We start from the raw sequence: 121,896 nt of genomic DNA on the forward strand, positions 1-121,896 counted from the left end.
ATACTTGTTTTCTTCATTATAGTCTCTTGGTTTTTTTTCCTTTTTTTTTTTTCTCAGTGAGTAGAAACAAATGCCCAAGTATGACATTGCAGAGAACATTTTCACATTGCAGCTCTCATTAACCAAGTCTCCTTTCACAAACACCACTATGTATGAATGAAGGAAGCAAAAAGCAAACCTTTCCCTTTCTCTGGAAAACACACAGATACCTCAAGGAGAAGAGGGAAGCACCTAAGAAGCTGTGAAATTCACCACATCGAAACCAAGTCTTGCACTGGCTCAGCTTCTTCTAAATGTCAAGGAAAAAAAAAAAAAAAAGAAAAACAAAATCTGATAAATTCCCAAAACACTAATCAGTATAAATTCAACCTCCACTCCTCTATCTCCAAACACTTTCTCTGAATACAAAAGAAACCCATAGGACAACAACAAGAATACCATCAAAACCTATTTCTACTATAGTCATTCAAGTTTCTCCAAATTCTCTTTTCCTCCAGAATGAAAGCATTTCCTTTAAGGGAAATTCACTAACCACTTTAATTGGTCATGAGTTATAACCCAAACATATCTGGATCCTTATAGTCTTTGCATGACCACTACAACTTATTGGTTGTTCCTAAGTCCCTGATATCTCCCATAAACTAGATAGAAAAGAAGTGTAATCAAAACAGTATACCTATCCACTGTATAATATACAGCTGTTCTAAGTCAGTATTTTCATCCCATGAATTTGTGAATACCCACAAATAATGCTGTGTGGATTTTAATAAGCTGCAATTATGCAGTAAATTACAGTGTTTTCTAGGAATAAGCTATACCAGTATAGGATGTCTTATTATAATTATTAATTAAGGGTGGGTTATGGTTTTGTTTTGGGGGATGGGGGTTTGGTTTTTTCCTATTTTTTTAGTTTGTTACATTTGGAATGAGACTATTAGAGATTGTGAAATAAGTCTGGAAATTTCACTGAGTCCCAAGGCTCAAGTGCTCTGGTACTCTGCTTTGGTAAGTCAGCTGTCAGGTAGGTTCCTACAGCCAAAAGCAATGAGGAGCTGTGAGAACCTGAGGTACCCCTGAAATCTGCCAGGGTCATTTGTGTAAAAAACATCTGATGACAGTCCTTGGTCTGTTTGCATTGTGCTCGTACCGGTGTGAATCAGAGGAAACCCTGCTGAGTCTGACAAGCCTTTCAAAAGAGACTCTGGGCCTCTACGAAAAGATCAGGATGTGGAAGACCTAGGCTATGAAAAATCTCTGCAAAAGTAAGGCTTGCCTCTCTGAATGAAGCACCATCAATTCAGGAATACCTCTGACGCCTTGATCTCCCTTTGGGCTACAGCATTTCACCTTATGCATTAAAATTTCTATTCTGGGCCAGAATGACAGCAAAGTATTACAATTTCTACTCTACTCCTCAATCCCCTAAACTGCCAGTTATACAGCAGCTTTCCCCCAGCTAATTTTTTCATTGATACCCAGTGTTGACTCTGTGCACTAAGGGCACACAATCCAGGCTTTTGACTCTAAAATTTCATTTTTTAATATCTCTGTGTATATTTTGTCCTTTTCTAAAATGCACTAACCCATATACATCAAGAGGGAGGCATAGAAAATTAATTTCTTGTATTGATCTGGGAAAAAAGACCAGTTTTAAATGTCTCACTTTCTAACCTTGCTGAAATTCACCAGTTCTTTATATATCAGGAGAGAGTAATTACAACAATTCCTGCACAGTTTATTTTTTTCTGAGAAATGTTATGGATTGCTTCTTTACTTAAATTATACTTTTTAGATTGGATTCATGCAGAGATTTTAAGTGATTTTAATAATTTATATTGTTCGGTCACAAATCTCTGTTTATCTCTACTATATTTCATACATGTTTTAGACAGGATTACACTAAAATGGTGCTCAGCAGAGAAACACAGGGGAAATTGAGTGGCTTACAGTGTTCTTCTCAAGTGAAAGAAGAACCTTGAAGCTTAGCATATCTGACACTCTGTTATATAGAGGCAACATCTGTAGGCAAAAATCCATGGACAAGGTTATACAGCATTTCATTAGGAAAGAAATTATTCAGAATGAGCTGTTTGACCAAATATTGGAAATGAAAGATAAAAGCCAAAGAAAAGTTTTCTTTTCTTGCAGTTGTGTTTACTTTTATCCTAGTCTATTATAGTATGTGCAGGAAACAAACTCTTACTCTGAAAGTCCTAAGCCTATCAGTGTTTAAGAGGTATATGGACAATATCCTTAGTAACATGCTTTGACTTTTGGTCAGCCTTGAAGTGGTCAGAAAGTTGGACTTGATAATTATTATACTTAGGAAAAAAAAATTAGATGTTCATCTAAGCAAGAGTTGAGTAATTTTTGTCATTTCCAATTTGCCAATAAAATGAGCTTTGAGCAAAGGTGAGAGGATAGTTTTTTTGCATGCATTGCATGTGATTCTTTCAGTCTGGGGTGCTGAGGCTTTTTGGGTTTTATCTTGTTTCTTCTTTTTCTTTTCCCAAGAACATGATAGGATAAGGTCTTTTGTAAAAATTACCCTACTCCAGCCGGTTTTTTATCATCTGAACTTATAATTAATGTTCTTCAAACACTGGCCCTTATCTGCTGTCTTAAAAGAACCTTGTCTGTGAGAAAGCCAGAGACACAGTTTAATTTAAACTATCAAAGATGAAAAGGAAAAATACCTTATTCTTCCTTTTACACAGGTGATGAGGAGCTTCAGTCTTTGAAACAGAAAATGTCAATGTCCTGTGCCAGTGTGATGCTAAATAAAGTGGATGATGAAGATTGATTCATTAAAAATGTTCTGCCTTTTGTCAAATAAGGAAAGTTGAAGGTCTTGTTTGCTATTTTTTTTAAAAAATAACTGACTAGAGATGATAACAAATGTCAGCAAATGAAGAAATATTTTAAATAAAAAACAAGTCTTTGACATTCATTTAACTTCTCCAATATGAAACAATAAATAAAATAAGGAGACTCCTTCTGCAGTTTGAAAAACCTAGTCGTACTGAGCGACTAAGGGTGGATTTCACCCTACATAATCTCTGTCACCTCGGCCGGACAGAGTGCCTCAGCCCACCCTGCCCAGGGGCTCATGGGCAGTTGGCACTTCCAGGGAACAAGTTAGCCATCCTTTCTGTCTGTGCCAGTGTCTGTTGACTGATTTCTTCAAGTGCTTCCTTCACTACACAGGCACCCAATATTTTAACCAGTCAACATCCTTACGCAGGAGCTAGTTTGGAAAGTAGGAATTCCTTCTCTACCATTTTTGTATCCTCTCCAATGATGACAAAATGTAGCTAACACAAATGGAAAGGAACTTCTCAACTTACATTTTGCTCAGGCCATTGTTGAATTATCCTTGAATGTCTGTGCCAGCTCCATAATTACTCATAATCAGAACTGACACTGTCTCAGTTGTTCCTAAAAGATGAGAATTAGAAAAAAAAAAAAAAGAAGAGTGATTTTATTTTCATTATTACTACATATCAGGGGAAAAGAGTAAAAAGACTTTTTCCATTGAAGTCTGTAAAAGTAACTGAACAGGATAAACCTGAGTGACTTTACTAGCTACTTTACTACTTCTTCCTTTTCTTAGAAAGTAAAAATATCTAAAAGCAAAATAAAGTTTAAATCTATACACCTCATAAAAATGCAATTATATTTCAATTATCCCCTGGGGATTGTACTGAAAAGAACATGTTGATTCTTCTGCCCTTGGCTCCAAAAGAAACAGAATAATGAGAAGTCTTGGCATTTGTTGTACAGAAAGGTAAGTGGCAAAGCCACTTTTGTTCTAAAATAATAATTCTTGTTCTTTGTTTATTTGATGATTTATTGATATTTCATTTTCCTCCTTTATCATTGCTACTAGAATTGAGACTCTTTTTGCATTTGTTTTAAACTCCTTAATGAGGTCATTTACCTTCTAAGCAGCAGTTTCACTTCCAGTCACCCCACATGAGACTCTTGCTCCAATTTCTTTACCTTCATAGCAAGTAATGGTCCCAATGCAAGGTCTGCTTCAGCACTCTGTATTGACAGAGAAGAAGGTTAGTAACAATTTTCACAGTTTGTTTCCTATTTAAATATTTGTTTGAGATAGGGAAAACCTTGATTTAGAGGTAATGGTTCACTGTTGTGCCATTCAGGCAATTTCTCATCAATCTTTTTTTACCTCCTGCAGTGTAGAATATCATAGAAAAGGTCTGAACAAAACATGCCAGTTCATGTCATGAACTGCAGGATTCACAAGGACTGCTACTTCTAACCTAAAAAAATGTGGTATCCTAAAAAAGATATTTCAGTTGCACCTTGTGCTGGTTTTGGTTGGGATAGCATCAATTGTCTTCACAGTGGCTGATATGGGTCTGTGTTTAGGATTTGTGCTGAACAAAACAACACGGTTGATGTTACAGAGATTCTTTTGTTATTGCTGAGCAGGACTTACACAGAGCCAAGGCCTTTTCTGCTTTTTTGTACTGCCACACTGGTAAGGGAATTGGGGGTGCATGGGAGAAGACACAGCCAGGACAGGTGACACAATCAGATCCAAGGGATATTCCAGACCATATGACACCATGCTCAGAATATAAAGTGGGAGGAAGAAGAAGGAAGGGGGAGAAAATTTGGAGTGATGGTGTTTGTCTTGTCAAGTAACCAGTACATGTGATGGGAACCTGCTCTCCTGGAGATGGCTGAACACCTGCCTGTCTATGGAAAGGGGTGAATGAATTCCTTGTATTGCTTTGCTTGTTTGCACAGCTTTTGCTTTCCCTATTAAACTGTCTTTATCCCTGCCCAAGATTTTTCTCATTTTTACCCTTCCAGTTCTTTCTCTGATCTTGCTGGAGGGGGAGTAAACAAGACTGGAAGAACACCACTGGAAGAACACACGGTGCCAGCTGAATGTAACTCCATTCACCACCACTCTCCGAGCCTGGCCCTGCAGGTGTTTTTTACCCAGAAACTGATTTCCTTCCTGAAGAACGCCCAGCCTTCCTGGACTGCTTTACCCTTCAGGACAGCCTCCCGAGAGACTCTGGCAACCAGGCCTTGAAAAAGAGGGAAGAAAGGAAATGGGAGAATGGAGTAGACAAAAGTGGAGAAAAATAAAAGGGAATAGTTAGAAGAAGTAAGTGTGGAAGGAAGGAGAGAGGTGAGGAGGTCTTTGCTGGGATTCCATCCTCAGTGACAGCAGAGGTACAGGTCACAATGGGACAATCACCAGAGCATGGCAGAGCAGGCAGGGCTGTGATAGTGCAGACTGGGCAGGGGTGAGTGCCAGAGTATGTGGTGGAGGCTCAGCTGGACAAGGGCCAGGGCAGAAAGGCCAGCTCCTGGGCCAGAGGGTGTCCAGCCCAGGCAGGACACACTGCCACCCAACTCCCTCCCCACCTTTCCAACCTGCTCCCAGGTCCTTGGCACTCCTGCCCCCACTGCCTCTGCCTCCAGCTCCCTCCTGCCCAGCCCCATTGAGCCCCCCTCTCTTCTGTCTCCTGCTTTTCATCCATGGGATTCCTTCTCAGCAAGGCTAGTCTTAATGACTTCTCCTAATCTGTACTCCTTTCTGGGGAAGCCCCACCTCAAGTGCAGCACCTTGCACTTGGGCTTGTTGAACATCATGAGGTTCCCACAGACCCACTCCTTAAGTCTGCCCAAATCCCTCTAAAACCTGGAATCCATGAACATTGTGGAACAGCCATCATCAGAGGTGCTTGAAAATGCCTGAGCTGGTTCAGCTGATACCCTCTGCTCTTAGCATCAGAAGTGGACCCACTTAAAGTAGCTTCACCAAAGCTTTATACAACCAGATGATGGAGCTGCTGAATTGCTGTGTTTCAGCAGCCCACAGTGCTATGAAGTGGAGGAGGGGAGCAGCTGACTTCACACATAATTTTGTTAGCAATGCAGCACTAAATGAGGACTGAAGAGAGTACTCATCAGATCTTATGAAGCATTGTTGTAGTGGTTTTCAACAGCTTATTCTTTCTTTTCAAATATTTTCTCAGTCTCTTGTACTTGATGCTTGTGTGTAAGAATAGCTCCTAAGGGCAGCCTGTCCTGAAACATCCATCAAATGTAGTTCCTGTATCAGTGGGAACACTGCAGCCTCTCCCATAGCTTAGTTTTGGAAGGTTTTGCCAGGGCTCAAGATGATTCCTTCATCAGGAAAATTAAATCCAACCTTTTTCCTTCTAACAGACTTGTCAGAAGAATTGGATCTAGAACTATTAAATGGAAAAGCAGTGAAAAGGCACAGAGTGTCTGAAGCAGAGAGAAAGCTATAAAAGAGCACCAATGAAAAGCACACCAGAAACTTGGAAAAAAACCCCCAAAACCTGCCAAACTCACAGAAAGGTCAGCTAGAAAATTTCCACACAGAAATGCAGCTGTGATACCATTGCTGTTACTAAATGCAATATAAGGTAACGAATAATATCAGCAAAAATGAAACCCACATATAAATATTAAATCACTATCCTCAATATAAAGTTTATGCACATTGATTCTTAAAAATACTAAGTATTATTAGTTACCAAATCTTGAGTTTTCATTCATATAGATATAACATAACATTACAACATAACTTAACAACATAACATTACTTTCTATTCCCTGTGGAGCAAGGACATCAACTCTTATGACAATACCCACAGCTATAGGAAGATTTAGACAGTCACCAAACCACACCTTTCAATCAGAATTCAATTCACTTTTTTCCCTTGTCAAATGTGTTAAATTCACTTGTGTTTATTTTGTTTCCATGGGCTTGCGGTTTTTTAAAATAATTTTTTAAAAATATATTCTAAAATACATGTATGACAATTACTTCATTCAACAAGAAGAAAAAAAATTCAATCAGTTGTACTACCTCACAAACGTGACATTTTAAATACAAATCCAATTGCTATTTTTTTTTTTCAGTTAACTCTAAGGGATATAGTTGGACTTACTGGAGAATCAGGAATAATTTCATGCTTTTCAGAGCCACATCGCTGTCACTGGCTTAAGGGGAGTGTGAACGTAATTTTAAGCCCTCTTTATCTAAGAGAATAGTGTAGTGTCCTAGATTTGATAAGTTATTTATTGTAAGAAAAGGGTATTCAGCTCATATATTTGACTTCTGAAAGTCCACATCAAGCTTCTCCCTGCTGTTAGTACATAATCAGTGTAAAACATTACTCTGCAGTTTCCCACTGGGGTAGTATTTATTGCTTGTACTATCTAAAGGATTCCAGGAGTGGCAGGCAGGAAGCTGCTGGTAGCTTCAGGGCTCCCACAATTCAGTCAGATGCCAAACAAAGCCAGTTTGCAGGAACTTTTTCAATAGCGTCTCCTTTTATGGAGTCTCAATGATCTGACTATCAATGAGGAACCTATTTTTATATGGACAGCTTTTCTCAAATAACTGGACCCTTTGAATAGCATTACAGAGGGCAGATTTCGAATAATTCTCCTTTTGGGGATTTTTTTTTTCTTTTCCCCTTCTCTCATTACCCTGGTAATGATCACCAGACAATAGGAAACCAGAATTCAATCTGATTTATGCTGACTTACAAGATATCAGAATGATGGCTGCAAGCCTTGCTGCATGTAAGTGTCCCACTGACTTTACTGAAAGCAGTGATGTACATACAGAGGAACTCACACTCAGGGGTTAAACTCATGGAGTGCATTCACCCTATGTGGTTAAAGGGCCAAGGAGAAACTTGAGCATTAAATCCCTGCCTGTCCCCAGCATTGGGGGCTTCTCTGTCACATAAAGGATACCACAAAATGAATATATTTAAAGAAGGCAGTTGGTGAGATTGTGTTATGTACAGTGCTGCCTACATTATGCCCCCCTTCTTTCAAGGGATCTAGAAAATAATTTTCTGGAAAAGGACAAGGAAAGAAAGTCGAAAGAGTTGGGAGCAATGGCAGTAAATGTGATATGCAAAATCGTAAACAGAAAATTAGGGAAATTCCCATCTTTGCCAATCCTGCTGAAAATCCTTGTCAAAAACATCTTATGAATCTAGACTGCCATCTAGGCTTTATGAAGATCCAACTTTCTTGCAGCTTCAAGAAAAAAATGGCCTGGAAGGCCTTTACTATTCTACTATTCTATAATAGAGTCCAATCTGCTAATGGCTTTGAATAGAGATCACTCCTGAATTAAGCTATGGAAGACAGATTGTACTTAAAAAGTGACCTTTATTTTTTGATCTACAAACTCAGAAGTGGAAGACAAGTAGCCTCCATTTTAGTATAAGTTTTTTAAAGCTATTTTGCATACTTCCCATACTGTTAATATTTCCTCTGATAACCCTTCGGCTTTTTACTAGAAATACTCTATGTCCTCAGTGCAGCATTTAACTTAGTTTTACTTTGTACAGCTGCAAAATACCTTAAAGGAAAAAGATACATTATCTGCATGTTTAAGTCAATCCAAATTCAGGTGGACAGCTGAGATTCCCACTTAGGAATGTAGCTGTTCAATGCTTTATTTGCTGTCAATAGAAAGAGACAAGCATGTAAGAGAGATTTAGCTCACCAAAGTACTGAATTCCCCTACTAAGCACCATGGTGACAACCTTGGCAAGGTGTGTGAGTTTGAGATAGGCATCCAAGTCCCCAAACCCCTATGAATCACAGTGAAATGTAGCTCATTTCATCTTATTTAGGGAAGATGGGATACAGAATGCCACTGCAATCAGTGTCACTTCAAGTGTTCACATGAAAGATAGGCGTGATTACTCATGCTTCTACATTATACCATTCTGTAAATTACTCTTACTTGAAACTGAATATTATGAATTTGAAATGTAATTGTTTATAACAAACAAAGGATCATATTCTTTCAGGCCTAAAGAAAGCTGAATTACTACGTTAAGTAATATTGTCACCATATCACTTCATATTAAAAATAATTACTCTAGCTGAGGTAGGAACAAAAGAACATTAAATACTATGACTATATAATCATATCACTCTTTTTGGAAAAAAAATGTGTGCTGTCACAAGTTTTAGAGGCTGAATCTTTTCATAATGTTGAGGAACCTACAAGATATAAAAAGCCTATACCCCCAAATAATTACTACATTTGAGCATTTTGACTGTGGAAAAAAATTAAATATAGTTACAACTGCCAATTGAAGCAAGAAAATGAGTAAACTTTGATCAGAATTTCAACAATTTTAGTTAAGATGGGACTCTTATTAAAATAAGACATCATAATATGCTTTGTATTGACCTTTCTACCTTTTTGTAGTTGAGTCTTGCTCAATTTGTCATAAAAAAAATTACAATTTTTTACTAGCCACCAAGTCATGAGGTAAGGAAGGAGATACTTTGCATAAAGAAATGCTTGTGGGTGGATCATGTCATTTATATTTTTCTGCAGAGCCATAATGTTCTTAGATTAACTTTAGCACAAGTGCAATGAGATTAATGTCCAGTGAGTTACAAAAATAGAAAATAATTTCCAAACACCAGAAGAAGATAGGAAGACAAGGAGAAAATAAAAAGTCGTCTAAAACAGTGTCACATCATGCAGTTAGTCAGAAATCTCTGAAATGCCTCTGAATTATTCTCAGCCTGTGCCCAGCTGCCATAAGAACAAAACCAATCTCTTCATTAAGAAAATTACTGTGATTGATAGAGGATGACAGAGATATTTTGATGTTATCAAAAGCTAATACCATTTCCCTAAGTTAAAAAAAAGCCTAAAGAAAGCTATCTCCAAATTTTCTGAACTGAGCAGAGGATGCAAAGACAAGGTGAATCCTCAAAAAATGTTTCTAAAGTTTTACTTAGAAGGCTATTATCATAAGTATGAAGTTAAACAAAAACCCTGTACTAGAAACACATTGCAAAGTTAACCTGAAATCATAGACATGGTTCAATTGATCACACAGACATTTCGGCAGTTCAGGCACCTAATTTAGGAGTCTCCCTGCTATCTTTATGGAGTCAGTAGAGGCATCTTCAGAGGGTGACCCAGATATTAAGTCATCTGAGTAAGACAAGTTCTATGTTTGTCTGTACCTCTCTTTCAGCTACAGAGGACCCTTGTAAGCTCACCTACCTTCTAAGACTCGGTGGTTCTGGTGAGATCTCTGCCTCTCATTCTACATGCACTGTGTGACATTCTTATCAACAAATGTCATTGCCTGTTAGCCAGGCAATGGTGACTCACTCATGTTGGAAGGAGCATGAAATTCCCACTGAAAGGATGATGTTCCAGACTAACCCTCTCTGGGCCAGATCTCAAAAAGATGACAATATATCCAAAAAGGTAATTGATTCAGGGCATGCAGAGAGTGTTTAATATGATTTTCTACCCATTGTTGGGTCCAAAACCTGTATCTCTAGAAAACACTGACACACACTGTAGCTACTTATGCTTTCCTGCAGACCAACACTCTGGAAACAGCCTCTCTGCTAACCAAGTCATTCCTCACTTCCACACAACCCCCAAGAATCCACATCGTGCTCTGCCCTTTCTGAATTTCCTTACACATGTCCAGGCTGACAAGCAAGATAAAGAACTTTGAATGGAATTTGTTAACAACTGGAATTTTAGCCCTTGAGGAAGTGTAAGACAGGTTTTTGTTTAGTTTTTCAAATAGCACAGCCCTAAACAACATATCTTTCTGAATATCAAAACACCATCTCTCAGTGCATCTGCCATTTTGTCAAACTGCTGGTAATTTCATCAGTGTTCATCTTTTCCCTACGTTATACCTTTCTAACCCTTGTCATGCTGCCTCTTTAGAACTGAGCCAGCTTCAGCTTCCCTTGATCTTTGACCCTTGGAACATGTCTTGCAACACATTTTTGTCTTTTACATTGCTGGGCAAAAAAAATAAAGTCAGGCATTAACTGGCTAATGACAGTTCATTCAAAATTTTCCAGACCTGGTCCCACAGACTTGCTGTGCATTTTGGCAGGGCTTTTTGTTCCAACATTGAACACAGCCCCTACAAGATTAGGATGCATCCTCCTCAGTTACAGCTGACAGAAGTCTACTTGAATTGTGTGTCTTATCATTTATTACCTTCAAAAATCACATTCTGTTTTTTGATTTAACAAAATTCCTCAAGATCAGCTATGCGTCTGTTTTGATTTCTCATTTTAGGAGAGGGCCAAACTATAAAAATTTTTTTGTATTTTAGCAAGTATACCTTTAAGCTAAAATGGCTAAAGAATGATAAAACAATCATTGCATCACATGTAATTTTTTAGTATAATCTTTCTAATACTCTCTTCAAATATTTTTTTTTATATTAAATGCCCTATCAAAATGGCTCCTATAAGAACTGCTAGTCTTCTGTCAATTAAGCCCTGTACATAAATGTGCTGATGAAATTGTGCAAGTGAGACGGGAATAGTAACTATTTTAAGCACGATGTGAAGCTAATTTTGACATTGCACATTGTATACATTTAGTTATCCTTGACTAAAAATGGGAAAAATAAGCTATTTTCACTGTTCATGCAAACATATTGCTTACACTAGTGAATAAGCTGAGTAAAACCAGAAACAAATTGCTCTATCAGTACATCATCCTACAGCCAAATTTCTTGTGATTATAAAACCATTATTACATATTCCTCCTACGGTCCAAAAACACCTACAAGCAGATGAAAATGAAACTTCTGCTGAATTGATTCCCACATATCCTCTGTCTATTCCTGATGTTTATGAATGTCCATGACTTCTATAAAGGAATCCTCCATTTTTCTTCTGACTTTCATGCAATTCTTTCACTGTGCTGATTCAACGACATCATTCTTTGTCAAGCATAGGTTGGGAAAGGGGTTTGAAAGAAGGTAACATAGGCAGTCTCTGGTGCTGCTGTAGATACTACCTTTTGTAGCTTTAGGTTAGCTCCAAATGTACACTCAGATACAAAGAGAAACACTGAAATTATTTTAGTATACTACTGACATTCAGACTCAGAAGTCAGTTATAAAAATGGGAGATTTTATTTGTAAAAATAAAATCTGTAATTTGCCTAAGCTCTTTGAAAATTTACCTAATATCCTTATAAATTAGTTATAGCCCCTGACTATTAGACAAGGGACCCCTCCAATCATTCTTTCTTCTCTTTCATGCTTCCAAACAGATATGCAAAAACTGACTCAGTGGTTGCCTTGCCTTAGACCTCTGGATGATTTTCCTGAAAAGAAAAAATCTTCAACTAAACAAATTCTCGTCCCAATTTCATGCACTACAGTACTGGCAAATAGCAGCAGGGCAGATCAGGAAATTACATGGGACTTCAAAGGGGTAGACAGTCAGGCTCCAGGAAAAATAAGTATGTCCAAATTGAAGGCAAATTTATGGCCTGAGATAAACATATATATTTGTATGATGTCATCCACAAGCGTTGTGATCTGATATACCTGAGGGCAGAACATGACCCTGAATATTAAGCAGTACTCAGCTGTATGCTTCTTGAACGTTTTCTTGTGCTGCATTATCTTATTTTTGCTTAGCTTATTCCTGGGGAAGAAAATTGTATTTTATTTGTTAGAATAATGCAATGTTAAGTTTTTCAGCAGAATTGTAATTCAGTGCCACTTTGAAAACATGAGAATGAGGTACGGCTTCTGCTCTCTATCTCAACAGCTCACCTGCATGGAACAGAACAGTTGTGGTACAAGCAACTTAGGGAAGCAGAGCTTCAAAGCAGTAGTGTCTTTTGGAGTGATTTATCTAAAAGGCAACTGGGCATGGCTCTAATCAATGTTTGGTTCCACTCTGACTCTTTCAAGGAAAAGAAAGAAAAGTGATGTGGGAAATACTCGTCCAGCCCTTGCAACAGAAGGGTGTGAGGAAGGTAGGCCTGCTAGAAATGGATAATGTTGTTCATTAATTTTTATAAGAAAAAATCTTCACACATCTGTCCCACCTGCCTAAAATCATCATTAGGACATTCTTCTCCTTATGACCAGCATGGATAAACCAGCACAGAACCTGCCACTATACTACGACATCTTAGAATTAATGCTCCTGTAATAGGACCATGAAAATCTCCAGCTCCTCTATTTGCAGGAAGATCCAGTGCACCAGATGCCCACATGTGAACCATATAGCTGAAGTTAAGGTGCCACTGCACACCAAAAAGAACACACACAAACAACAGACAAAGGATCAAAATACCCAGTTAACCAGAAGGAAAATATTTCTCACCATATGGGTCCTTGGGTACCAACTTCCCCGCTCTCAACACCAAGGGAGACATCTCTTCTGTTTACAAAGTGCCTCCAAAAGATGGTCTTGGGAACTAAAACTACTAACTATTAGAAATCATGGCTTTTGTAGAAACCAAATCTATTTTTCTCACATTCCATTTCTCACATACCACCATTTTTGACAAGTAATAAATTAACAACTTTTTTTCCTCACATTGGCTACAACTACTTTATCACATTATTCTATAAAAGTTAATAGTTTTGTTCAGGGTAGTTGTTCTCAGCCTGTGTTTAAGGTTTTCTGTTTCCATGTCATATATAAATAAGGGATTACACATCTGAAAGCCTGTTTGGTTTCCCACTTCTAAAAACATTTTCTCTCCCTACAAACTTTGACTCATTCATCCAGGGATGTTGCCAAAGCAGCAACATTCCATGGTTTTGGGGAAAGCAACTTGTCCTTTTCCTTTGAACCTTTGGTTTTTTCACATGAACTTACAATTATACAGTGCTTGAGTGCTTCCATTTTTTCAAATATAAGATTTATAGGCAGTAGTACAACTTAACCTGCTTCTGTACATTGCTGCATGCCTTTCCAAATCAACCCTTTTACTCTGTTTTAGTGAAAATTTCCTTATATGCTAAATTGTCTGTAGTGAGAAGACTTTTACATCAGGCTTTTGGGAGCACGCAGCAAGCAGCATTTCCCAGCTATGTGCTTTGAAGTGCTGGTAAATTCAGGGTGCCAAACAAGACTTTGTGAAAGAGAATGCACAGATCTTGTCCAGAGTGCTCGCTCATTAATTGGAATTTTTTTCTGCTTCATTGAGTTTGCCTGAGTGAGACTCATTGGCCAAACAAGTTGTGTTTCATATACCAGTGAGGCTGTTTTGATTTTCACTACTGCATTAGCAATGCTGATATCAATGCTAATCAACCTGTAATTTTACAAATGAAATGTTATAAACCTCAGTAATAAACTATACACAGCATATGGAAGTACAACACTATGGAAACAAGTTTAGTTGCAGTTACATCTCAAAAGAAGTCTGAGGGGAATTTAATTTATGTTATACAAGCAGAGTCCAGAACTTGAAAACAAATACTTTGCTAAAAGAACCATTTTATCATTGTAAATCAGTGTGACATCTGTCTAGCTTGTATCTCAGCTTTGTTTTCCTTACCCTTCCACCCTTGCTTTACCTGGACTCTTCCCTTAACTACACCACTGTCTCCTATCCCAACTTCCTGGGCCAACTTTTATCCCTTCTGAAGCTGAAACTCTTACCATCCCTACAATCTTTATTACCAAACTTTTCTAAGCCAAATTATTTTTTAGAGGATTTGAGCCCTGTAAATCTTTACAACAGTAGGGCAAAGGAACTTCAAAGTCTTGCTTTCCTTCCTGATCCTTCCTCACCCCGTGCCAGTCTGTAGACAACATGAATTTCAGCAGTACTAAGAGTGGGAGTTGTCTCCTTTGCTCAGAATCACAGTTTCAGTTCTCAAGGTCTTTGAAGCAAGACTCTGCAGCAAACAGTCATTCTACTAAACCTCCGCTGTGGTTGGACCTTTTGTTTTTGAAATGTTTACCTGCATGTCTCCCTGGCATCTGTGATGCGGCTGACAAGCTGTTTTTATTTTCTTCCTTTTTCAAGGTAATAACAAATTAAAGTCAGTTCTGTTAGAATAACAGACATTTTGGACACAGAGACTACTCTCTTGACAAATTTTAAATTTCTGCTTCAACCCATGGTAGTTTTAGATCAATGAAGACATCATCCAAATGGTGGGCTGTCACAAAGTATTTTTCTTTATGTTCATTTCCAGATGTAAATCACTGGGTGGCAACTGACACCAAGGAATTGAAAGAAGAGTCTGTTTAGCTGTCAGCTTGATGCATCTGGCTGGCTGTGTGGTTATAATGGCATCACAGTGTCTAGGGGAACTACTGAATCACCCTATAACAGAAGGTTGTCTACTTCTCTTGTGTGCAAAGTAATAAAGCAGTATACAGAAGAAAATATTAGACAGCTATACTCCTTAGGCCAATTTGTCTCACAGCTATCCTACAGTAAATCAGAAATAATTCCTCAAACCTCTGCAGAGCTATTCCAGATTTATGTTTGCAGAGTTAAGAGCATAATCTAGTTCTTTTAATTTCATTCTATCATTTTATATAGCCAGTACTGAAATAGTGACTATATGCAGAAGTTTTTGAAAAAAATATCTGTCATAAAACAACTTTTATTTTCATAGCATTTTTAGCACCCAAAGCTAAAATACAATGGAATAGACATACTGGCCACTTTTGAACTCTTTGCTGGCAGTGTACGAGATATATGTAAACTTTCTTCATGCATTTGATGTGTACCTTAGGCAGTGGTCTCCCTACTGATATCTACCCTGCCACTGTGCACACCGTGCATTTTCAGAAGTAATATTGGCTCCTTCTTTCTTTTTCCTCTGGGTCTCCCACAGGAAGTCTATCAAGAAAAAAAAAAAGTTAGTATAAAAAGCATGGCCCTTTCCAGTTCTTCCCCACTTGGGCATGAGCTCAGTTCTTCTGGCCTTTCCAGAGAGCTGATGTACTACACAGGTCCTTTTCCAAAAGTCATATAAGATAGTCATAGTCCCTGGAAATCTGTTAGAAAATTCTAACCTGTGCTCTAATATGACAAATTTCAGAAGAAAGAACAACTTCTAAATGTTACCTGAAATTACTATTGATTTTATCTAAACCTAAACACAAACATTTGAAATTTGTTTCAGGACAGTGTGTAGTGTGATAGGAGCAAAAAAAAAAAACGCCTGTTTTCTAGTTCAGTCATTGCACTGCAACCATAACAAGCTAACTTTAGTGCATGCCTTTGTACCTGGTATCCCACTAAGGCAGCAATCCTAATAGCTGTCACTGCCATAGATGCACCAGAGTCACTGAGATGATTTATTTTGAGAAAAAAAAAAACCCAATCATTTTTCCATCAAGATTAATCTGCTTTTTTTTTTTTTTTTTTTTTAAATAACTATTGTAGGTGAAGATAACAGACTGAACACTGACAGGCAGAAGATAATTGCATGTCTGTGGGTGAGTGGGTGATCATCTGAAAGTGAACTTTTGAACTCATAAGCAAGCACGAGCTGTGCGTTTGCAGCCTGCTAGCTGCAAATGGCATGGGCTGACTAAATTTTGATAACACTGGGACTAAATAACTGTGGCATGTCCTGATTCCTTCCATTAATAACAAGATGTAAGACAGAACCACCAATTAGGAGCTGATCGTGCATTTCCTTCTGTACATTGAATATTTAGATGGGGAAATCTGGGGGCTGCAAAAGAAGGCGGTGGAGATCACGACTGGAGAAAAGATCCTGGAAGTTGCAGAAGACCCTGGAGATCAGATCACTGCCAGGTGACAAGTGCTGGGGAATGAGCAGATGCTCTGGACCAGAGATCTCTCACATCTGAGACTGGTACCTGTGAGCAGTGGCACAGCATCATCTGACTGGGCTTTCTGCCTGTCCTTCCCTGGCCAGCAGCCACCTCTCTGTGCAGAGGGACACTGAGACCTGGGGAACACGGAGCTGGTGGGGAGGGAGACGATTGAGTGTGTGAGGAAATCAAGTGGAGCAAAAGCTTAAATCTCAGGGGTTCTTAAATAAACCCCAATATCCAGATCCACCATGCATTGCTGTTTGCTCCATCTCACCTGTGACAATTTAAGACATAACTTGTACAACTGTATAATTCGATCCCCGCCAACCTGCATTGCCATGCATGCAAAACACAGTAGATGTATTCACAACAGAAGACCATGCTTCTTGTGCAGTGATCAATGACTCATCAGCAGTGTAGTCTTCTAAATTTAGTTCTGTGCCCTGCTGAGGAGTCACTCTGACAATTTACCATGGTGATGCCACCCTTATGAGCTCATTATCACTGTGTTTGTCTTCTCCCTCTTACTGCTGCTGGAAAATAGGCACAAATACGCTACCATTGCCACCTCTTTTTCTTTCAAATTACAGCTTCTAATTTGCAAAGAAAGAATTGAAGGAGAGGAACTGAACAAAGATCACCTAATCTTGTTAAACATGGCAGGAAATCACATTTGTGTCAGAGTGGTGCAACAAAAAAAAAGATACATCCCAATACCAACTCCTGTAAATCCACTACTGAATTATTTTCAAACGTGGTAAATCAAATTTAATGCCAATATGTCTGTATGTGAAAGATCAGTCTCACTGAGAAAACAAGAAAATTGTACAGACTTATGTGAGCTGTATTTGAAGTGAGTCTTGTTTATAATGAAGTCAACCTTGTTTGCTTGGGTTTTTTTAGAAATTTTTAAGAAAGGAACTGAAAACATAAGTTATTAATAAATATTTTCATGTAATTAGTCTGTGGAAGTAGAAATTTCTGTAGAAATACTGGAAGCTCATTTAAATGCTCAAAGAGGCATTTGAAAAAACTGGGCAAAACACCACAAAAAGTCTGCATAATGTTAGTAATGTTAGTAAGTAACTGAAAATGGCTGATGACCTTTTTCAGACTTTTATCATAAAGCATGGGCTGCCATTAAACTAGAGTCTGTTTTCTCATAAGGGAGGGACAAATACCCACTAATACCGGTAGTGCTTATTGAATTTCTTTCTGCAAGTATGACATGATGCAGCCAGCACAGGAGATGCTAAAAAAAACAAAGACAAGTGAGGTCAAAACACTGAACCGATGTCAAATATCATTTCCGCACCTCATCCGCTCTCCAAACAAACTGTTACTGCTTTTCTTTAAATCAGTACCTACCCACTGGCTGTTATCATTTCTCTATCAGCTCCTGGCCAGGCACACAGCTTAGCTCTGTCAAGATAATCTGGGTGTCCTCAGGCTGACTTGATATTTTCATCTGTCTGAATCCAGTGGTGCAACACACAGTCTTTATGGATTTTAAAACCATTTCCCACTTCAGTTCTAGCCTTCTCCTCTTAGCTTCTCTTTTCTGCTTTTCCTATATGTACATCTTGTGTAATTATTTCAGGATTATTTCTCCTTGGTTCAAGTAACTTGACAGAATTGGGCATTTATACATTTGTCCATCAGCCTTGTTGCTTGAAAATTTGTCTTAAACAACATCCTCTCTACTGGTAGCAGTTTTTATTCTTCCTGACTTCTTAGCTAACATTACGTTATGCTCATTTTTTACATTTTGTTGTTTAGCTAAATAAAATAAGCCTACACAGCTTAAGGATTCAGCCTGCACCACTGGCCTCATCTTTACCTTTTCCATATAAATCAGCTTATTTCTTTCTAAATATTCCCAAAAGCTTATTTAAATGTGCCAAAGTACTCACTGTTTATAAAATACATCTCTTCAGATGGGTGTATGGACAGAGAAAAAACCACTGCTGTTCACTGGAGTGAAGTGTGAAATTGTGGATGGTTGCACTATACAATCACAGGGTAAGACCCTTTCTTAAAGGTAAAAATATTTCAGATAAAAGCAGTTTTTTAAAAGACTAAAATCCAGAGGTGGGCCAGTTTTGTGAAATCCAGAGGACGGGATTCAAAGGCACTGGAGTGTTTAGTGCTTTTTTTCCCCCCTTATCAGAAAACTCTTCTAGCGACCAACCTTGATAGCAAGAAATTAAACCATTTGAAGCATGAAGAAGCAAGTCAGGAAATGTGATTAAGGTTAGACACATCATGGAATATATGAAATATCAGGAATATTAGAGGTATGATAGGGAAGTGGGTTAAGAAAGAAGACATTAACCATGTCAGACAACACTCAAGGGCTGACTTTCTCTGTAGAGGGCTGGAAAGGCTGGCAAGGGAAGATAGATAACAGCAGCAGGCTGGATCCATCAAACTGATCACTTAGAGATTGCAGTCCTTTGAAAAAGAGAGATGGATCCTGACACAAGACCAGCAAGACCCAGGGAACACATAGCCAAGAGGAATAGTATTAAACTTAGTTATTTCCCAGGACTTAGTATAGTCTAGGACTGCTGTTTTCCTTTTTACTATCTGCAAACAGCTTATCTGTATTCAATTTCTAAGATGCAATTTTCTAGCAGCTGCCAGTTTATTAGATTTCTGGCATGTATGGTTGTTAAAATCTATAAATAATTTGGGACCTGCTTACCTGCCATTTATGCTGGGGTCAGTTTTTATTTTGTGTGACGATATCTGCAATTATTTGTGCACTTTTTTTTTCTGGCAAGTTTTCAAACACCAGTTAGTTGGTGAGCAGAAAATGATAGCTTTTACTTTGTAAAGAATTATAACCAGAAGTATACAGAGATTAGCTCTAGGATGTCTATTACATTACCAACATCCTCAGAGCGAGCTATGACAACAAGGATGTCTCAATTGGAAAATAATCCAGGATAAAGGAACAGAAAGGAATATGTTGATAGCATCATGACATTTCTGAGGGGTTTGAGCTTTTAATTAGTGAGGCTGGAGCTATTCAAAATTACCTACTGTAGCTTTGCTTTTTATTGGTTTCTTTGTCCTGGTAGGCCATCCAGCCCATCACCTTGTTAGTTTTTTGCTGCTGATGCATTTGATTTTTGGAGAGGCTTAAAGCTCATTACATTTTCTTCCTTAAAACAGAGAATGATGTAGAGACCATAACTGTCCCTTAGTCTTTCAAAGAGGACAGTTGTTAGGTGCGCTGTGATGCAGAGAGCCTCCTCTGCTATCACATAAAAATCCCAAATAGAAAGGTTTACATTGTGCCCATTGTCGCATGGTTGAGATGGGTGATTACTACTGGAAGCTCCTGCTTGTGGTAAGTCAGCTGCCATATGTGAGAAAGATTTCGAAGGAAAAATCCTATTCAAGGTGTTTGACTCAAGGAATTTATTTATTGCTAGTGCATACTGCCTTTTACAAATCCCAATGTAACTCATTTCAGCAAACCCCAGGAACCAGTGCATAAACAGACATAGACTGTAGGTAAATATAGTTCACTTTCCATGAGAAGACTGAAGACTGAACCCCAAGAGAGTGAGGATGTATAGGTGGAGAAGATATTGAATAGGTCTGAGTGCACAACTGCCTACAGAAAAGTAAAAGCCTCCATTTAAAATCTCTTCTAGTTTATCAGATGAGTTTGAGAGTGCACAGGAATGAAACCTGTCATACTATTATTATGCTCCGTATATATAAAAATAATTTTTTAGGCTGCAAATTACTGATTGGATCATTTTAACAAAAGAAACTACATGACCCTCATAGATGCAGTGTTAGAGTGCATAAACTGTTTGCATCTTACTTTATGTTTCCCTTTATGTGACAGTTTTGTTTCTCATTTTGCTGCTAAATCTGACCCCGAAGTTGGAAGTGATCTGTGTAGGTGTGTTGATCAGAGCACATTCCTGCTCATAACATGCAGCAGGACGTGAAGGGTGTCTTCCATTTAATACCAAACCGTTGTGTTGTTTAGTACATTATTTGCTTGTAATCTGAAGGAAGAAGGTGTATGAAAGAAATTTATTAAATCAAGGCCTTTAAATTGTAGGTTTTTGTTTTGTCTCACACTACCTGAGGTCAGAAATACTTTGTACTAGAAAAACAGGATTAGATTGTCCCATGAGTTGCTGGACATCTGCATTCAGCATGAGCACCAGCACCTGATTTCCTATGGTGATCCTAGAAGCAACTCAGTGATGCACCAAACATCTGAATCTGCTCCAAAAAACAATGAATATTGAGCCTTATATGTCATGGCTGAGCTGAAAAGTCAAAGTTCCCATCGTGTCTCTCAGGAAAAAAAAAAAAAAGCTAAATACGTACTTGAAAATTAATTTGGAAACTTTGACCAGCATTTTTTCCTTTGGGGTTTGCTTGCTCACACAGGACCACTGATGGCAGCAACCATAGCACACATCCCTTCTGTTGCCCCATCATTAACTGACTCCTTTGCTGCTCAGGTGTCTTTTCTTCCCATCTCCCTATTCCTAAACTGAATAGGAGATTCATCAAGTAAACAAGCTTTTTAGTTACAATAACAATAACTAGGGGGGAAAAAAGGTGTTAGAGTTGGAACCAGTAAAAATGTATACACATTGCGCATCAATTCTTTTCCCTAGAGTCTACAGGGTCAATTTTCTTCAGGCTTCACTTTACAGAGCAAGCAGCAAAATGGTGTCAAGTGTGGACTCATTTCCCTTTCTTAATACCACGCCATGTTACCAGCCATTGTGAATAGGTGAGGAGGAGATGAACTCTCACTTTATCACTCCAGAAGCACATATATAAACCTCTAACCACCTGCCCCCTCAGCAAATAGTTACCCTATATGAAATGCCAGAAATGCTTAAAACAGTGGGAGAAAGTGAACACTTCCATCAAAATGCTCTGCAGGGAAATAGCTGGTGATGAAGAAAGTTAAATTGCCAGGGCTAGGCAAATAGTTTCTGGCTATCTGTAGATTTTTCACAATGGCTCCATTGATTTTGGGAGTTTGGGGCACTAGTAAACCACCAAAAATCAATTGTAGCAATCTGTGCAAAATTAAGTTGGTTTGAATGAACAGCTCTATGTTAGTATAAATGCATTCATATTGCATATTTGGATTAAATGAGTGCTATTTCTCAGAAAGTATGTGAAATGAGAACACTTGTATAGAAAATTTTTCAATGTGAATTTCAAAACTGTTGATGGAAAAAGCTTTAATGTTCTCACATTGTTCTGTGGTGAGTTGTATAGTCTATGTGTCAAACTGGTAGCATTTACAGGTCCTTCCTGCATATAAACTCTCAGCCCCAGCACAAGTTGTCCTATGACTTTTGGCAGCTGTGTGGGCTGGGCGTAGGATGTTGCAGGAGAGATAAATTTCCACCTCCTTGATTTCTGGGATGCACTTGCTCAGTGGACACATTGTGCAAACAGAGTAGTGAAGAAAAATTTTTGCTCATTCTGCCAGTCCTACAGGGAAAATTTATGCCTTTCATTTGTTCTTCCCTTTCCTCCATGATGCACAGCAAGACCAGCCACCCAAGCTCCAGCAGAAGGCCACCAGGGGATGGGGATGGTCCCTGCAGGATAGTGACTTTGACCCTGCTAAGTCCTCTCAGCACTATCTGTCCCAGATCTCAGAGCTCCTGCCTACTATGTCCACAGGTTGAAAGTGACACAGGGCTCCCATCAGCATCTTGAAGGCAGTGCTGGGCACCTGGAGCTGGTATCTCCAGCACCTGAGGTTGTGAAGGCACTACAGCTGGCCTTTGTATATTGAGGCTGTTGTTAAGAACTGCTTCCAGCTGGGCTTTGGAGTGGGATGGCCACACAAACACACACTCATATACACATACAGAGTGTTCTCAGCCCCTCAACCATATTCAGCCTCTTGGCACTACCCTGGGAGACTGCAAAACATGGTACTGAAGAAGAGAGGGGGGTTCTCAGCCCCCAGCTGGAAGACAGCAACATGAAACCTAAGGAAAACAGTGAGATATTACAAGCATGAGCAATAGACTAACTTGTGAGATGCTTGCCCTTTCTGTAGCTACTTAGTACTACTGCTGGCAGACATTTCTTTTTCTGCACAGCAGGAATGTATCCTTCCCCTTCCTCACCATATCTGTTCATCCTTCTTTCTTCTTGATTTAGTTTCAATATTAGACCTGGTGAAAAAGAAGACAATCTGTTTTAAGTTACCAGATGCAAATGAATCTACAAATGCAGACTAGAAAGAAAATGTGAGGGTAGGAGTGAAAAGAAGAGAAAAAAAAACCTAAAGAAAACCTGTACAAAGAAAGCTTGTGCTGAATGATAGCATGCAAAGCAAAATAAAATTATCATTGTTGCAATGGCCCAGGAAATAAAAAGCAATAATTGAATTTAGAAACTTTTTAGTAGATCACACTCCTATTTATAAACACTGCTGGCCAGAGCTGTGCGAGTCTGCAGACAGAATTAGGTTATGCTCCTGCAGGAGGATGTCTGACGACAGCACAGAAACAGACTCACACCCGCTGTACCCTTTCACTCTATTTCCATACTTTTTTAGACATCATCACAACCTGCCCAGACTGCCAGAGACCCTGAATTATATGAAGACTGGCATCCCAGCTATTGCACGGAATGGTAGCCAACACAGCAAAACTGATCTGGGATCCTCAGCACAAAATTCTGACATCTTATCTACAAAGCTGTATTGCCTTCATGCCCTTAGAGTGTTGAGGGTGTGACCTTATGTTCACAGTGTAAGCAAGAACCATTGTCTCACATGAATTAAGATTTTCTCAATATTCAGATGCAGTTTATTCCCACTGAGAGGAACAAGAGCCAAACCACATAGACTTTTCCTTTAAAAAAAGGCTTTTTAAGAAAAATAATTTGAACTGGAAGTATTTTCCTTTGGACAAAAATTATCTAAATAGCTAACTTGCTGTCACTTTGTTTGTTTAAGAGAATGACATTGGCCCAGGAAGCCGAATAAGTGCTTGGGAACAGAGTACAAAAATATCACAGAGAAACACTGGCTGAGTTTAACTGCTGATGTAAAAGCGTGTGAGGCTGTTGAGCCCAGCTGAGCTGTAGCTCCTTATGAGAGCTGTAAATTTGGACTAATATCTTTAGTGAGTGAAGCTGGTTCACTGCATTGTGCAACTCACCCCTTATTTAATATGAGTCTAATAGCTTTAATTTATCCCAGATGTCATCAAATGGTGGGACCAGCACTTTTGCTACTTTGGTATGAAATGCACTAACAGTGTCATTAGAGGAAGCAAATCAGCATGGTATTACTCTTCTAGAAGACAGCTTCCTTCTGTTTCAGCCTCTAGAAATACACTGTATAAACCTACATTCCAGGTGCTCTGGCTTACAGCCTTCTCACTTGGAAGGTGTTTTGAAGTCCTCTTCCCTTCAGTAGGAGGGCATTTTGTACAATGACACACATACTTCACCAGTTCTTTTAGCAAAAGTTGTTTCCAACAAAGTTCATGGTGAATGATGACTTAATGCAAAGCAGCCTGATTACTTGAAATTTTCCTACTGGCTCACAAAAAACATTTGACTGAATAGGAATTTGTTGGGGATGGCTCAGGACAGCAAAAAATGCTTCTGTACTTCCATGCAGCAACACTGTAAAGAAATTATTTGATTGTGTCATCAAGTCTTTAGATTTTAAAGAGGTTTGAGGGATGATATGATTGCTGGTTTTGAGTGGGTATTTGTTGTCAAGATGCATTTGAGACACTCATTCAAAAACACTACTGTTCAGGTAATCATTTGGGTCCAGCAGATATACATAAGCCTGATGCAACAGTAGCTAAAGGAAAAAAAATGAATGAAGGAAGTTGCTGCTTACCATCTGATAGAGAACCACTGTCAGAGAGCATGGCAGATGAAATTCTCTACTTAGTCACATCTTAAACTCCTCTCAAATGCAGTTGAGTTCTTCATTTTCCAAGCCCTCCATTTCTTCCATGTTTTGCTTCGTTCCACATCTAGGCAGTGTTAACCAAATGTGGATAATCTAAGATTTCATTTTGGAAAGCAAATGTCACTTCCAACTCTTCTTGGAGTTCTCAATGTCTAAACATGTACAGGGACATATCCCTAGAAAAAGGCCCTTTTTACAGACGCCCATGCTGGAGACCACATGTAAATTATTCCTGCCTTTCAAGTGAAATAACAGGAACCATTGGAACAGTTATAAATTCCTGCACTATCACAGGATTGTATGGCGAGTTTCACTTCTTTGAAATCCTTTTCCAAAAATAGGAGACTCAGATGAACAGGAGCCAAAGACACCAAGTCCCACAAACAGGTTTCTATTTTCAATTAATAGCTAATTTAACTAGAAATACATATTTTAGTACAAAACAGACCTTCCTCCAGTTTCTGCACTATCTTTAAAGCCTTTGACTTAAGGGAGTGTCCCATATTTTAAATTAAGGTCTAGATTGTGCCATGCCGCTTTGTATCTACTGGGTGACAGTGCTGCTCCCCTCTGGGTCCCCTGCCCTGCATCTCAGCAGGTGTTTCTTCAGCTGCCAGCATCCTTCAGGCCCCAATCTGATCTCACAGCCATACACATCAAGACCTGGCCTTCTAAAGGAAGCTCCAGGATATCTGGCTTCTAACACATCAGGATTTGAAATGGAGGCATTTTACCAACAGAGATTAACAGAAAGTTGTTATTTTGATTACAGAATGGTTTAGTGGTGCACAGTGTAAAGCTAATTCAAAGCTTCCCAAAACTTCCTGAGGAAAGTTTCTTTTAGAGAACTTCTCCTGGAAATGGCTTTTGCTGCAAACACCCATACATTTCAAAAACTAGGCAAGCTTATACTGGGCCTGGTTCAATTTCCAAAATGAGATGGGTCACACTGTTACTACACACAGCAAGAACGTGCAGAGGCAGGATGTATTCTCCCTTCCCAGCAAGACGATCAGGACAGAGCTGGGCTCTGAGGATATTGTAACCTCATCAGTGTGGAGTCTGCAGGTACTGCTTGGTTTGTCTTGTTCTGGACTGGGAGGCAGCTAAAAGATGGCATTTATTGGTGCAGAAATGGCATCACAGTGAAACAGCTGTATTTCTTTTGAGACCTGTGACTCTCTTTCTTCATTACTCTTGCACAATGTCTTCTCACTATTGGGTCTTCTCACTATTGGGTTTTAACTTTATAAGGAAGGACGCTACTGTGCTTTGACCCTCGAGTGGCCTGCCAAAGAACATGTATTTTACAAGACTTGAAAGAGGAACTTTGTAGCATTTCCTGATATGGAGATTACTAAACCAAGCTTGTATGGGAGCTGATGTGAGTGAAAGGACTCACATGGAATTTTTTTATGTGCTCTAGAAAGAGAGTTCAGGCAGTGTTGGACATTGAGGCCACATTTACTGTGCAGCAGGCAGGGTACAGAAAACAAACATTGTAGCTCAGGGCATCCTTGTACCTCAGTTTTAAGTTTACATTATTGGCAGCCGTCTCCAGCTGAAGCAAGATTCAGAAAAGTGGCCTTAGATTCTGTAGAAATGTTCCACTCCATTTTCCATTCCTACTGCTTTGGCAAGGAAATAGTTCTTCCATATTCAGCACAATAATAGCTTTCTTTTAAATACATTCTGCTTCTCCCCACCCTGCAAGCCTCCACTTCCTCCCTCGCCCTCAAACAAACAAACAAAGAAACAAACAAAAAAAAAAAAAACAAAAAAAAAAAAAGAAAAAAAACCAAACTTGCTTTATTATCACAAAGCAAGCAATATTCACATATCAAAACCAAACAGTGTAATTGGTTTATGAAATAGGTCATTTGGCAAAACAGACTGCAATTTCTAGAGATGAGATTTAGTGGTACAAAAGAAGCCCATTCAATTTGATTTTTAAGGTTTTCACACATTTTGGCGACAACAAATCTGCTCTTCAGTGAGAGATACTACTTTGACCTGTACTGATTGAAAATTTACAATGATGTTTTAATATAAAACCTGTTCAAGGAATATCTAAAAAAAGACTTTTTTTCTTTCTATAGAGCTGATATGTGAGAGGAACTGAAACTTTCTGGCAAGTGAAAAGAGGTGAAAAGAGCAGGAAGCCAGTTTTATTTTCCTCTTATACCAAGATATATTGACAGTGATTCTATTGCAGGTAACAAAGTAAAACCTTCATAAAAAACATGTAGGTGTGACCCTCCATTCCAGCTTGAATGAAACCCCAGCAAAGGCCATGCTGTGGCACAGCATTTTAGAGGAGTGGTAAAAGCTGTCTTGGCATCATCACATAAGGTTGAACCAGATTGATTATTAGATTACTATTTTTTTGAGTTTTTTAAACATGGCATTATTGTATCACCTCTGTTTATTATTTTACTCTACCATTTGTCCTCATAGATTTTCCCACAGATGAAGGGAGTAATCATAAAGGCCAACTGTGGCCACAAGGGATGCTCTTTCCATCTACAGAAGCAGTGAAGAGCAAGGTCTGCTGTGCATGGAGGGTGAGGTGGAAAGGAAAAATGGACAAACACCACTGTCAGGGCTTCTTTTAGCATGGGTCACCATCATGAATGGAGAAAAGTCAAAGTCTGGTAAGCAAGGCTTGGTCTTTGTGCTCTAGTAACAGAAGAGGAGAATTCAGAAAGAATCTTGCAGAATAGGAGGCTTGGATAACAAAGAGAAGTAAGTGGACTCCAGAAGGGCAAAACGAGCAACTTTCCATAAAACAAGATTAAGTTAGGTGCAGGAGAGGCTGTGATGAACCTCTTGAGTTTATTGGCTCTGACAATGACCCATACATTCCATGCTGTGTCATTTTGAACTCAAGACAATGCTTAAGTTGTATGACAGAAGCAATTTCAGTAGGGGAACACTATAATCATTGCTGCAACATCAGTGGGAGAAAAATTTAGAGGAAATTTCAAAGCCCCCCCCCCTACATATTTCACAGCTTTTTTAGGAAGGTAATTTCCATACGGTCATCTGGGACAGAACGTCTACAATGTATGACTTGAATTAGCTGGTATGGAACACCAATTGTTTAGTTCCTCTTCCTGATGGAGGAAAACAATTTGATTTCTTCTTCGTGCCACTGTTTGCTGAAGTGGGTTTAATAAATTAGATCCCAGAGAGAGTCTGTGATGTGTTTTTAAACAAACATAGTGAAGTGTAGCTTAACTTCAGTGATCATTTATGCTATGTTTATGGAGCGTGACAATAGATTAGATGATTACAGCCAAGGACTTCCTCAGTTCATCAGAATTGATTGCATTAAATTTGGGGTTTATTAAAAGTCATTCTTCAGGGGGAATATGAAATCCCATTCCTTAAAGTTTGAATTTTGCTTTTCTTTTATGTTTTAAGACTAACTAGAGCAAAGAATCACTTTTAAAACTTTATTCAGCTCTGTATGTAGGAGCAGAGATGGTAATGAATAAAAGGTGTGGGGTAATGTTGGGAGGGGACAGTGAGCAGAAGTCACATGAGTAGTAAAATAAGAAGAAACCTAATAATACCCAGCAACCTAATGGGAAAAAAACTGTGCATGGCAACAGAAAGGAAGGACTTAGCTGCAAAGAGAACACTTGTTAGGAAAGGCAAAAAAAGAGAAAGAAAAACCATAACCTAACAAGCCTCAGAAATGGGAAGGAGTAAGAATGAATAGTACAGAAACTTGGAAAAGCAAGCCAGCTAAAACTTGTCCTGCACAAAAACGGCAAACAGCTTTGCCATTCTACTTAGCTATCAGTAAGGATGTGCAGTGACTTTCTACGATCCAAAACAGGAGATGTAACAAATGTGTGGTCAACTTTGCCATTATACTTGGACTTTCAAAAGGAAAATTGAACTCAAATAATGAGGCCAGTTACCTGAGTTAGAAGAAAATATGCATTTATGTCCCTCATAGAACAGGACCTACCTTGCCTTACCAAGGACTCCAGGTTTCTGAGAGTGTAGACAAAATTCAGCTAGCAGCAATGCACAATCAAAAAGTGGAGATTTAGATCAGCTGGCAGCAGAGGAGCATGAGTAAATTCATCCTGCCAGTTAGGTGCCCCTGTGGGACTGCTTAGCTGGGGGTTTAACTTGCTATCATCATCATGTCGTTGGAAGCAGAACAAGGTGCTGACCATCACAGCACAAGGGGGGACATTTGCCATCAGTCCCATTTAGAGCAACAGGATTGAAAGCCTTTTTGAAAAGAGAAGTTCTTTGATAGCCTCACTGATGGGAATAGTTAGATGCAGATGAATTTCTAGCTAGGCTAATCTTGGCAGCAAATGCCATGCAATCTTAAACCTTTTCAAAATTCTACTCATTGCAGCAAAGGTAAGAGAGGTTAGCATAAGAAAATTGAAAATAAAACATCACAAAATGAAAAAGAAATTTATACTGCCCTGGGATTTCGGGCTGAGAAGCTTTAATCATAATCACAATCTTAATCATATGGTTATTGCACCATGGGACTATGGGGCAGAGCCAAGATTGTTTCAGTGGGCTAATTATATGCATGTGTAGAGTCTCCATTATTTGGGATAACTGAAACAGTGGTGATGTACCAGACAGCCAATTATCATGTGTTTTTTTGGAAATCCTTTTTTAATTTTTTTTTAATTTAGCTGTGGCAACAGATTTTTAAGTAGAAAATAATCTTGAAATATTCCTCAGAAACTACAGTTATTTTTTCATTTCCCCAGGAAAGTTGAAACTTCAATATCCTGAACATTTTGAATGACACTTTTAAATGCAGGACTGAGGAAGATGTTAGACCTGGGGCATAAGTAAGAGATTAGTAGTTTATATTAGCTCCAGATTAGTTACCAATATATAAAATTGAAATTGCACGCCCCTCTAGCTGCTGGAAGGGAAAAGGAGTTTGCTGGCGTTTTTCCCAATTTCGGGACACTTCTTTAATTAAAAAGAAAAAATACTTCAACTTTTTATAGTCTGCCCCAACTTTGAAGTTGTTTTTATTTACAGCTTCACTGCTGTCTTGAGTTTATAACCTACTCAACTGACCTCGATCTCGGGTCCCTCCTTTGCCATTATTTTAGCCTCTTAGAGTGTTCACTTGGATGACTAACATGGTGCCCAGCAGTCCCTCTGTCTTGTCTGGTTTACTGCAGCTGGGTCTCTGCTCACTAAGTGTTCTCTGAGCTGTTTGTAAACACCAACTTTTTGCTCAAACAGAGTCCAGGAAGCAGAGGCTTGATTTTCTGACTTACTTCTGCTATCTCTGCTCTTTGCAGACCAGCAGTGCTGGGCATGGGTAACCTATATTCCTTGGTGGCTCTTTTTATTTTTCACTCCTTCTATGTGGCTTTGTGGGAGCCTTGGGAAGAAATAATGTTATGAGAAAAACAATGCTAGTAATTTAAATGTAATGGTCTTTGCTGGTTTCTTATTTCAGACTCAAAGGAAGTATATAATTATAGTCATGATTTTCATTTAATATATTATTAAGTTTTATGCAAAAAGATGGGCTCAATTATTTCTGTATGAAAGAACTTTCATTTCACAGGTGTGGGAAGTTATTCTTCTGGATTCCATATAAATTTCATTTTTGAGTCTTAAGAAAAGTAATACTTTTATTCTTCAGAATTTCTGGACATTGACAACAACACAGCAAAGGTTCTTTTTTGAATTCTGCTAGAGCATACTGGAGCATTGTGAAAGAATTACACATCCTTATGGGCTTTTCAGTTTCCATACGCCTTCTGTTTCCTGGCTTCAGCTTCTCTAGGATAGCTCATGTTCCAGAGAATGGAGAAATAATTTTTGGCCGCACTCTTCTCTTGTAAAAAGCAAACTAATCTGTTCTTTCTGATCGGTGGGCTGGGAGTTCCAAAAATATTTTTGTTGTTCTTGACTATTGTAGTCTTAACACATTTCATAAGGTTCACTGGCTGTTCATTCCTCAACAGTACGTTTATTTCACCAAAGGCCTTTTAACATCCTAGGCATGAATTATCTGTATTTACTGCCTCGTCATCAATGGACTTTGATTACCTTCCAACCAGTGACAGAATCATGTCCCTGTGGGATTGTCTCCTTATGCATTGGACAGTTTGTGGGCATAAAAAGTTTTCTTTTCCCAGCATTTGTCAAACATGATGGTCCTCTTGCCATAAGAGTAAAAAAAATCAAGTATGATGTTACTATATTTTCCCAGCCACTTAAGAACCAGGAAAACACACCCTCTTCAGTTCAACTGTCATAGGGTCTCCACAGCCTCTACATTATGTTTTCCAGTGGTTTGTGATGGGTTTGTACCATTGAAATACAGAACTGTTCCATAATGGAAAGCCAGCAACAATCACTTATTTTTAAATCCAAACTTATTCTCCTTTTTTCAGGACCCTCATGACAAAGTTGGTATTGTCAAGTCTTTTTCAGATTTATTATTCTCTTGCTTCGGCTGCTCCACAGCTTGGTGAAGAAGTTTGTTTAGTTTTGCTTTTATTGAAAAAGGCATTTCTGAGTCTCAATGCTGCCATCATGTAACATTTCAAGAGCAGAATATAACAGAATCTGAGAGATTCCAACAAAACCTAAGATCTGTCAGATCTCTCACAGCATCCCTGGGTCTTTCATTTATTTTGATCTAGATACTACCTTGAAGTTTTAGTTTCCCTGGGACTGTCCAAATTTCTTCAGGAGCCAATAGATTCCTAATTAAGAGGATCTAAGTTTTCCTCAGCTGCAGTATGCCTGTTTAGTCCAGTATTCACCCCTGAACATTTGCTTTGCACTGTTATAGTCTGCCTTTCTCTGGTATCACCATGTAGTATGGTCTTTTCATAAGGAGATGTACTAAATTCAAATTTGGTCATTGATAGTGGGGATTCTGCTCAGAGATTTTATGCAAATATCAACTTCTGATATAAAACTTTGGTTGTTCTAAAAGTTTAAAAGTTTTCTTGACATTTACAGGGCTGATGGTCTACTCATCAGTGTATAAGTCCTTTTCATTGCTGGCTAGCCAGTAATCTCATTACTTCCCCATCATCATGTTCACATCACCACCATGAAATACATCTTTATAGTCTGTTACAATTCCTAACAGGGCCTTAATTAACTCTACTCTTTCCTCTCAGTTTTGCTTTGCAGTAAAATATACGATATGAAGCAATGCATAGAAGAGCTAGAAAACTTCCAAAAATGTTTTGTTGTGAACAAGGAACTTGTGTTTTCCTTTTGGCACCATCATAGTTGCACAGTGTATCTCTAGCAGTTGCATTTCTCAAGTCAAACACTGCTTGATCCTTGCACACAACTTCTCTGGATGCTTCTGCCACACACATGCCTTACTCAGCTTTGTTTGCTTCTTAATTAGATTTTATTCCTTGCTATGAGTTTCACTAGCCCCCTGACCATATGTCTCATAAAGCACATGCTGGATTATAAAGTAACAGGCCTACTTATTTCTATAAGAAAACCCTTTTCAGTAGGCATAGGGAGCACTCCAGCTAAATACAGTACAGCATGTTTTCTTGGAGACTTCTGTAAGTTGTGTTCCTCTTCCCAAGTTCTTTGAAAACTGCTCCTGTCTTTTCCCTGCCTATCTCTTCAGTAACTAACAGTGAAATGACAATTTCTTGCTCTTGACAGTACTCTTAATCATTGATGCTAAGTGATATCTCACTCTAACTGAAAATAGAATTTTTTTTTTTACCCCCACAATTGTTCAAGGGTTAGAAACATCGTTGATTTTCACTGACATTCTCTTATAAGACTTTTGGCTTGGGCTTTGCAGCTTCCTGCTTAATTAGTGAGTTAACCTGAATGAGACAGAAAGCTTCTGCCTCTCACATATCTCAAAGGAACTGGTATCTTTATGTCCATTTTATAAGCAGCATGCAAGATGACAGAGGCAAACAGAAAAGATAACACATGTTTGGTCCATATGAGATGTGGGTTAGAGTTGTATTACTCTCACTAGGTTTTGTAATACCCGCTCTGTCATGGAGTCAGGAAATGTGTCAACTTGCTGTTCCATGGAAGTACTGTGGTAAAGAATCAGGTTCTGAGAGCTGCACTGCAGTCATCTGCCCCCAGGATAAAATCACTTTTTTAGGTGTGGGTGGCTTTGTTCAAAGAACAGTGTCCACTTTTTACCAGCAATGGGGACTTCTGTCGGAATTCAATGTTAGACATTATCATGGCAATCAGCTTTGATTTTAAAAATGTTGTTCCATGTAAATCACAGCTAGTCTGTGATGTTTTTTCCTAACATTTCCCTCATTTGCTCCCTTTTCTAAAAACCTTTGATATTTAGACAGACTACATATGTCATCCAGAGCTTATGCCATGGACAGAAATAACAACAAGAAAGAATAGATTGGTCCCAAGGCACTGAGTCAAAACTAAAAGCCAAATTATTTAACTAAAATTACACAGATGAAAAAGTGAAAAATCAAAGTATTAAAATTGGAAATAGAATGGGTAATAAAAAAGCAAATACAAAATTGTACGTGAAATCTATAATCCTATCTACTTCAAGGATACCAATGGGTGTCAGGGCTGTCCAGCTCTCCACAGTCTTGATAAGACTTAAATATTGCTGGAAATTCCTACATCCTCCGTTTCCAGCCTCAGGTGATGGTTTCTCTGCTGGTATATGTTCTTGACTGTGCTTTGACTTCTTGCTGCACAGCTGCCCTCGTTAAAAGCAGATGCATTTTATCAACTGAGCAGCTCTACCCGGCCAGTGGGTCACAGCAGGTGCAGCTGATAAACAGAACAAGCAGAGCCCAGCATTTCTCCTCCTGGTGCTCCCAGCACAGCCCTGAGCTGCACAGCCACCCAGAGCACTCATCTCTGCTCCAGAGGAGAGCTGGCTGCCCTTGCACGTGTTTCAGTCCTCGGGCAGGTGTCCCTGGTGTGACCAGGAGAGCTGGATGTTTGCATGGCCCAGGCCTGGGAGGATTCGTGTGTCTCCCGGGCTGGCTCTGGGGGGAGACAGGGCAGGGGCCTCCTCCAAAGGACTCCTGGCAGAGACACATCTGGAGTACCTCACATGGAGGGGTGAGGAGATACCCTTTAGGGCATACCTAAGCACAGTCTCCTCAGCATTTTCAAGGGGTTTTTTCTTCACACAAGCCCTCAGCAGCCTGTTCTTTCCACACAAGCACAAAGCCTCTAAAAAGCAACAGCTTGCCCAGTGCTGTGCCAACAACTCTGACATCAGGGCTGAATACTGTGTTTGGCAATACCATCATCAAAAGATGGGTTGTGAGATATCAGTCCACAGTTATAAAACCTTTCTCTTTAATGGAATTGGACACAAAGTGGAAGAGACAGAGTAGCAGCTACAAAAAAAAAAAGTTCATGTAGTTCCTTCTTGCCTGCTCTCTCAGATACCCTCAATGGCTGGTCATAACAGTAAAGGAAGTCATAGATACTTTATTTATTAAAATTTAAAAATAATCAAAACCCTTAGATCACTACGTAAGCAGAAAAACAAAATTCATGTTTCTCCCTCAGTCTTAACTCCTGAGGACTTCCCAGAGAAACTTAACCAGCTCTATGTGACTATTCAGTAATATGTTTACCACTTAAATCAGATGACAACACAAATTGCTGGTAAACAGCTTAATTCAATTTCTGACAAAACTGATGGAAGTAATCCAAGAATGCCTAATTTTCTTTTTTACTTTTCCATTGTGGTGGTTTGGGGTTTTTTCTCTCCTGTATCTTTTTGGCAGGTTCATGATTTCTGTCTTTCTGCAATCTGCTTCCTTTTAGTTTTGTTTTCCTCTGCTTATTTCCCTCCCACCTTTCATACCATTTTTATTTTTGCTCCCTTACTATTTCTGTCCCTCTTCCCACCTCATGCATGTACACACACATATGACCAGATACTCAGAGTCCTTTTGATATTTCCTTTTCTTCTCTCTCATCCCTTGTTTTTCCTATGAGACAGCCAAGTCAAAAATGCCACAAGAACAGCTTGTGCTCATGATATGTTAATACTACAAAAGCAGTCACAGTCACCATATTTTCACCAAGAGAGACACGGAAGATAAGTCTTTTTCCACTGACCACAGAGGTTTCTGCTTCCTAAAATTCAAAATGCTCTCCTGCTTCCTCCTCTGTCACTTAAAGTAGCACAGCTGCTCCCTAGCTGGATGAAGACAAATTTCAGGAGGGCTACAATTCCCAGATGCATGTCCATGGCACAAGTGCAGGTTAAAAAGCAGTGATCTAACGAATGTTCACCTAATTGTACTAAGTATCTCATAAACATGGAACAAGACAGCACCTATCTGTCACAAAGTATTTGTAATCTGAATTAATCTAAGTAAATGATGGGACACACAATGGATACAGATAGAAAAGGACAGTCAAAGAGAGCAGTGAGAATGATTTGTCATCACGATGGGACCCAGGCTCAACAAATCTGCACTGTAAACACTGTTAGAGAGCCAGATGCTCAAGTCCTTGGCAAAATGGATTCCTCCATGATAGTTCTTATGTTTATAGGACACATGATAACATTAACAAAAAAAAAGAGAAAAATGTCTGTTGAACTCATTCCTGGGAGGTTAGACTCCTTCTCTACCTCCTTTACCCCGGGAGTCTCTCTCTTTTTGGCTGAAAAACCTGCAGACGTTGTGCCTGTGAGCTGAGAAACTTTTAGTTCAGTGCATGTATGTCTTCAAAATTCCATCCTGAAATCTGCTTCTCTTTAACATGGGAGAGGTATTTGATGATGTCCTTCTTTTTTGGAATACACATTTTAAGTAAAATTTCCAAATCTGTTGGAAATCTCTTCAATTTCAGCAATCATATTCCAGTTGTAACATGCAGGTGAACAGATATTCATGTCTGACACCTCTGTTTACAGCACAAATCCTGTAGTTTACCTTACTTTTCAAATAGATGCATCTGTTCAATCCTCCAAACAAATGTGCAATGAGACAACCTCACTGCCTGAGGTTCCTGAAAGTGGCCTGCCGTGAAAACATGTAAAAATGAAGTCAGAATCATACACCTGGGAGCAATTTATGCTGTGAGGGACCACTGGGAGCCATCAGGTCCATATCCCACTCAAAGCAGGCCTCTAACTTTGAAGTTAGACTATAAAACCTGATTTGCAAGGAATAGTACAGGAAGCTGCAATAATACAGAGAGAGAGATAGAAATGTAACAGTGCTGCTGGATGCAGAAGGAAGTTAAACTACAATGGATAGCAGACAAAGGGAAGAGTCTGAGTCAAAAGGGTGCAGACAGTGCAGCACACTTATTTTCCTACAAGCCAGACATTTGTCCTCTCCAGCACCAGAAGCGAAGCTTTTTGAATACAGTCCATTAGTTGACACTTCTCTAATTTTGCCAGAAAACACTAACAGGCTGTAGCATCGGGTAGAAGGAGGAGGGAGAAGGGGAAGTACTGAAAAAAGACATTCCCTGAACTGCCATCTCAGTAGATAAGGACTATGCCCCATGCACTGGAGCTTCATCTACCACTTGCACGTTCCTAAAGGCTATTTGAGGCGTTTGCAGTTGTCCAGAGTTTTCTGCCATCATTTGGGGGGAAATAATGCAACACTGGAAGGCAGGGTAGCAGGGAAGAAAGAGGTAGGAGGATGGGGATTGGCGAAGTCACTCCGAACAGGCCTTGGTAGCTGGACCTAGACACTTCTATATTCCAGGAATACCCTTCCACTGTAGCCAAGTACACTGCTTATTGGATATTAATTCCCACTGAGCAGGCAACTTCTGAGTCATTCCTCCACTTTTTTCTGGGCAATGAATCATGTTGGATTTGAGCAAAATTTTTAATTCTGTAATCTCACCCCTAGAAGTTAAATCTGGCCATGGCTCTGCCAATGACGCTCAGAAGAACTTGTCTCTGCTCTTACCCAAGCCCAAAAGCTGCAGGTGAAAGGAGAGAGAGAAGGGCTGCCCATTATGGCCCAGCCTTCGCCTCCTCCTGCCTCCCTTAGATCAGCACCGAGAAAGGAGGGGAGGGGGCATCTCTCTGTCTGGCAGCAGCCCTGACAGACTGCTCATCTCCAGGAGGTAAGAACTTGCAGAAGGCAGTCATGCTGCAATGTTACTTTTCGCTTTCTGAAGGCTAGAGTTTCTCTGGCTCCAGCAGGAGCAAAAATAACATTCCATGTGTAAAATAACGGATACTCTCCATAATGTGGACTACTGCTGTGCCAGGTCAGCTCTAATCAGACCATTCTGCTACTGGCTTTGCAATTAATCATTCGGTTACTGGAAAGGCAGAAATTAAAAGGTGATTTTTGCATCTTTTTCTAAAAACTGCCCACATAGGGAACAGCACTATACAATGGGGGAAGTAGACCAAGCTGTGGGAAGGAGGAGTGTGGAGCAGGCACCAAAAATCCCTCTGTGCACATGGCTGAAAAAATCTAGTCATTGTGGGAAAAACTTTGAAAATTCTTGTTTTTAAAGAGAAGTAATTTTTGCTCAGTTAGAACATGGTCCTCATATTATTACGCACCATGCAGCACATTAAAAAAAAAAAATAAAAAAGGCTTATATTTTCAAAGTATTTCTGCAGGGGAGATCAAAATGCTCCGTGAAGAAATGGGAGCAGATAAAAGCACAGCAAAGCTTCTGAACCTACAGTTTCAGTTACATTTTGTGTCAGCAAATAATTTGCTTAAACTGCAGACTGTCACAGACAGAGGACAAATAAATTATTTATTCTGGACATAAAACTGCAAAAGCATCACTCAATTTCACTGTTTTCTATTACTGTAAATACATAAATTTCACAGGTGGCTTCTGTCAAAAGAATCTATGGCATCCTCTACTACTCTCTTCGCTCTGCAAGGGAAGAATACAGAATACTAGTTATGAAGAACAATAACACCATAAAAATGGGAAATTATGCAAGGGCAATGAAGGAAATGAAATCTGTTTACATAGTAAGCTCAGGCTATCATAACACCACAGTTTGGGTTACAGAGATATGCATTTCAAGCAAGAATAAAAAATTTCTTTGTAATAATGTGCATTAACTTAATCACAAAATTTTGGGAGAAAAAAAAATAATCAGACATTGGAACTTTTCAATCTTTAAAGAAAAAGTCTTCAGAAGGTATTTCCTAGTCCTTGCAGAAGGAGTATTTTAAAATACTCTACAACAATACTCCTTCTTGTCATGAGTTTGCTTTTTGTGTCCTAGCTACCAAATTTTGCGTTCTTGGCATCTCCTGTCATAATATCCCAGACAAGGATTGCTTGTAAATCTTATACAAATAGAATTTTTTTATTTTTAATCACAAGCTGACTAATGTTTTCCAACAAAAATTACTTCTTTCTTCAGTTCTCTCAGCTACTTTCTTTTGCCATATTTCAAGGAACAAATGCCTACAAGCTGAGCTGCAAGCTACATACTGCTCATCCCCGAATGTTGGGCTTTACCTCTTCCTCTTTCTGTCCAATCATTTCTATTTCAGTCCTGGGTAAGTGGAATGAAACAAGAACTTCAAACTTCAGCCTAAAGGCCAGCATTCCACTTTTTAGCCATCTGTGAAACGTTTCCTATTTTAAGTACATATGTTGGCCTTGTCACTCCAGTGCCACAATCATATTGAAGATTTTCAGCTCTGCTGTATCTGCAGTGATATACCCTGCTGCTATCCACTTGGGAACTCAGAGGAGGGCTTAAAAATTGTGATTTGTTCAATTTCAGGATAGATGTTTGACTCAGGAACTGAAAATTCACAGCCTGCAGCATGGCAAGAGGGCATCAGGTGCCCCAGTGTCACCCTGCGAGATGGGGTTGACCCCCACATGACACTTAAACTCTTTGTATGAGGCTGTTGTCAGGAGAGAAGGGACACCCTGGCAACTCAACTCCAAAGGTTCCCAGTTGAAATTGAAAATGACTGCAACTTCCAGCAGCAATTACACCCCAGCGCAGGGACACAACATCTCTACATGTGACAGAAAGGAAAGGCTGACTACTATCTCTATTTTCTGCTTGGTCCTTCTCTCTCTGCTTCTGGAACCTAAAATAATCTGTCCCCATAACATATGAGAGTTAGTAGGCTACCAGATGCATGACAAACAGAAGGCCACATTAGCCCTTTCTGCTTGTTATCTCCTTTCTAAAATGTGAATGCCTGACTTACAGTGTTTTCCATTATGCTTTGATGCCTGCACATCTATGTCTATAGAAATGTTTATGTGGCAATGGGGGAAGGAAAAAGGAACAGAAAAACAAAAAATGTTATTTTCTGAGGTTTTTGGCAAAGTCATGCAAAAGCTTTTTCCTGACCAACCACAGCAATTGGGAATACAAGATAAAAGTTCAGAAGAGGGAAAACCAAAAGATTAGATAGCTGATATCCAGTTTCCTGTTTTCCTCCATTGTCATAGAATAAAAAAGAGGTGAATTTTTCTGAAAGAGAGGAAAACATGTAAGGTAGCTTGGCAGGTCAAGAATTGAAGGTCTTAACAGTGTGTGTGGACATAGTAGAAGATACCTTTGCATATTCTGATGTAGTAATGGTGTTTTGTATGTGATATATGCATGGTTAAATACACAGGTGCTGTTTGTGCAGATGTAACAGTATGAAATTCTAATACCAAGAGCATAAATAACTGTGTATGATTGCACTGGAGACAGTGAAAATAAAGGTCAGATAAAGTGGATAACTACTGTCTATCTGTGTACATGCTGAGAAAATTTCCTGTCACATACCATAGTGCTTTACCTTCCACTTCCAAGGAAACTTGTGGGGGTTTCATTTCCTGATCCTATTCCTCTGTACCCAGATGTTAACCTCACTCATGTGCTTTCCATGTGGCTGGAAACAAACATGGAAAGGAAAGCAAAACAAAGTGAGAATGAGTTGGAGCTGACACTATGACAGATCTCACAGAATATTACAAACATTCCCAGTGCCCAAGGCATACCAGTGTCTACAGAGTCACATCCACTACAGTATCAACTGCTCTGAATTAAGCTCCATGTCTGTAAGAATCATTACACATTCTTCCATATCAGCGTGGATTTTCAGTGTTGAGTTGCTGTGATTGTAAGAAGTCTACATATTTTATCTTCATTTTTGTGGCTTCAGAATGTTGGAAATTTTGTCTTTTGAAACATTCGATTTTGAAAGTCAATGCAAAGAAATTACTATATCAAAACAGAAGGGCAAACTCATGCCTTTTTCTATTTAACATTGTAAATCAGATAGTAACAATGAAAAGTTGGGCTCAGAGTTTATTCCTTCACTAGTCTTGGGGTTACTCCTGATTCCCGTACACTGGAGAAATCCTCAGCTGGTGCTGCTAGTCCTTTTACTGAGCACAGGGATGCTGGAGCACAGCAGCTACCAGTAACCTGGCCCTTATCTGCAAAGGCAAGTGAAAACTGCTCCACTGACCTTTACAACACAAAGACATCCAGTAAGAAAAAGTTACATGCACTCAGCTCAAAGTGGAGGAGACAAAACAGGAATGCTGTGTTTCCACAAACAGAGATGCACTGTTAGCATTCAAAGAAGGCTGCTGGGCTTTGTAAAAGCTGGGGCTTCCTTGCCAAGCAGAATGTGTTATCCATCTTCCATAAAAGTTTATAAATCTGTTTTCAGCCAGTCCTCTTTTCTGAGAATTTTCCAGATTTCAGCATCTCAGTGGAAATTATTTTGCACTAAAAAAAGTTAAGGTTGACTTCAGTTATTTTGCATTGTTTTCTGTATATAGTCTTACATTAATCTGATCCAAATCTTCTATTGCTTAGCAGGACAGGGAAAATTGGCTGAGGACAAAAATGTGAGATAACCCAGTTCAAGAACCACTCAATTCACTTGTGAATAAAACATGATTTGCTTCATTAGATTTCATTCTCACCAAAGACAAAGACATAGTAATCAAATCACTTTTGGAGTGTTCTCTGTGAGTACAAAACTAAAACCAAAGGTTATTCAGAGCTAAATTTTGGTATGAAAATATGATGCAGGAAAGCTTAGCCTCAGCTGTGCATTTCAAAAGTATGGACTGAACAATGATTTGAGTACTATATTTCCCTAAAATAATGAAAATAATTTTAATATTAACACTGAAATTTATGGTTCCTGAATTTCCATATTAATTTTTATTTTTTATTTAAAAGTAGATCAAATAATGCACAACCTACTTCTGCAAAACAGTTTTGGGGTAGAGGGAGGTTGGGATTACAAACCAAGTCAGCAAAAATTCTCATGGTCCCAGTGACAGAACACAAGATACATCTAAATGCAGTCAAAGACAATCTGCCATTCAGACAGAAACCCTTGAGTGTGTTTTAACCACCCATGTAGCCATGGCAACACAAAACTTAGCAGAATCTACCCCAGACCCTGGGTGAGTGCCAAGGTGGTGTTTAACCCATGCTTAAATTTATCCTGCTGCTTCCAGATCCTAAACCAGATTACACCTGTCTTGGCTGTGTGCAGGTTTTTGACAGCCACGTGGCATCCATTCCTTATGATGAACATCTAATCCCTGAAGGGGGAAGGAAGACAAGCAGGTGCTGCAAAGCTGCCCCCACGTGTGCAGGGAGGTCTTGCTCTGCAAGGTGCTCAGCAGGATCGTCGCTGCTCCAGCATGGCAGGAATACGTGAGGATGCTCCTCAGGCAGGCAGCAACCACACAGATTCCTTCAAGAGCTACAAGTGGCACGTGCAGCCTCGTCATGGTTTCCTTTTTCTAACAGTCATGTCTAGGATCAGTGAAGCCACTTGCTTGAAGGACTAAAGAAATAGTGAACAATCTTTGGACATGGAAGCAAGAATCTTTTTGTGGGAAAGTCTTGGCAACTTGTCTAGATAGAGATAACAGAACATTTCTCTCTGAGCAACAGATCGTCAGATGACTTGTTACTACCTACTAAGGTGTAGCCACCAAGATGCATTTTTTCAGAAGCACTTGTCATGTGTAGGAGGCAGGCAGAAATGTTTCAAGAATATTTTTCCTAACACCACTGAAAACAAAATTTGTCGTCTTGCAGCAATTGCAAAGTAACCTTGTTAGATTTCTGATTGCTGAGATAGGTCTCTGATTGCTTTGAGGTCTCCTTTGGGGTCAGAGCTAAAAATTAGTTCCCCTGGGTGTCAGAGAATGACATAATATCCACCAGAGTGGCCTAGAGCTGTTTTCAAGAAGAAATAGCTAACACTGTTTCTTCAAAATCACCCTTGTCCACAGTCTAACAAATGATCATGTGCCTAGTGAAAGTTATTGCCAGTGGTTTGTGGAGAATTTGTATAACAAATATTGAGGTATAAGATATACTTAATGCAAAAAATAAAGTTCTTTCAAAGACTGTTTAGAGGGTTTCTGGAGAAGAGGGACCATGGAAAGTTGTATCATTTAGCTGAACAGGAAATTTAAGACTCAAGTAAACAGCCCACTGTGCACCAAGACTTGAAATGTCAAGAGAGCTCATTCAGACATTAAAAAAAAGCACATGACTGATATTTTAGTATGTTTGAATAGCAAAGCAACAGAGAATTAAAAGCCAGTACTTGCTCCTTTTCCAGAGGTTCAGGAGGAACCCAGCACTTCTTTTTCATTATGCTGACTTTATTCCATCTGAATATAGAGTAGACTTTTTGCAAGTTTGCAAGAATATTTTTTGCTGTCTCAAATGCAATGTGTTCTGGGAATTCTATGTAAGCTTGCACTGAAAAAGACTCAGAAGAAAAATTATGCCTTACTCTTCTTTCTGCCTTCCCACATATGACCACACCTATGTATTCCTAGGATAATTCAAATACATATTTTCAGAAACAAATGATGATTGATAAAAACTTTGTAAAAATCTCCATAGTCATTTATCTGCCAGCAGCAACACATCCATATATAGCAGTGATGTGGGCAGTGTTTTCAATTTACATGAGGATCTGAGGATGGCAAAAAATGCTTAGTCAAACAGCAAACAATTTTATACAGTGGTAATAAAAAAATTGGATTATATTTTTTCCAGATGTAATCAAATCCAGGACAAGTATCCATGAAGGATTTAGGATCTGCTAACATTGTGGTGGGAATTAGATTTGTTCTTCTATCTTTTGTTCTATGGATTATGCAAAAGGTAGCAGAGCTTGCCTTACAATTTTGAGCTTCTGTACTAAAAATGAAAATGATTGCCATCTCCTTTCCTGGCTGTTTTGCTAAATACTGCAAAGAAAAGCTTCATGATTTAATTTACTGAACTTGTCAGGCTGTATCAGAAATACAAAGAAGACTAGCTGTAAAAACCTTACTTAAAGACAGGGAAGAGAAAGTACTGCCTGCAACAGCACTTTGGTGTTTATTGCTTAACACAGAAAATTGGTTGTACTTAAAAACCATATCAACCCAGAAGATTAGAGGGCACTTCTTGTTTCCTGTTCAAGGGACTCACATGGAAAGAAGAGTCTAAATCCATGCCTGAAAATGGAAGAACTATGACCTGAAAATCTTGAAGAGATCATTCCTGTGGATATGAAAGATTTTCCACTTTTCGTGCCTAATCAACCCAACAAAAATGATTGACATCATGTTCCACAGACTAATGAGTAAGCTGGTGCTTACTGGATTCAAAACACTTGAGATTCTCAAAAGTTTTTTCACTGAGCATGTCAGGTTATCCCAGCCCTGATTTGCAATAAAGGACAAGGATTTAGACAGCTTTAGTCAGAAATATAGCCTAATATCTGCAAACTTGTGTGTTTAAATCGATTACACAGCACCATTCAAATGCAAAATGCACTTATTACAAACATTCTTTGGTAAACATCATTAAATAACTGAAAGCATCAAAGCGCAAAATGAGATGTCTCATTTCAAAAGTTTTATAAACTATGATATTGCTTTCAAAAGTATGGTTTTAGGGAAAGTATTAGGAAATTACTCTGCAAAAGCTAATCTGCCCCTACTGGAAAAAAAAAAAAAGCAGCATGTCTATTTGGTGGGTTTTGATACATGTTCTGCATTTATAGAGGCTCCTATTTTTATTAGTCCAGGAAAGAAACAGAAAGTTTCACAGTATTTTGTTTAGTCCAACACTGCAGCTGAAAAGAAAAAAAAATGCTGATAAAAAGCATATAATTTCACATTTAGATTTTTAAAATTCATAGCATCATCAGATTTTATTTTTGTCTTTTCAGCCTATCATTCTTTGGTAACAAGTTTTGAGACTAAGAATTATGGATTCCTATGCATTTATATTTAGGTAGAGTCTTTGGAGATTCTTCAATTTACCAGTTTCCAAGGGTAATCTGGTCTCCCTGTTTGATTATTCTGTGTTGTTGGTTGGTAAAATTAATTTAGTTATGTATTAATATTTATGTGTCTGACTGTTCACTGTTAGAGCATGTGAGCTATTACCTTTGGCAGAGAGCTTCATGTTAAACTCATATGAATTTGGACAGCTGTCAAATTTTGTGGCCCTGCCCATACTTCTCCCTAAATCCTAAATTGTCTCCCCCAATACTTTGATTTCAAAGGTGTGCCATGAGTTTTTTGTATTTCACAGTAGACCTGCCATAACAGCATTTTGTTGGATGGATACCTCAATGGATTCATGGCACACAGCCAATTTCTTGGATGTCCCACCAGGGCTGTTGGGGCTCTTGACACCACAGAGAAGCAGCTGATGGGTGTCCCTGCAGGCCCCCAGCTGGGTAATAATTAGCATTGACTCCATGATTGCAGAAGGCTGATTGATTGCTTTATTATCTCATCTTGTACTATATTATACTATACTTATTGAGAAACTCGGTAACCCTTACAGCCAGTCTGATACAGCTTTGACCTAATTGGTCAATCCATCCAAACACCATCCAGTGTCCAATTAAGAAATCACCCTTTGGTAAACCAATCTTCATGACACATTCCACATGTGCACAACAGCAGGTGCAACAAGTGGAGATAAGAATTGTTTCTCATTCTTTTCCCTGATCTTCTCACAGCCTTCCCTGGGAAAATGCCTGGGAAAGTCTGTACCTGCTCTCTGTGGCCAGAGAGCTGCTGCCACAAATGGGAACTCTCATCTAGAGGAAAATGATGCAGTTGAGTGCATTTGGAAGCTTGGTTGCAACACTAAGAGAGTGGGCAGGACAGCTGCTGAACTTGTGGAGCGCATGTCAGTTGATGCTGCAGCGAAAGATAAAAGTTGTAGAATGGAGACTGAAAAAACTCTTTGTTCTAGAAACTGAGTAGAAAGTCAAGTTTTATCTCACTTGATCACTGGTGATACACAGTCCTGCTAAGCAAGGGAGTGTTCAGAAGTAGGCAATGGAACATTTAACCTGCCCTGTCAGCTTTTGGGATCCAGAACACATGGACATCTTGAAAAACAGAGCTGGCATTGACCTCTAGCCCCTGTGAAATAAGTTGTGCTTCTATTCAATATATGTTGTTTTTGCCAAACTTTGCAACAAATAGAAGAGGCCTCCCTGCTGCTAAGAGGCAGAGCACTCTGGATCAGGACAGAATTCACTCTGAAGGAGCTCCTACTTCTGCCTGCATCCTCTCTAGGGAATGAACAAGCCACCAGTAATCTATGACCTTTTATAACCAATATATTCAGATAAAACACATTAAAAGGAGACTAAGTTTTTTAACACAGGTTAATATCAGAAAAGGCAGAACAGTTTGTCACAAGGGGTGTCAAGAGAAGAAGCACTAAATGTAAGTAAGAATCAAATCCAAATTTTCAAAGGGCACTTAAAATGTTGTGAGTTATTAATGCACATAACATAAAAAAACTTGAAGGGACAACAAGGAATAATTATAAAAGCAAAGATGAAAATTTTGAAAATCTATTAGTCAAATCAACAGAGAAGGGAAAGGCTGTGAGAATTTACATGCCTGTTGTGCAAGCAGTGCTGGCCAAAGTAAATGAACCTTCCTCCAGATTGGAGGGGGAATTGAAGGCTTCTAGAAAATGCTCTCAATTGCTATTTTTCAAACAGCCATGCATTTAATAAAATTTCTAATGAGGCACAAACTTTCTTGGGTTCTTAATTACAAATCTCATGCCAGAAAATAATCCCTAAAACTGCTGTGTATGTCCTGAACTAAAATAGTCCTGAATCACACAGGTTATTTTTTCCTACTCTTTTCTTACTCCCATGCCTTTCTAAAGGATTTTGATAAAAAATGACAGACTATAAATGTTATCTGCTGACTTTATAACAGGTCAAAAGAATTGATTGAGTGCTAACCATATGCTGAATTTTGCTTAATACAATAAAATTGGATTTTTTTTCCGATTTTGCTTTCCTAGATTTCATTGATAAAATTCTAAAATAGTAAGAAACAAAATGCAAGTCAAATTAATTATGAAGTGTAATGATAGATTATTCAACTATAGAACTGCATCAGAATTTTTTATAAACTTAGATAAACAAACAAATCCATTTGCAAATTTATCTAATCGCTTTCTGTAATAAGATCCCTGCTTACCCTTGCACTTACCAAACATTTTATCATACTGTGTGCATGTTATTAAGTCCCAAGATGCTCTTTAGTGAGATTGATTTGCTAAATTGAGTCAATTTTGTTTAGGTCAAATGGAAGTGCTCTACACCATCTAAGAGCTTTCATCATATGGAAGATGGTGGCATCATGCACCATTCTGCATTAATTATGTGCAATCCAAGATTGCATCAAATTGCAATTGCAGCTCCAGACTACTGTGATGTGGGGCTTGAAAATCCTTAATGGAAAAATTCACTCATCGAACAAATGAATAGCTATTATGTAAGTATGAAATAACAGTATTAATGTTCAATATTCAGCTCTTCTCAGAAGGGGTTCAAGTTAAATGTAAAAACATTTAATTGAAAAGCAAAAAGCCTTATATAAACCGCATGACAAAACATTTCCAAGCTGCTCATCAGCTCTGGTGCTTTAGCTGATGGTAAACATATGGAGGAAGCTAAACTTCAAGATAAATGATGCCTGAAGACTGAAAAGCTATGAGGGATAATGTGTATTTAAATAAAAATATTTCCAAAAAGCCTAAAGTGTAACTTGGAGGACATTTCCTGTCATTGTGGTGAATTTCTAAGTAAAAGCCCTTCTTGAAAATTCTCTTACACAAACTGCTCTGCCTGAAGTTCTCCTATTTTTTTAGGGTATCCTGGTGAGTGCCCCAGCTGTGCTACACACCACCATGGATGTTCCTGATCATTCAGTGCAGGCTTAGAATCTTTCTTTTCCCAACTGTACCTAGGGCTGCTTTTCTGTATTTGTAAAGCCAAGGTCTTTACAAGACTTCTATACAAAGCACAGAGAAGCTGTGGACAGAAAATAGGATGCCACAGCTCTCCTACAGATGAGTATTGTCTTGATATTGGCACCTAAACTGGAAGCCACAAAAGAATCTGAAGGATTTCCTTATCAATGGAACTGGACAATTTACTGTTATATTGGACAGTCCTGGAAGATCCAGAGAAAAGGACTGAGAGAAAGACAGACAATATGCACAAGAGCCTCTTCAGTCCATTGAATGCAAAGCATACTGCAGCTTTTGGCCCTAAGCTTAGCAAAGCTTCTTCCATGAGAGCTGTTTTCCAAGTGATTCCTCAAGTCAGAAGAAAAGGCTGACTTGACATGTCTCTTCATGGAAGATCCCAAAATACACAGATGCTCCCACACGGCTGTAGGACTGTTCCTGCATTCCCTTTTCTGTCCCTACAAGAAGATGTGGGTGCAGATACACAGCATGCTCCTGCAGATACAGCTGTATGTTTCAGCTGGCATTGGAGATGGTTGTGGGAACCTCCCATTTTAGAGAAGCAGAGTGGGTTTGGGAGGGGCTATGTAGAGACACCACATCAGCCATCATAATCTTCCTTGAGAGCCAGCAAGACCATGAGATACATCCCTCTTTTTCCTCTTCTAAACAAATGTTATTGTTTTTGATATTTTCAATCTCACAGGCTACAATAGTCTTCTAAGACTATTCCAGGTCCATTAAACCAGAAAAACTACACACAAAATAAAAATGAAATCTGCAAAAGCATCCAATGGGACCCAGGGCTGGAGCATTTTACAGCATGGATGTGCCTGGGTTACTGAAGTGCAGCATATCCCTGTTTACATCCCGCTTGTCCTGCAGACTCAGAATCAGTGTCTGGGGCAACTACATTTGTCAGGATGTAATTGTCACCCTGCACTAGATAGGTAAAATCTCTATTTTCCTATTTTTTATTTCTGTATTCATGAATGTGTCTTACCACCATTGTGTCTTTTTCAACTCCAGTACACATAAAGAATAATTTCATTGCAGTCAGCTGGAATATAGTATTATAAAGAAGGTGCAAGAAGAGAATCAGGACTAGCAGTGGTTTAACTTCAGCCAACAACTCAGCCTCACACAGCCACTTGCTGACTCCCTCACCAGCAGGATGGCAGAGAGACCTGGAAAAGTTAAAGTCAACGAACTCATCTGTTGAGATAAAGGCAGTTGAACAGGTAAAGCAAAAGCTGTGCACAAGCAAAGCAAAACAAGGAGCTCATTCACCACTTCCCATCAGCAGGCAGATGCTTGGCCATCTCCAGGAAAACACGGCTCCTTCACATATAACAGCTACTTGGGATGACAAACACCATCATTCCCATCACTCCAATCTTCCTCCTTCTTCTCACAGCTTTATATGCTGACCATGACACCATAAGGTCTGGAACATCCCTTTGGTCACTTGGGGTCAGCTGTCCCGGCTGTTTCCCCTAAAAATTTCTTGTGCACCCCAGCCATCTCACTGGTGGGCTGAGGTGAGAGGCACAAAAGGCCTTAACCCTGTCTAAGGGCTGCTTGGCAGTAACAAAAATATCTGTGTTATCCCCTCTGTTTCCATCACAAACCCAAACTACAAATGCACCTCAGCTGCTTAGAAGAAAATTAACTCTATCCCAATCAAAATCAGTACAAGGTCCAAAGTCTGCATTATTTGCTACTCTTGTTCTTGACTGATTCTTTAATCGTTCAATATGATGTTTTAAACACACCAGGATCTTCACAAGACAAACTAATGAATTAATATTTTAATACATATTAGCCAAAACTCCACTGATTGTTCTAAAGCACGCAAAAGAAAATTATATCAAATGCCAGATTTTACTGGAACACAAACACCTCTAACCAGCTACATTTCTTAAGGCATCTTGGCTTTTAATTTGATATTTTGCAATTTGTTTGCCTGCATTTCAGGCATCACTGAGACACAGTTAGTGAATGGAAAATTAATCTGCCTTCTCTAATAGTCAAACCTCTTCCTCAGCTGAGTGGTTTGAAAGGGTTGCAGCGACTTCAAAACACTATAAAAATTACTTCACTCATGAGGGTGCATCAACTTCACAGCACTTGTAGCTCTATCTTGAGTCAAGTACAACCTGAGCAGCTCATTATATTCAAAATCTAGACAAATGTGCAGGCATAAATCTCAGCTTTCTAATCATGGCCATATAAAGAACTTATGTTAGCAGCAGAGCATTTTGAGAGGTTCTACACAAATTTTAACAGTTGAGATAAAAGATGAAGTCTCTGGTTTTTTTGCTTTTTTCCCTTCCTTAATCCAATCAACTCACTGTTATGTAAAAAAATTAGTGATGAAAGTACTCATCTAGAGCTGGAAGTACTTACCTAGACCTTCATTCTTACCTACATTGGGGCTTTATCTCTTTTCTTCTCTTATGAGCACTTCTGATACTACAGTAGAGGTATTCACAACCCAAAGACCTCCTAGTAATCTCTTCATAAGTTACACAAATTGAGTATTTTTCTTCTCTGCAAAGGCCTTCTTATTTGAAAACTGCTAAATCATCTAAACTGAAAATTATTTATAAATTAGTTTTGCAGAACAAAGTCCTTGCCTTTAGAAGAGTTTGAATTGCTGTAGATTACAATTTTTTCTTATTGAGTATTATCCAATGTGTTTATAGAGTCTTAATTTTAAAACTTTATTGAAATTATATCAATTGAACATGATGTTATACTGCAAGTATAGGGCAAATTTCATTTCAGGAAGCACATACAAAATTTTTATCTATTTTTTTTAGTAAAGATCTATTTAATACAGGTTTGTTGCCCTTTTAGTTATAACCATAAAAGCAATCTTTTCTTTAACAAGATAATTAGCTAATTTTCATATATTTTCATACACATTTTCACACACGTGTGCCAAAATACTTCATACTTCTTTTACACTGGATTTATTTTAGACAAAGCAGTGCATGTCTTCTTGCTTTATGTTTTGTTAACTCTCCAGTAACATGTTTCGAGCTTACTCATTTCCCCTTTTCATTTCAAGTATTTTCACATTAAAACCCCTAAAGACAGACTGACAGTTGGGATCTCGTAACATAAGCATCAAACCTACATGACCTGACTTCTAACTTTAAAAATCACAGAGCTAGAAGGGATTACAGGTAGTCATTAGGTCATGCATCCTTGTACATAAGCAAGTTTTTACAGTTATTAATTGCAGTCTTTCCTCCTATAATTTTATTATTCTTTGTCCTGTTGACTGTAGAAAAAAAGGACAAATTACCATCTTCTTTGCAACACTCTCACATATCTGACTACTGTCTTCATAGCCCTTGTCTCTTAATGATTAAATAATTTTTTCAGTCTTTCAGTGCAGGTCATATTTTACAATTTTGTGATCATTCTTCATCCTTTTCTCTGAATTTGTCAGATGCCTTTATTTAAATGCATTGTCCCAAACTGGGTTATTGTTCTGTTACCTTGACATTAACAAGCAGAGGGAAAGCAGTGTTTTATGACTTACATACTGCATTCCCTGAATGTGTAACAATTTGCCTTTTCCATTTGTCTTTCACTCACACTGTGATCCACCACAGCCCCAAGACCCTTTTCTGAAGTTTCGCTGTTGAACTAGATATTTGTTTCCCATATGTGTCTAGTTGATTACTCCTGCCCAAGAATAATACATTGCACTAGTTCCTACTCAATTTCATCTTACATTTTCAAGTGGCTTAGTCAATTTCTTGAGGTCAGTTTTGAATTCTCTGTCTTCTCATGCCACCCAACTCCATGTCACCTGAAAATTGAATGGAAGTATTCTTCAGATCATTAGGAAAAAAACTGAACAAAGACCAAAGAATCATCTCTGGTGAATCATACCTGCTTTTGTCTTTGTTGAAAAACATTGGCCATAATTTCAAACTTCACGTTTGAAGGCCATCTAGACAAATGCCTAATGCTAATATAAATAATATTTTTTTCAATTTGTCACATAATTTGTTACATACAGAAAGCCCTAATAAAGTCAAGATAAATCACGTTTATGTTGTCAAATCCTGTTTGCCTGCTGTGAAAGGAAATGACATGGATTTGATTATTTTGTTTTGAATGCACTCATATCCTTGCGGTCTTCCAGTTATAACAGTTTCAGTTACTTGTTCAAGCATTTTGTTAGAGCAGAAATTAAGTTACTGGCTGAATCATACCCTGGTCTTCCTTTCTCCTTATTTGAGGACAGGCATTGGCTCTCCCTTCATGAACTTTCCAAGTTTCAAACCTATTACTTGCACTCCAGTGCAACTTGAGTATCCAACAGTTCATCATAAAGTTGTTAAAATCATTAGGACACTCATAATCCCTTGCTGACTTGATAAATTCTAAATTGTTCCTTTTCCATTCAAAGCTCATGTTTTTACTTTACTGTACTACTTCTCATTTTTCACTTGATCATGCTCGCAAGGACCAAGGCAAAATGTTATTACAAAATTTAACCTTCTGAGTATCATCCAGCAATAGCTTTTCCTCTCTGCTGAACAGCTGACCAATTCACCCTTTCCTTCACCTTCCCTGTGTTACAATTGCACTTTCAAATTGATTGATATCTCTTGGCAGATGCACCTTGTTTTGAGCTTTGACTTTTTAAAATTTTGTTCCTGCATGTTCAGGTTATATTTATCACTCATCCTCAGCAGCCTGACCTAGTTTCTGCTTCCAGCTTTATTCTGTCTTGTACTTAAGGTTTATGCACAGCTCATGTTTTAATCAAGCTGATTTCTTACTGTATTTTCTCCCTTTTTCTTCACAGTGGGGTAGAATACACCTGTGGATGAATACTGTCATTGTGTGCATTATTGGTAAGGCACTAATCCTTTAGCAGCATTTTTCTTCACATGAGATCTTGCTTGCCCATTCTGTGAATTTATTGAAGCCCATCTTCTATCCCTCAGCTGCTATTCCTCCTTCTTGTCCTGAACAATCATGAATCTTTTTCTAATGGCCATTATTAAATGGACCTCCCAGCCTCAAATTCTCATATATTCCTCACAATCTTCAACAAATACACACTCTCCTTTATTTGCTTTCTGTACTTCTTGAATCAGAAACATTTTCCCTGATACAATCCAAAGGTTTTCCAAGCAAATTGCTGAATTTATTTCCCAGCAGACATTCCTCATTATCTCCAGTTACATTCTACTTAATATAAAAGTTCTTGCAACTTACCACATCTTCTTTTTTTCCCTCTGCTCTTTTCTGCTTATTGTACAAACCTTGAAAATGAGATGCAATTTAAAGCTGTATCTTGTACTTGAACACTGAGGTTTTGGAAAATTAACATCCAGCATGTGTTTCGTTTGATGGAAATATAAAGATCAGGATAGTATTTTCAGGATAGTTTCAGTCATTGACAGAGCCCATGAGCTCTTGCAAGTGAGGGCATTTCCTTTTACCAATATGGGATATGGCATTAGGGAGTGAACGTGTCAGCATGCAAACCTAGGTAGCCCATGTGCTTGTCCACAGCCAATGTGGGGTTTGTCTCCAGGACATGAACTCTGGAAACCAGTAGATTTGGAAGGATGCCAGGCTGCTAGACACTCATGTTTATCCTGTTTAAACTCACGATAATCTCACTGAATTCCATGGAAGGAAGAATACTGAAGAGACCTGCTCTCTTTAAAGGAAGCCTTTTTGAATGCAGCTGGACATTCCCTAGGAAACGAAAGACACTTCTCAGTATCAAAGTTCCAAAATATAAATAGAGATAATTTTGCTAGCTTGAGAAGTATGAGAAGAAAGAAAGAGAAAGAGAGAAAGAGAGAAAGAGAGAAAGAGAGAAAGAGAGAGAAGAGAGAGAAAGAGAGAAAGAGAAAGAGAAAGAGAAAGAGAAAGAGAAAGAGAAAGAGAGGGAAGGAAGGAGGGAAGGAGGGAAGGGCGGGAAGGAAGGAGGGAAGGGCGGGAAGGAAGGGCGGGAAGGAAGGGCGGAAGGAAGGGCGGAAGGGCGGAAGGGCGGAAGGGCGGAAGGAAGGGCGGAAGGAAGGGCGGAAGGAAGGGCGGAAGGAAGGGCGGAAGGAAGGGCGGAAGGGCGGAAGGGCGGAAGGGCGGAAGGAAGGAAGGAAGGAAGGAAGGAAGGAAGGAAGGAAGGAAGGAAGGAAAGAAAAGAAAAAAAGAAAAGAAAAGAAAAGAAAAGAAAAGAAAAGAAAAGAAAAGAAAAGAAAAGAAAAGAAAAGAAAAGAAAAGAAAAGAAAAGAAAAGAGAAAAGAAAAGAAAAGAAAAGAAAAGAAAAGAAAAGGAAAAGGAAAAGGAAAAGAAAAGGAAAAGAAAAGGAAAAGAAAAGGAAAAGAAAGAAAGAAAGAAAGAAAGAAAGAAAGAAAGAAAGAGAAAGAAAGAAAGAAAGAAAGAAAGAAAGAAAGAAAGAGAAAGAAAGAAAGAAAGAAAGAAAGAAAGAAAGAAAGAAAGAAAGAAAGAAAGAAAGAAAGAAAGAAAGAAAGAAAGAAAGAAAGAAAGAAAGAAAGAAAAAGGAAGATGGATGCATGGATGCAGAGGCAAGGCAATTCTAACACACTAAATGTAAATTCCTCTATTTTATATTTAAAAATGTGTTTTATAGTTTATAAAAATGCAGCATGAATATTAAATAGTGATCTCATAAGATTAAAATTGTCATGTACCAGCATACTGGCCAAATATCCTTAGCAGAAGCAGACGTGGAAGCTGTCATTTCAAGTCAAATAATTACTCATCAAGCATAATGCAAATGATAAAATGGAAAGTTTTCAAGACAAAGTTAGACCCTGAGTAAACTTCTTGTATGCAATGACATAAACACTGTCAGCATGACTTTGAAATTACCCCACTGCAGGTAAGCCTAAGGAGCCACAGATACAGTGCCAATGGACAAGGTATTTCAAGGGAAGGAAACAACACCTCTCAAGCAGAACATAATGATGAAGAGTTTTCCTTTTCTTACTATATATGTACCATAAATTGGCTGTATAACAGAGTCCCAAAAAATCCCTCTTCTCTATCAGATCATACATAGAGCTTGAAATGACATCTTAGCATTTCAGCTTTTGTTCTAATAAGAACTGCTTTGGCATACTGAGTATTTTTTAAATTGTTTAAAATCTTAACTTGATATAACCAATATCTTGAATTCTGTCTGTGTCTGTAAAGGTCTGGAATGAATAGGTGTGACAACACAAAAGGGGGCCATATATCATAATAATGTCTTCTTTTCAAGAATGGTAAATCAAACTTTTTGACCTTCAACTTCTAAGTTTTAGATAAAATAAGTGAAAAGGATTTTTAAATCCTAGGTACCATTAGGGGTGTAAAACTTTAGAGAATACAATCACCTGCACCATAAAAACCTCAACAGCTTGAGGACCTCAAGAGCCTACTCTTTAGGGTAAACACTCCTTGCAGGAAGCAGAAAAATGGGGAGGATGCAAGAGATGAGCCAGTGTTTCCCAGAAACTATTTAAGACACCTCAGTGGTAAATAACAGGTATATGCACTTGTCTTAGTGATGTAAAGATAAGCTTAGTGCTAAAATATTAGAATGCTTCAAACTAAAATGGCTCCTTATGTACTGAACATAGAATTCTTGCAAGTGCCACCAGGAATTTATAAGAACTTAAGTTAGACTTATCTAAACTGCCAAAGATCTCTTGCACCAGTAACAAGCTCTTTCCTTTAATTGCACTGATACCTTATGCAGTGCATAATTCTTCAGTAACCTGTTGAATCACATGCCTATATGTAAATTTTTAACTTCTGAGTCATGGACTCTTGGTGCCTCTACTATTATTTCTGATACTCTAATGGTTACAGAGCAGGATTAGGGTTTATCAGAATGACTACAGGGAGTTGAGAAGATTTACAGTGACTGTCTTCACTGTGTGTGTGAGAAGAGTCCACTATAGGAATGCAGTGGGGCTTAGACAGACAATTAACTGTATGTTACTGAGGTGAGGGTGGCCTTCCTGTCCTTATAGAGCACACCCTGGTCCCCTTGTCAAGGGAAGTAATGGTGCTGAAATTGTTGTTCTTCCATCAAATAGGTTAAAAGATCTCCATCATGGTTTATGAGGCCTTTTCTTTTCTCTTTGTCATAGACAATAGGTGCTGGTTAGACATTTTAGGCTCTTTCTCCTGGAACCAATTTTAATCATGACCACAGACCTATTAGTAAAAGTTTCTGAAAGTGCTGGAAAGTGGTTTTATCATACAGTTTATAATTTGAAACACCTGTAGCATATCCAGCTCCTTGTAAAGCTCCCCAAATCACACGCTAGTTCCTGAGATTAGATTCCTTTAGCTGCTGTACTTTTCCAAGAAAAGTTCTCATCCTTATTGCCAGCCTAAGCACTTCTGTAACATTTCCTCCTTTTTAAAATTATTGTTTAATCACAATAAAATGAAGTCTTTTAAGGCTAAGAGTAGATAGTAGAACAATAGGTGGCTATCTACCTAGAGAAAAAGCAAGCAGAACTGCCTGAAAAAGCTGTAAGAAGCTATACAGCAAGAAGATGCATAGTAAAAGCTATATAACAGCTACATAAAACAGTTAAACACAGGAAATGAAGCATAGGAGCAAGCAGGCGGACTATAATGGTAGATTTCTCTTACACAGGTGTTTTGTCAAAAACACTTACTTCCCTGTCAAAAAAAATAAGGACCAAATTCATCCTTCTGTTTGTATATTCAGAATCACACAAGTAAAGAGCTTATAAAGCATAATTTTTCTCTAAGTAGGAAATCAAACAAAGCCCAGGTCTATTAGAAATGGAGTCTTGCTCCCAGGTTGTTGCCTGTCATAAGGGCCCCAATTCCACATCCCTATAAAAACAAGAGGCACCAATGCTGCGCTGTCCTAGACAAATGCATGTGCTGAGGCACCAGCCAGATCCTTCACTTTCTCATAGCTGGGCCATTAGCCTGGGCCTCCTTGCTGCCCAAACATCAGCATTCATTAGAAGGGTGGTAACACAATTGTCTTTTGAACTCCTACTTGTCTTCCAGTTTGGCTTGAGGTGGCTCAACAGGCCCAAAGCTAAGCGGGGAGAGAGAGGTCACATCTAAGACACAGTTTGTATATTTTTTCTTTTTAAAAAGACACAAAATGATCACTAAAAACCTTAGTGTTCCCAAAACAATTTTCTAATATCACAGATTGTAAAAATATTCAGTACACAGGTAGTACACGCAGTACAGAATACAAGAATAATTTTATATTGCCCAGGGATGGTTACCCCCAGGTAATGTATCAGTATTAGAATACTACTGTGTGGCTATTATTAAAAATTATACCACCAAATATTTTCTTTCATTCTTTCTGACTGTTAAAGAGAGAGAAAGAGAGAGATTGGGGGAATCACAAGGCACTTCGAATGAAGACCCAGGTGCTGGAGATACAAAAATGTAGGGAACCTTTCTTTGGTAAAGCAGAATTGGAGAAAAGTTTCTGAAAGAAAAATAGAAACAATAATTTGGCACAATTGTGCAACAAAATAATGTTCCATTACTTTATTTCTCAGCTTTCTTGCCACTGGAGATAACTGTAGGAAAGCAGCAATGAAGGTAATTGGTAATTTCCAGTGTTAACGACTGATAAATTAGGTCTGTATTAAAAACAATGGCATTGATATATTCATTAAATGAGGTTTTGCTAAACTTCTCATTTCTTCACCCATCTGCATGTAAGAGAGCACATTAATTTTTTCCTGAGAAGTTCCCAAAGCTCTGTGTTAGTGTATACTACAAAAAAGGAAGACAAGTAATAAGTTAGTGGGGCTAGAGTACACAAGCAAAGAAAGAGCTGATAAACAACCACTGTGCCCTCAGGCAGCTTCTGTAGTGAAAAAGAAATGCTTGGCCTGAACTCAACTGTACAGATGTAACGCCAAAAATGAAGTAACTCCTGGCTTTAAAGCCCCCGAGAGTCACTAGAAAGCTTCTCCAGACTTCAGATTACACTGTAATTTATTTTCCAGTGATTCTGTAGTGAGTAAATCGCTAACTGCCATTAAGGAAATGGAGCTGGTTTCCTGTTCCTGACACAGATCACTCACAAGACTCTGGATCAGTCACAATGCAGTACTGGAAAAGATAAAATTATTTTTTGAGTGTCTACATATCAATAGTGGAATATTAAGCCAGAGGATAGTGATGGTACCAATCTAAGGCTGACAGTAGAGAGGTCATAAGTGAAACATGATACCTGTAATACAGGAAGGATGCGTGCAAGTTAACGACATTGAAGAAAAGAAATAAATGTTTCCCAGTCACAAAAAAGTTATTGAGTCTCTTTAATCATCTACGAAACAATTAAAAGAGCTAACTTCTTCCTGAAAGTACTTACCAAGGAAAAAGCAATAATGCAGAATGCAACAGGAACTTCTAGCCAAATACTGACCTGAAAGGAGAGTATATTTTTTGTCATATTATCTGTATGCTAGTTATTTAATAAATAAAATCCTTAAGTATTTGCATTTATTTAAATATTCTATATGAGTTTAAAGCACTTATTCCACACCTTAAAATTAGTTATCTGATACAGAAATCATCTGATATGTGATAATCTGAACCAACCAATGCTTCTTCTGGTTTTGGAATCTTGTGGCTCTTCTGTTGTTGCACCTTATCCATCTCAAACAACTTTGTGTAACAGGGTATATAAAGTCATTTTTAGGTGTTATTACTATGCTGTTTGTCTTACAAGCAGACAAAAAAAAAATGAAAAACTGTATCTATTCCTATAATACACAGGAAGTATGGGTTTTAAATCTCTCCTCTCTGAGTTCTCCTTACAGTCCATACGCTTAGGAGCCAAGAGAATGCTACCCGTGCCAGTGGCTGTTTTACTGTACTGACAACAGAGGAAACGCAGGAAAACTGTCTTCCCCAGCTTAAAATAATTTTCCGGAGGTAGAAGGGGAAACGAGGGGAAATTTCAAAAGGTCCATACTTAACACAAAAGCCATTGGTAATACTGAGAATAAAGTCCTTGTTCATGGATCTTATAGTTCTAGCAGCTGAGATGGTTGGACTTGCCAAGAGCAGAAACCATAATGATCTCTTAGAGTAACTAAATAGAGGGTGGAAGTTTCCCTTCCAGGCTTTTATGACCAGCTGAAACAAACAGCTTCTTGCAGAAAAAGATAGACACACGGAGATGTACTTTGTCACATTCTGGCTGGCTGTGAGAGCCCAGAGTTGGGGGTTGTGCAAAGGTGGCCCTTCTGGTGTCTAAAAATCTTGTTAGAGCCTGTAAACTTTTCATAATCATATTTGTACTCGGCACTTCCTACTTCTCATGTCCTTCCTTTTCTACAGGAACAAATTTAACTTGTCTTTTGAAATCTCATTACCACAAAAATTTCTTCTTCCTGCATCAGCCAGGCCTTACTGGCTGACAGAGAAAACAAGTTTGAATAAAAAGTAGGATTATTAAACTGGAAGTTGTTTACACACAGACTGGTGTACCCAAGTTAGAGCATGCACTGCAAGTTGCCCAGCTGCTGCTCTGCCATCAAGTTCTGTGTGTGCCAGTTGCTCAGATTTTGGGGCTAGTAGGAGATCAGATAGTCTGGCAGGTGATGAAATGCATTGCAAGCAAAAGGAAGTGGTGGGGTGGCACAGATAAAACTGTAGCCACTGTAACTGTAACTGTAGTGTTAATGTAACAGAGCAAGCATAATAAGCTTAAAAACACAATGCATCATCACAGTGTGTAGAATGCTTAGCTTCACTCCAGCAGAAAGCTATTCTGGATAATTCATGCAATCATTTTGCTGTCACTTGTCGTGCCTGCTCCTAATAACAGAAAGGCTCAAAGTACTTTTTTACATCTCTGACAGAAGATACTGAATATTAATAAGAGCAACAACAAGGGACCATTCGGGAAGGCATCTCGCTAGCTGGCATTCCAGAGAGTCCCTCTTGTTATCTTAAGCAAAGACATCAGCTATATTGAAGATATTTATCAGACATGTTATGCGAGACATATGCATGACATGGAAGGAAAACACAGGGTTCCTCAAGCTCAAGTGTTTTCTGAGGAAAGGATTGCCATGCATAACTGATGGTATTTTTCTGCAACTAGCCTTAGTCTGCCTTAGTTTGCTGTCCTTCATGTAAACTGGGAATGAAATGTAAGGAGGCTGATAATGGGAACATGAAATAAAACAATATAAAACAACTTGATTCCTCAAAAGAATCATGTAGGAAACATAATGTTTGGTTTCTTCCAAGCTTTGTTGATTTTAGCTTATTATTTATAAGGCTAAAAGCTGCTTCTGGGAAGAAACGGAGATGAATATACTGTCAACAATCTAAGGATTATTCTCAGACTGACTGAAACCCAAAAAGGGCAGAGATGTGAGCAACACAGTCTGCTTTTCTAAGACAAACTGTGAGTTAACTGTGCTGTGAAGAACTCACTGAAAGAGAGGAGAAACAAGTACACAGAAGTGCTCAGATTTTTTTTCAAGGTAGATGTACAAAGTAACTGTTTTCTACGGCAAAGTTAGGTCTATTTGTTTATCAAAAATAGTGAAGTCAAAAACTGATACAAAGAGCACACTTTATGTTATATGTATTCAAATTTGTTATTATACATACATTCAATTAAATCCACAACTTGTTTCCCAGAGAAATAAGACTATTATGCCTACAGTATATATGGATTGTAGGCATTATCTTTGTTAATCAGAAATCAACAGGACCTTACATTTGCACTTAACTTCCCGTGGCTTTATTACTTCAATGGGAAACATGACAACAAAAAAACAGTTTATGATTTGGTATTATGTTGGTGCGTACTGCAAGAAGTGGAAAGATCTGATCTGTGAAATTCTTTAGCCGTTTATAAAACCCTTGCATCAAGAAAGACGAAGTTCAAACTATGAACCTACCTAATTAGGTATGTGCCAGTTAGAATAAATTACATACACAAAGAGGTACTGAGGTGAATGTCTATTGAGCAATAGCAAAAGCAAGTAACACTATCTTGGCTTATCCTGTAACCATTAAAACTGTAGAGAGTAATATTTTTCATAAGAATTCAAATAGATTACTCAAGCTCTAAGTGAAAGTTTAATCTCTTCAATAAATCATCCTGAAGTTAATTATTCCCAACTGACTTCAAAGCTCCATGCTGAAGCAGCAGTTTTTAATTGCATTTTAAGTGATTCATTTCTTTATACAGTCATTACATGTATATATGATCAGTTTCTTAGATGACCAAAATGTTAATTAGTGAAGGTTTTTGAGTTCATTAGAAGGCCTACACAAGGTGGGCACTCATCAGTTTGCCCACACCACTGTGCTGCCTGAAACCAGGCTTTGGCAAGGATCTTCTGCAGTCAACAGTTCATGATCTGCTACGTTAACTGCATTTTGCATCATTCTGTATTTATTTGCTACTGCAGAACAAATTCAGAGCAGAGCCAGCTTCAGATGTCAAAATGGTTTTTTTTCCCCAGGAAATTACTTTTCAGGGTGAATATAAAAATTTTATTCTTTCAATGAATAGTTATGGCTGAATATTCTGGGCTTGTCTACTTTTCAGAATTTTTTTAAATATAATGCAATCTATCTTAGGAGGGGAATCTCTTCCTGTTTTTGTCAGTCACAACAGAACTTGCAATCAGTAGACTGAGCCACTTTTTTAGTTTATTACTGGACAGTAGGGGTCAAAGCTGGGGATTGAAAGGGTTAAAACTGTCTTGTGGAGAAGTCTAAATACTGCCTCATTTGAAAATGGTATGAAAAACAACTTGCAGTTGTTTAAAAGGTTTAAAGAACCTTTGAGGTCTCTGAGGTTTAAAAGGTTTGAAAAAGTTTCTAGTCTTATATACTTCCCTAGATACCTGCTATATGGATATTCTGAGTCAGAACAGTAAAAAGACTTTTGGTCTGATCCAGTTCAGCTCCTCACTTCCAGATCATAAATTGCAGGACTGTGTATAAAGGAATCAATGAAACTACATTTGTGAGCTCTACAAGCAACAAAGAGAACATGAGAAACCACACTGAAGATGAAAATAGCATAAGACTGGAAATGGCAAGCAATGACCAGCTAGACAGGGGCTGTTTACCCTTGGAAAGTGAAGACTTAGGGGGATAATATGACAGAAGTCTAAAAATAGCCATGTCAGGGAGAAGGTGAATGAGGAATGATTCTTTTTCTATATAAGAACTAGGTTGTCAAATAAAATTGTGTGGCAGGTTGAAAGCAAAACGGAGAATGAAGCCCTTTAACATGATATTGCTATAGTCTTAGAATTCTCTGCTGCAAGATGCTGAAGATTGCATAAGTTCACAGGTGTTTGAAAAGTAACCACATGAAGGCATGGACTAGAAATCCACCAAGCATTATAAGATATAAGGACAAAGCTACTGGTTTAGAATCTGAAAATGGGAGTAGGAAACACGATTACATGTCTGCTTTACATTTGTGTGCCTCTGCTGTCTTCCCTTAACTTCTCTCCTTCTTGCCTAAACTTCCTTATTGCTCGCTTGAAGGACAATACTGGGCTAAATGAATCTGTGACCTGACCTGGCACACTTATTTCTAGAAGCCCTTTGTTCAACTCACATTTCTCTTCATTTGTTTTTCCCCTGAACTACACAAGCTGTTGAACAGTACAGTACTTAAAATTTCAGAAGGCAAAAAGAGTAGCATGCCCTTCCCTGTCACAACACATTTGGAACTTTCTCCTCAGCCATTGGGTTTCAGCTCTAAGAATCCAAAAATTGTAAAAGATGTGGACAGATGAAAAATTGAAAGATGTCAGCAGTGGCTTTAATATTTAAATAAAACAAATCCATGCAAAAATCCCAATGTCCTTAACCTAGGACTAGGGATGTTGATGAAAACTCTGTGGTACCTCTCAGTCCTACAGCTCCTAATAAGGTCATTGTCAGCCTAGACTGTCCTACCCCAGTCTAGGCTCAGTCTCTGCTGGGATCATACTTCACTTTGCTAAGCCCTGCAGTGTGCTTGGTGAACGCTGCTCTGGGGTACAGGGCTCTGGAATGCATTACACTCAGCAGCAGCAAGGCCCCAGGGAGTCTGCTGGAAATGTTGGCTTCACTAACGCTGTCAGGAGTGAAGAGGAAGGCAATTAGGGTAACCCTAAGCCCTCACAAAGATCACTGGATAGTGATGTTACTGACAATGAAAGGAGAGAAAACAGGACTCTGAGAGTGAAAATATCAGAGAAAGTCAAGCTCTTTGCCTACCTATACAACAGAATGGCTCTGCTGTTAAAAAGTCAGAATAAATTCTGATTGTTAATGCTCCAGTAAATGTTTATATACTATAAAGGTTTACGAATAAATAATTGTGTTAGTGTTCTTTCTGGTTACACACCTGCATCTTATAATGAAAAAAATAGATTACAATGACTTTGTTGTACTACATTGTTCTATAACTGAGAATTAGGCTGTGTTTCATTTTAAGTATTTTCAAGATACAGATAATTACAGCTCTTAGTAACAGCAATGAGGCAAATGTGAATTCTCAGGTGGGCTTTTAAGCCTCATCTCAGCATGTTTGATGTAGAAACAAATATTAAAAGTACTCTAGTATTTTTTGTCAATGCTTTCCTGAATAAATTCTATTAAAATACAGATTCTCTTGGTCTTTCATGCAGAAAGTATAATGAAAACAATTTTAATCTTAAAATGGCTCATCAAGATGCTGAAGATTAAATTAGAGAGATCAACTACCAATCCTTTTCCCACTTACTTGCAGTTGGTCATACCAATCTTCAGACAATATATGTGAAGTAAGTAATCTCTACTATTTCCATTACTGTGTTATGACACAACCTGGCAGATTTTTAGCTCAATTGCAAAAATTAATGGTGGGCCATACACATTCAGAATGATATCTGATCCCCAGCAACTGTAGGGCAGCAATAGATATTAAAAAAAAAAAAAAAAAAAAAAAAAAAGTTATTTTCTTCAATAAGTGAAGGAAAACTGCATGCATTATGGAAATGAGAATTTAGTGCAGTATTCGACTGACAAAGGACAGGTCCAGTTCCTTTTCAGCTAATTCACAAAGATATTCCACCATATGAAACAGTATCTAAAGTAGACATTTTTGAGCTGAAGAAAGAGCAAATGAAAAGAGAAGAGAGAGCTAAAGTCTGCAGCAAAATATTGCCTCTATGGGAAGATTTTTTTTTTCCATCCACATAAACACTTGAATAATTATTCATCAGTTCTTTAAAGTGGAAATTTGCAAAAAGCTGTTGAACATGGCTTTCAGTAGTGTAAGAGCTAAAGCTCTTCAGGGTCTCAATTACATCCTTGGAGGAGCTATAAAAAATGAAAACATGCAGATTGTTCCAATCTATGAGAACACCTTCATTTACTAGTTATTTGTCAAATGGAATAAACTAAACTAAACAGTGATGACCATTGGAAAGTCTTAGATAAATAAAATATGCTCAAAAGTGGTAAAAAAATTTTACTATCAGGTAGCTGCAGCTTTGCTGGGTGAGCTAATTATTCATGTAGAGACATTTTCTAAATCTGTCACTTCAGACAGTAATGGCTTCTAATTCTAGAAAGCCATTTGCCTAGAGCAGTAGTTGCTATTGCTCTAACTTAGCAACAAACCCAGTGCAACCTCCACTTCTTCAGCTGAACAAAGACACTTGGCTCTCACCGAGTTATCTCTGTGTCACCAGCACATTTTTACATGCCTCACATGTATAGCACCTAAAGATGGAAGGGTTGGCTCAGAACACTGCTATTAACATTGTTAATATCAATTTACCTTCCCTGTCCTAGTAGCAACATTTTCAACAGAAACAGGCCAGAACGAGCACCTGCTATACAGGCATGCCTGGTTTACTGGTATGTTCAATCCATGCCTGGTTTTGCAGCTCCAGCAAACTCAGTGTTACTCATTCTTACACCCTTCATGCTTTAACACTTCAGCACCATAGACTATTCAAGGAAGTCTTTGCAATCTACTTTTCACAAAAGCACCTTTCTTTAAGCTCAGGCCTAACTTCCACTATACTCAGAGTGGATTTTAAACCTAGGCTTCAGAATAAACATGTCTGCACACACTTTCTACATGGAGGTGAAGGCAAGCTGAAGCTGGAGTTCAGCAAAAAGGATAAAGATGGCATACTGTGGAAACCATTTCTCTGGACTCTGTCACCAAAGTTCATCCTCTTTGTTCCTGTCCCGTACCAAAAGAGAACCTTTTGAAAACTGGGGTGACATTTGCTTTCTTCCAGTCCTCAGGCACTTCTCCTGATTACCATAACCTTTCAAAGATGATCATGAGTGGCTTTGCTATGGTATGCACCAGCTCTCTCAGCACTCATGGATGCATCCTGTCAGGGCTTATGGACTTTGGATGTCTATTTTGGGATGTCTATTTTGCCTGGGTGTTCTCTAAACCAAACCTCCTTGACCACGGGAAGGTCCTTTGACATCACTTTACCCTGGTCTCCAGGGTCAGAGATTCCTGATGGCTGGTCTAGCCAGTGAAGATGGATGCAAAGACTGAGCTCAGTTACTCTGCTTTCTCTGCACCCTCTGTTACCAGTGCCCCCTCTCAATTTAGTAACAGAACCACATTATCCTTTGTTGTCAATGATGTATTTGAAAAAGCCCTTTTTGTTGTCCTTGACATTCTTGGCTGGATTTAATTCCAGAGGGACTTGGCCTTCCTTGTCTCATTTCTACTTAACCTGAAAATCTCTCTATATTGATCCAAAGGGCCCGACCCTGCTTCCATCTCCTGCTTACACTTGAATAATGACAGGAGTTCCCTGTTCATCCATGCAGGTCTCTTGCCCCCATTGCCCAATTTCTTGCTCATCAGGATGCATTTTTCTTGAGCCTGGAGGAAGTGATCTCTAGACATAACATTCCCTGCAGAGCCCATTCCTATGGGATTCTTCCAAGAAGATCCGTGAACAGGCTAAAGTCAGCTCTCCTGAAGTCCATGGTGACAATCTTACTTGCTACCCTGCTACCCTGCTTCCTACTCACCCAAGACTGAACTCCACAATCTCATGGTCACAACAGCTAAGGCTGCTCCCAACCTTAACATCTCAAAGGCCTTCCCTGATGGTTAGTATGAAGTTAAGCAGCACACCGTTCCTTGTGGGATCCTCCACTACCTGGGACAAGAAGTTGTCATCAGAGGTTTCCAGGAACCTTCTGGACTCTTTTTGCTTCTCTGGACAGTGTAGCTTCTCCAGCAGATGTCAGGGTAGAAAAATCCCCCCAAGAACCAGTGCCTGTGACTTTGAGGCTGCTTCCAGCTGTCTGTAGAAGGCCTCATGCACTTCCTCCTTCTGCTCCGGTGGCCTGTAGCAAACACCCAAAACAGTGCCACCCTTTCTAGTCTGCCCTTTTATCCTAACCCACAAGCTCTTTTTACATAAAAAAGCACCAGTACTTGGTAGGTTTTTCTGCATACAAAAACCAGAAGAATATTCAAAATGTATTTTTTCTCATGACCTTTCCCTAGAGAAAGCAAAGCAGCAAAGCTTATTGCCTTTGCATAGTACATTTACAGGATACAATTCCCTATTAAACTCACACAGTGCTTTGCCACATACTTAAAAATGGGTTTGTGATACAGTACTATCAGATGCTCTGTGGGCTTTACTGAGATTCTTATGATTTTCTTATTCTGAAATTATTGTCCTGTGTTTGAGAAATGTCTGTGGGATATATACTTTATCTTGAGGAAAACATTCAGTATTAAGCAATTGCTGCTCCAGAAGAGAGATGCTTTGACCACAGGAAAAGTTTCTTGCTTGATTGAAACCAATTTATTCAGAACTACCTCTTCTGGTATTCTGTATAAAGAGAATGACTTGCTGATTTCAGCCAGCGACTTTTTTATTTCCCTTTGCTGCTATCAAAATTATGATCAAAAGTAATTTCTTATTGTCTAAGGATGCTAATTTAAAGAAACATTTCTTGTTCTGATTCTCTGCAATTTAATGCTGCAAATGAAAAAGTGGAAATTATTTAAGACAATATCAAGGGAAAAATGGAGATCACAACTGTATGGTTATAGTGAGGGAATTACAGACAAGATCGTGTTTAAAATTACAATGGGGCCTTCTCTTGAAGAGTAACCTGATAAAAACAAAGTAAGATAAAAGCTACTACAACCTATTGCTCTTAATGTTAAGTGTTTGTTATTTAACCAGACAGTATCAGCCTTCACACACCATGAATTTGTGGGGTGGGTAGGCAAAGTATGTAGCCTCTAGGAGCTGAGAGGTTGTCAGTGACAGCACTCTTTGGCCACAAGCCTTTGCCACAGCTGAATTTCACACTGTCCATCTGATTTCCATACCAGTTCATGCATACTGGAAGCAGGGCCTCAGAAAAAAGAAAATACCAACTCCAGTGAGTGCAAGTCCAAATAAGAACAAAGGAATTATCTGTGTGCCATGTGTGTAATACTCCAAAATGTGCATCAGTAATGTTTTTTGGTAACTCTCTAAATGGAGTTTAGGAATAACAGTATTTAATGAAGAAGCAACTTTTAAATGTGTTGAAAGAGTGCTAGGAAAGATCTTAGAAAATACTCCTCTTGTGTCCATCTAGGTATTCTTTGTACATATACCACAACAGGAAGTAAGAGATTAAACAGTCAAAACACAAAGTAACATGATGGTATACATTCACACTAGCTGCATATTAAGATACTTACCTTTAAAAATACTGAATTTCTAAATCCTAGGTGACAGGTTCAGCAAGTAACTGCAAATGTAAAGTCCTGAAAGTAAAAAAGAGAATACTGTTTTTGTCTAAGTTCTCATTAGCATCCTGCAGTGACAGCACATTTTGTTGAGATCAACAGGAGGTAACAGTCATCCAGTACATCCCGGGATGGGATCCAGACAGCTGCTATTAAAAAGTCATAGATATAAAGTCTAAAATGGAAAAAGAAGGCTATACCAATCTGTAGAAATCAAAGCTATAAATTCCAAATACTGTACTAATTGCATTGCATAAATTTAATAAGGTAAGAAAAAAGAACACAAAGAAAGTAGTAGTCAGCATGATTACAAATGAAGTTATTTAATTTTATTTGCAACAATGTGAAAAATTGTACAGATTCATTACTAGATGGAATTTGTAGGCTTGTTAGTTCAGGAGAAGTACAAACATTTTGCTATTCAGGTCTGTTAGGAATAATGATCAATTTCTCTTCTAAAACTAATAAAATAAAATATGAGCAACAAGTATTTTTTTTCAGTCAGGTCTGGCCAATTTATATCTGGCATGTTTACAAGCCTGTGTATTTACTAATGCAGCTTTCTCAAAAATCTCAGATCCCTGCGGAAGCTCCAAAGAACTGGAAAAAAAAAACATGGACTGCTTGGACTGTGGGTAAAAGAAAACTGGGTAATTTAGGATCTTCAGGTCTGCCAACTTGTCAATCAATACTTAGTCATCCATTCATGTGGTTGGAAAACTACCTATCCAATGTAATAACCAGTGAAAATGATACCAAACATTCGTGTCACAGTGATGTCCATCAACGCTGATGTGTAGAAAATAGATCCACTTTTACTAGGCTTAGTTCCTTTGATTTTAGACGTTAAACTGTGGCATAATGTTTAATAAGAAAACATCTTAGGCACTCCCATGCATTTTGACTGATAATTAGGACAGAATTCTGGAGACAGAATACAGATGCTCACAGTCATTGTTTACTGAACATAAACTCCAGAGACACTTAAACCCCAAGGCCTGCTAATTCAAATCTTGAAGAAACAAATTGAAAAAACCTGAGGCTAGGACAATGTTACTTTTCTTTGGTGAATTCCCTTATTAGAATGAGAAGTATCTGAAATCAGAAGTTTAAAAGACATTGACAAATCAAAGAGGATTTAGAGAAGAGACAGGTGATGACTATAGGAGTGAAAAACATGCCTTACTGACAGACCACAGAAGCTCATTCTGTTTAGATATCGGGCTCCTTCACCCAACACTAATAACTCCATTATGCTGTGAGCCCATTCTGGGAGCTGATCCAGGTGAAAATAGGCCTGCTTTTTCCTGTTTGCTTGTTTTAAGGTTTCCATCTACACCAGGTCCCTGAACTGGTCCACTCCATGGCCATATCAGCAGTGCCAGCACAAAACTCGTTACAGGGACAAGTGGCAGGGAACTGAAGGACACCACAGGACAGTTCATCTCCAGGTCTTGATCATTGGAACTACCTCTGTACATACCCTCCTGCAGAACACTCGCTCCAGCCTCGGGGCGTCAATGAAGAAAACATTGCAGACCCTTCTGGGTGAAAGCCAAAGCTGGTGGCATTCACAGCCTAACAATTAACCAGGCACTGTGATGTCTTCTCTTGCACAAGCAGTATCATCCACAAAGTTAGATGACAGTCCAAGAAATTTCACTGCCTGATTTAAAGATTCTGTTAGGAGAAGCCCTATAAAGATGTATTAATCTTGTTAATAAGGATTATTCTTTCTGTTAGGGGAAGCCCATAGCATGCTATGTTGAATGGCAGACCACATCATCTGGACATTTCTTTCTGTCCTCATACCCTAGGAGGTAATGTGTTGGAAAACATCCAGTCTGGTAACTGTCAAGCTGAAATGTCTCTTCTAGAAAAAGAAACACTGGTGCATTTGTATACATAGACTCTTAATCTAACATTTTCTAAAGAAATTTGACTGTTTGGCCCAGTTACCAGCAGGTGAGTGCTCTTCAGCCTCAAGCATGATACAAACAAGTTCCAAGAGGATAAAAATGCTAGTGCTCCAGCAAAACAGATAAAGTTATCATTCTCACCTTAAAGAGAAAAGGTGTCTTTAGCCAGTGTTATTATAGTTTATGCAGCACTTTTCATGGTTTATTTAGACCATAAAATTTTACAGAACTGTAAAATTCATTTTAAGTGAGTTGTCCTCATTGTCCCTTTAGTGCCATAGCAGATAAACTATTAGACAGACTATTGTAAACAGCTAAATCTTTCCCATATTCCAACCATACCTCGAGACAGCAGATAAAGTGCAGACTGTGAAAGCAAACCCTGGAAGTAAGTGGGTCAGAAGTCTCGTGGAGAAGAAGTGCCAATTTGTGGCTGTTGGGCTGCACAGAGCGTACCAGAATACAAATGCTGCCCCTTTATTCAGACAAGGCACCAGCAGCAGGACCGTGCTGGCTCAGGGACTACTGCACTACCTTGGTCATGGCCAGGAAGGAAGCGAGGCACAGGGGCAGCTGCGGTCAGGGCCAGTGGGTAATCCTGGGGCCTGGGACCCAGCTTGCTTCTGACAGCACAAGGGACCACAGCAGGAAGGGATTGCTATGGAACAATTGGGAATCACTGCAAGACCTCCTGGTGCTTGCAGCTTTCAGAAATATTCATGCCTTGAGCTGTCAGCCATAGGAAGATGTGGAAGTAAATTTTACAAGGTGGGGAAAATTAGGAGTGTTTGTACAAGACTATAAATTTGGGGGGAAAGTGCATCGTTTGTATCCTTTACCAAAAAAAAAAAAAAAAGGTTGTTCTTAGTACAGTGTCTGCCCTTTTTAAGGGAAAAACTTTAACTTCAGGCTTCTAATAATCACAGGCTTTGCTGTAATATGAGAACAAAGATTCTCACTAAGCTATTTGGAAAATATGAGTCAAAACCAAAATACCTCCAAATTTATGGAAGTCTACATAGTTATGAATATATGCTTTTCTAAAGACCACTTATTAAGGGTGGGTGTGACCTTAAAGTTTGGCCAAGACCAGAAAAAGAGACAGAATTGAGATGGCAACATTGTAGATTATTTCAGTTATCTCTGAAATCAAAAAGATAGGTTGTTCTCATCACACCAGCACTGCATTCCCTTCTCAAAAATGTGGGAGAGGACTGGAGGACTTTTCCTTTATTTTTTTTTTTTTAATAACAACCTGCTCCTTAATAAATTAACCAAGGCTCTGTCTTTACTTCAAAATTACAAATTAAAAACACAGATCACATGGTCTTTATCAATGCACCTGTTTTTGTCATCACAATCTAGATATTCTGGTTTCGACTTCTTTGGCTGAACTTCAATGAATCTACACTTATTTAAATTCTATGCTGAGAAAATTGTTAAGTTGCAAAAGGCAAGTCAGAGGCTACATGGAGCTAAGCATTCTAATCCTAGTGATTCCATTATTCTACGATTCCTATATGTTCCCATGTGAACCTTTTTGCATTTTGTTGAAACAAAAAGGATGTTGAAATGATAACTCGAAGCAAGGTGTACTGCTAATATTGTAATTTCCCAGCTGCTAAACACTGAGCATTTTTGAAGAATTTCTTTCATCCAGATTTGAAATAAAAACTAGAATAAGCAAATGTCATCTGGGACTTTAGCTTTCCAGGGAGGTTGGATATGCATGATGGGCATAATGTGTGAGTGTATTACTTGGATTATACAGAAAAATATCTTTGATCTCCTGTGATACCAAAAATTTTTCCCAAATTGCTTGAAGCTGCTCCCACTTTGTGCAAGAATACTTCCTAGCCTTTATTTCCTCACAAGGAAACAGACCTGCTTCAAATCCCTGACTCACAGTGCTAAAAAACTTGTAGAGCACAAAAAGTGTAACAGAGTTTAATTTTATTCCAGTTTGAGCACAGTGGAGAGTAGAATGGGGAAGAAATGTGATAATTTGACCAGCTATGGTTTTGACTGTCACAGCAGTTGTGCTGCGTATTTCCAAGAGACTATTTGCAATGGTGGCATTACTACTTCAGCAGTCATACATATGAGTTTTGTTTAGCAGCAGGGGAAAAACACATGCCGCTCATTTTAATGAAAAACAAAATTAGCATTCGGTTTCATAAAACTAAGTACTTTCTAAATAAATAACATATTAGCACTAACATTCCATTGAAAACTGTACTGAAGAGTTCTCACGAGGAAAAAAAAAGAACAAAAAACAACCCTGCCCTGAGGCAAATCAAATCTTCAGAAAGTATTTTCCTGCACACTTTGATTCACCCTTTGAAATGCTGCAGAAATTAGGTGTCTGTAAGTATTTTTAAGACCTTCTAGCATGCCATTAGTCTGACTGACTGGTCAGAGCTGCAAAAGTAAGAGTGACTGCCTGACTTCTCCCTCTATAGGGATTTAGTACACTCAGACTATACAGATAGTGGCAGGTATAAATCACAGTATTCTGTCAGCCTTGTTTCCTACTGAAATAAGGCTCATGGCATTTGCATTGTCCATTTGGTGGATATCTGTCCCACTTAACTTCTGAGTTGATGGGCAATTTAAACACAATCAAAAGAAATGAAAAACCTCACAGCTGTTACATTCTTACAAATTCTATGAATACTGATGGCGGGATAAGGGAAAGGAAGAAGAAAATCTGTAGTTCAGGGAGGGACAAAGCCAAAATTCAGCCGTAACCATCAGCCTAGCAGAGGGTGGCTCCATCAAGGAATGTGTCTCCTTTTTCAAGTAGAAATTGAATAAAATTGGCAGGGATGAGCAGGAGGAGTAGTACAAAGAAAATGAGACCTAAGCCCTCAGACTCAAAGTTTTGTTGCTCTTAGAATGACCTCCTTTCTTATATTATTGCATGATAACAAAGCACTCAAATACTATCAAGCTGTCAAATTAAACAGTTGATAAAACTTCCTTCAGCTGGTTCCTTTGTAGTACAACCATGATACCCAAGAAAGAACTATTAAATGTATTGAATCACACATGGATTATACTAACAAGTCACTACTAATTTTCTATGAAACTGACCACAAGTTTAGAAGAGTTTGCTAGATACCATAGGGTAGTTAATTAAAATTTCTAGATGCAATTCTCTCAGATCATGTATTACCTTAGGTATTGATGTTTTTTTCGTTAAATTAGCACTGTATCCCATTTTATTATTCTCTGGCTTCATAAAAAACATCAACATTTGACTTCAACAATTACTCAGTGCTATTCAAATTAAGTTGTTCAATCACTATTTCTTCCTGAGGATTGACTGACCAGTACTACAAAAATTCTCTGTGATGCTTAAAAGGAAATTATGCAGTCTGAGTACTATACATTTCTGTTTATCTTGCCACGGGTGTTACTAGAGGTCTTTGTAATACATAATTTTGTGTTTCTGCTTTACACATTAGTTTGGAGTCTTTGCTGAAGTTACAAATATGATACTGTGGGAGAACAAAGCTAACAACATCTGCACAGAGAACAAAAAGGACAGCATAAAACCACACAACTGAGTTAATATTTAAAGAACAAAAATTTAATTTGGTATGCAACTTTGTCCTAGGAGGATCTTTATTTTCAATGCTATACATGTGAAAATAAGAATGAATAAGTGGCTCATTATCTACATGTATAAAAATATAAACATCCTATCAAACATATGCAAAATCACCCTTCATGATATGCATCACTGAAAAGACCTATGCCTAACTTCTTATTAAAAGAAAGACTGCCCTTGTGGATTTTTTAATAGCACTTGTAAATGCTACTGCATTCATCCATAAGTACATGAACTATGAAAGCAACAGCTACAAAATGTAGACAGGACTCCAGTATTGTGCCTTTATATTTTTGTATGTTTTCATGTTAACAAGTCAGCAGTCATTGTGTTTATCCATTCTTCAAGCTCTCAATAGAACAGACAAGTAAAACACATTGACTTTGCCTTAAGCATTTTTTCTTTTAAAAAGTTTACTGCCATTACTAAGTAATGGTTCAGAAAAGTATCATCTTCTGTGGCAAAGCATCAAATGACTATTATATTTACGGCACCATCATTTTAAGCCTGCTGACGATACTGATAATGAGTTATCAGTAAATTAAAGGCCCATTTCTTAACACTAATAACACTTAAAATTTTTTAGCACAAAGACTAAAAAGAAATCCTGCTTATATTACATCCATTTTTACGTAAAAAGTGAGAATTACTGGGTCATCTACCCGGAAAGGGACAGGCAACCATTAATCAAAATACAGGCAATCTTTGTTTTAGAGATGCATTCAGCCACCTAGAAGATTCACATTCAAGCAAATATGTCATCAATTTCAGTTCTACAAGCTGATGATATTCATATTCAGTTTTTCCATTGAAACAGGTATAAGAAACCAGTAAAATATTACCATGTTATGTACATAACATAATGTGAAAATGCTTAGGTAGATACATTATGAAATCCTGTAGCACTACAATTATTAAAAAAACTAAATGATTTGTGTAAAATGTAAATATACTGTATATATATATGTACACTAAACCACAAGGTCAATTTAAAACTGCCCCTATTCATAGCTCCTATGATGGATTTAGTAAGCTACCAGATTCTTAAAAAAAGAAAGCTATCTAAAGCAAATTTGAACACTACTGAAAACTGATTTTATACAAAATCTTAAAAAACATACTTCAGAGTTACTAAACGGAAACTAGAAAAAGACGGTCATTACTCTTGAGAAGGGCACTGTAAAGATCTAGTAGCTGTGATCAATGTCTTTTCCCTTGTGGTAAAAGTTAAGCACAAAGAAGTCATCTCAGAGTAAGGCATAGGACAAACAGACTTCATTCCATCCTCAGGTGTATTGGCCTCTCACTGTATCTTATTGCTCATCTAATTTGGCAGGTTTACATTTCTATCCTTTTAAAAATACTCCATAATACAACTATCTACAAATAGACAGTATCCACTGTTTTCATATGCACATCTTCAATTCAATCACATAGATAAACAACCTTGCTAATATTAGAAAAAAGAAGCCATGGTGATGCAAATTATTTTCAGTTTTATGTAGTTGTGCACTTAATGAAAGACCAAGTGAACAGAGACTGAGCACTGAAACTCAACAGAAATGTAGCTATAGCTGTTTCCAAAGGAAGTGGGATTTTTTAAAAAAGTCCTACTGTGAAATTCTTTGGTTAGAATACAGGTGCTAGCAGTATTTCTAAATTCAGATTTAGAACTAGAACTAGCTAGAACTAGAATTATTGTTCAGGAGTTTTAAACACATAACTTCAAGCTTTTCATATGTACTGCTAAATTCTTCAACACTTCAGATATATTTAGGATATTTTTCTGTGACGGTCTGAACAGGCAATACACATTCTTAAATCAAGTTTAGGTTTTTAAAGGGAAGTGCTTTTATATTCCAGACTTCATTAATTTGTTAGAAAGAGCTGCTGAATCTCCGTAAAACCTGCGGTTCAGATCATCTGTTCCAATGCAGACTCTGACTGCCTCCTCTGGGAAAGACTGTTATTCAGCAGTAACAAAATACAGCTCAGAAGTAATTTCCCCTGAAGAAAGTTGGCATCATCCTTGTTTTTCTGAGGACAGGGCTCAATCCTTTCTAAGAAGTACTAACTTAGTCTAAGAAGAGGTACACAACTCAGCAGTGTCAGTGCCCAGATAATACTGCTATGAAAAATAAGGAAATGGCTCTTTAGAAAGGGATTTTTGTCATTTGCTGGCTTCAGAGTTTTACAGCACTAACATGACAAAAAGTAACAAGGGTGCTCTTGCTGACAGTTATAATGTACATCTACACTAATTCAATGTACGTGATTTCAGCTTCCCAGGACCCAGGCCCTACCTTTACTCAAGCAAGCTTGGCTTTGCCTCACTCCCATTGTTTTGAGGGTGTTTAAGGAAATATGCATTGAGATTTCTGTCCATATTACAGACAGCAACTTCAAGAGAATTATAAGGACTTCAGACCACCCATGGAAGTTACAATTCACAAGCACTTTAATTTTTCAAAGTGTCTTTGTTTTACCTCTCAAGGGAATAAACACATGTCTCTGAGGACACTTCATAGTTCAAATGGTTGTCAAATCTGCCCTTTCACATCAGCCTTACATGCTCGTTGTGCAGGCCCTGGTCCAGCTTAACAGAGAGGAGTTCAGAGACGTGGGGAGCAAAGAGGGGAGATGGGAGCGACCAGTTGTGAAGGGTCACATGCACACCTCCTGCAAAATGACTCATCTCAACAGATAAAGTATGAGCCAGTGCAAACCCCTCACAGTCAGGCTTCCTTTCTATGTGACAGTCCTTCACAGACAGGCATCGCTTAGATGGGTGGGAAAGGGAGGAGTTAAAAATGGACCATTTGGGGTCTGCCCACCAAGGCAAACTCCCTCATAAGGGTATTGGGATGGGAAAAGACAGGCATTTCTCATGCCATCTTTAACAGAAGTTGCTCAAAGCAACTTTAAAGTTTCTCAACCCCTAACTGGATGATTTTTTAAATGCCCCACCCTGCCTGAGCTATACTTCAGCTCTGTGTGGGGAGAGGGACAAAAACTGGGGGCACATGCATGCTTTTGTGGGACCGGCATTTGTCTACTCCCAAGATTTCTCTCCTTCCTTGCTACCAACACAGCTACTGGGAGATGCAGGAGGGAGGGTGAAGGTGGGAGCCAGGATACGGTGGCTGATCAGGGACGTGGTGGCCAAGCAGGGACACGATAGCCGAGGCACAACAGAGACCTCCTGCCCCGGGGCCGTCAGGAGGTGCTGCAAGAGGGGTGGGGGCTGCACCGGGGCTGGCCCGCCTTGTGCGTGGAGGCAGACACGGGGGTGAGAAAAGCACAGGGAGACACAGCCCCGCTTCACATCCGCCTTCCTTCGGGATGCGAGGGGACCGCAGGTGCGAGGGTGTGCAGGGCCGGCTGTCTTGTCCCCACGCCACGGGCTGGGCGGATGCTCAGTCCCGGCAGAAAACATACTCGGTGTAGCTGGTCCAGATCTTGTCATCGGCGGGGCCGCCCTGCTCGGGAGCGAAGGCGCAGGTGCCGGTGGAGGAGCAGGCGGCCATGCGGAAGCCAGCCTCGGAGAGTCGGTCGAAGGCTTGCTCGAGGAAGTTGAACTTGAGGTAGTAGCGGGCAGTGTAGCGCTCGGGAGGGCGGTCGGGGTCGCGGCTCTCGTTCAAGGTTTCCCCGAAGACCTCTTTGGCCAGAGCCGTCTTGCCGCAGACAGTGATGCGGGCCACCCGCCGGAATTTGGCATCAGCCTGCGCCTCCCGCCCGATGGTGTAGGAGCCCCGGTAGCCGATGGTGATGTAGCCCGAGCGCCGCCCGCCCGCCCCGTCCAGCGACTGCGAGGGCGTGAGCAGCGGCCCGCCCGAGGGGCTGCGGCTGGCGGTGGGCGACGGGGCGGACGCCACGGCCCCGCCGCTTCCTTCCAGCGGCTCGGCCTCCAGGTAGCCGAGGAGCGGCGGCGGCGGCTCCTCGGCGCAGATGGAGCCGTCGCGGTGCAGGACGGCGGGGCGGGCGGCGGCCGCCCGAGTCTGCGCCAGGCGCCGAGCCAGGTCGGGCAGCTGGAAGTACTCAGCCTCCCGCTGGAGGCGGCTGCGCTCGGGGAAGTGCTCGGGCAGCACCAGCTGCAGGTCCCGCAGGTAGTCCAAGATGTAGCGGAAAAGGAAGCCGTCGCGGTCGAGGAAGAAGCGACCCTTGCTGTCCCGGGGCAGCTCGCTGGGCTGCTGCTGCGAAAACATGCGCCAGAGCAGCGAGTCGCGGACCGAGACCACGGTGCAGCGCCGCGTCACGTACACCTGCCCGCCCACGTTCAGCTCCACGATCTCCGGGAAGGAAGACCAGCCGCCCGTCGCCGCTGCGGCCGCCCCGCTGCCCGGCGCCCCGCTCCCCGCCGCGGGCGACACGCCGCCGCCGTTGGGCAGCCCGCGGGCGCTGTCTGCCAGGGCCATACCGGAGCGAGCCCGCCGGAGCCCACGCCCTTCCTCCTCCTCTTCCTCCGGCCGCCTGGGCTACGGCAGGGCCGCCGCCCTCGGGGGAGCGCGCAGCCCTCCGCTGCTGCCCGCCGGAGCCTCCCGCCCCGTCTGGCGCCGGAGCCGCGCTGCCGCTGCGCTCCTCGCGGCCGCTCCTCTGCCCGCTGCCGGACAAACTCCTCCGTCGGGCTGCGAACGGAGAGCCCCAGCACCGGCGGCAGGGCCGTGTTTATGTAGCGCGGCCGCACCTCGCGGGAGGCGTGCGGGAGGCAGAGCCGAGCGCACGGGGAGGAGAAGGGGACGGCCCTGCACTGACGCAGGGTCCCCCGTCGTCGTCCGTCCCCCGTTCCCCCCCCGCCCCGGTCTTCCTTCCCCGGTTGCCGTGTGGAGCCTCTCCCCGCCCGGCGCGCGCCCGCCGGGCCCCCCTCGCCGTGGGCGAGCACCGCGGTGTGTGTCCGGCGGGGATAAAGCCTTGGGGGTCCCGCCTCCCCCCCTGCCTCCCCCAGCCCCCCTGAGCGAGGCTTCGGCTCCGGCTCGCTCCTCGGATTCTCCGAGACGTCTCGTTTTTCGCAGGCAGGAAAAGCCCTCTGTTTGCCCCGAAGTGCAGGAGCGGACCAGCGGCGGGACGCTGCTGCTCTGCCGAAGACACTGTGCTGTACCCCTGCTAATCTTCCTAAGGCTTGTCCCAACCCTCTCCAAATGAGAACCCCGGCGAGATAACCGTGTCCCCTCCCTTGTCGCCTTCGCAGGACAAAACGCGAGCCTGTGGTGCTGCCCGCTCTCTCCTCACGCGGCTCTCGGCCCGTTCCGGGTTTGCGAGGCACCCCCATCCCTACGCAGGTTTTTAACGCCCTGAAGGACTCCGTAAAACCCCCGCCGATGCTCATTCCCGGAGGGAGACGCGACGGATCGCACCGTCGGGAGGCGCCGGGAGCGCCGTGGAAGGGATGCCCCGCCGGCCGGGGGAAGACCCTGGTGGCGAGGGACACCTCGGCGCGGATGGGGTCCCCTCCAGCTGCCTGACAAGCGGCACTTCATCGTGAGAGCCAGGCTCCTCGTGTCTGCGTGCATATTTGTGTATTTAGGTGCCCTTACAGCTCAGATTTAATTAGGATTAATTAGGTACATCAGGATCTGCGTGAAACATAAGCACCTATTTAACATGCGTTGGTAGAAAGCATTTGTTTCAGGGTTTTGCTTGAATTTAATCTAGCCTTCTGTGTCTCTTTGCAAGCAACAGTAAAGCGCTGCTGCCTTGATGCATTCAGTTGCTCTCCAGTGGGAGTTCACTTGTGCTTTCTTCATCGAGAGAACAGCTCGGAGGAAAGCTGAGGAGTATGAAGACAATGGTCAGTGCTCTCCTTTCGTAGGGGTGAACAAAGCCCTCTCTGGACGACCCTACTGCAAGTGCCCCACTGCAGTGGTCTGTGAAGTAGAAATCAAAAGATGCAGAGGCAGGGGGTAGAAGTCCTTCAAAAATTGAGAAGGAAAGGAAGGAAAGGCAAGTTAGTTCTCGAGAAGCAAGTTAAGTTTGCCCAAGAGAAGAAGAGGGGGAGTTGAGAAACGGAAGTTTTGTAAAGGGAATGGGTGGTAGAAAAGAATGTGTCTAGGGAGAACTGACAGGGAGATACTGTGGTCTAAGGAAGGAGACGGGGAGAGTGGACACTTGGAATTTTCAGGAGTTTCATCTGAACAAGACTAAGAATAAGGTAACAAAGATGTGGACCACTACTTTTTCCATGTTGGAAATCCAATTACCAGGACTTTGACCACCAAGTATTTTCATTTGTGGGAGTGGAATGGCAAAGTAGGTTAATCTGATGGTTTGCTGACATTTCGTTACAAGAGCTTGTTTCTATTTTCTTTCTTTTTTTTTCTTTATTTTTTGTTTTGTTTGTATTTGGTTTTTGTTTTGTTGGTTGCTTTTTGTTTGGTTTTTTGGTTTTTTTTTTGGAGAGAAGTAGAAAGGTTAAAACAGTTCTGAAGGATGAGGGAAAAATGAAATAATCTTGATTAATCTTGAATTAAGTTGTTTTACTACCCATTTAAACAGCTGAGTTTGTTGATAGAGGGAAAAAAAGGGAGAAGTAATGTGACATGTACTGCCACACACAGAATACTTGGTTTTTTTCTGTATACTATTTCAGGGTCAATTCACCAGAGTAAAAGCACATGAAATTTTCACGTGGTGGTTTGCTGGTGACAGTTTTATGGAGTTGGTCTCTTAATGTGGCATCTCCCCCCACATCACCCTGCTCCTGGCCATACTTAGCAAGAAGCCACCTCAAGAGCCTCCCACAGATTCGTATTTTAAACTCCACTTCCCTAGTGTGGGCTCCCTATCGAGAGCACTGTGATTAAACTGTGCACCCAGAGGATGAGATCATATAATGCTTGAGCAGGCGCTTATTCATAGCACAATTTGCAGTGGAAGATTTTATACCTACCAGCAGGTGAGTCTTAACAAATGCTCCCATGTTAAAAAATGGGATCTTTAATTCATCTGTTAATTGAAATTATTTCATTTTTCTGGCTATAGGTGACTATTAATGCAGATCAAGGAAAAAAAAAAGAAAATCAAAACACTAACATATTCATTAGACTTGAACTTTCTGTTTGGATTGAGCTTTGTTAGATTTGAGACCAAACTTCATAAAACCTGAGCTTAATGGATTCTTCCAGGGCATATTTTCACAAGCTTCAGAGAGGAGTAAGTTATGCTGTTCCTTCAGCCACTGCCTCCTCGGAGCTTTACCTCTGCCTGCCTCCTGTCTCATGGGCAGTCAGGTGACAAGGACCCACCGTGCTCCTGTGCAGCACCCTGTGATGTCCAAAGCCACGCACATTAAAGGGGTGGGGAGGAGCACAGCAGACACAGTAAGTTATTTGGCCCACTGTCCCAGGTCTCTTTTTAAGGGCACAAACCAGTCCATCCCACTGTAGTGTTCTCCCTGTCAATGTGAAGCTGACTCCAGACTCCCCTTCAAAAAGGGAGCAAGGAGCCTTCTCAAGACCCTGTTCATACAGCCTGTTCAACAGTCCTGGGCAAAGCCCCAGCTTGCAGTGTTTGTCTGTGAGATAGATGTCATTTTCTGGGCTAAAAAACATGCCCAGCACTGAAATAACTGTTTTGAACTACGTCTCTTCAGAGAAATCATATTCTGTGGGCATCTCACTGCTGCTTTATGCCTCGCCTGGCTGCAAGGCTTTGGTTATTGTAACTTCTTTTGTCAACAGATTTTTCCTCTTTTCACAATATGTTCATCTAATTTCTTCTCCATTTCCCATCTCTTTTCATTTGGCAACATTTGTCTCAGTGAGGAGGATTGGACTTCGTCCGTGGGTATTACAATGGGTAAATATATCAACAATTTTTTACTTATGTGTCAGTCACTGGGTTGCGTAACACAGTCGTAGTGGTTTATTCTTATTTTGTGTGGGAGACAGTGAAATATTGGTACATGTAACATTAAAGGCTGCCACAGAATGCCTCCTGTAAGGCATACAGCCCCCATAAAGGGTGGCAAATATTAAATATGGTCTAAATATGGTGGCTTTATGACAATAAATGTGTAGTTGAATATCTCTGATTGTGCAGTATTGGGACATTTCTGGGCAGTAGCTCTTACAGTTAAGACAGTCCCATTTCAATGTTTGCTATTAGCTGCTGACCAGAACTAGCTACAGGGACACTGTCTTAACCTGTCAGGATACTACAGTTTTTCTTCTTTTAATATTTTGAGAAGTTTACATTGGTTGGGGGGGGGGGGGGGGTGGAATTGATTTAGTTTATTTGAGGGGTTTTTGTGGGTTTTTTTGGGGGGGAGGGGAGGGGAGGGGGGGTTGCGGAGGAGGCTTTTGTTGTTTCCATGTTTACAAAGATGCTTCCATCGCGATGGGCCCCTGTTTTGTATTTTGGGCGGTACACCCAGGATGATCCAGGTTTATTCAGGGAGGACAGTTTTCTTCACAAATGGAGGAAGGGTAGCACCTAGTGGCACGAAATCCACATTGCAGTCAAGAAATACAAATGGCTCCAAAGTATTGCCAGCATGACCCAAGGCACATAAAGAGAAAACGATACTTTTCCAGTAGATCTAAACTATTATGTATTCAGCTTCTTCGTGAGAAACTTAGTAGAGCAAGAACATATTTTATTCCTGTTCTGAACTAAAGTGTCGGTTTATTATTTCTTGTAGCAGTCTTCACTGTGTGAAGTGGTATAATATTGCTTAGACCTAATTGCATATGACTGCATTGCTTGAATTTTAATACAAAATTCAGTTAAATATTTAGCCTTCTGCATAAAATTTTCAAAAAGAGTTAGTGATCTGAACTGAACTGGAGGTTCAAATACACTCATTTAAGCTTCACAGTCTTGTTTAGACAATGCGAGAAAAAGAGTCTAGTAGTCCCACAGCAGAGTCAGTCTGCCTAAGAGTCAGAAATGCTTTGCTTTTTGGGACTTATATGCTCTCTAAAATGTGTGCAGTTCCATAGGTTTGACTTTGACAGTCAATGGATGGCTATTAGGTTGAAACCTTTCCCATTTCTGAATCATTGTTCAGAGAGAACTTATCAGCCTCAGCACTACACTCAAGTGATACCAAGTAGTATTTCCAAAAACTTGAATTATGCAGTATTCTGCCTAATGACAGAAGAAGAACTCAACTCCTTCTAAAAACAGTGCTCTGTCTCAGTTCAACTCAGTTCCAAACTCGGTTTCACAGGCTGTATCTAGTTGAACACAAATGCATACATTCATAGATTTCAATATTTCATGTGAATTGTAACAAATGTTACCTGTGAAGTTACATCTGATAATATCTGTTCATAGAAATTGTTTTGTCTCTGTGTTTTCATATACAGCTGGGTACATTTAGCTGGAACTGCATGTTCTAGGAAATTGAGCTGCTGTGGAAATCCGCACATTCAAGCACGAAAGATATTGAAGAACCAGAATAACACAGGCTGTAAGGGACCTCAGAAATTCATTAAGGGCTCATGCACTTTCCTCCTGCCAGGGTGCTACAGACATTTCTTTGGATGATTTTGTGAGGGCAATGCTCTGCAGAGTCTGGAGAAGAGGGAGGGAGAGGAGGAGGACAGACATTAGCAGTGTATTCTGTGTCCTTGGCCAATACAGAGCTACAGAGTGTGACTGAGAAATATAAGTGAGCAATTAACAAAGGTCAGAGCTGTGTTAATTTCCTTCCAGCACCTTTGTGAAAATTAGAAGACAAAAATGTACCCTCTTAATGTTGTGGGGACATGCAGGTAGTTTCTGCCTCGGTAAGCAAGAGCACTGAAGGGGACACCTTCCACACACATCATGAGCATCACTGAATTTGGAGAACACAAGAAAGGAGGCTCTGCACCTTATGTCAAATGGGGAAATACTCCCAGCTGCTTCTTTTCAGATGATATCTAGGAAAATGTGATAATCGATCTCCTGTTTTGGTTAATTATAAGGAAGTTACAGCCCTGTCTGATACCAAATGAGCAGTGGACAGCTGTGTCATTTTATAACATGCAGTGGTGTGGTATTTTACATGCACAACATGTGAGGCTTTTCTCCTATGCTAAATTACTCACAACCCCTATGGAGCAGCTTTAAATCAGAGTTCTTTTTGTGAGTCTGGGCTTTCTGGAAGTAATCTTCTGTATCTCTGTGAAACATTTCAGTCATGTCTTCAATTCAGTCATGTCAGCAATTCTCCTATCTGTGAATAAATACCATTCTGACCTGGCTTCTACCACAACAACAGAAAGACAACCAGGCCTCTGCAAAACACGAGTGGAAACTACGTCCATCTTCTGCATTACCATCAGCACGAGTCAAGAGTCTCAAGTTGTCTCTTAGAACTTAACAGTGTGAGGATTCAGCAAAAGAGCTCTCCTATAGGGAAAATACAACTCATTATCTAGCTAATTACGATTAAAAAAGCAACCTTTACTCCCCCTTCTTACCAGCCTACCTTCCTGTAGGGTTGGACAGGCTTCAGATAGGTTTTAAAGGGGTAGAAGCACATTTTTTGTGCTTTTGGATACAATCTAAAGAGCACTGATTTGCAGAGGAGCAAGTTAAGGGCTGTTCCTAAGTCTATTTTTCTGAGAAGTTAATCACAAGGATGGTATCATTCCTGGGTAGGAATTCTGTCCAAGGGAAAATGCTTTTTAATCAATTTCTTTTAATTTACAGGTCTTACACCTTTTTCTTACAAAAATGTGTTTTTTAAAAAAGGAATTTAAAATGTATTGATAAAAATATTCTTTTTGAAAGAGTGATCCCTCAAAAGTCAAATAGATAATAATAATAATGACATTGGTGGTTGTGTGCTTCAAATTCTTGTATTCACTTCAGCTGTGATTTGGAGGTATACTGTTCACTAATCGAGCATGTTTCAAAATCATAACTGTGGTCAGTGAACAGTAATTAATGCATTTGCTTTTGCTTTCTTCCACTATGTACCAACGCAAGCTGTGCTTAACCAACATTAACTCTTTAAGTTAGATTAAAATAAGCAAATGAAATGCAGTCATTCATTTCAACAGACTCAGAAATTGAATGCGCTGCTTTATTCTCTTGGCATCTTTTTCTGTTGAAAGCAATTTAAAATTCCTGTTACGTTTAATAGAAGAAATATCAAAACCTTAGCAGGGGTGCTTACAGCATCTGCAAAGGTATCAAGGGTAGTGAAAGCTCACAGCAGGCACTCTACTATAGATAAATTGGTAAATAATTTTTTTACTACATTAGGTACCTTGCTTGACTACCTGAGAAAAACATGTTTGCACTAGTTTAGTTTTTTCCTCTGCTGAGACCCAGGTTTGTATCCCTGCTGGCAGAATTGACCTTATTGCTGTCAAGCCCTGCTGGTTTCACCCCTTGTAAATTAATAAATGGTATTAAACTGTCAAGGAATGAACTGTCAAGGAATTTCCACAAGGCTGTGCAGTGTTTTACGGTCCCCTGCTTGCTCCTGTCCCCCCAGGGTATCAGTCCTGAAGGATGCTTTGAGTAGAGGTGGTTCCAGCTTTCCACTGTGCTTCACAGTCAAGCGTCTCTCCACCAGATTCTATCATATCTCAACAAAGGCTGAAATAAAATTAATGAAATCTCATTAGAGGATTGCTATTCACTTCCACAGAAGTGAAGATTAAAAACTATGTCTATACCCATAAAGAGAAAGTAAAGAGAAAGTATGCTTCTATGTTAGCATACTCAAACTTGTTTCTCCTCCTTTGGCCTCAGAGCCTCCTGCATGGTGAATGCAGCTCCACAAGCTCTTAGCTGCTCCAGATATCCTGGAAAATATCCATTCTGTCAAGACCTTGCCAAAGTACATGTCACCAATGGCTATAACTAGAGTTCATGCCAGTGAGGACATCTGTGAGCTAAGGCTGTAATTACATACTCTTAGCTCCTGCAGGCAGTGTATCTCAGCTGTTTAACCCATGCCAGAAAGGGATGCTGGACCTCCTATTCACTGATACCCTTCCTGACCTGCTATGTAAAACAATGTGTCACAGAGAATGCATTTCTGTTACTTGACAGGGGAAATTATTCACTCCTAAAATGCCAAAAATCTCTGCCTAGAGGGTGGGATAGCAGACAGCCTTCTGTTATGGCCAAAATTGAGCTTGCCAGAACATTTCCTTCAGCCCTTATCCTTAGCAGTGTTTCCAGAACTTCTCCTACCTGTTATCCACTGCATAAACCAACCTGATTTTTTCTTTGGACTGAGCCAAGGTTGAAGAAACTTGGAATCAACTTAATCAGGCATAGCTGATGTTTCCCAGCTTGCTGATGTGCTGTGCTAATGAGATGTTATTGCCCAAAGTAAGGAAAAGCATCTGTTTCTTACCTGTAAAGAAAGACTAAGGGTTGCTTCTGTTTGCTTTAAGGTCAGTTTGACAACCTTGTCCTCTTTTTTAGAAAAGTTCACTGCATGTATTTTGCTCTTAGCCTCTTGGAGAGGCCCAAATAGAATACAATTCATGTGTCTAGAAAATTCTGAATGTGCTTTCCTGTTCCAAGTGTTTACACTTGAATAGAGGGATTACTACTCTGCTTTGTAGATTTCCTGCAAGATGTCATCTATGTATGATCCATGTTTGCAAATGCAAATAATACATTATCACTACAAATAAATATATCAAAAGAATAAATGTTTGAGAGACATGTAAGAGATATATGGAATGAAGAGTGTGTTTAGATTTCATGAAGTTTTAATGAAGCAAACATCTGGATTTACAGAAAATCACAGCCAGTTAATTCCAGCAGCCTACAGTCTTCAAGCCCTTGAGAATACAGGGATTAGATTTTTAAGAGGCTCTCTTTTTGTATACTGCAAGCTGCTGAAAAAAAAATTATTAATTGCTTATGGACTAAGCAGAGGAATTGTCTTTCCTGTGTCAGCAACATGACAACAGCAGTTGCCCCAAAGTTTTGCTAGCCTGGAAAGTGTTATGGCCATGCAAAGCAAATTGTTTATTTGTTTTCACCTCTTAATTTTTCAAGACTTGTTGTGTATGTATAGTTCTTGCTAAAATGCTTTTCTCAGAAAATGGAAATCTTTATTCATTAATGTTTGTATTTTTTATCTGAATGCCAAGAGTCTAGATTGTATCAGAACTGAGTCCCTTAAATGAAATCCCTTCAAATAAAACAAGGAGAAAAAATCTATTAATCTCAAGGAGGTTAAATCACATATAAATAGGTTGAGATTATAGCATGGATCTTAGTGAAGGGGAAGCTTATCTGAGAAGCAAGAGATAAGCATAAAGCCTCCAGTCATAGTGACAGTAAAAGGCCTCTGAAATAAGAAAATCTCTTTTTAAGTCAAGATACTGGTTGTGACTGACAGTCTGAAAGGGGAAAAAAACTGCCAAGTATAAGGATTGTTAAGAAGGAAGAGGAGAAAGGAAGAAACTAAATATATAGCTAAGGAAAAGCAAAAGAAGTATGGAATTATTATTTCTGTATTTTATAAGCCCTCAGGCACATCTTTTCAGTGTTTATGGGCAGTACAATAACCATGTATTTAACACTGTGTACAATACTGATATATATAATACTGACAATAAATGTGGTTATTCAAACCTGTTTGATAGTGGAGTGACTTGAAAATACTCATCAGTAACCTACCTAAGTGATGTCTCTTCTTAACCTCTCAGCCTCTGTCCCCAGGTCAGGGCTGATGTGGCTCTCTTTGATTTCAAGTGGACAAAGATGATGTTTGGATCACTACCAGCTGAACACAGGAAGGCACACACTCATAGGGGAGGTTCTGATTATTTTTTCCACGAAACCTCTACTTTCATCCTTTTACTGTGTTGTTTCTTTTTTCCATCATCCCCAGTGAATATATTCAACACACCTGTTTGGGTTTTTTTGCTTTGTAGTAGAAAGAAAATGTTTGTGAAGGCAAAGAAAGTGCTTACCTATGACCCTCAGAGTTGGCATCTTTGCAGGTACAAGAGGTCACATTCTCAACAGTGCCAAGTTAGCTACGTGTCACGCATCCAGAACAGGGCTCAAGAGTAGGATGGACCGGAGGAGCAGATGAATGAAATGGAGAGGGTCTTCTGGTAGCTATAGGGAGGAAAAATGTGTTTAACTATATTTAGTATGAGCAACCATACTACCCACAGGAGCTCTTCAGAAGTGAGCTGGGTACATTCCAGCAGTATGTATTTGATATACAGGTTGGGAAACATCAAGGTAACCTCATCTATACATACTATAGTGACTGATATGCTGTAAAACTGACTGTAACATCTGCCCAGGTAGTTTCTCCCTGCTTCATGTAATTTATTCTTCTACATAAACCTTTTCTTTTCCCCCATACATTGAGCAAAAATGGTTTTGCTAATACTGTGCTTCCTCTGTGAAGAATAAAATTTCATTTACTAATCTCAGCTAGGTATTGTCAGTAAGCTTATTGGGCATTTAAACCTTACAGACCACACCAGATTAAGCTAACACCTGGTTTGTTCCATTCAGCATACCTACATTTTATTTTGAGTGTTCTTGTAGAATTTGAGCAATTCCTCTTCTATATAGCATTCAGCTTACTCAGAGCACAAAATACAAGTTTGTATAAGAAAATGTATGACATTCTGAAGATTCTTGGTTGAAAACACAAAGCTTATTAGTGGTCTTAGCCATACAGCTTACACTTAGATTAATTGGAGCTGTTTGCCTAAGTCTTGGACTAGGTGATCATTGTAGATGCCGTCTGACTGAAATATTCTGTTCTATTTTCCTCAGCTGTGACTATTTCAAACCTTGTTATGCAAATCACAAATCCATCCACACTTCTTCTGGCAAATTGCTGCCCAGGAAAGCATAACTAATTTAATGCATTAATCCCTACCCCTGAAGCACAAACATCTATCACCTGAGCTAGGAAGGCTGTAGTTATGCTTATAGTTTTTCAGGTTGCTGTATCAGAGTGAGAAACAATATACTGTTAAATGCACATGAAGCCTGAACATGTTTTGTCTCCTAACACAGCGTGACCAAGAAAATATGTACAAATTTACCCCATATATTTTTTCTTAACTTCTACTTTCCATCTTTACTTAGGTTGAACTTCATAGTAGCTATAATATATATAGCTATATAGCTATATATACATACATATATATAACCCCTAGTTATATTCAATGATTTCTTGATTATTGGAAGTAGTAGTAGTATTTTGTGTGTTGTGCATTCTAACTAGTCTGGGAATATCAGGTTCAATATTTGTGTTAAGATTCATAGTAGTTTTCCTTAGAAAGGACTCTGAGTATGTTCACAGTGCTTTCACTCACAAACCTACTAGCCTGATGCATCCAAATGAGGACCCAGTTAAATACACCTCAGTTGGGAAATGCCAGGCACCTGGCTGCCCAGTAGGTAATGCTGTATTAGTCCTTTTCTCACACTTGAGAATCATATCTGGCTGTGGAAACATTCCTTTGCTCCACTCTTGTTCAAGCTGCCAGTGCTGGAAGCTAACTTGCCTGAATTTGCACTGCAGGAGGAAAGAAATACATTGGAATGCATTTGTTTCGGTCGGCTCTTTTTTAACATCCCAAAGAGTTTCAAGGCATAAATAAAAATTACTGAAGGCAGCAGCAAAGCAGGGTTCAGGTTGAGGGATGTGAATGATTCATGAGCAAGGAGTCTAATAGGGAAGAAGAATGGTCTTACAGAATGGTGCTCACACACCTCGGTAGTGAAGCAGCTGACAGCTTGACTCGATAAGCAAGGATGATCCTGATTACAAGCACTGCAAGACAAAGCATGAGCAGGTGTTAACGCCACACCGTGTTCCAAGCACTGTTTTTAATATGAAAAGCAGTTTTCTTTAGAATCTAGCAGAAAAAATGGTGTTCCAAAAGCCAGGAAGCAACTCTCTCCCAGTGAAATCAACATTGCAAATGTAAATATAGAAGTTGAAATGTTGGCCTCTCTCAACTTGGTGGCTGCAGTTCCCTGCAGCTTTTGCCAGGATGAGTGACTGGCTGCACAGCATGCATGTCTTTCCATATGCACTTCTGTATTTCATCTAAATGCTTTCTGGGGGAAGATCTGACATTTAATTTCTGAAATAGTACAGTTACTTTAAAATTTACATAGCTATTGTTGTAAGAAAAAATCATCACCCTTTGTCAGTTTCTGGCAACTTTTGCAACTCAATAGTTAAATCACAGATTCTAATCTAATTCTTTATTAAAGTGTCATCAAAAGCTTCAGGGGCACAGGCCCAGCTGTTAAAATCCCAGTATAGTTTCATTAGCACTGACTTTACAGTAACCCTTAGATATCCTTCACTATTCCAGTCTGTTGTGACTGAATTTATTTGTAGGAACCACACCTCTTGCCAGCCACAAATATCAGTGCCCCATTTCCACAAAACTTTATAGCAATTGCAGGAGCTACCATCTTTTACCAATAATGTACCATTTCAGCACTACAAATGTTGTGATAGTTTCTAATATGACCTTAAAATAGTGTTGCTTTACGTGCAGTTCTGATAGTGTTTATCAAAGACAATGTGGGTAAGACTCAGGCTAATCATTTCAGCTGTATAGGACAGGTGCTGCAGAAGAGGAGTAAATACATGCACTAACACTTTTAGGTCATGTATTTCAATAGGATTTTACCATATTTTTCTTGCATATTGTTCTTATCACTATCCCTCTTGTCTGTTGCCATCATGCCTTTCCTTAAGGACAGCACTGTTAATATAAAGCCTTAGTCTGGTGAGAGGTTAATTGCCTGCAGTTTCAGTAAATTCCTAACCTAACTGAACTAGCTAGCCAAAGACAACAGCATGGCAACAGAACTGAACTAGCCAAAGACAACAGCATCAAAGCATTTGACTAAACTGCAAAAGAGGGTGGCAAGGCAGCTTGCTTTCTTTTTAGAACTGTGACAGGACCGTAATGATAGCTTATGTTATTACCTGGTGCTTTGCAAAGATCAAAGTTGGTATTTAATTTTATGGTAAACAATTTTCAACCATAAATTTTTAAATTTTTTAGCATTTACTTTTACAGTAAATGTATTTTTACAGTACATACCAACTTTTAGCATCCAAGCTTTAAGAATTGCACTCAATGATCTTTGTGGGTCCCTTCCAGCTCAGAATATTCTGGCATTCTAAAGGAAAGCTTTGATGCCCTTGGTGAGCATGAGAGCCACGTCCCTAGGAGCAGCAGGTGGCAGTGCTGTCTCTGCACTCCTTTTTTAAGGCACTGCAGCAGCACAGCTGGAAGAAGCCATTTCATGAAGAGTGTTTAAAAGTTCAGGTTCCTGCAAACAAAGGCACTGCCTATGGGCAGTGCCAACTGGCCTCATCAGGGTGGTGTGAACTTACCCTCCAGACTGTAGCCTTCTTACTCCACATGAAACTCCTCCAAGTCATGCATATAGAATTTACTCCAGTTTATGTAGCAAGGAGTAAAAGTATATAGAAGGAGTACAAGTGACTTCTCTGTGCTTTTAATTTTAACCCAAGATTCATTTGCCTAAAAGTGATTGAGCTGTATATCTTTACTGATTTTGTTGGCAGCATCCTCTGGCAGGCACAGTTGCCACTCATCTCTGGAGTTTCTCAGCAGTGTCAGTGACAGGAGCAAACACTCCTGCAATGAGGCTTCACCACATACCTAAGGGCTGGTCAGGAAAGCAGTAGATGGGATGTCTGGCCATGCCTTTGTCTCCTCTGTGTCTGCAAACTCTGCTTGCGGGCCATGGCTCCGAGGTCACATGAGACCAGCTGGCTCGTGCCAGTCTGCTGATGGCTCAGGAGCAGGTTGTCTTGCAGACAGAGAACTGAAGTGGTCCATGACCCAAAACACAGAATTAAATTTTGGGCAATGTAGATAACCAGGGGTCCAAAACCAGTGCTTACGCTGTTTATCAGCACAGACATACCAAACAGGACATCTGCTACCTGCAGAGAGTGGGGGCAGGACTGGAGGAGGAGCAGGGACAGAGTGACAGCCACTGCTTGTTGGAGAGTGATGGGGAAAGGAATGACTTGTTGCAAATGCGTGATGAGAGTAAGCCACAAGACCAGGCCTTCATGATGAGTGTGATCAAGTGGCATTGTCCTTCTTTTTTTTTAATTCTCCTTTCTTTTTTCCCACCATATTTTTAACAACCAAGACAAGAGTAGAACAAATGAAAACAAGAAATGTGTTCTGTGATCTCTGTTATCCCAAGAGGACTAACATAAAGTATGAATTAGGTCACGGGAAGTAAGATAAAAAGTGTAACTATAAACTGAGAAAATAAGTGAAGTAAAGAATTTTTCTTTGAAAGGATGAGATGTGAATCACTGAGGTCAACATTTTCAAGACATGTTAAACTAGATGTCTGCATAATCACCAAAGCATTTCTGTCAGCTTCTTTATTATATAAATATGGATCAGGCTTTGTTTTTAATCTGAATTCCTCAAATGGGACATCTAAGTTATTTGATGCAGTGTCAGCAAAATCAAGAAAACCCTTGGCCTCTCTGAAGAGACTTATCAGGCAAAGTGGAAACATTTGAAAGTTCTCCTCTGAGGTAATCTCTAAAATTTATTCCTGTTAGTATGGGTGTCTTGTGAAATGCTTTTTCAGAAATGGCTTGGATAATTTGGTGAATTAGCTGAGAAAGACAAGGGCAGACAGAAGTGGGAGAAGGAAATAAACAGAATATGCTGACCCAATGTTCACTGCCAGGGCAGAGAAAGGTGAAATAATTTGTCCAATGTCCTGCTTTGGACTGAAATGGGCTGCATCTGGCAATGGGGTAAACTGACACTATTGGCACAGATCAGCATTACATGAGTGAAATTAAATTAAATGAGCACACATATACAGAGGTCTGGAGGAATTAGAGACCCACCTTCAGAATTTTGCTAGCATTTTCAGGGAATCACAGAATAGTTACTAAGATAATTATTGAGTCCAACTGTTAACCATATTTTGTCCTTTCTTGTTCCATGTGTCAGTTATTACCCACTGAATTATTATTTAATACTCACAGCCATGTATCACACTGCTGAATCACTACAAAACTTCTGAACAGAAAATACATGAAGCCCAACAGGGAAAAATATGGGAGAGTCCCATCTGAAGTAGAGGAAGTGCTCATTTTATGATGTTTCTGCAAGCTTCAGTGTTCTTACATACAAATGGAAAGAAGATGCTAATGTTAAAGGGCAGAATGAGGAACAAGTTAAAAAATAAACTATGGTACATGTCACAAGAGGTTGTCAGTGCAGCCCTCTGACTAGTTAGCTCACAGAGGCAGTGAGGTCTTTTGAAGCTTCCTCTCCCTCTTTAATCAGTCCCTTTAGAACAAGCAGATCCCAGCTTCAAAGGCTGCAGGGCTTGTCAAAGAAGAAAGATGCTTGCTCCTCAAGCCGTGGATGGCAGCTTAATGTCCCACAGTGGTGGTTCCCATGTGAGGCTGCCCAGCTTCGCAGGGTGGGCGTGGTTGCACAGCAACTCCTGTGCTCAGATGTCTTTGAAGGGTTTATGTGCTCTCCCTACATTAGTATTGATCTTCTCCATTTTACAGGACTTCCAAAGACTTGAAAAGATACTTGGTAAAGCATACTCCTTAGCTTGATCCCTCCCCCAGAAAGTCTAGATGAATCCACAGACTTGCTGCATTCGAGCTAGTCAAATAAGGTTTCCTTAATTAAAGTGATTGTTATATTTTCTTAATAAATGCCTCTACTTTTTCTTTTTTGTCCTACCTACAAGACTTTTCCCAGAATTTACCTGCAGTAAACTGAGTAGAGAATTTTGTATAAGAAAGCTGCAGCATTTATTTTGTCCACAAAACACTTTGTTAGAGAACATCATTAATGACATTTACTGACTCTGGGGAGACAGAAGGTTAAGTGCATTTCAGTATTTTCCAAATCTGCGTGTATTGATCCTGCAGCCTGTCACTTCTGGAAAAGATTTCCAAAGTGGGAAAAAAGTCCCTAATACAGCACCTCTCTTCCTCATTTTATCTCCAATTTCCCGTTTCTGCACAACTGTATTTTAAATGTGAACACCAGTTATATTTCAACAAAGCTTTACTGTTTACTATACTTTTCTTCTGATACATTAATGAAATTGTGTATCTCAGCATACACATCTCCCTGCCGGTGACCCTGCTTCCCCTATTTGCAATTGGATTTCCATTGTGCTTCAGCAGCTACTTGCAAGTGCTGCAACCCCATTTGCAGTACAAACCTTTAACCTGGAAATCACCTCTGATGTGTGACTTGTTCTTATGGGCTTATTTTCATGGTGTATTTAGAGACCAGCTATGCCAGCCTAGGAAGTTTTCAGAATGCGAAGCAGGTCATGAACAGTGTGTCTGGTAATGTGTCCATGATCTTCACAGATACTTCTCTGGTCTTCAACAAAATATAAGTCCAACAGCAATATTAGAATCAGGCACTGTTCTTGTTAAAACAATTTTTCCAAGTGCCCTTGAGTTCAGTTAGAGCTAACTCAGGCAGGACGGGTGAACTTGGCAAACTGTGAAGTCAGAAAAAAGGAGGAATAGAATTAATCTCAAGAGATCATTCTCAAAATCCATATCTGCACCAAGGCAGGATAAGAAACCTTGAACTAATCCTGGCAGATTGGGGTAATACATTGGTAATGATTCCAGTAAAGGAAATTCCACAATATTCTTATGTACAATATTTTAGTACCTTTCCTGTTATTAAGGGTTTTCACATCAGTCAAGAATCTGATAAATATTTAACAGATTACTTTTTCTTTTCTTCCTTAGCAGATAAAGCAAAGTTGCTGAACACTCCACACCTAAAATATACAGATTGTATTTCTGCATCATGTACAGAAGCACACTTCCACATTAAAGCTATGCCAATCTGAAGGTCAGATGCTGCAAAATGAACCACCCTACATTCAGCCAGCCCTCATGTGATTGTGATGAACCAGTTCAGAGAATAAAGTGGAGAAGCATTGAAATAAATAATAAAATTTGTTTCCTGGTGATTTAGTTTACTGGATTAAACCCTAGGGAGGGCATCAGACAAGTGCCAGTGGTTGGACTGGCTTAGCTGTGATGTGAAATGGAATAGCTTCTGTTGGGGAAGATGAAATAGGAAAACTTTTTAAATATGATTGCCTGGCAAAAGATTTGGAAAATACAGACATTGAGATGAGAAGTAGATTTGAGATAACAAACCTTGACTACTGAATAACTAGAAAACAATAGTATAGCCAGGCTGAAAGCAATCCCCCTTCTGATTAAACAATGCCCTTTACCTGCAGATAGGTCCAAGGGTCAAATTGAATGCTCTGTCTCACCCCCAATGTATGGTTCATCCCACACCTGTGACCCTCCCCTGAAGTATCAGGTATCTGTGCCCCATTGGCCCAAGTCTTGTTCCAGCCCACCTTGAAGCCCCCTGATAAGATAAACCCCCCGGGTGACCAGACACTCTGTTGGATCTTCCCCTGGGACCCTCACCTGGAACCCTCCCTCCCTCCCTCCCTCCCTCCCTCTCTCCCTCTCTCCCTCTCTCCCTCTCTCCCTCTCTCCCTCTCTCCCTCGCTCCCTCGCTCCCTCGCTCCCTCTCTCTCCCTCTCTCCCTGGGCCTGCCACAAGTTGCGCCTGGCAACTCCAAGCAGGGCCTTTCACCCCTTTTAATAAACCACATCTTCTAAGACCTGACTTCAGAGATCTCTCATCCATCCAAAGCATCCTGGAGTCCCGCGCTCCCTACAAGCTTCCCTTTTCTAGGATATATAAACCTCCTCACACCTCTTTCATAGACCATGCTTTCTAAGGCTGTTATTGTTCTTAGGCTCCTCTGAATAATTTCCAATTTTCTGAATCTTTTTCATAAATGGTATATTTAATGTATTTCTCTATCCAAAGAATATTTAAAATGTATGATTCAGTTATGAGTGAACCGGCCATCAGAAGCATAAAAGAAATCATAATTCCTCATATGCTCTTCTGCCCAATTTTCCTTGCCTAATTTGTGTGTGCTGTTACCATGACTTTTCCTGCCTGTGTAATAATTGTTCTTACAAGATGGATGGATGAACACAAGAGTGTCACCCTGTTCCAAGCTTTTTTCAGTTTAAGATATTTGGATTCCTTAAATTCAGTGCAGTCATTCCAATCTGCGCCTTTCCCTATGTGGTCACTGCTCATGTGGCCATCTTGTCATGTTCAGTTTTAACTTAAGACATCATCTAAATTCCAGAAGAACCTCAAGCAAGAGCTTCTCTAGATGGGGTAGATAGTTTTCCTCAAGTTTTCTTCCATTTTGCTCTGTGTGTACACTGACCTACATTGAGAGTAGGTGTATGACACATTCTCAGTCTTTCCTGTAATCAGAACTCTTTTGGGGTTAATGGCTTCATGCAAGTATAATTTTGTGACACTCTAAAGGAATAAGATGTTAAGATTTGCTGTATTCTTTTAGATATTTATAAATTTAGATTTTTATAAATAATGTATATTTCCCAGTATAGATTAACTCCTGATTTACATTCATATATTTCTCTCAACACATGATCTAGATTTTTTTTTCTTTTAAAGCCATCACCACCTGAAGCCATGAAGTCAACCGAAAATTAAGGTTTTACTCTAATAATTTCTCATTGTTATCCTTGGAAAAAATGGGAAGCCTGAGGATACAGCAACAGCAAAGTTAAAACAGTAAAAATCCCAAATATATGCAGCCTTATAAATCTCACTGATTGTTAAAAACTGCAAGGTTGGAGTTTTTGCCACAGTGTGCTGTGGATGAAACCCACACTGTAAAGAAGGGTGCACCAGTGATGGCTCCATCACTGACTTGTATCCCACCACAGGCTTTGGTAACCTGTGTGTTGCTCTATCATTTGTAATCAGATCCGCTCTGAGATGAGCCAGATTGTTCAGAAACATTCCGAAATGCCTGATCCGAAGCTAAGGATTGCCAGGCTTTCCTGTCCTTCCTGTGAAGGCTCTCGTGTGTTTCTCAGAATACAGGAGCGACAGAAACCTATGGACAGACTCTGGATACACTACCCTGCAGGCTCAGGGATGATGTGGGACCTTTGGGCAAGTTCTCTCCACTGCAGGCTTCTTTGTGGTATAGTCCACAAAAACATGCTTTTCCAGTGTCCTTGTGAGACATGTACATTTTATTCTCACACAGTGATATATCTTCTCTTTTCTCTCCTCCTTCACTGTCACTATCTGTCTTCACTTAATTGACTTTGACTGGAGAGACTTCCCAAATCTGCACAGAGTAGACAAGCATGAGGAAACATGCTAGGCCCTTGCTAAAACAGGAAGAAAAGGGGCAGTGCAGGGCTTGGCTGGGCTGGGCAGGTGGGGCAGAGTCCTGTTGCCAAGGGCAGTAGGGAGAGACAACAGCAAGCTGTGGGGAAAATCTACTTCTCTCCATCAGCCATTCCCTTCCTCATTAGGAACCCTTCCTTTGGCAGCAGCAGCTGAACACAACAGAAGCACAAAGCAGCAATGGGTGGATTAGGCTAAAAACCACTCAAATTTATTTTTTCTTTCACAGGCAACATGGGCACCAAACTATCCCCTATAAGTTGCTGCCAAAGGCAGCTTCCTGCTTGTCTTTTGTGGTGAAACAGAATTGCATTGGCTCTACCTTGTGGATCACTGGTGGCTGGGTGATTTACACCCCACTGCAGTTGTGCTGGCAGGATGGGCCATAACATTTCGCTGCTCCTTCATTTGAGATTCATTTAATTCAATGGGGGAAAAAATGTACCTCCTGTCTTTTTGGACTCCCCCAGCCACCCCTCCTATGGTTATAAAATACCATGCCAAATCATGGAAAGAAAAAGGAAAATAAATGCCCAAAGAAAACATAGACTTCGAAATAGGCTTCAGAACTGCCCAATTTGATAAAGAATGGAAATAGCCAGATTGCAGAAATAGAAAAATCTTCTGATTGTGGTAAAGAAAAATAAGAATGGTTTATTTCCATATTATATAAACCCCAAAGTCATAGTGATGCCATTGTTCCATACAAATAAGTTACCAAAGTCAGGAGGATAAGCTGTGTGAGCTGGTGGTACCACTACCACTATCTATTCTCACTGAATATATTGACCTTTTTCAATAAATAAATGCAAGACTCGAACATCACATTATTTCCCTTACAGCTAACCCTAGTGCTCCTGCAATAATTCAAGGCCATACAAGGAGGGACATCTTCCAACTATTGCAGGGAGGGAAAAGGTAAATAAAATACTGTCCTCTACATCTGACAGTAGGTTTCATTTTTAGGTGAATAGTTTTAAACCCTGCCAAGACTGAAGCATCAACATCGTTGATCATTCCTATCATTTTGTGAAAGTAGTTATTTTTCTTGATTTTTAATTCTTCTTGCATCTGGTTGAATCTACTATGCTGAAGATGAGTAATCATAGGGAAAAAATAGTGTCATTATAAATTCTAAACCCCAAAATTCTTCAAATGCTACTTATGCAAAAAGGACCAATTTAAATCAAATCATTAGCTTCTGCTTAGATGCTCAATTACAAGTGTAATAATATAAATGTTTTATGTATTCACAGCTCTTGTGTTCAAATTTAACCTTTCTTCCATTTTGGCTGTTATTTCTCCCTTTTATAAATGTTGGTGTAATTAAGCTCATTTCCTCTTTAGAGGTGAATACACAATCACAGCTAGAAATTCCTCAGTATGTTTTACAGTCTGAAATATGTGATACTCAATCTCAGAGCTAATAACTACCATGACATGTTTTATAATTGCACCATAAATCAAAGACTGCTGCATTTTAAAGTGTCATTTCAGGCTGTTTTGCAATATTTCTTGGCACTTTTGGAAGTATATCAGGGTGGAAAATGCATAATCTAGCTGGGTACAACCACAGATGAGGAAAAAGCTTTTTTTGCAGTTGTTGGAGTGCTCCAAAAGAGCAGGGACATACTTGTCACTCACCAGATACCCAGGCTGCCTCAGGGATCTCAGTGAAAGAATGATGTCTGAACAGGTGTTTCTGTCCAGCAGCTAGGAGGGAGGGGTGGAAATTAACTCATGGCAAGAGCTTGAAGAAGGGGCATTCCATTAGCAACAAGCGCTCCGTGGATTTTCTAACATGACTCATTGTTTGAATCCTTCCAGGAGAGGCCGTGTTTGGGAGGGACAAAGCTGAGAGCAAGAGAGAAAGCATCTGCTCTGAAAGTTGGAGGAACAATTCTGTTAACGCACACAGCATCTTCCAGCACCTGTCTCAAGCCTTCTGCAGCTGCTGTCAGGTAAATGATGGACTCCCACAAAATTAGGTGATTTTTTTTGTCCCAAAACCTGTTTCTGTTTGAAGAATGCTGCTTTATTTTTCATTCTGGTTTTGCCGTATATTCTATAGGTGTTATTTTAGCCCTTTCAGCGCATACGAAAGTTTGTAATGAGTCCAAGAGTTTGTAATGAGTCTTGGATAATTTCTTAGCGATTCCAAATCCCTGAGAACTAGTATAGATGCAGAGAGGCTCTTTTATCCCTTAATCAATGGTTAAATTTGTTGTATACTAAATCTTGATACTGTATCTCTCCACTGGACCACCACACGGCCTTGCTGGGACCCATTATGTCCTGACATCTGGCCTAACTCTGAAGTGATCAGGAGCATCAATTTGCTTGGTACCTTTCTGTGTATGATGATGCACAGCCTAGCACAGTGGGCAATGCCTCATTTGCACCACTGGAGTTCTGGTAATTTAATGGTAATTTTAATTTAATTAAAATTGCCACATCCCTCACATGTGTTCTCACTGGTTTGGTTTCTGCTTATCAAACTCTGAATTTATGCTAGTCAAGTTTAATCATCTCCCCAAACAGCACAAGTCATGTAATGACATCTGGCTGCATTTTGGACACGTACTATAGACATCATGAGCTGCTCTTTGATTAAGAGAGCAGTGTGTGCTACAGGCTGCCACAGGCTGCCAAAACCAAAAAGTAGCTATGGAAACTGCAGGTACACAAAACATATGTGATCTCCCACATCCATTGCTATTATTCATACTGGAGATCATTGAGAGAGACATTAATGGTTAATGGCTCAAATATTTTGCCACTTGCAGAGGCAACAGGGTGCTATGCTGGGACAGGGATTGCACCCACCAAGGAGAGGAGATGAGTTTTGGGGTATTTGGTGGCAAAACCTCTGATCCAAATTAGACAGAGGGGGACAACACCCACCACCGGAGATTCTGGGGTTTGAGCCAGATAAGACAGAAGGCCAGATAAGAAGCAGGCCCTGCAGAGGGGGATGGTGTTTTTTATCATGCCAATTATCCTCCCTTTCACCTCTGACTTAGGTGTAAAACCCCCCACCTTGGGGAAGGTCACATTTACACGTAGGCCTGGAGGTATTTATCTCTTCTGATGGGGCATAACTGGCTCAGCTACATGAGATGCAGCTGTCCTATCTTAGAAGGTGTCATAAACTATCAAAGACCCCCCGCCAAATCACCCCAAGAGTCATTCTCTAGTCCTTCCACCTAAGGACTCCATGTGATCCACAGTGTTGCAGCAGAGCCTGAGGGTGCTGCAGAAGACAGGGTAAAACTGAGTGCTGGCACCAGTAAAACAGATAAAGCTTGTAGCAATGGTGAGAGCTGAAATGCACATTGGATCAACAGGAATTCCACGGAGCTGTGGTATCTTCTCATATTGTTATAGACCAGGCCTCTTCACACTACTCCATAAACGATGCTGTCTTGAACATGATCCTAAGGGAATATCCCAGGTATGTCTGGTGCCTCTATCTTACAGCTCGTTTAAGCAAATCAGCATCTACATTACAAGTTAAAATGAACCTTGAGGTCTTGCCTTTAGGAATAGCACAGCTAATTTAGGGAGACAAGAAGGGCAATGTAATGCTGTGCACTGACCAGCACATTGACTCCTAGCAACCTTTACCAGAACATGGGCGGGAACTTCCAAGATTTGCTGTGGGAACTTTGAAAAAAACAAACAAGGGTGATAACTTCTCAGAGATTTCACTGCCATTGCCACTAGTTGTGCAAGTAAGTGAATAAGAGAACTACTGTAGGCTAGAAATTTCCAGGATGATACAGTTCGTGGTGCAATCATTGCCTACATTGCTACACACAGCATTTGCTGTGTGTCATTGCTAAGATTCTCAACTTTTCACTGTAATTAAATATCCCAGTAGAGGGAAAAGGAGCAAGTTCTTAACTTGTAAGTTGTTTTCATACTGCCAGCAACAGCAGAGTCTCTGTAAACACAACACACTGGCACCTGTCTCCTGTTTTCTCATCTAAGCACAGGACACGAACAAAGTCACTTCTTAAAAGCTGGCTTGGAGAAAAGGAAGCCCGGACTCCATATTTTGTCATAATTTTTAATATTTCCTTGGAACAAAAGAAGCATAAGGCTAGGGCCAAAATTGCTTTCAGTTGCAAACAAACAGCTTGCAGGTGTGGGCAGAGTTTAGCCTAAAATAACTGGAGGCAAAAGAAGGAAAAAAGCAGCTTAAAAATGTGATGTCAGCAGGAGAAAATAGACTCTGTGGGGCACTGGTTTTCTAAAGCCTTGTTCTGTAATCAACACAGCTCATTACTGTAGCTGCAAGCAACGCTGCAAATGGCATTTGGATGAACACATTTTGTCTTTCCACCACGCTTGCTAGTTAACAAATTGTCTGCCCAAATTGCTGAACCATGAGTATTGTGTCAAAGAAGAGGAAAGCAGCAGATTCCCTTTGTCAGGGTGGACAGGCTGTACCAAACTCTCAGTCACTGATTTCCAACCTTCTTCTGTTTAGACCCCTAGGAATTCTGCTGTGGAGGTACAGGACTTTGTATAGATGCCTCTTCCCCCTGCAGTGATAATCATATTGCTTTCTTTTTCCTCACAGTCTACAGTGTACACCTGAGCCTGAGGTCTGCAGACCACAGTTTGGAATTTGGTTTCCCAAGCAAAGACTTCACTTCGTTCTTTTTTTAAAAAAAGTCACTTTCTTGTGATATCTCAATTCATTCTATAAATATTAGTAATGTTATTTTTGCAATGCATGGGACAGTCCATCCTGCAGTCGGGATCACAGAAGGAAGTGACCACATATCTGAGATCAGCCAGCAGCATGTGACTACACAGCACACTGTAAAGCGCGTCACAAGTTCTGGGTCCCATCTCAATTCACTTTGGAGTCTCATCATGGGATTAAGGCAGTAGTACTTCTATCTCAGTTGAGGAGGAGAAAGAAATGAGAAACAGAACAGGGTCATTAATGATATCCCAAAGGTAATGGGAAAAGAGGATGGACTTTAGGGTTTTGAATATCTTTTATTTAATATGTAATTTTTGTGGCTGCCCAGGGGAACTATGGAGTCTCTGTCCTCAGAGATATTCAGAACCTAACTGGACCCAGACTGCTCTGGGTGGCCTTGTTAGAGGTTGGACAAGATGGTCTCTGGGGTCCCTTCCAACTGCAGCCAATATGTGATTTATGGTTCTGAAATTTAAATATTTTCTTCCAATTTTCTGAGAGAAGAATGAACTGAAAGAACAAAAGTGAAACTTAACAAAATCTTTCCCTTTATCAGCTTAATAAATTAACTTCTATTAACCTTTCTAACCACTGCCAACCTTGTTAACCTGAGCAATCCCATTATGTTGGCTGGATTTTATCAGCACCAAAGGTAATTCTTCAGGCAACCTCTGAGGTTTTCTCAGTGCAGAAATATGGGGGCAAGGAAGAAGCAGAGATGCACATTCTGGTTCTCTGTCCCTGTGGGGTCAGTATTTGGCAAAACAAACCCAGGACCTAGGACATGTGCTGGGATGTTTTATGCAAGTCATACCTGCATGGGTGAGAGGTTCCATAGAGAGATGTGTGGCAATAGATTCTGTAGCCATGCTGAACATCTGCTCATCTTTAAAAGAAAGACAGGACAAGGGTTTAAATGGAACCTTCACACGATGCAGGTTAGTCTGTACAAAATTATGTTTCTGTTTGTTGGGCTGGGTTTTAGGAGTCCCGGGCCTCGGGCTCTTTGGCTGTATCCATGAACTGACTCATCACTGCTTCTATCATTTCAGGCCCTTTGTTGCCCAGTGCAATTTTCAGCATCAAGTTACGCACCAAGTTATGCAGAGGATACCCAAAAGCAGAACTGGCTAAAAGCACGGGCAAACTAGGCAAATGGCTTACTTAGAGCTTACTGGGGAACAGCTGATTCCCTCTTCTCTCATGTTACCTGTCCATGCTTTCCCAAAATTTCACAGAATACTGCTAGCCCTACTCCTCCCTCCCTCTGCTTGTGCTGCAAGATTTAATTTTGCATTTCCTGGGGAATGAAACTCAGTTATGCCTGACTGCTGAGAATCACAGAGCTAACTCTGGATACAGGCTGGGCCAGTTCAGAAATGGGTCTGCTCAGCATCAGGTCTGGCCCAGGGAGGAGAAGGACCATGTACCCAGGGACAGGAGAGGGGGAAGGACACAGCCTGAAACAGGACCTTTCAGTAGTGGTTAGAACCACTCAAACTGATGTTTAGCTTCACCTCTGGACCCATGCTCTTATCTACCTGGAAGCACTCAGGAGTTTGATAAGGCTTTACAAAATTATTTGGAGCTATTCTAAATAAAGGGCTGAGGTTCCTAGACTGTTTTAGGCAGCACTTATCATGGAAGTGCAAGGCTGCAATTCCAAGATTTGATGCCTTGTTCCCTAACCCAGGTGATTCCCATACTTCAGACATCGTTAGTTATTTATTTCAGAATTATTCAGTGGCCCTTAGTCATGCTCCTCTGGGGTCTGCTCCCTTCCTGATGGGCTAGGCAGGGATTTCTCACTCACTATCTATTGCTAGCACAAGTGATTCACACTGTTAAAACACTGCTAAGTGCCAAGAACTGCCTTAATCCAATTTATGGTCTGAAATTCTCATGGCATACATTTCCCAAGTCTGAATTGTATGTGTTAGAGAGGAGACATATACCAAAGAAGATAAAAAAACCCAAACAAATAAACAACAGGTTGTTTAAGCTAAAACAGCCTTTGCCATCTTCTAGTCTAGCACTGGACTTTCTCAACCAGTAGAGCTATCCATGTATTACTGTGGTTGTACACAGCTCTCCATGCTACTAGATGAATCAGTTTCTATCTTGTAATGAAGTATTACATGCATTAATTTGCACAACATGTAAACATGACTTCCTATCACATGTGTCCCAGAGATTTATAGTGCAATTAGTCAGAGGAGAGTTGAAAGTGAAGCAAAAAGAACATTTACAGTCAGAAGAGGAAATGGGCAGGACAAGATGCATAAGTGAAAAGGCCTAATATTCCTTCCCCCACCTCAGACAGACACATATAAATAGTGAGAGAGTGAGTTCCCCTGCTCACTGGCCACCACTCATTTGCTGCATCTCTCTGGGACGTGCATCACCCCTGCAAGATGTGGGCAAAGGTACTGTCTTGTTTCCTTGCACTGTAAGATGCGATTCTCTATTTAAGCTTTCGTATCCTCACTCCAAATGTTGCAGTTGGTGACCATGAGACAATGGGATATGTGGTTCACCTGCTTTAAACTGCTTGTAACTGCTTCCTCAAGATAATCATCATGCTTCACCACAAGTGTGAGTGAGAACTTGTCTGTAATGGTGGGTACAATTCTGGTCACCATTGCTAGAGAAAGAGGAATGCAGTGTGAAAAACACAATGAAAATATATGAGCATAGTAGGGGTGAGTCCATATTGCAGAGGAGAGAGCAGCACAGCTTGGTTTACCTCAGCAAAATGAAGGCAAAAAGGCAATACCAACAGTCTGTGTGGATATGTGCAGGGGAGTAAAGGAAGGGGAATGAAGAGGGGAAATGAAAGGAGATCGTTTCCAAAGAGAGAGAAGATAAATATTCACTACTGCCAGTATAAAAAAGAGACTGTGTGTATAGATTGGTTGTAAATAACGTGTACCTCTGCATTGGGACATTTCTAATGGCCCAGGAAGGGAAGTTTTAGACCATTTTCTAATACAGGTACCAACAGCAGCTCACAGCCAAGAAGCAGGTTGAATTTGCATAATGGGTCATTGCTCAGTAGGAGAGGAAAATAAATATATATAATTCCCAGATCAGCAGGATCCAGGAACAAGGAGCCACTGCTTTTCAAAGAGGCAAGATCTTGTCTTGGAGAAAAGCTGGGATTCCTGCTGAGAATGAATTCAATGGGAGCTGGGAGCTATGAGCAATATTTGCAAGGTAGTGCTGCCAACTCCTGCTTCCTACTGAGCTCCAAGCTCAGCAAGATTTGGGATAGTAAGGCTGCCAGTCAGGGAGATTAAATGTTGCCTTCTTGTGTGGTAGTGGGTGCACTGGCTTGAAATGCTACTCTCTCACTGATTTCAATACCAACAAGTAGGTGCCGTGGGAAAGACAGATGTTTTTACTCCTATTTGGGGTGGATGTGTGTTTGTGAATAGTCATTAGAGATGGAGATGAAATGGGGATGAGATAGAGATGATAGAGATAATATTGCATAGTTATAGCACCTGCAGTGCATGCTCTCAAGGGCTCAGGGAGAAAGTAGAAGAAATACAGAACAAAAAAGGATAATGATGAAAGCATAAGTAAAATATAAATAACACAGTGACATTTCTGGGAATAAAAAGAGGAAGAATTCAAACCTTGGTTTTGCTGATGCAATTCATGTAATCAGGGGTAGAAATGGCCAGTGTGCTAGACAGTAGCCCAAAAACTGAAAGGAAAAAAAAGAGGAAAGAAAAAAAAAAGAGGAAGAAAATAGAGTGTTTATTTTAAATACAGAGAAATATCTACTTCTTTTTCTGTATTTTTTCCCTTCCCAGACAGTTACAGGAAATTTTGCCAAGGTGATTCATGGTTTGAATGCAAATCAGTTAACAGATCAAGTAATTCAGAGAAGTAAGCGAATGATTCTGGATACTCTTGGAGTGGGGCTTCTGGGTACCAGCACCGAGGTCTGCCACAAAGTGGCACAGTACAGCAAGGTAAGCTGTCTGGCATTCATATAGCACACCCTAAGGTTTAGCTTCAAGAAAGCAAGGGAAAACTTGGGCAATGAAAAGGAAATTTTACCATGGTGAAATTCTTTCAAGGATGGAAAGAGAGAAATTGTGTTCTTCCCACTGCAGACAGTGAAACTTCAGTGCTCAAATTACTTTTCACTCTGGATGGCCAAAAGTCTGTGTATCAGTCTGTATGCTAAGATCCCCCTCTACAAACAGCCAACTAAGAACCTCTTCCTTTCTTTCACCTATGATATCTTATTAAAAACATCGACAAAGTAAGCATCACTTATCACCAGCCTTTCAAATCAAGGAACTGTTAAAGAGATGGGGGGTTAGCAGTGCGTTACTTGCAGTAAAACATAATTGTCTGAAGTGCACTAGCCATTAGCTTCTCCTCTAGTCTTGCTCTCCTCAAACTAGCAGAGTAATTGACCCTGAAAATAAGCCTTCCCAGCACAGGAGTGCATCAATGAGGAGGAGTTCAGCCCATTGTTTGATCGTTCAGACCTGCCTGGGTGGACTTGTGCTCCAGAGCTCTGTGTGCCAGTTAGTCTCTTCCCACAGAGAATTCCCCTTTCCAAACCAGGGTAGTTTATGCCCTTTTATTCCGTTTGCAGCACCAGGAGGCCATCTATCGTTTACTCAGGGTCTTACTAAAACACAGAAAACAAAACCCTTTAATGAGACATCTTCCCCAACAAGATGATGACAGTCCCAACATCATTTTGGTTGGACTTGATGACCTCAGAGGCTTTTTCCAACCCAGCTGATTCTGTGATTCTCTCGATGGGTGGTGAGAAGGGACATCAGTGGCCAGAGGTTTTGTGAAGGTACTGAGCAGCCTGGTGGGTGGTGTTGGTCTGCTCCCAAGCTCTGTTTTTGTGGAATAGGACATAAGCCAACAGGAAACTGACTTTCTTTTCAGACTTTCTGAAAGAATAATATTTTTCTCATAAAAGGCAGCAGTTAGGTACCCAGAGGACATGGTCTGCTCTCAGTTACATCAGAGATACAATGCACATTTATCCTTATGTTCAAGACTTTGAATTAATTTATGTCAATTTGTTTCAGATCTACAGCTCAGATTTATCCAGTACCATCTGGGGCCACTTGGATTTCCGACTGCCTCCTCTGTATGCAGCTTTTGTGAATGGAGTGGCTGTAAGGGATGCTCTTTTATTTGCTCTGAAATCATACAAATTGATGCCATTCTTGCTCTATAGAGAACAGAATGTCCCAAAAATTGCAGCTTATTCTGAAGCCTGCTACAAAACTTTTCTAGACTATTCTCCTAATGTGCTTCAACTTCCTTCCAGTGAGTCTGAACTTAAGGTATAATATATGTATGATCCAACTCAACAGCATCCCTTACATTTAATGTGGGACCTGGGGTTGTTGTCCAGTGTCAGAACTCTACAGCTTACAACCTGGTAACCTTGCAGCAAGGCTACAGCCTTGTTAAAGCTGTTTAAAAAGGCACCCTCTAGCTCTAGCTCTTTTCACTGGGATCCGAATTTTGTGCCAACTGGCAAAGTACAGTTACAGAAAAACACAGATGCACATATAGATACATACAGACATAATATCACAAGGCAACTTTATCTTCAGTTATGTAGTTTCCAAAAGCCAGTGATATATTTTGGACATGCACTTTGTCATTAAAGCAATAACTGACTCCCCAAATGTTTGTCTAAATTCAGACTGAGGCGTTTGAAATTGAAAGATGCACAAGAGGTGGGGTAGACAAATTTGGCAATTATGCAAAACTAGGAAAGGTGACCAACCAAGGAAATAGTAATATTAAGCCTATTTAAATTAGTGTGACAACAATATCAGAGGTCCAATTTAACAGCTCATTTCCAATGTAGAGAAAATTACCTTGGAAATGAGAACTGGTACCACTCATTTCCTAGCAGCCCTTATGATATTCAGATCTGGCTGTTAGCATATATATGATCAGTTTATACCTTGGTCACAGGTCAGTTTAAGCACTTACTGAAGATACCAGAAGCACAACTTATAGGGTATTGGCCACAACTTTCCTTATCCTGCACTGCAGGGCATCTTCCCAGATGGCATCAAAGGTTTTCAAAGCAGACACTGCATTTTCTTCTATCTGTTTAGAAACAGTCCTCAAAAATGCATAATCACAGTATTACAGGGCAAAACCTGACTGCTGGGGAGCCTGACCACTTCCCATTTTGCCTTGAAGTTAAGACATAAGTGAACAGATGTGAAAGTTCAGTTTTTGAGGTGTTTTACTATGCTATATAAAAAAAAAAATGCTGTCCCTGATGCTCTCAGGTCTTTGGGGGTTCTCAAAACTTTGTAGGAGGAAGAAATGTGCCTGATAAGAAGTACATTACAGACATTGACTGCACTGTTGGGGACCATCTGCTGCCAGATCAGCAGCCATATGCCATGCTAGGAACACCTGAAACCTTCCTGAGCAGCTGGGCTCTGGGCATGGGAAAGAGAAGGCACCATTTGGGATACTCTCTTGAGCCAAGCAGCTCGTTCCTCATTCAGACTGTAGCTTTCTCCTACTCCCAGCAGCTCTGGAGAATCTGGTTTCTTGTGTGACAGGTCTTGTTCCAATGTGCTGAAAATTCAGGCTAAATCTTCCTGTACATTTGCAGGCTTGTGCCTGTTGACAGTGGATGGTTGCAGCAGAGAAATAGCTCTGATGATATAAATTCCATTTAGCAGTATTTAACTGCTAGAGTTTAATGGTGCAAGTCCTAATAGCAGCATTAGTTGCAGCCCTGGTGATGTAATTTCATTGTGTTTATATTTCATTATGTTTTGGGGAAAGAGAAAATTCTCTGTTCACATGGTGGACCTAGAACAGCTGCTTTAATTATAGCAGTCTAATTAAAGTAGCAAAAGCCAACTGCAGAAAAAAGGAATCACTGTCACACCGGTTTCAGGCTGGTACAAGTTGAATTATTGTCCTTTGAAGCAAGATCTCTGCTGCATTGCCACTTCTCATACAGCCATGTTGGGAGTAAAGGTCTTTAAAAGACTTGTTGTGAGTTTGCTGGCCCCAAGTTGGGCAACTCCCTGGGGGCTCCCCTGGCAGGGGAGACCCTCCTGGAGCAGTTCTGTGTCAGGAACGAGAGACGCATTGGACTTTTTCGGTCTTCAGCTTCTGTTTATGGTTATCTTATCAAAACTTCAGCGCACTGTCTGCACCAGACTCTGTGTGCAGGAAAAACAGCACAAAAATGGCTAACAATCTCTTGTTACAAGGCCTTTTAAGTCTAATCAAAAACTAAGCTACCCAATTAAGAAGTGACACCTAGATTATTTTCCTTTCTAATCCAATAACTGACCTCTAAAGACGTGCAATGCGGATTTTTCTACCCAATTACAAGATACCACTTAAACCCAAGAAGAAAGAGGAAGAAGAAGAAAGAAGAAAGGAACTCAAGACAACACCCTATATCCTCCATCTTGAACCCATTTATAACATACTAAAAATCCTAAAACCTAAATTTCTCACCCATGTGACATACTATGCTACTCTCTACAATCTCTACAATCTATTTCACACTTTTGTGGTTTCTAGTTTACTTTGAGGCTTAGGAAGTTTTCTCCATGAATGAGGGTCAAAGTCAGTGCTCCACTGGGGTTCAGGACACCCCAGAGCAGACAGAGAAATATTCCCGGTGCCCTGGGTTTCCACAACTTTTGAAATTTTTGCTTTCTAAGGAAGATCTAGTTCTTTGGTACTTTTTTTATACCAGTTACAGTAGTTTCATTTGACTGAGGCAACCTTGCAAAGTCAGAGTTTATTTCTACACCAATGCTTCTCTTTCCATTAGGTGCACTCAATGGACTTTGATGACACCTGGCATCCAGCCACACACCCATCTGGGGCTGTGCTCCCCGCAGTGATTGCACTCTCAGAGGCTTTTCCTCAGAAGAAAAAAATATCGGGTCTTGATCTGCTCCTAGCTTTCAATGTGGGAATCGAAGTGCAAGGCAGGTTGCTGCACTTCTCCAGAGAAGCCAGGAATATTCCAAGAAGGTACATAGAAATGTTTAAAGTAGAAAATGGAATGGAGGTGGTTTTTAATCAGTGCTAATATGCATAATTAAATGTCAGTTAACATACAGGTGGTACAGTTATTCATATTTCCTGTGCTGTTTGTCTGGAAATTTAGGGAAGGCTCATTTGACTCCTAACCCTTTAGCTAATAGATTTTTTTTAAAGCATTGATCAATTCACAATGAGGCAAAGATCTCCCTACTTACTTTGAATATTTATAGATTTATAATAATGTATAAATTTAATAATAATAGACATAACTTTATATTTTACTATAAATTTGCTTTAAACTATGAGCAGCACTAATGTTTCAGTTGCTTTCTGGGAAGGACTTACTACAAGCATTACTATTCCAGTTTTACTTTTTCCTGGGGAAAAGTAACTCTCAGGCCCACACGAGAATGCTGAATGTCTATTTCTTTATGGTCCAATCTATTTCCCATGACAATGAATGAAAAGCTTTTGTAGAGAGTGAATTTGGGTGAGTTTTTGAAATCTGGTAATGAAGATACTTTTGTCTTCTCAGGTTTCACCCACCGGCCGTGGTTGGTACCATGGGGAGTGCAGCAGCTTGTGCTAAACTGCTAGCTCTTGACCAGCTGGAATGTAAAAATGCCTTGGCTATTGCTGCCTCCTATGCAGGTGCCCCACTGGCTAATGCAGCAACCCAAATAAAGCCCCTCCATGTTGGGAATGCTGCCAAGCACGGACTGGAAGCAGCTTGCTTAGCTTTACATGGCCTTCAAGGAAACAAACAGATCTTGGACATGGAGTCAGGGATGGGTGCGTTTTATACAGATTACAACCCACAGACCCTGCCAACCCTGCAGTCCTACCCCTGGCTCTTGGACCAGCAAGATGTGGCCATCAAACGCTTTCCTGCTCATCTTGCAACACACTGGGTGGCTGATGCAGCATCTTCTGTTAGGAGGAAGCTTGTGCAGAGCAGTGAGAACTTGATTCCCCTTGATAAAATTGAGAAAGTCATTCTCAAAGTCCCTGAGGTCAGATACGTGAACAGACCCAGCCCAGCCTCAGAGCATGAAGCACGACACTCCTTCCAGTTTGTTGCATGCTCCGCTTTGCTGGACGGCAGCATATCAGTCCAGTCCTTTGCCAGCGAGAACATTCACCGGCCAGCCTTGCAGGAGCTCCTCTGCAAAACACAGCTGGAGCACCCTCCTGACAACACACCCAGCTTTGACAGCCTTTACTGCGAAGTGAGTGTCACGCTTCAGGATGGCAACACAATCAGCGACTGCTGCACTACTTTCTATGGGCACTGGAGGAAACCTCTGAAAAAGGAAGACTTGGAGAAAAAGTTTCAATCCAATGTGCTTGGCATCCTGCCCACAGAAGCCATGGAAGGCATTATAGAGACCGTGTACAACCTGGAAAAAGTAGAGGACTGTTCTGTATTAAGTAAATTTCTATCAGGACAGTCAGCTATAACAATTCCAGAGAAGCTGCGCTTCCTTTGAGTGTTCGAACCAACAGCTACATGCTCTTCACAAAGCCAATGCGATATTCAGGACAAACTCTTAGTGACAAACTTAGTGACTCAAGCACTTTTAAATAAGACTCCCATAACACAAGAACTATATGCAGTCCAATATTCTGGGGTTTGACTAAATAATTTGGTGTTTATGTGCCCAGCTTAGCCAGGCTGAACAGAAGATCCTCTGGTGGCACAGTTGACTCCAGCTATTTTTGTACCTTTAGAGGCAGAGCACTCACTGCTTGCACACAGCACAAAAATCTCCCTGCTCCTCTGCCAAAAATCTGTGTTCTGCTTCTCCTAAATAACTCCACACAGGAAATCCAAATTCTGGAAGAGTATGGAAGTGCTGTGTCCTTGAAAATCATCATGGTTAGAAGTACAGAGAATGAAAACCTTTTCATCATTATTTCTATAGATTTATCTCTACAACCTCCTTGAAGAAGGAACCTGTTAGGTCTGAGTGTTGATATTTGTGCTAAAATAAACAGAGCACATGTAGGGAAAGGGTGGCACTCAGTACTCTGCAGCATGTCAGGTGTCACCGTAGCCATTGCTCTTGCACTGACACAGCAAAGGCCTGGGCCCAGCCTGATCACACGAGTGCTGAGCACGAGGGACAGCTCCACATGCTTCATCATAAAGGCATTATTTCCCAGTTCCATCTGTTGGCTACTCTGGGCTACAGGTCTGTTCCTGTTTTATTCCCACCCCAGTTACATCAGACACTGAGCAGGTGATATCAGTTTAGGTTACTTCAGGCCCAGCAGAGTGTGGGATACACTACACGGGGCAGGAGTGACAGAGACCTGTGAGCACCAGAGCACTTCTTTCAAGAGACAACTCAGTGTCCACAGTGAATCCAGATAATCAATTCTGGGAATTTTTTGCTCCTCCAGGAGTATAAAGCCTTGCCAGACTGAGCTTCTAAAAGAAGCTGCTAACCCTTTGTTCACATTTATAAGATCAAAGCATGCTCTCTAACACCTATAAAATTGTCTTTCTCAAGGCACTAAACAATGTATGCCAAAAAAAAAAACCAAAATAAATCTAATTCATTTTACTAAATAAATCTGAAATTACCTCATTTATTAGCGTAAAACTTGTGTATTTTCCACATGCAATGCATTCATTTGTGCTGCATATAACCACATTCTTTTATTTTTCCCTTCTGATTAGAAATCAGAATTGAATTCTTCACCTATAACAATGGTAAACAGACTCATTTACAGCTACTTCACTTGTAATTGCAGCTGGGTAACAGCAAATATTAATTACTGATAACCATTAATGATGTTATAAAACCCCATTGCCCATTCAGTCTTTTTTAAGACTGAATACATTTGGATTCATTAAAAAAAAAAAAAAACCTAAAACAAAAACAAAGGAACTCCCCCCACCACCTACAATATATGGTTTCTATTTTAAAAAAGAAATAAATAGGTTAAATTCAGCAGTAACCATCTATGTATAAAACATTAAAAAAACACCCCACCACACCAAACAAACCAGGAACTGTGAAGTTTAGCAGTTGCATTATTTTATTAATTCAATCAAAGGAAGCTAAGTGTTTATGCTTAGCTACACTGATTTCATTGGAGAAGTCTGTACGCTTCTAGTCAGGCAAGCTTCAGGACTTCTTGTACCATTGTTCCAATTCCATCAAAGATTTCATGCAGAGGAGCCTTGCACATGAAAGCACAGGTAGTAACTATTTTATTGGCTTTATCCACGTGGGATTCATTTACATTTTTGCAAATGTGCTTACATCCAAGCTCTGCTATAGCAGATGCCGTTTCAGCATCAGGAAATCTGTAAATAAAAATACTTTAATTAACATAAAGCAATGATACAGCCATAAAATTCTGCACACATAACTTGAATGATAGAACTACAATAATATCTACATGACTCTTTAGCTGATGATGACAAGGGAGTCAAAGAGGCTGCTACTATCAGATTTTCCAATCCCCTACAGACACAGCAAGTGATCTAATACCTTTGAAAACAAGGTCTGAAATATGGAACCACAATATGTAAGAAGGTACAAGAGTTTTTAACAATCTTTACATAAGTTTGGAAGATGATACCAAGTGCAGCCTTAACAGATCTTTAGAAGAATGAGAGAAGCCAGCTGAACTTGCAACCTTTTCTAACACCTCCATGTAAGGTGTTCCTCTGGGATCTCTAGAGATTTGGATTTTTCCTTTCTGATAAGGAAGGAACAGATGCAATCTGTTCTGAACAGAATCCCCCACTAGGGCTGCTGATAAATTTAATTCAGAAGTTTTATTGGGAGTTGACAGTTCTTGAAGCAGTACTGATTTCTGCCATGCCCTGTTTTCATCTCCCTCCCCTAAAGTGGCCCCAAACCACTACCACCAGAAAAACTTTATTAAAAATCCCTGAGTTAACAGTTGGACTCGCTCATCCTAGAGGACTTTTCCAACCTAAACAATTCCATGATATCACAGATCAGTGTATATCTGGCTGTAGCATCACAAGTCACCCGATCTCGTGGATTCATTCTGTCTGCCCTGAGAGTTCTGTGCCTACTACTATTATTCTAGAGAAAACTGTCACTAATTTTTCTTAGAAGTAACTAAGTTCCCCCAGGTTTACTGGTACCAAAGAGACTTTTACACAGAAGCCTGTCCACTTCCTAATCGTAATTCCAATGTAAATCATCTCCATCCATTTCCTTCTTACCTTCCATCTACGTTTTTATCCTGACCGACTGTAACCTCACAACCAGGAAAGACTTTGGCTGCCAGAACTGGTGATATACAGCACAAACCAATGGGCTTTTTAGCACTGTGGAAGGCCTGGAGTGTGGAGTTCACATGCTCATTGACAGTACAGTTCTTGCCATCTACAGCCCAGGAACACAGATTCTTTGCTACACCAAAACCACCTAAGAAAAAAAAATACAAACCAAAACCAAAAAGCTCAAATACAAGGCACTGCTAAAAGCTATTAAATTTGATAACAGCACACACCAAACAGTTCTTTTTTACAATATAATCTTGGTATCCATGGGACTGTTAAGTAATTGTACTGAAAGCCTTACAATGTCACTGTAACCTGTAAATGATGGGTTTACAATGTTAAAAGTTTAACTGTGCACTTTTTTATACCATGTTGGTTATACATAGGCCAGAAAGCTTAACCTTGTTTCAAAAAGCAACAAAGAGACAAACAGGAAACCTCACATTTGTCTGCTAGTCCCTAGAACAGCTGTACCATCTGTTGTGCACTCAATAAAGAAGAGGGACCAGAAGACCAATATTAGTTAAAAGCACAAGTATGGAATTCATGGGAGTAATACAAACAGTGATTTGACCCTCTATATTCATGAACTCTCAAGTTTTACTTTGATGCTTAAACAATTATAGAAGAGCTTTTCTTCTTCCCTAGAACTACTTTTCAACTTCAAAAAAAGCCATTAACATAATAAAAAAACACTGGGGATTTTACACAAAATGGACATTATAACATATAGTATTCTAAGACAAAAACTTGTAAATGACAACATAATTTCCTATTAAAAATAGTGATTTGTCTTTCTAGAAATTAGTTTTAACAGTCCTTTAGGTACATTTAATCTTCATTTAATTGTATAAGCAGATTGTATTTTACAGCTCCTTTGTCTGCTGCATTTATAACCATCAGAATAATCAAAGTAAGGTTATTCCACATGGAATGTGCACAGCATCAACTTTTGTCCAATAAGCATAAGAAAATTTCCACAAGTACTTCAACAGACAACATCAAGAAGCTTTGCATTTTTAATATTTTTCCTTTCCTGGTTTGCTCACTTTCAAGTGTTATCTGAAATCTGTGAGGTAAGATTTTAATTTTCAAACTAAATAGGGTTTATTTCCCTCTAACAGTTATTACAGCAATCCCCCCGAGCCTGGGTTATAACAGCATGAAATTAATGTGCAAAACATCTGTGTTTCTCTACTTGCTCCTGATCAGCCACTCACTTGAAGTGCAGGCAGAATTGTTTCTCTGTGTTATACACACACTCCCTCTGCTGGCCTTACAACAGTGTGAAAACCTCAAAATTAACACTTAGGCCCAATCATGAAGGCAGTAGTTAACAGTGTAGATATTCTCAGTCCAGTCAGAGAGAAAAAGAAAAAGATTTCTGCCAGGCTAAGCCTGGGAAAAAGTCCAGGAGGAATGTAAACAACCTATTATCTTGCTTTCCATTCATATTGTTTATAGGTATGTTCTACTACACTGACCTAAGTCCAGTGTACCAATCAGGTGAAATGTTTTTACTCTAAGACTAATGGAATTAATGTCCACTATGTTCTCTATAAAAGAGAGAAGTGCTCTTGAATAAACGCGCATTTTGCCTTCTGAAATCGTGTGAGTCATTTTGCCCGTCCCTGGCTCAACAGCGTCAAACAGTACTATGAATATTCTGGAAAGAGATCTTCAGCAAGTCACAATTTCCTCGTGATGCACTGGTTTCTTCATTTCTAAAAGTGATTACAATTACCTCTGTCTGGAATAAAATTTTGTGGTCTCTAAGTAAAAAATTATCCATAAACATGTTTAGTACAACTTGATCAGCAGCTGAGTGGATACATAATTAAACAGAATGTACTCCCATCTGACATGGAACATAATCTATTTGGCAACCTGCTATTCTGCCAACATTTTCAGAGGCCCTGAAATTAAGGCATTGCCATGTAACTGAGTTCTGACCCAATTTTTGTACTCCTGTCAGGGTTCTTGTCCACACGTAAGAAGTGAAGTTTTCACAACCTTCAGTAAGAAGGAATGGTGGGATGCATAACCTAATACCAAAAGAACACTCTGGTATTTTAACTTAATGAACTAGGAATCAATAAATGTACTGAGTTCAAAAATCACAAATAATTTTCTTTTGAAAGATGAGCTCAGCTGGTCAGAGCACGGTGCTAATAATACCAAGGTTGTGGGCTCTACCCCTGTGTGGGCCGTTCACTTAAGAGTTGGACTCAATGATCCCTGTAGGCCTTCCAACACAGAGTATTGTGGGATTTTGTGATACCTACCAGGGAAAATGACAGCATCAAATTCACTAGCTTTCAGTTCAGCCAAATCCTGAATGTTTCCCCTTGCCAACCTGGCACTTTCAACTAACACATTTCTCTTCTCTTCTGCTGGAGTTCCTTTTAGGTGATTGACTACATCCCTTTGCTCAATATTGGGGGCAAATATCTTCACCTAAGAAGACAGATGAAGCAATTTTGAATGAATGTAAACAAAACTCATACATATTTGTCACAATAAAGATCATTCAATGAAAACAGGTTTTGTCCCTGAAGCCTCTTATCTAAGTTAAGCAAATTCCACAGGATGAATCTAGCACATTAAATATCTAAAGCAACATATGATATATTAGGATGGGTAAACACAGGCATTGTTCCCATCCTATTCCTGCAGCATTTTGACAGGAGAGTATTCTTATGCCAACATCAAGCTTACTGATTTTGCCAGGGCAGATAAGGCCAAGGACAAACAGGACACCACAATTTATACCAGCAGCCCAACTGGACATACAGCTCACTTTGAATAAAGATTGCTCCTAACTGTTATGGGATGAAAATGCTAAAAAAGTTTGCCATAAAAAAGTTAAAGATGCAAATTTTACAAGCATTTCTAGAGCAAACATTAGAGTTACCAGCTGTCCTAAAACACCAGCAGCAGAAAGGAAGACCAAAACACAGGAGAACCGATTTTGGTTAGACACAAAAGGAGGACACTGCATCAGAATATAAAGCTCTGTGACAGGTCTATCAAAGGGGCTGTTTTCCTGAGGCTGTTTTGAAGCTTCTTTTGCAAACTTCTCAGAGATGACAATTTTGTGCTAAATATGAGGATGCTATTGTTACTATCAGACACCTGAGTGTGGCTACACACAGACAGTGACCAGCTTCTGCCATCTGAAGCCAGAGATGGGACCAAAGCACACCACTACGTCCTGGCCCAGGCTTCTCTGACAAGTCCCAGTTTACCAAAGAGGGCCTGGAAACAGTGAGCAGAAAACAAGCAGGTGAACCCCAGTGAGGGCTGCAAAAGCAATCGGAAAGAAGATAAAGCGTTTTAACCCATCTTCAGCTCCTCCTTGTTCCCAGCTTCACAGGATCACAGAATTGCTAGGGCTGGAAGGGATTTCTGGAGATCATCCAGTCCAACCCCCCTAACCAGGCAGGGTTAGCTAGAACAGGCTACACAAGAATGCATCCAGGTGGGTTTTGGATATGTCCACAGAGGGAGACTCCATGACCTCCCTGGGCAGCCTGTTCCCATGCTCTGCCACCTTCAATGTAAAGAAGTTCCTCCTGATGTTAACATGAAACTCCTTGTGGTTTAGTTCATAGCCATTGCTCCTCACCCTGTCACTGGGCACCACTAAAAAGCCTGGCACTCTTGCCCACAAAACTGGATTCATGACCTGGTGTGTGACAAGCAAATAACTACACACTCAAGAGAGACATAGATTATTTATTTCAGAGTCGTACAAGCCTGGGTGTTCAGTGGTATTCCACAAATCAAGCACACCCACTGGACTTTTTATGCCATTGTCTATACACGGAAATTCAGAGAACTCTCCAAGCGCAGCCCCCCTGCTATGACTGGCTAGCCGCTGCCATGCAGGTTTTGTATCTCCAGTTAACTTCTACACGTGCTCAGGGGAACGGTCCTCAGCCGGGCAGGGTTCTCTCTGACCTGCAGGCATGACTTTTAGTGTAATAATTTAGCTGTACTAATGAGACCCCTCTTCAGTCTTGCGTCCAGCTGCCTGTGCGACCTGAACTCCTGTCAAGGAGCCAGGCAGGCCTTTGGGCGGGGATGAATAAATCAGGGGAGGGGGCAGCATAAAGAGAGAGGTTACGGCTGAATGGGCTTTGCAGGGTGCAGTGGCGGCGCAAGGGAGCACCGCAAACCGGGAGGGGCTCCGGACCCAGGGAGAGGGGAACTCTCGGCTGCTGTGCCGCACGCCGCACACCGCACACGGAGTGTGCCGGGCCACACGCACGCACACGGAGACACACATGCCACACGCACCCCCACACCCACCGCCCTCCGCTACCTCCGCGCCGCCGCGGCTCAGGTGCACCAGCGCCGCCGACGCCTCGTGAATCTCGCTGCCATCGAAGACGCCACAGCCGGCGAGCACCAGCGCCACCCGCTTGCCCATGGCAGCCGCCCCTCAGGCCTGGCAAGGAGCTGCGCCAGGCGGCGGGCCCCGGCCTGGCACCACTGTCCCCGCTGCCTCTCCTCCTCCTCCTGCCGCGCCTGCGCCGCCGGGCTCCGCCGCAGTGTCCATCTTCCGCCAGCGTACGGGCGGGCGGGGCGGAAAATAAAAGAGGAAATCTGGAAAACAAACGGCATGTGCCTCTAGTTCTAAACAAAACAGGCTCAGACGTATTTTCGGCCTCACGGCTGGCCCGGCCCGCGCCCCGCAGCGGGGCTGTGACGGGCGGTGCCGCACGGTGACCCTCGGTGTGCTGTGGAACGCGCGCGTTCCCGTCGCTAGTCCCAAATCTGCCGGGCCTCGCAGAGCCTCGGGGGTGCCTGTGGGGTGGGTTTTGTTTGGTGGGTTTGTTTTGTGTGTAGGGCTATAATTGTGTAAAGAAATCTGCTCCCAAATGGCTTTGAAAGCCAAAGAAGAAAAACGGAGTTTGGTAAGGGGCCCGCGGTACTGCTGGGTCCTGATGCTGTTTGTTTCAGTGACCCCACCTAGTCCTTTTTCTCCCTTAACCTCATGCCGGGTTTCAAGGAGCTGCTGCACTTTATCAGGGAAAACTGAGGTATTTTAGCAAACCAAACTTTCTTCCTTGACCTACTCCCAACTTAGTCCCTTAGGGCATTGCTTTAGTGAACAAAAAGGGAAAGATTGCATCCCATGTCTCCTCCTTAGGACTGCACACAAATGCCACACCAGGGATCAGCTGCATTGAATTTTAGTAAGATCTCTCAGCTCCTGGTCCTTCGTTTTTCATGAGCTGCCTCTCTTATAATAAGAAGGAGCTTGTGTTTAATAATGAAAACTTACTCTTCTGCTAGACCAGAGGACTGAAAAACTGCATCTTGTAGAAAAATTAGAGTGTCTTCCAAAAATTTGTAGTATGGGTTTTCTGCAGAGGACATGAGAGTGAGCAGTCTGGGCAGAACAAAAACGACATTTGAAAGCAGAGCCTTTTCCTGCAGCAAAATGCATTCAGTTGCATACTGATTGGTTGGCAGTCTGTGTGGCATGATGGACAGGGAGATTCTGGAACAGGACAGGGCCAGGATAGGAAAATTCCCTGCTGAAGGGCACACTCCTGTCTGCTGGGTGATGTTTACTCCTAACAGGTGTAGGGCTTCAGCTCAGTCTACACCACAGCCCACACTCTGCCTCTTAGGATTGAGCAGGACTACAGCATAGCTCCACTGAGAGTCTGCAGAGCTGGAATCTCACTGGAATCATCTTTATGCTTGAAAGCTAGGAGAAGGCTTCTGCCTGGAAGCAGTTTAAGCTCAATGCATGTGTGGAGAAACGGGTGTAGTCCTAAACTCTGCTGTGTGTTAGGGCCAGGGTTAATGTTTGAGCTAGGGAAGTGAGCACCTTCAGGTCTGCAATTCCCTGCTCCTTTCTGACCTGACTTACTGGCTAGTCTTTCTGGATGGATCCTGGACTTGAATTGTCAGTAACTTCATCTCCTGGCCCTGTCTTTTAAATGGATCTCAGATTCACATTATAGGTGGTCCTTTTCCCTGGATGGACTTGATTGGGATACGATAGTCCTATCCCACTTCAGGTTCTGTATGTCACACCTCTGTGCCAGCTCTGTTCCCTGATCTAGCTACAATTTGCTCATGCCATATCCCTGCCCTGTGTGACCTTGTCATGGCCCTCTGTGTCTTATGTCTATGTTTCCATCCCAGCTTATGACATGTTCTTGCCCCAGGTCTCTGTCGCCCCAAAGTAGTCCTAAGAGGACTCTTCTCCATCCTGGGCCCACAAAAGCAAGAGCATTTCACAAGGAGTACAGCTCTGAAGCCAGATGTTAGCAAGGCGAGAGGTCACACCATGTTGGGAGGAGAAGCTGCGGTCAAAGCCCTCAGTGCACTAGTAGCCCTATAATTACCCTGGCTAGCCTCTGCTGTGGCCTCCACCCACACACCCTCCAGCCACAAATCCGTGGGCACTTAGGCCTGGGCACCCAGACGTCACCTGAGCTGTGCTGCAGGTGTGTCCCGTTTCCTGTTGTCCTGATGTGTGGGTCACTCTTCCTGCACATCCTGTGACTTGACCTTGGCACAAGTAGTGTAATCCCAGCCTCTACCCTGCTGTATCTGGGGCTGCTGCTGGATCCAGCCACTACTATGTGCCTGTTCCCTTTCAGAAACTGAATAGCAGTGAGGTTCCACCAAGAGTCTGCTCACTAGAAAAATCCATGGTGGTGAGGCAAATGCAAGGTTATGCTGGAATGACCAATGCATTGGGTCTGCATCAGTGGGCTACACTGCTGGATTCAGGTGTGGCTGCAGTGTAGCTCAGGTGAGAGGCAGGAGCTTTGGCTTAAAAGCAGCTTGCCAGGAAAGGAGCAGGGAGCACCTTCTGAGGTTTCTCAGCAGAGCAGAAGCAGTTTCTGAATTTCCTCACAAGTTTTTGTCAGACCTTGAACAACCAGCTGCACATTCTGAAGGGAAGAGAGCAGGTACCGTCCCCTCCAGACTTCAAGGGGTTGAATTACAGCTCTGCCCTAGACCCCAGCCTTTTTCCTGCTGCCCAGGATTTAAGAAATATGGTTTTTTTCTGATGGAAATCCTGCTTTGAGGTGCCTTAAGTTGCCTGACAACAGCTGTTAACTTAAATTTGACTTGGACAGCTGTTTGTATTTCACAGGCACCCAGCTGACTCATCAATTCACTTATCCCTACCCTGCAGCAAATCCCAGAGGGTTCATCTCAGTTTAAAACTCATTATGAACTTCCTCTGCATCCTTATCCCAACCCTCTTCCTATCTCTCAGGCTTCAGCAGACCCCCCCCCCCCCAGAATTCCAGCTTAGAAAGAAATAATTTCCATCACCTGTCCCCTAAGCTGGCAAAGGAGGAGCTGCCTTGTAATCCCAAATTTTACTGAACTGCACATCTGCCCTGAGCACAGTTCTCATCCTAGCTGCCAGGGTCAAGGAGATCCTGAGGGGAACTCTTAGCAGTATCTTACAAAGCCCAGTCATTCCCTGCTCCTGTAGAAAAAGACATGGCTTTCTCCCAGCCCAACTTACAGCTCAGGTGGCATCTCAGGCTATGTAGCAAAGTGTAGGTGCACAGGAGCCCTGTTTCTGGCTCTTCTCAAAATTCCTTTCTTACCCCTCAAAGGTAGAGATTGTGCCTCTGACTGATGAACTCCTGTCTTCAGCATGACTTCAGGTAATGTTTGTATTTCTCAGTATGCCTCTGGTTGACTCAATAGCTAGCAAATGCCAGTGTGAGTGGGGAAAAAACCCCTGTGATCAGTAAAGCTGCCAGATGTGTAGCTTTATCTGCTGTGAGCCACATACATAACTGACTTTCCTGCTGAATGGCACACTGCCAATGTGTGCATAGGCTGGGAGATGTGCAGCTGTGGTGTAAGCACCATCCAGAGCAGCCCATTTTTGTGAGACAGGGGCTGTTACTTCAGGTGCAACAGCCTCTCTGCTGTGACTTACAGTGTGATGACTCAAGTACATGTTCAAAGCCAAACTGTCTGTTCAAACCCACAACTTCTGACTGAAGCAGCAGGATTTGTTTTCCCTTTTCTCTCAGTCAATTCCATCCTGTTCATGTCAAGGGTAAAGATGGAGAAGGTACTGATTTATAATGGGAAATTATCAAGAGTCTTTGTTGTTTCAGGAAAATGTTAGTTTTCACTAATCAAAAAAGAAAATATTCTGGGAAATGAGAAAAATTTAGGAATCCTATTAGGTCTAGAATTTGATCTTTGTAGCCAGTTTCAGTATTTACTCAAAGCCTGTTACTGGACAAAAATGCAGATCAGCTCTGTGGGTTTATAATTGGGAATGTGACATATTTCTGCATAATAAACTAGACAATGGCTTTTTAGCTCAAGTATATTTATTCATAAATGTATTAGTGGTTTATTTCCTATGTTCACAACATAAATTAGATTGCATGAAAAAAAAGGTACCTTGCTGCCAAAGTTTCCTGTGGGATGTGATGAAGTAAGATATAAAAATGCTATTAAAAATTTTTAAATAAATAAATCAACCCCTTCAGCATCTACATAGTGGAGATTTAATAATCCACACTGCAAACATGCTGAGTCAGGACTAAGTCATGACCTGTTCATACTGCATTTCAAGTTTGGCTAGCAAGCAGTTATGGCACCTTCATTATGCCATTTCGCTTCCTTGCATCCTGGTTTCAAAGACGGGATAAATTAGCCTTCCTTCATTTCATAAAGCACTTCCAGAGTTACGCATCTAAATCTCTAGCACTAGGAATTATGGCTATATTCCAAACAAACACATATCTTTTTGAACAGATTAAAGAGCTGGTATATTGTACTACACTCAAGCTATGAAACATGCATGATTACTGGCACACTTTCTTTTCTAACAAATAAACCCAGAGATTTTATAAATCAGACAAAATTACCATGCATGAGATTAAAATGAGATTTGGAAATATAAGTGTGTAATTTGTTATATAAGCATGCATTTAATTAATGTATAGTGCTGAATTGCATGGGTTTTAAAAACAAACACTCTAGAATCAGACTGCAGAGAAGTGAGATAAAGAAATGTTGCTGAAATTAAAAGTTTAAAAGTTTTCTGTACATCTTTAGTATCCCCAGCATTACTGAAACTGATAGTCAGCAGCCTATCCTGCATTTTTATGAAGGATGCAGGGTTTTCCACCTGCAATTTTTTTTGAATATATAGCCTAGCATTGTTCTTTAGGGACTCACATGAAATGAGCAGGGATACTTTTCTGGCTCCCAACAGTCAAAAGTCCACGGCACAGTTATTATTTACCCAGTGAGCAGCATACACCAGTGTCTTCACTCTGGGTGCCAACTACTAAACTTAGCCTTCTGGACTCTGATGCCAGCATAGCGAGTTTTGAACTCCTCAGAACT

The 121,896-nt window shown here is 40.3% G+C and overlaps 3 protein-coding genes and 2 long non-coding RNA genes across 12 annotated transcripts; 2 read left to right on the forward strand and 3 right to left on the reverse strand.

The window, feature by feature from the left end:
* Positions 1-5,273: 5,273 nt before the first annotated feature.
* Positions 5,274-16,705, forward strand: LOC137467070 (uncharacterized). Of its 3 annotated transcripts, none has more exons than XR_010995401.1 (5): positions 5,274-5,303; positions 6,220-6,443; positions 12,637-12,847; positions 15,033-15,175; positions 16,516-16,705. It is a non-coding gene; the product is annotated as an uncharacterized lncRNA (long non-coding RNA). The 3 variants fall into 3 exon arrangements; XR_010995399.1 differs by lacking the exon at positions 5,274-5,303 and adding an exon at positions 5,312-5,431; XR_010995400.1 differs by lacking the exons at positions 5,274-5,303; positions 16,516-16,705 and adding an exon at positions 5,312-5,431 and having other exon boundaries at positions 15,033-15,235.
* Positions 16,706-72,161: 55,456 nt separating this feature from the next.
* Positions 72,162-76,827, reverse strand: KCTD12 (potassium channel tetramerization domain containing 12). Its single transcript, XM_068182373.1, has one exon. It carries the CDS (start codon positions 76,617-76,619, stop codon positions 75,621-75,623), a length of 999 nt encoding a protein of 332 aa, XP_068038474.1. The 5' UTR covers positions 76,620-76,827; the 3' UTR covers positions 72,162-75,620.
* A 1,889-nt stretch (positions 76,828-78,716) lies between these two features.
* ACOD1 (aconitate decarboxylase 1) lies at positions 78,717-110,035 on the forward strand. Of its 6 annotated transcripts, XM_068182378.1 has the most exons (7): positions 89,369-89,607; positions 96,319-96,394; positions 97,304-97,437; positions 104,018-104,179; positions 105,272-105,361; positions 108,028-108,233; positions 108,781-110,035. In XM_068182378.1, exons 4-7 carry the CDS (start codon positions 104,102-104,104, stop codon positions 109,733-109,735), a joined length of 1,329 nt encoding a protein of 442 aa, XP_068038479.1. In that variant the 5' UTR covers positions 89,369-89,607; positions 96,319-96,394; positions 97,304-97,437; positions 104,018-104,101; the 3' UTR covers positions 109,736-110,035. The 6 variants fall into 6 exon arrangements, with proteins under 6 accessions (XP_068038478.1, XP_068038479.1, XP_068038475.1 ...); XM_068182377.1 differs by lacking the exons at positions 89,369-89,607; positions 96,319-96,394 and adding an exon at positions 78,717-79,093; XM_068182374.1 differs by lacking the exon at positions 96,319-96,394.
* Positions 83,599-86,033, reverse strand: LOC137469543 (uncharacterized). Its single transcript, XR_010996578.1, has 3 exons — positions 84,059-86,033; positions 83,866-83,948; positions 83,599-83,739 (listed from the first exon to the last, which is right to left on the reverse strand). It is a non-coding gene; the product is annotated as an uncharacterized lncRNA (long non-coding RNA).
* A 1,235-nt stretch (positions 110,036-111,270) lies between the features above and the next one.
* LOC137469542 (glutamine amidotransferase-like class 1 domain-containing protein 3, mitochondrial) lies at positions 111,271-117,057 on the reverse strand. The gene is made up of 4 exons (XM_068182384.1): positions 116,849-117,057; positions 114,807-114,978; positions 112,462-112,666; positions 111,271-111,564 (listed from the first exon to the last, which is right to left on the reverse strand). Exons 1-4 carry the CDS (start codon positions 116,954-116,956, stop codon positions 111,372-111,374), a joined length of 678 nt encoding a protein of 225 aa, XP_068038485.1. The 5' UTR covers positions 116,957-117,057; the 3' UTR covers positions 111,271-111,371.
* Positions 117,058-121,896: the final 4,839 nt, after the last annotated feature.

This window comes from Anomalospiza imberbis, chromosome 2, assembly GCF_031753505.1.
Source record: "Anomalospiza imberbis isolate Cuckoo-Finch-1a 21T00152 chromosome 2, ASM3175350v1, whole genome shotgun sequence".
Lineage (NCBI taxonomy): Eukaryota > Metazoa > Chordata > Aves > Passeriformes > Viduidae > Anomalospiza > Anomalospiza imberbis.

Coding starts and splice junctions, on each gene's coding strand:
- KCTD12 (XM_068182373.1), bottom strand. CDS start 76,619: ATGGCCCTGGCAGACAGCGCCCGCGGGCTGCCCAACGGCGGCGGCGTG.
- LOC137469542 (XM_068182384.1), bottom strand. CDS start 116,956: ATGGGCAAGCGGGTGGCGCTGGTGCTCGCCGGCTGTGGCGTCTTCGAT. Junction 114,979..116,848: donor TGAGCCGCGGCGGCGCGGAG/GTAGCGGAGGGC, acceptor CTGTCTTCTTAG/GTGAAGATATTTGCCCCCAA. Junction 112,667..114,806: donor TGATGCTGTCATTTTCCCTG/GTAGGTATCACA, acceptor TTTTTTTCTTAG/GTGGTTTTGGTGTAGCAAAG.
- ACOD1 (XM_068182374.1), top strand. CDS start 89,547: ATGAAACTCCTCCAAGTCATGCATATAGAATTTACTCCAGTTTATGTA. Junction 104,180..105,271: donor AAGTGGCACAGTACAGCAAG/GTAAGCTGTCTG, acceptor AATTTGTTTCAG/ATCTACAGCTCAGATTTATC. Junction 108,234..108,780: donor GCCAGGAATATTCCAAGAAG/GTACATAGAAAT, acceptor TTGTCTTCTCAG/GTTTCACCCACCGGCCGTGG.